This window comes from Chiloscyllium plagiosum, unplaced genomic scaffold, assembly GCF_037043375.1.
Source record: "Chiloscyllium plagiosum isolate Xiang-an unplaced genomic scaffold, Cpla_swu_hap1 HiC_scaffold_29, whole genome shotgun sequence".
In the NCBI taxonomy this organism is placed as follows: Eukaryota; Metazoa; Chordata; class Chondrichthyes; order Orectolobiformes; family Hemiscylliidae; genus Chiloscyllium; species Chiloscyllium plagiosum.
In genome coordinates, this window is record NW_028270167.1 from 50,817,211 (window position 1) to 50,961,389 (window position 144,179).

The 144,179-nt window shown below is 44.1% G+C and overlaps 1 protein-coding gene across 1 annotated transcript; it reads right to left on the reverse strand.

Moving 5' to 3' along the window:
• Positions 1-11,828: 11,828 nt before the first annotated feature.
• LOC148142298 (putative G protein-coupled receptor 139) lies at positions 11,829-107,890 on the reverse strand. The gene is made up of 2 exons (XM_087976616.1): positions 107,758-107,890; positions 11,829-12,739 (listed from the first exon to the last, which is right to left on the reverse strand). Exons 1-2 carry the CDS (start codon positions 107,888-107,890, stop codon positions 11,829-11,831), a joined length of 1,044 nt encoding a protein of 347 aa, XP_087832742.1.
• Between the last annotated feature and the right edge of the window lie 36,289 nt (positions 107,891-144,179).

Sequence of the window (144,179 nt, forward strand, 5' to 3'; positions counted from 1 at the left end):
TGACCCCCGTCTCTGTTCCCTCTCTGTCTCCCTCTCTACCTCCCCCCTCTCAGTCCCCCTCCCTCTCTGTCCGTTCTCTCTCTCACCCCCACTCTCTTTATCTCCTCTCTCGCTATCTCTGCCCCCACTCTCTGTCCCCGTCTCTCTGTCCCCCTCTCTCTGTCCCCCCGCTCTCTGTCCCCCTTTCTCTCTGTCTTCCCTCTCTCTTTCCCCCTCTCTTTGCCTCTTTCTGTTCCCCCCTCTGTCCCCCCTCTGACACCCTCGCAATGTCCCCCGCTATCTACCCCCTCTATCTCTGTATCCCCTCTCACTGTTCCCCCTCTCGGTCCCCCTCTCTCTGTCCCCCTTCTCTCTGTCCCCTCTCTGTCTGTCCCCTCTCTGTCTGTTCCCCCTCTCTCTGTCCCCATCTCTCTGTACCCCTTTCTCTGTACCCCTCTCTCTGTCTTCCCTCTCTTTGACCCCCTCTCTGTGTCCCATCTGTCTGTTCCCCTTTCTCTGTGCCCCTCTCTCTGCCCCCTCTTTCCGTCTCCCTCTCTCTGTCCATTCTCTCTCTCCCCCCACTCTCTCTATCCCATCTTTCGCTCTTTCTGCCCCTCAATCTGTCCCCGTCTCTCTATTCCCTTCTCTCTGTCCCTCACTCTCTCTGTCCTCCCTCTCTCTGTCCCCCCTCTCTCTGTCCCCCCTCTCTCTGTCCCCCCTCTCTCTGTCCCTCACTCTCTCTGTCCCTCACTCTCTCTGTCCCTCACTCTCTGTCCGCGCCCTCTGCCCTCCTTCTCTCTGTCTTCCCTCTCTCTTTTTGCCCCTCTCTTTTCCTCCCTCTGCTCCCCCCTCTCTGTCACCTCTCTGGCAGCCCTCGCTCTGTCCCCCTCTCTCTACCCCCTCTCTCTCTGACCCCTCTCTCTGTCCCCCTCTCTCTGTCCCCCTCTCTCTCTCCCCCTCCTCTCTTTACACCCCACCTCTGCCTCCTCTCTCTGTCTCCACTCTGTCGCCCCTTTATCTGTACCCCATCACTATGTTCCCCCCTCTCTCTGCCATCCGAGACCCCCCTTTCTGTCCCTCTCTGTTGCCCCTCTCTCTCTCCCCCTCTCTCGTTCCCCCCTTTTGTCCCCTACTCTGCCCACTCTCTCTCTCCTCTCTCTCTCTCCACCTCACTCTGTGCCCCCACTCCCTGACCCCTTCTATCTCCCCGCGCTCTCTATCCCCACTCTCTGTCCCCTCTCTCTGTTCCCCTCTCTTTGTTAACCTCTCTTTGCCCCCCTGTCTCTGTCCCCACTTCTCTGTCCCCCCTCTCTCTGTCCCCTCTCTGTCTGTCCTCCCTCTCTCTGTCCCCCCTCTCTCTGTCCCCTCTCTGTCTGTCCTCCCTCTCTCTGTCCCCCCTCTCTCTGTCCCCCCTCTCTCTGTCCCCTCTCTGTCTGTCCTCCCTCTCTCTGTCCCCCCTCTCTCTGTCCCCCCTCTCTCTGTCCCCCCTCTCTCTGTCCCCTCTCTGTCTGTCCTCCCTCTCTCTGTCCCCCCTCTCTCTGTCCCCTCTCTGTCTGTCCTCCCTCTCTCTGTCCCCCCTCTCTCTGTCCCCCCTCTCTCTGTCCCCTCTCTGTCTGTCCTCCCTCTCTCTGACCCCGTCTCTCTGTACCCCTTTCTCTGTACCCCTCTTTCTGCTTCCCTTTCTCTGTACCTATCTCTCTGTACCCCTCTCTCTGTCCCCCACCTCTCTGTCCTCCCTCTCTCTGACCACTCTCTCTGTCCCCATCTGTCTGTTCCCCTTTCTCTGTACCCCTCTCTCTGCCCCCTCTTTCCATCCCCCTCTCTCTGTCCGTTCTCTCTCTCCCCCCACTCTCTCTATCCCATCTCTCGCTCTATCTGCCCCCACTCTGTCCCCGTCTCTCTATTCCCCAACTCTCTGTCCCTCACTCTCTCTGACCCTCACTCTCTCTGACCCTCACTCTCTCTGACCCCCTCTCTCTGTCCGCACCCTCTGCCCCCCTTCTCTCTGTCTTCCCTCTCTCTTTTCCTCCCTCTCTTTCCCTCTCTCTGTCCCCTCTCTGCCACCCCTCGCTCTGTCCCCCTCTCTCTACCCCCTCTATCTCTGCCCCCCTCTATGTCCCCCCTCTCTGCCTCCTTTCTCTGATGCCCTTCTGCCCACCTCTCTCTGTACCCCCTCTCTCTCTCCCTTCTCTCTTAATACGCCATCTCTGCCCCCTCTCTCTGTCCCCCATCTGTCGCCCCTCTCTCTCTGTCCCCATGACTATGTCCCCCCCTCTCTCTGCCCTCCGGCCCCCTCTTTCTGTCCCCTACTCTGTCCACTCTCTCTGTTCTCCTCTCTCTCTCCACCTCTCTGTCCCCCCACTCTCTGACCCCTTCTATCTCCCCACGCTCTCTGCCCCCCACTCTCTGTCCCCTCTCTCTGTTCCCCTCTCTTTGTTAACCTCACTTTGCCCCCTCTCTCTGCCCCCCTCTCTCTATCCTCACTTCTCTGCCCCGTCCCCCTCTCTCTGTCCCCCTCTCTTTGTACCCCCCTCTCTCTGTCCCACTCTCTCTGTCCTCTCTGCCCCCCCTCTTTGTCCCCCTCTCTTTGTACCCCCTCTCTCTGTCACACTCTCTCCATCTCCCCTCTCTGTTCCCCCCATTTTCTGTCCCTCTCTCTCTGTCCCCTCTCGCTCTCTGTCCCCTCTCTCTCTGTCCCCCCTCTATCCCCTCTCTCGCTCTCTCTGCCCCCATCCTCAATCTCTCTGTCCCCCCCCTCTGTCCCCCCTCACTCTGTCCTCCCCTCTCTCTCTGTACCCTCTCTCTCTGTCCCCCCTCTATCCCCTCTCTCGCTCTCTCTGCCCCCATCCTCAATCTCTCTGTCCCCCTCACTCTGTCCTCCCCCTCTCTCTGTCCCCTCTCTCTCTGTCCCACCCTCTGTCCCCCTCACTCTGTCCTCCCCTCTCTCTCTGTACCCTCTCTCTCTGTCCCCCTCTCTGAACCTCCTCACTCTGTCCCCCCTCTGCTCTGCCCCCTCTCTGTCCGCCCTTTCTCTGTCCCCCAACTCTCTGTCCCCACTCTCTGACCTCTTCTCTCTCCCCCCTCTCTCTGTCCCCAATCTCTTTGTCCCCCCTCTCTCTGTCTCCGCTCTCTGTACCCCCTCTATGTCCCCCCTCTCTGTCCTCCCTCTCTCTGTCCTCCCTCTCTATGTCCTCCCTCTCTCTGTCCCCTGCTCTCTGTCCACTCTCTCTATCCCCCCTCTCTCTGACCCCCTCTCTCTATCCTTCCTCTCTCTGTCCCCCTTCTCTTTCCCCCACTCTCTCTGTACCCCTCTCTCTGTACCCCTCTCTCTGTCCCCCTCTCTCTGTCCCCCGCTCTCTGACCCGCGTCGCCCCTCTCTCTGTCCTGCATCTCTCTGTACCCCCTCTCCCACTGTCCCCCTCTCTCTCTCTCTCTCTCTCCCCCCTCTCTCTGTCCCCGTCTCTCTGTTCCCCTTTGTCTGTAACCCTCTCTCTGTCCCAGTCTCTCTGTCCCGATCTCTCTATTCCCCTTTCTCTGTCCCCCTCTCTCTGTCCCCCTCTCTCTCTGTCCTCCGCTCTCTGTCCCCCTCGCTTTGTCCCCCTTCTCTCTGCCCTCCTCTCTCTGTCCCACTCTCTCTGTCCCCCCCTCTGTCAACCCTCTCCCTTTCCCCCATCACTCTGTCCCCCCTCTCTCTGCCCCCCGACCCCCTCTTTCTGTCCCGCATCTCTCTGTACTCCCCTTTCTCTCTGTTCCCCTCTCTCTGCCCCTCTCCCCTGGTCGCCTCCTCTCTCTGTCCCCCTCTCGCTCTGCCCCCCCTCTCTGTCCCCTACTCTGTCCAATCTCTGTCCCCCCCTCTCTCTCTCCACCTCTAACTGTCCCCCCACTCTCTGACCCCTTCTATCTCGCCGCGCTCTCTGCCCCCCTCTCTCTGTCCCCTCACTCTCTATCCACCCTCTCTCTGTTCCCCTCTCTCTGTTCCCCTCTCTCTGTCCCCCTCTCTCTGTCACTTCCCTCTCTGTCTGTCCCCCACTCTTTGTCCCCACTCTCTCTTCCTCCCCCGCTGTCCAACCCTCTCTCTGTCCCCCTTCTCTCTCTCTGGCCCCCTCTCTCTGTCCCCATTGTCCTGCCCGCTCTCTCTGGCCCCCTCTCTCTATCCCCACTCTCTCTGCCCCCCCAGATGTCCAACCCTCTCTCTCTGTCCCCCCTCTCTCTGTCCCCCCTCTCTCTGACCTCCCTCTCTCTCTCCCCCCTCTCTCTGTCCCCCTCTCTCTGTCCTCCTTCTCTCTGTCCTCCTTCTCTCTGTCCCACCTCTCTCTGTCCCCTCTCTATCCTCCCTCTCTCTGTCCCTCTCTCTCAGTCCCCCCTCTCTCTATGTCCCCTCTCTATTAACCCCCTCTCTTTACCCCCTGTCTGTATCCTTCCTGTCTGTTCACCCCTTCTCTGCCCCCTCTCTCTGTACCCCCTCTGTCACCCATCTCTCTATGTACCCCCTCTCCCTCTATCCCCTTCTCTCCGTCCCCCCCTCTGTCTCCCCTCTCTGTCTCCCAACTCTCTGTGTCCCTATCCCTCTGTCACCCCTCTCTCTGTCCCCCTCTCTCTGTCCCAATCCTCTCTATCCCCACTCTCTCTCTCTCCCCCTCTCTGCACCCCCCTCTCTGTCCCGCCCCTCCCTCTGTCCACTCTCTCTTTGTCCCCCCCTCACTGTCCCCCCCTCACTGTCCCCCTCTCTCTGTCCCCCTCTCTCTGTCCTCCCTCTCTCTGTCCTCCCTCTCTCTGGCCCCCTCTCTCTGGCTCCCCTCTGTACCTTCCACTCTGTCCACCCTCTCTGTCCCCACCTCTGCTCCACCCCACTCTCAACACACCACGTCCTCCTCTCTCTGTCCCCTTTCTCTGTCCCCCTTTCTCTACCCCCTCTATCTCTGTCCCCTCTTTCTGTCCCCTGTCTCTGTCCCCCTCTCTCTGATCCCCTTCTCTCTTTCCCCCCTCTCTCTCTGCCCCCCCTCTCTCTCTGTCCCCCTCTCTCTGTCCCCCTCTCTCTGCCTACCCCGCTGTCCAAACCTCTTTCTGTCCCCTTCTCTGTCTGTCCCCCTCTCTCTGTCCCCACTGTCCTGCCCCCTCTCTCTCTGGCCCACTCTCTCTGTCCCCACTCTCTCTGCCCCCCTCCATCTGTCCCCACCGGTCTCTCCCCCTCCTCTCTGTCCACCCCATCTCTGTCCCCCCTGTCGCCACTCTCTGTGCCCGATCACTCTGTCCCCTTCTCACTGCACCCCCCCGACCCCCTCTTTCTGTCTCACGTCTCTCTACTCTCTCTCTCACTGTCACCCTCTCTCAGTCCCCCCTCTGTCCCCAACTCTGTCCACTCTCCCTGTCCCCTCTCTCTCTTTATCCACCTCTCTCTGTGGCCCCCGACCCTCTCTGTCCCTATCTCTCTCGACCTTCTCTCTCAGTCCCCCTCTCTCTGTCACCCTCACATTGTACCCCCTCGCTCTCTGTCCCACTCTTTCTGTCCCCTCTGTTTGTCCCCTGCTCTCTGTCCCCTCTTTCTTTCTCTGTCCCCTCTCTCTCTGTCCCCTCTCTCTCTCCCCCCTCTCTCTCTCTCTGTGCCCCTCTCTCTCTGACCCCTCTCTCACTCTCTCTGTCCCCCAGTCCGCCCTCTCTCTGTCCCCATCTCCGTCCCCCTCTCTCTGTCCCTCCCTCTTCTCTGTCCCCCTCTCTCTGTGCCCCCCCTCTCTGAACCCCCTTTCTCTGTCCCCCCCTCTGTCCCCACACTCCGTACCACCACTCTCTCTCCGTAACTCTCTGCCCCCCCACTCTCTGACACCTTCTATCTCCCCCTTCTCTCTGTCCCTAATCTCTCTGTCCCCACTCTCTTGATCCCTCCTCTCTGTACACCCCTATCGGTCCCTCCCACTGTTCCCCCCTCTGTCCCCCCACTCTCTGTCCCCCCACTCTTTGATGCCTTCTATCTCCCCGAGCTCTCTGTACACCTCTCTCTGTCCCCGCTCTCTGTCCCCTCTCACTTTTCAAATCCTCAGCTGGCCAGGAAGATCCCTTTGGGAGGAAAGAGGCTGAGCAGGAAAATCTTTCACAGGGAGATAGCACAGCAAGATCCCAGCTTTTCCCCTCTCAGTGAGACAGACAATTTCTCAGCAACATCCAAACACAAACACGTCGGGTGATGAGTTGAGTTTTCATGTTGAAAAGTTTTTGAAATGGCGGGTTAGGTGATTAAAACCACTCACTTGCCTGCAACGGTGGCATTAGGGCAATTGACGCACAGCAAGATCCCACAAGTGACAGTGCTGCAGAAGCTCGATAATCTGATGGTTTTTATTTCCAGTTTAATTATTTCCTGTCACCCCAGAATCCAATATTGCAGCTATTCCCCAATCTCACACTGCCCCGACCCCCCCCCCCCCTCTCTCTTGCTCTCACCATTCTCCATTTCTTTCTCTCACTCTCTTTCTCTCCGTGCCCAATTCGGTCATCCTGCCCTCTCTATGACCCACTTTCCTCTGAGAGGGTGACAATTCTTTCCAGAGGGTCAGATATTTTGGGTTAGAGTTCCCTCCCGAGGGAGTCCCCTCTCCCAGATCCTGGGGGTCTCACCTGTTTGTGTCACCGATGCCCCAGTGACTTTAACCCCAGGCTTCGAACCCGTGATCTGACAGGCCCCAGTTAACCAGAGGCCCCGACAAACCAGGCTCCCACCCCCCCCACCCCCAGAGGAGATGAAACCTCGGGGGGGAAGAAACAGACCCCCCCACTCACCTGGGCCCCACGGGCTGCAGCCTGGCCAACAGGCCTCAGGCCTGTGCTCCCTGCCCTCTGGAGGTTGTTCTGGTCCAAGGCTTTCCTGGCCCCCCAGGCATTTTGGATCTTCACTTTCCTGCTTTCCCAACAAAAGTTCCTCGGGATAAAAGAAAGAAGAGATGAGTTGGTTGTGGGGGTGGGGGAGCGAGAGCAGTGTGATGCAAAATTACACAGCAAGATCCCAGGTTAAACACAATCCCACCAACTCCCTTCTCCCATCCCCAATGCATTTCATAACCTCACAGCAACATCAAAATACAAACAAATCATAAGAAAGCAATTAACCAGAGGCTGGAAACATTACTAAACACACACACACACACTGTCACACAGTCACAGCCAGACAGGGAGAGCTGCTCACTCCCCACACAGAGAGAGAACAGGGTTGGAGAATGAATCTGACCAATTCCTTGCACACATTTATTCTGGGTGAGGGGTTAGTGAAGCCCACCCCTGCCCTCTCTGACACGTCCCATCGTCTGTCAGTCTGCTCCCTGGGGAGGGCTCTGTCTGATTGAGATGTTAATTCCCAGGACAGGAGCCTGGTGGGATCTGGCTGCCCACGGAGATGTTAATTCAGGGGCAACAAAGTGTCATCTTTCCCAGTTGCTACAACTCCCTTTTTATTGAAGCTGTGTCAGTGCAGTTTGAAAATATTAAAGATTACTCCCACACTAGCGTCTCAGAGCCTGACTGTAGGTAGGCTTCCTGAGACACACACACACAGGGCTGGGAATGGAGAGGGGGATATTTGCTGAGGTTTTCTTGGGATTTTCCTGCTGTTTGTGTGATTCCTAGAATTAATCTCTGTCTCTGTCCCTGTCTGTCTGCCTCTGTGTGTGTCTCTCTCTGTCTCTGTCCCTCTCTCTCTGTTCCTGTGTGTGTGTGTCTCTCTCTCTCTCTGTCCCTGTGTGTCCCACTCTCTGTCTCTCTCTCTCTATCTCTCTCTGTCTTCTCTCTCTGTTCCTGTGTGTGTGTCTCACTCTGTCCCTGTGTGTCCCTATCTCTCTCTCTCTCTCTATCTCTCTCTGTCTTCTCTCTCTGTCCCTGTGTCTCTCTCTTCTCTGTGTCTCTGTCTCTCTCTTTCTGTCCCTGTATGTGTGTCTCTCTCTCTCTCTCTGTCTGTCTCTCCCTGCCCTGCTCTACATCCAGCCATTTCTAACTTGATTTTGAGTCTTTTATTTCCTTTCCCTTTCTCAAAAATATTGGCAGAGTTTATGAATTTAAATCATAGATCATGTGCCTGCCCCTCAACACCCACATTTCACCCTCACAGCTCCCCTGCCTTCACCACCCCCCAAACACACAGAGACACACACACCCAGACACACACACAGACACAGACACACACTGACACACACACACACAGACAGACACACACACAGACACAGACACACACTGACACACACACAGACACAGACCCACACTGACACACACACACAGACAGACACACACACACACAGAGACAGACCCACACACACATACAGAGACAGACCGACATACACACATACATACAGGCACAGACACACCCCAACACAGGACATGGCACTGTGCACAGATTTAGTCTGGGGGGGAGAGTCAGTGAGGGTCTGAGCTCAAGTATCGTCACAGAAATGTCTCTGTGTGAGAAAGATAGTGAGACCATGCCTTGTGTGTGTGTGTGTGAGAGAGAGAGAGATAGACCATACCTCTGTGTGTGTGTGAGAGAGACTGAGACCAAGCCTCTGTGTGTGTGAGAGAGAGTGAGACCAAGCCTCTGTGTGTGTGTGAGAGAGACTGAGACCAAGCCTCTGTGTGGGTGGGTGGTGGGTGGGTGGGTGTGTGTGTTTCCATCGGCGTGCCCAGTTTCCGTGTCAGTGCTGTCCCTCCATAATGTAACTGTGTATAAATCATGTGTTTATGTCCCTGTCCCAGTAATGATCCACAAACCATACACTGTCCCTCACTCTCATTTCCTCACACTCTCACACGTGTGCACACACACCCTCACACACCACATTCAGTCCCTCACACACATGCCCTTTCACACACTGCAAACATTTTCACACGCACTATCACAATCTCTCTCTCACACTCACACACAAACATGCACACGCGCACACTCTCTGTCTCTCTGTCTCTCTGACATACACACACTTTCACTCATTCATTCTCTCTCTCTCCACTCTCTCTCACACTCGCTTCCACATACTCTCTCAGTTATACACACCCTTACACACACACTCTCATACACACTTTCTGACACACGCACCCCCACACACTCACATTCACCATCTCATATATGCTCACTTTCACACACTCACTCTCTCTCTCTCCAAAACTGTCTCTCTCACACACACTTGCAAAGTCTCTCACACAGGCCCTCTCTCTCACGTGCGCACTCACTCTCATTCACTTGTACACACACTCTCTCTCACATACGCACACACACACTCGCATGCACTCACTCTTTCACATACACACACACTTCCTCTCTCACTTTCACACTTTCTTTCTAGCACTCACACACACTCTCATGCATGAGCACATCATATCTCACACACGCTCATTCTCTTTCTCACTCACATTCGCACATTTTCTCTCTCTTGCGCACACACTATCTCATGCACGCCCTCTCGCACACACGCATTCTTACTCTCTCACACACGCATTATTTCTCTCTCACACACGAATCCTCTCTCTCTCACAGACGCATCCTCTCTCTCACGCATACATTCTCTCTCTCACACACTCATTCTCTCTCTCATGCACGCATTCTCTCTCTCGCACACTCATTCTCTCTCTCTCACGCACGCATTCGCTCTCTTGCACATTAGTTCACTCTCTCACGCACACATTCTCTCTCTCGCACGCATTCTCTCTCTCGCACACTCGTTCTCTCTCTCAGGCACGCATTCTCTCTCTCACGCACGCATTCTCTCTTGAACACTCATTCTCTCTCTCTCGCACACATTTGCTCTCTCTCTCCCACACTCATTCTCTCTCTCACGCACTCATTCTCTCTCCCATGCACGCATTCTCTCTCTCGCACACATTCTCTCTCTCGCACACTCATTCTCTCTCTCTCACGCACGCATTCGCTCTCTTGCACACTAATTCACTCTCTCACGCACACATTCTCTCTCTCGCACGCATTCTCTCTCTCGCACCCTCATTCTCTCTCTCACGCACGCATTCTCTCTTGAACACTCATTCTCTCTCTCTCACACACATTTGCTCTCTCTCTCCCACATTCATTCTCTCTCTCACACACACATTCTCTCTCTCACACACACATTCTCTCTCTCACGCACGCATTCTCTCTCTCACACACTCATTCTCTCTCTCACACACACGCATTCTCTCTCTCACACACGCATTCTCTCTCGCACGCATTCTCTCTCTCACACGCACGCATTCTCTCTCTCACGCATTCTCGCACACACATGCATTCTCTCTCTCACTCATTCTCTCTCTCTCACACACACGCATTCTCTCTCTCGCACACACGCATTCTCTCTCTCGCACACACTAATCCACTCTCTCTCACACACTCATTCTCTCTCTCTCACGAACGCATTCGCTCTCTTGCACACTAATTCTCTCTCTCACGCATGCATTCTCTCTCTCACACTCATTCTCTCTCTCACGCACGCATTCTCTCTCTCACGCACGCATTCTCTCTTGCACACTCATTCTCTCTCTCACGCACGCATTCTCTCTCTCACGCACGCATTCTCTCTTGCACACTCATTCTCTCTCTCACACACTCATTCTCTCTCTCACACACGCGCATTCTCTCTCTCACACACGGATTCTCTCTCGCACGCATTCTCTCTCACACACGCACGCATTCTCTCTCTCACGCATTCTCGCACACACACGCATTCTCTCTCTCACTCATTCTCTCTCTCTCACACACACGCATTCTCTCTCTCTGGCACACACGCATTCTCTCTCTCTCACACACTAATCCTCTCTCTCTCACACACTCATTCTCTCTCTCTCACGCACGCATTCGCTCTCTTGCACACTAATTCTCTCTCTCACGCATGCATTCTCTCTCACGCACGCATTCTCTCTCCCACGCACGCATTCTCTCTTGCACACTCATTCTCTCTCTCACGCACGCATTCGCTCTCTCTCCCACACTCATTCTCTCTCTCACACATGCATTCTCTCTCGCATACACGAATCCTCTCTCTCTCACACACTCATTCTCTCTCTCTCACGCACGCATTCGCTCTCTTGCACACTAATTCTCTCTCACACACTCATTCGCTCTCTCACGCATGCATTCTCTCTCTCGCACACACGCATTCTCTCTTGCACACTCATTCTCTCTCTCACGCACGCATTCGACGGAGTTGCGGGAGGGAGACAGAGATGGCAGGAGAGAGAGAGTGAGGGTCAGGGGGAGAGAGAAGAATGGAGGCAGGTGGAGAAACTCATGTTGGGGTGTGAGAGAGAGGGGGAGAGTGAGGCAGAAAGAATATTGGAGGCAGGTGGAGAAACCGGGGTTGGGGGGGGGGTGTCTGAGAGGGGACCAGAGAGAGTGAAAGGGAGAGGAGGTGAGAGAGAGAGAGACAGTGTGCAGAAAGAGAGAGAGAGGGAGAGAATTGAGGAGGAAGAGTGGGGGAGAGGAAATGGTGAGGCCAGGTTGGAGTGGGGGAGGACAGAGGGAGTTAAACCCAGCTCCTGAGCTCAGGGCCCGGTGCCCTCCCCTTCCCTGAGGACCAGGACTTGGGGCTGAGTCTGTCTCTCTCCAGCTCAGCTTCTCCAACACAAAGACACACAACAACATCGCTCACTCTGCTGCTCGGCACGCTTTAATCAATATTTTTATTGGTTACAAATGGAAGTGATGGATACAGTCAGTGGGATGGTGCCTTTTCTCACTGGCCCCTGAATTGTGAGAAACATTGAAATGTGTCCCTGTAACCCTCCTGTGGGATAAGGATGGACAACCCAGCGCTACCCTCAGTCTGTTACCACAGCGACAGGCTGCTCCATCGCTGAAACACGGAACTGAAATGAGAAAATCCCGGATGGATTGATTAATGCGGGAATTTGATGGATGGATGGATCTGGGTGAAGGGATATTTCAGCACATTCTTCAGCTGCTGCCTAAACTTAGTCTGGGTCACGGCATAAATCGCGGTGTTTGTGCAGCAACTGAGGAGCTGCAGCATGAAGCCCAATTCCTGCACAAACCAATCGAGATACACAGACCGATACCCAAAATCATACAACCGTCTCCATATCGAATACAGCATGAATGTTGACCATAACAGGATGAAATTGGCCGAGATCACAAACAGTAAAATGATGGATTTTTTTCGGTTTCTCATTTCAGTGTCAGACTGAGCGTCCCCATTGGTGTGAGCGCGGAGTCTCCTGCGGGCTCTGCTGGTCACTACAATGTGTCTGACGGTGAGAACATTGAGCAGCAGAATCAGGAGAAATGGGACACACGGGGTTAGAATGTTGTGGAGGAGCTCGATTGTGACCCAGACACTGGAAACTGCAACAGCGTCTGTTACATCACAAAACCAGGGGGCGTTCCACAGCCGATACCGAGCCGTGAGCATAAAATACCAGAAAATGTTCTTTAAACAGCTCGGCACAGTCACTGCTCCCAGAACCACAGCCGCCGTCTTCTCACTGCAATATTTACTTTTCAGCTTCTGGCAACAAATGGCCACAAACCGATCAAAGGTGAAAGTGACGATGAACCAGACAGAGCAGTCAGTGGCTGCATAAAGCAGGACGGCGTGGATATTACACACGGGGACGGAGTCCCTCAGGAAATAAAACTGTTCCTGATAAACAATGGGAATGTGTCTCAGGATCAGGTCGAGGATAATGACCAGGAGATCCGCCGCTGCCATGGCCCCCAGGTAACGTCTGACACATGGAGACAATCCACAATCTTTATAAAGCAGGACATAGATGGTCACTACGTTAACTGTGAGGAAGGAAAACAAACCCATTATCCATCAGCCTGGAGGCAAAGGGACCCGTTTGATCGGGGACCCAGTGAGATTTTCAAACGTGTCCCTGTATTCAGGGATTTATTAAAATAATTGGAGCTGGAATAACAAATGGGAAGATCTGAATTACTGACAAAAATGTGACATAAACCACAGGAAACCCTCCCTCCCCAAACACACAGACACACATCCATAAGGACAGATGGTTTCTAGAACATTCCCACACACTCGATCACTCGAGAGCAGACACAGGTCACTCCTTCCCAGTTCCTAATACGGAGGGTGGGAACGTTGCTGTCCTGAAGGATTCGATCCCAGTTTCCTGAAGACACACGGAATTTGTGAATTCCTGTATTTTGAACTAAATTGTGGTCGATCCTGTGTCGTGGAGAAATGTAAACGCAGGGAAAACATATTCACCCCTTTAACTGCCTGAGGGGCCTTCGGAACAGTGTCTCCTTCTCCCTGGAACGGGATCTCTTCCCTCGGGATCTTATCATTTGTTCAATTCACTGACGTCCGGCCATTCACAAACAACGTCAGGGACAGAACGTTCCGGGGAATGTCAGTTATAGAATGTTGGGACAGAACGTTTCAGGGAATGGCAGTTATAGAATGTCAGGGACAGAACGTTCCGGGGACTGGCAGTTATAGAATGTTGGGGACAGAGCGTTCCGGGGAATGTCAGTTATAGAATGTGAGGGACAGAACGTTCCGGGGAACGTCAATTATAGAATGTCGGGGACAGAACGTTCCGGGGAATGTCGGTTATAGAATGTCGGGGACAGAACGTTCCGGGGAATGTCAGTTATAGAATGTTGGGACAGAACGTTCCGGGGAATGGCAGTTATAGAATGTCAGGGACAGAACGTTCCGGGGAATGGCAGTTATAGAATGTCGGGGACAGAGCGTTCCGGGGAATGTCAGTTATAGAATGTGAGGGACAGAACGTTCCGGGGAATGTCAGTTATAGAATGTCGGGGACAGAACGTTCCGGGGAATGTCAGTTATAGAATGTCGGGAACAGAACGTTCCGGGGACTGGCAGTTATAGAATGTTGGGGACAGAATGATCCGGGGAATGTCAGTTATAGAATGTCGGGGACAGAACGTTCCGGGGAATGTCAGTTATAGAATGTTGGGGACAGAATGTTCCGGGGAATGTCAGTTATAGAATGTCGGGGACAGAAGGTTCCGGGGAATGGCAGTTATAGAATGTCAGGGACAGAACGTTCTGGGGAATGTCAGTTATAGAATGTCGGGGACGGAACGTTCCGGGGAGTGTCAGTTATAGAATGTTGGGGACAGAACGTTCCGGGGAATGTCAGTTATAGAATGTCGGGGACAGAACGTTCCGGGGAATGTCAGTTATAGAATGTTGGGGACAGAATGATCCGGGGAATGTCAGTTATAGAATGTCGGGGACAGAACGTTCTGGGGAATGTCAGTTATAGAATGTTGGGGACAGAATGTTCCGGGGAATGTCAGTTATAGAATGTCGGGGACAGAACGTTCCGGGGAATGGCAGTTATAGAATGTCAGGGACAGAACGTTCCGGGGAATGTCAGTTATAGAATGTCGGGGACAGAACGTTCCGGGGAATATCAGTTATAGAATGTTGGGGACAGAACGATCCGGGGAATGTCAGTTATAGAATGTCGGGGACAGAACGTTCCGCGGAATGTCGGTTATAGAATGTCGGGGACAGAACGTTCCGGGAACCCCTTGACCTGTCCATCACCTTTCCCCCTACCCACCCCACCAACATGATGTACTGTCCCTGGGAACACTGTAACATTAATGGGATGAGAGACTGAGGGTCCAATCACAGGAATGGGAACTAAAGGCATTGCCAGATCAGCTGACAGGGTTAGATATACCACATTCTCAATCCACCGCACAGAACCAGCCCAGACACCATACACCCAGAGGGGATATCTGTTCACCGTGGAACACTGTGCAGACCAGGCCAGTGTCCTGCTCAGTACAACCCAGCAATCTGTCCAGATTCATCCATTGCACTGGTCAATACAACGCAGCAATCTGTCCAGAGTGGAACACTGCGCAGATCAGATCAGGGCATTGGTCTATAAACCCAGACCATATATCTGTCCAGGGCAGTGAGCTGTGCAGATCACAGCAGTACATTATCTGTAAACCTCAACCAGATAGTCTGACCAGCACAGTGATCTGTGCAGTGGTCACCCGTGAATTAATCTGTAAACCAGGAGCAGTTACCCTCCCAATATGTAGGACTGTGTGCACCACCCCAGTACATTGATCTGTAATCAGGAGCAGTTACCCTCCCAGCATGTAAAGCTGTGTACATCACCCCAGTGCATTGCTCAGTAACACTGTGATAAATCACTGCCCAGCGTGGGGAAACTTGCAGCCCATGCTGGAAGTGAGGGGATGGGTAGCTCCCATCCATTTCCAGCTCGATCTCTCCATCGTGCCCTGACAAGGGGGTGCTATGGGTGTGAACATCACTGCCAGAGAGAGATGGCGGGCGAATCACTTTAAATATCACCACATGGGAGGGGTTTGGGGTATAGACAGAGAGGGGGAGACTGAGAGAAAGTGTCATGGAAGGATGTGTTTCCAGGTTTCAGAATGCTGAAATTAGACACTTCGATAACATCCTGTAACATGAGCCTGTCTTCCCAGGAAAGATGGGAAAAAGGGATATTGGTGTGAGGTCAGATGAGCATTTGTTCTGCATCTTTGTAACTGGAATTAGTTTCAACCGAATCTATGACTCATTGGGCAGATTCTAACAATAATTGATCTTTGTTTGATTTTCCTTGAGTGTGACAGAGGGATTGTCCACATGAGGCTGAGCTAGTTTCCTGATGCTATCGTATCGTACTCACCTCATTAACTGCCCACCCCACCCCATGGTGTACCTCTCATTCAATACCAGCCCGATTCTCCCACCCATTATGGCCGCAGTAACTCACCATCGCCCGGATGCCCCTGGATATTCTCTGATCCCTGGCATTGGTGCCATCTTTAAAAGGCCAATGGGCACATATTGACCTTTCTCCGTTTGGAGTTGCCCTGCACAGTTTACTCCGAGCATGGCAGGTATTGGGCTATTACACCACGGTTTGTCGACATGGACACGGAGTTCCTGGCGGAGGGCCTAGTACAGAGGGGGCCATTCTCTTCCTAGAGTGGGGGGCACACCACCAGACCCACCGAGCATGGTCTGAGCTCCCCACCCAGCTCAGTGCACTATCTGCGGTCTGAGGAAATGTCCAGCAATGCAGGACAAGCATCAATAACCTTCTCTGCTCTATCAGGAAAAGGGTGACCGTATTCTCTCTGCTCCCTCACACTCACTTTATACCTGTTATGCCACCAACCCTCCAACTAGGTTCCTGCTCCACCACTCTCACTGCTGCATGCAGCACCTTCTCTCTCTCTCTCTGTCTCCATCCAATTTTCCCCCCTGCATAGATAAAACACTGTGGACTGACTCCCTCCGGACACCCCACCATACCTCCCCCAACCCCCACCTACACCAGCACTAACAGCAGGGCCTCCCACCCCCTCCCTCCCTTCCTCCATTCCAAGAGAAACAGCCGTGAATATCACAGGAAGGGCCAAGCTGAGTGGTGGAGTGCCCGATATCCATTCCCTCACCCCCCCCTCCCCCCGCCATGTGGGGAGGACCGTGGTAGGAGCCGGAGAGGACCGGGATGCCTCGTGTGGAGATGCTGAAACATCCACGTCCCACCGACCGAGTAAGGAGCTATGTTCAGTGAAGGGCAATTCTCACTTTAAACCCACTGGCAGCTCCGTTTCCCCCCGGCACAACTTAGAAACTGTGGCCCTGATGCCATCTCCCTTTTGTGTTGAGCTGGTACAAATGGAATCCCCACGGTCTCGGTGGGCAGGAGGGTGGGCTCACAACACATCGTCACCACCACCTCCCAGGAAGGGAGCACGGAGGCTCCCTCCTACACCTCCTCCTGTAAACAGCTCAGATACTGAAACTAATCTGTGATGGTAACTGCTCTCCCCACCTGTCCTGACATCTTCAACAATCTGTGCTCATATACACCCAGGACTCTCTGTTCCTGCAGCCCCTTTATAATGGCACAGCCTGTTTTAAACTGTCTTTCGTTATCTTTCCTACCAAAGTGTATCACCTCACACTGCTCTGCACTGATCCCCATCTGCCTTACACCTGAACACTACACCAACGTGTCACTGTCCTGTTAGAGTTCCACACTCTCCTCCATAGACTTCAGAGTTCTTCCAGGTTCGGTGCCATCTACAAACACTGAGATTGTTATAGCGTCACAGTCCCCACGAAACAACTGAAATCCTGCCCCATACTCACGAGTGTGAGCAAGTGAAATACTGCTATAGTCCCACGGGCAGAGTCGAATAATGACATGCTGTCAATGGAGCTACAAAAGTCCTGACCCATACGAGACAGGGTAGATGAAATATTCACAATCCACAGAACAAGGGAAATCCAGATCGGTCCCACTTATCGATATTCATCAGGGTATAATGGGATGAAGTTGAAAGTGTGTCCTGTACCTTTCAGCGAGCGTGAATGCTGTTCTGAACTGAGAGCTTACAAGCACCTGAGATATGACAGGATGGCAGACCCAGGCACAGTATATTGCGATAGAGCTGGAGTCGGGTAATAAGCAGTTAAGAGAAAGGGGGTCTCAGAGTTGTGAACAGTTGATGTAAAATGTTCAATTTCAGAGTGAAAAAATAAATTGATGCTTTTCTTTAAACAGTGGAATTTGGCAGATCTGTCACTCATATTTTAACAGCTTACAAGGCAAATTGAGCATTTCTTTATGTGTAGTTTAAGTTACCCGATGAGCTTCCCGCCGTGTCCTCACCATTCCCGTGTGTGTATCTGTGTGTCTCTGTGTGGGACAGGTCTGGCTGTCTCTGTGGTGTTTAAAGTGTTACAATGCCACCCTCTGCTGGCCTCCACACGCTACTGCACAGGTATTGGCAGAGGGTGAAAACCAACAGAGATACATTCAGAGAGGGGGAGGGAGGGGGCAGCTGCTCACAGCACCATCCAAACTGATGTCTTAGAAATGGACTGTTCTAAATATCCTTTAAACATTATAACTGTCCCTGCTTTCGCCACTTCCTCTGGAAGTTCATTCCACACACAAGCCAGATTCTGTCTAAAATAATTACCTCTCATGACTTTTGGAAATCTTTTTCCTCGCACCTTAAAATATCCCTCAGTTTTGAATTCCCAACTCTAGGGAAATGACATCAGCCCTTCAACTTATCTGTACCCCTCATTATTTTATAAACCTCTGTAAAATTACTCCTTAATCTCATCCGCTCCAGTGAAAAACGTCCCAGCCTACCCAATCTCTCCTTATAGCTCAATCTCTCCTTTCTCAGCAACATCCAGGTTAAGCTCTACTGAACCCTCTCCAGCTTAATAATATCAAGGTCAATAATATCCAAGTGAATCGCGAAGGTATTTTCTAAGGGTGCGGGAGCACAATACTAGAGGACATAGGCTTAAGGTGAGAGGGGAGCATTTAAAAATGACCTAAGGGGCAGCTTCTTCACCCAGAGGATGGTGTGCCGATGGAATTAGCGGGCAGGATGACCAGACTAGACACAGTATTCCACAAGGGGCCTTACCAATGTCCAATACAACCTCAAAATAATGCCACAATTCCAATACTCAAAGGTCTGACCTATGAAGCCAAGTGTGTAAAGCACCTTCTTAACCACACTACCTATATGAGATTCAAATTTTAAAGAATTAAACCTGACGGCCTAGGTGTCTGTATTACAACACTGCCAAAGATCCTACTTTTAATTTATAGGTCCAACTCTTCTTAGATTTACCAAATCCCATACCTCACATTAATCCAAACTAAACTCCATCAGCCAGCCTTCAGCCCAATGTGTGATATTACTGCCACCTCACCCTCCCCCTTCAATTTTAAAATACCCATCCCTCTCCAGGAGGCCTGCACACTCCGGCCTTGATTTTCACAAAGACCCTGAGCTTGATTTGCCTTGTGTGATTAGGGGGAGGAGGGACAGATTGCAGACACAGTAGGTGGGAAGGAGAGGCTGGACAGTCATCACCGGCCTGATATCATTTCATGGTTTTAGGAAGAGGGCAGTCGCACGTTAGAGGTGGGTAATACTGATCGGTGTTGTGGGACCAGAAATTAAGCTCTTCATTGATCTCTGGTGTTCAGTAATAAATATCCATTTGAGACCCTTCGTTGGGCAGATTGTGTCTGCAGGATTTCTTTCCCTAATATTGCAGACTACAGATAATAGCGATTAAAGTTGTTCACAGTTAATTTCGATGGCACAGCACGTACACTCAATATCCTTCAGTTGTGACAAATATCTTGCATTTGTTTAACAATACAAAGTGTTTTATGTAGTTCAGTAATGGTAACCTGATTATAATAAATCCACAGCGAGCTGAAAGCGGGCACTCAAATATGACCCAAAATCTGGGTATGGTAGTGTAGTGGGTAGTGTCCCTGCCTCTGAACCAGAACTCTGGATTTGATACCAATTCCTGAACTTGTGTGGTAGTGTTCCTAGCTCTGGACTAGAAGGACTGGATTCAAGTCCTGCCTGTTGCAGAGGTATGTCACAGCATGTCAGAACAGGCTGATGAACAAACACACAGGAGAATAATGTTACAGCTTTGTGGGTATTGCTGAGTGATGCCAGTGCCCCTACTTCCGGGCACAAAGGTCTAGGTATAAATCCCAGAGAAGTGTCTCAGGATATATCTGAACAAACTGATTAAAATGCATTTAGAATTGTGACTTGATGGAGAAGGAAGAGGTGTCAGTATTGAATGTCAGAATTTAGGCGCAGGATGACTGAAACTGCAGCTATTTGTGCTGATTGGAGTCACATTTCGCAGCAGTAGCGGTTTATAAAATCAGAATGGTCATGGATAGAGTGAGTAGTCAGGGTTTCCCCCCGGTTCGAGGTGTCCAAAACTAGAGGGCATTGGTGGAAAGTGAGACAGGAAAGGTTATGAAGAGGCCTAAAGGGCACCATTTCACACAGAGGGTGGTGTGTGTATGGAATGAGCTGCCAGAGGAAGTGCTGGAGGCTGGTACAAATACAGCATCTAAAAGGCATCTGGATGCTGACAGACTTGCCGAGCCTTTACAGCAATTTCTGTGTTTCTTTAAAAACTGCATTCATTTTAACACAGGTATTCTGAATAAATTAAACATTTTATTTTTAATGGCGCAGGGCCATGTAAACATAGTTCTGCTCAGGGTATGACTTTGTGCATGATGGCAGAAATGTTGCACCTACATGGAACAGGGAATGTGATGGAGGCATAGTTTGGACAATGTACAAGGAGACCTCACATGGTCCAGTTTGGGAGAGGATGACATTACTGTATGATTCAGCTCAGAGAGAGAGAAAATGTAATCTGCCTGAGAAGGAATGGCCTATTGCAGTCTCTCTCCTTCATTGTTCCTCATCACAGCAATGCGTGCAAGCTAAAAATAAAGCTCTACAGTCATTGTGACCATTCTTATTTTTATAGAATCCCTGCAGGCCCTTCGGCCCAACAAGTCCATACCAACCTTCCCAACCCTTTCCCCTACATTTACCCCTGACTAATGCAGCTAACCTAGAAATCCCTGACTACAGACAATTTCGCATGACCAATCCACCTAACCTCCACAGTTTGAGCTGTGGTAGGAATATGGAACACCCATGAAAAGCTCACACAGATACAGGGAGAATGTGCAAACTCCACACAGACGGTCACCCAAGGCTGGAATCGACCCCTCGTCCCTGGTGCTTTGAGGCAGCAGTGCTAACCACCGTGCCACCCTTTGGGTGATCCCTGACCAGAATTCATTAGAATCTACTCACCGCCTAAAGCAAAGGGAATTAAGCCAAATCCAACTCTCTCAGGATGAAATGCCACTGTCAGCAGCCTGTGTGTGGGGAGAATATTTTCAGAAGCAGAATAAAATTTTGGACAATCTGAATTTTTACTTTTGTCATGAGTTACGCTAATATTTGGACAAAGGTCTTTCAAATTAAAATTGCAGAGATTTTGTTAACCGGTTTGTGTGTGTGTGTGTCTGTGTGTGTGTGTGTGTGTGTGTGTGTGTGTCTGTGTGTGTATGTGTGTGTGTGTGTGTGTGTGTGTGTGTGTGTTTTAATCATGGAACTATCGATGATATATTTGCAATACCCGATCACTTTTCCATTCATCTTTCCATCATAGTTTGAGTAACATTGCTGTGGATCATAAATGTGTCAAAGAAACTACCCTGACTTGTTCCTAAAACTGTCCCTGACCCAGTCTCAGACCGATATCATCGGTCATATCACCGACCTGGTTACTCTAACATTTGTTGTGAGCAGTGGAGCAGTGGGACTAGAAAAGGAAACAGAGACCCAAAAAGCCGGGGAACTATAGACCAATTCGCCTGATGTCAGTGGTGGGTAAGTTGTTGGAGGGGATTCTGAGGGCCAGGATTGACATACATTTGGGAAGGCAAGGGCTGATCAGGATAGTCAACCTGTCTTTCTGCATGGGAAATCATGTCTCATTATTTTGGTTGAGTTTTATGAAGAGGTGACAAAGAAGATTGATGAAGGCAGTTTGGTAAATATTGTCTATGTGAACCTCAGCAAGGTGTTCATAACATTCCGATTGGTAGACAGATGAGTAAGGTTCAGTAATTTGGGATACAGGGGAAGCGAGTCGTAATTGGCTTGAAGGAAGAGGGTAATTTTCTGATTGGAAGCCTGTGAGCAGCAGTGTGCTGTAAGAATCAGGACTGAGTTCACTGAATGTCATCATTTATATCAAGGATTTGGATGTGAACATTGGCGCCATGGTTAGTAAGTTTCCAGATTACATCAGAAAGGTGGTGTAGTAGATTATCTCAGAGTACAACGAGACCACAATTAAATGGTACAAAGGGGCAAGGAGTGAGAGATGAAATGTAATTTAAATAAATGCGAGGTTTTGTATTTTGGGAAGGCAAATCAGGGCAGAAATTATACACTTGATGGTAAGGTCCTGGGGAGTATTGTGGAAGAAAGGGACATAGGGCTGCAGGTACTTTGTTCCTTGAAAGTGGAGTCGTAGGTAGACAGTGGTGCAGTACACATTTGCCTTCATCAGTAAGAGCATTGAGTATAGGAGTTGTGGGGGCATGTTGCATCTGTGGTAGGAAACTGGAGGAGCACCCATTAGAAGCTCACACAGACACGGGGAGAATGTGCAAACTCCACACTGACAGTCACCTAAGGCTGGAATCGAACCCGAGTCTCTGGTGCTGTGAGGCAGCAGTGCTCAGCACCGTGCTACCTTTTAGATGATTCCCTAACCAAAATTCACTGGAATCTCCTCACTGGCTAAAGCAAAGGGAATTCAGCCAAATCCAACTCTCCCAGGATGTTGGTGAGGCCACTTTAAGAATACTGCGTGCAACTGGTTGTCTGCAAAAAAGGTTTATGTGGATGTTCCAGGACTGGAGGTGTGAGCGTCGGGGAAAGGTTGATTAGGTTGAGATCGTTCCCCCAGGAGTGTCAGAGGTTGAGTGGTGACATCAGATGTATGGATATTCTGAATAGCCACGTTCTGATCCGAAGATAGGGGAGAGTGCGAATGATTTAGAAGGGACAGGAAGATAAATATTTCAGACAGAGAGTTTTGTGTGTACAGAAATTGCTGCCAGAGGAAGTGGTCCAAGCAGGTACAATCACAGGAGGGATATTGGCCAAATGCTGGCAAATGGGATTAATTCAGATTTGATATCTGATCAGAGTGAAGAGATTGGACTAACGGGTCTGTTTCTGTTCTGCGTGACTCTCTGATTCTATAAGAGGAATGACGAAAAATTCAAGTGGGAATTCTCTTCCCTGGAAGTTTTTATTGCGCCTCTATGTTCACATGGACTGAAAGCTGTGTTAGTTAATTATTTGACAGGGAAGTGAGTCACAGATAATTGGACACAGACAGGAAAGTGGGGCTGTGACCACAACTTGATCAGGCACAATATCGGTGCCTGGTGGAGAAGGGTCAAAGTATCTAATGCCCCACTCCTGCTCCTCAATCCCATGTTTCTGTGTTCCATTCAGGCCCTCAAATCTGCTAGACAGGTACAGTTGGAGGCTACTTTCATCTATAACCTGATGCACAGAAATGGAGGAGACCATTCAGCCCTTCAAGGCTGTCACATGCTTTGAAGTGATTTGGGAAATGTAATTGAAGAATCTAGGTGGGGTGTGAAAGAGGCCCGTCTCTCTCTTTACTGAGCTTCCGGTCTCTGAAACTTGTGTTTCATTTGTTGATCATGTATAGACCCAGATTCACTGTGAATATAGCCCCCATACCTCACCCAGAGATGTCTCACAAAATCCTCTGGCTTCCTGACTGCAATGTTCAGCAATTGCACATTATTGTCAATAACACCCTCTAACCTTCCAATAACAGAATGGGAGAACATCAGAAACAGGGGCAGGTCGTTCACTCCCCAAGCCTGCCTTGCCCTTCACTAAGGGAGAAAGTGAGGTCTGCAGATGCTGGAGATCAGAGCTGAAAATGTGTTGCTGGAAAAGCGCAGCAGGTCAGGCAGCATCCAGGGAACAGAAGAATCGACGTTTCGGGCATAAGCCGAAGAAGGGCTTCGGCTTCAGATTCCTGAAGAAGGGCTTATGCCCGAAACGTCGAATCTCCTGTTCCCTGGATGCTGTCTGACCTGCTGCGCTTTTCCAGCAACGCATTTTCTTGCCCTTCACTAAGATCATGACTGATCTGCTCTTGGTCTCAAATCCTCTTCCGTACCTAATTCTTCATAGCCCTCACCTCTCTGACAGGTCAGTATCCATCTACCTCCTCTTCAAATACTTTCAGTCACCTAGCTCCCCGAACACTCTTGAGAACAGAAATCCTGACCTTCAACACTGGCTGTTTGAAGAAAACACTTGCTGCTCCTATACCATGGCCTCTTGATATGAACAAAAGAGGCTGACACAACGGTTCAGGTAAAAATGACTGGCCCTGATATCAAGGCATTGGTTGCCTTCTGTTGGCATCAAGGAGCTGAACAAAACTGGACTTGATTGGAATCAGAGTAACCTCTCCATTGTTTGGAGTCAAACATGGCACAAAGGAAGATGTTCATCATCTCAGTCCTGGGTCACCTCTGTGCGAGATCCTCAGGGTAGCTTCCTCTTCACAAACATCTTCAGCTGCTTCATCAATGTCTTCCCGCCCCCACCCTCCCCACCATAAGATCAGAAGTGGGGATGGTCACTGAAGATTCCACAATGTTCAGAACATTTTGTGCCCACTCAGCTCCTGAACTGGTCTCTGTCCATGTGCAGCAAGACCCAGACACCACTCAGGTTTATTCTGTAACATTCATGTAAATGCACTGCCTGAGACTGCACATTGCCACATTAAAACAATAGTTCATTCAGCAGCTAACGCTGGTTTCACAGGAATATGAGGAAGCCATTCAGCCCATTGACACAATTGGAGAAGAACAGTGACAGCCCATTCAGTGCCTCCAACCTATTACTCAGGAAGAGAGGGAGTATAGTGTGATGGACCACGCCAGAGCCCCTCAAAAATATTTGAGGGCGGTAACCTAGACTCTAATATTTTCATATTTTAAATGAAATGTAAACTGTCTGTTCCAGATGCAATGTGAATGGTCAAACTATTTGGTGAGAAGCAAAACACCATTTATTTAAACATGGAAGATAAAATGAAAACAAAGAAAGGGGAATTTAGAATAACTTAATTCTATTGGCCAAGTTAACAGAATAATAGATCGTGGACCTATTCCTAATGAACTGTTCCAAAATAGGAAACTCCCATAAACACAGACCCTGGCAAAAAGGAACATTCAGAAACAGATTGGCACAAATATTTCTCCAATCCAGGAATTAAAAACAGCATCAAGAGAAAATTCAGACAGAGTAGCAGCCAGGAGACATCCGCTGAAGCTTCCAACTCTGTGTTGACCCCATTAGTTTCTGATGTTGCTGAGAAACCAAAACCCATAGACCCTAAACTGTGAGAGTTGGCCACACCCATTCAGGCTGCATTAAAACAACACAAAGGCCTCCCTCGCTGTTTACTCCAGTGGTCTTAACTAGCCAGCTTGGTAACTATCGCTCAATCTCTCTCTTAACAGAAACCAGGACAAAATAACCTCTTAAAGCTGCAGCATCATCACACTTGGCAGTACATCGAGCTGTCAAACAGGAACCAGGGGTATCCCAGTTAGGCCCTTGGCCCTGTCCAATCGGATGAGGAAGAAACCAGTCAGTCCGTTGAGTCACTGACACAGCAATAGGATGACGCCATTCATCCCCTTGAGCCACTTATAAAGGTACAGGAAGAGTCCATTCCCCCTCAACGCACTTACACAGGGACAGAATGAGATAATTGATGCTGATTCCTGATGAATGGCTTATGCCCGAAACATCAATTCTCCCGCTCCTCGGATGCTGCCTGACCTGCTGTGTTTTTCCAGCAATCTATTTTCTACACCAATCTCCAGCATTGGCAGTCCTCGCTGTCTCCTAATAGATGCTCTTACGTGATGAACAAGTGGGGCAGAGGCTGCACAGACAGACTGCTCCACGTTGTTCCTCCTGGCTCATGATACACACATGGGACTTTAACGTGTTTTTCTAGTGGTGAGCAGGGAAGCCATATGTCTTGTGTGAAATCTCAAGAAGGCATCTTTCATCTCCAAGAAGACAGCCTGGTGTTCTCTATGTAGGGCGGAAGCTGGTGGGAATGGCTACCTGTTTCAGATGGAAGGTATTGTGGCTGCTTTTGGGGTTTGTGGGCAACCTGAGGTTCAGTACGGGTTCACACGCCGACTGCACAAAACATGGGGAGAGTTCATCTAGGCATATAAACTATTAGGAAAGTCATGATAGACTGATGCATGGACTCTCTAAGTTCAAATAATGATGATATTATTCATGTTGATCTTGTCTAGTTCATGTCCTGTTCAGTGAAACCTGTATGAATTTCTCTGTACAATTTTATTTTCTCTCTATGATCTGTATAGCCATGCTTCCTATGACCTGCCCCCACTGCTCATATATAAAGTGTTTCCCTGTACTGAGGTACACGTGACAATAAATCAAACCAATTAATCCTGTGTAAAGTATGGTATTTCTCACCCTATCAATGTCTCTTTTGGAAATAAGTGATCACTGCCACTCCTCTTGTTTCAGCATCACCATTTCTTCATCTCTCACAGCTCTACAGATTAAACACTCAGTGTCTTCACTCTCATCTCATGTTACCATCATCCGTGTCTGTGGTAAGGAGATCATTCCTTATAAAGGAGATCAAATCTGTACAGAGTGCCTCAAATGCTCTCTCAGCAAGGCTTTACAACAGCAGGAAAATGGCTTTACTTATGTACCCGAATCATCTTACAGTGAAGGACAACATACCATTGACTGCACCCATTACTTACACAGGGTTTGATTTAGAGCAGTCAGCATAGACTTGTGAGTGGGCGATCATGCTTCCCAAATTTGTTAGAGTCCTTTGATGAAGAGACCAAGAAAGTTGACGAGGGCAGAGCGGCAGGCGTAGCCTCTATGGATTTCAGTAAGACTTTGATAAGTTTCCACATGGCAGGCTGGTCAGGAAGTTTCCGTACGTGGAATGCTGGGGGGACTGACCAATTGGACACACAGTTGGGTTGATGATAAGAAGCAGAGGGTTTAGTGGAAGGATGTTTGTCAGACCGGAGGCTTGGTCCATTGCTGTTTGTTATCTATGATTTGGTTGAGAATGTACAAGGCATGATTAGTAAGTTTACAGATGACTCTAAAGTAATTGGGAGCATGATCAGTGAACAAGTTTATCAGAAATTGCAGCAGGCCCTTAATCAGGTGGGGAAATGGGCCGAGAAATGACAAATGGAATTTAATACAGAAGTGTGAGGTCTTGCATTTTGGAAACACAAATCAAGGTAGGAGTTTCATGGTGAATGGAAAGGTCTTAAGGGTTGTAGTGGGTAGAGAGACCTTGGTGTTCAGGTCTACACAGTTCTCTTTGAGTGCAGTCAAAGGTAGACAGGGCACTGAAGAAGGCTTTTGGCACATTGGCCTTCATCAGGCAGGATATTAAGTATAGAAGTTGGGAATTTATTTTGCAGTTACCCAGGACTTTGGAAAGGCCGCACTTGGAGTAATGTGTTCAGTTTTGTCACGTTGTTATAGGGAGCATATTATTACATTAGAATGAGTGCAGAAGAAATTTAGAAAGACTTTGCCAGGACCCAATGGTCTGAGTTATAGGGAGAGTTTGGACAAGCTAGGACATTTTCTTTAGCGTGTAGGAGACTGAGGGAGTCCTTCTAGAGCTGTATAAGATCACGAGGGGTATGGATAGGGTTAATGCTCTCAGCCTTTTTCCAAGGTGTAGAGAATCAACGACTGGATGGGATCAGTTTAAGGTTAAAGGGGAAGGAATAAAAGGGAACCCGAGGGGCCACTTCTTTATACAGAGGATGGTACGTGGATGAGCTGCCAGCAGATGTGGTTGGTGGGGGGTACATTAACAACATTTCAAACGCATTTGGATAAACATGTGGATAGGAAAGGACTGGAAGGATAAGGGCCAGCTGCAGGGAAATGGTGTGAGTGTGCATGGACATTTACAAGGTGGAGTGGAACCCCTCTATTCATTCAAATCAAGCACCCAGAAAAGCTCGCCTCACCTCGTAAACTGTTAAAATATGAGCGACACAGATCTCCTACATTTCACTATTTAAACAAAAAATAACAAGTTAGTTTCTTAACTTTAATAATGAAAACTAAACAAAAACTATTCACAAATGCAAGCCCCTCTTTTCTTCGCTACTTACCATCTCACTCCAACTCTGTATAAATATGCTCGTCGAATTACCCACATATTAAACATTACAATCTCAAACGCACACAGAATCAATCTTCCCCGCTGTGTTCACTCTTCCAGCTGCTGATCTCCCTGGATCATTTTTTTTATTGCAAGTAGGTTTTAAATGGACATGTATCATTGATAGAAAATGTTTGAGATGGCCAGTTAGCACTCCTGCTCTACAGCAGTTACTCTGCTGTTGGATGGCAGTGGCTCTCCCTCTAATGTTCAAAATGCTGAATTTATATACTTCCCATGATACAATAATTCTCACAATTTGATTTCTTTCCAGGTGTCCAAACAATAATATTCAAATTCCGTTGGCTTCTTGTATCCTGAGCGTTATTTAAACACTTTGGTTGCATTTGAATTGTTGTCAAAACAGCAACCAAAACTCAGGTACCCATTTCCCAGTTAAGTGTGACATATGGAACAGTCTGATCTTTAGCAGGCATCTGTGGCTGTACTTTCTATTCAGCAAAACCCGTTCTGTCTTGAAGTGATCGGACATGCTTTCGGCTTCATAACATCTCCCCTCTTCAGAAAAAAAAAACATGGACCAGCAGAATGAAAAGATGGCTTCATTTCTTTTCCTCTAATTCTTAATCCCATTATTATGAATTACAAAAGTATGAATCTCAGTTACACCATTCATATTAATTATGCACAAAAATATAACACTGCAATAAGTCAAATCTTATCTAAACATTTTCCTTTAAGTCTGCGATAACACATCTGCTATCACATTTTACGACCCACAGCATGTACATTTAATATATTTAAAGTCGGTAAGATAGGATTCAATGCGAGAGATTTGTCATTATCCACAATCATCTCTGACATTTTTTTGTCATATACACATTAAAATATTGTCAGGGCAGTGTGAAACTTCATCCTTCTCGTTCAATAATGGAGATTTTGTATTTTTTTCTGGTGAATATTGAGGTTTTTTCAACAAGTAGCCAATTGGCCATTCAATTCCATCATCATCTTTCTGCATCAATACATCTCCGACCCCTATATCCCGAGCATCTAACATAATTTCAAAGGGTTTCAAAATATTTGGTGCAGCTAAAACTGGTGTGGTGATTAATCCTGCTTTAAAATTCTCGAATGCCTCCTGGCATTGTTCTGTCCACCACAATTCTGTGATCTTCTTCAGTAAATCCACCAGTGGTGCCAATATGCTGTTGAAGTTTGGAACAAACTTCCGATAGAATCCACTCAGTTCCAAAGATCGAAGCCCCTCTTTCTTCGAGGATGGTCGTGGAAATTCCTCAAAGCCCTTCGTCTTTGTGTTCCATGGGGTCAACCTTCCATGTCCAATGTAATGTCCCAGGAACGTCCCCTCTGCTTTCGAGAATTCTGTTTTCTTTAAGTTTATTCCCAAGTTTGCTTCTTGTAATCGTTCAACATGCTCTGCCAACTGTAATATGTGAGCTTTCAATCACTTGCTAAAGATCACTACATCATACAGATAAACTGCACAATTTGTTCATTTGGCCACAACTCTGTTCCTCAGTCTTCAATGTTTCTGGAGCATTATTCATTCACATGACATTCCCTAACATTTTTTTGTCATATCCGGTATCTTCACCAAATAGTTTAACTGACTCAACATTTTTTTTAATTTGAAAGGGGCCACTAAACCTGACTTTCAAGGGATTTCCTACCACTGGTGGCAATACTAATAAGTCATCCCCACGGGAAATCGGCAAAGTTTCAGAGTTTTTAATCTGCCACCTGCTTCACTCTCTCCTGTGCCCACTTCAGGTGCTGTTTAGCTAACTCACCTACTCCATCTAATTTCTTCCTCACCTCAGATACGTAATCCAAGTATGACTTTGGTCCTGTCTATTTATATTTAATTAATTTCAAATGACCTCTCAGTACATGTACGAATATTAACTCAAAAGATGGAAAGTGAGTAGATTTATTTGCGCCATCTCTAATGACAAACAATATAATGAGATACCTTTATTCCAATCATTCGGGTAATTCTGACAGTACGCTGTTTACATTGTCTTCAGTGTCTAATGCCAACTTTCCAAGGCCCTCTGGGATTCGGGATGCGATGCACTTGATTTAAACTGCTGTGTGCCGAAGCTATCCATGACGTCCTTTAACAAATGATTGGTTAAATGAGATCCTTGATCTGACTGAATCGCACTGCGTAGTCCACAGTGAGTAAAGGTACCTACCAACTTCTCTACCTCCCTTTTTGCCTTAACACCCCATAATGGAATTATCCATGGAAATCGGGTAGACACATCCATTATGATCAGCAGATATTGGTTTCAACTTTTATTTTAGAAAGGAGAGCTCCACAATTGATCATAACCCACGTGAAAGGTTCTTCGAATACAGGAATTGGCAACAAAGCTGCTGGTTTTATTACTGCCCGTGACGTACCTACTATTTGGAATGTATGACATGTACAACAAAAATTAACCATGTCCTTGTGCATTCCAGCCACTAGAAATGCTTTAGCCTGAGTCTTCCCTGCATCAACTCCTTTGGCTTTTTCTTTCGGTTTTCCTTCCTGTTGTAACGTATGACAGTGGGATCTTGTTACTTGATAGTCTGGAAAAATCCTGGGTATTTTTATTTTAATTCCCCAGTTCCCTGGTCTTACTCTTGCTTCTCCACCACTTCTCCCACCTTGGATCCTGCTAAGTCAATCCCAAGAACAAACTGTATTCCTGAAACTGACACTCTCTCAGTCACTCTCACTGTTACTTCCCCAATCTTGATTTGGCACTCCACCTAATGTTACACAAGGAAATGCTTAATTTCTGTCCCCATTTCACAAATTATCACGCTGTTGAATGACATGTCAGAAAGAGTGAAAATACTTCCATCTCTTACTATTAGAGGCAGAGGGAAAGTGAGGACTGCAGATGCTGGAGATCAGAGTTGAAAAGTGTGGGGCTGGAAAAGCACAGCAGGTCAGGCAACTTCCGAGGGGCAGGAGAGTTGACGTTTCAGGCATAAGTCCTTCATCAGGAAAGTGGGAGGCAAGGAAGGGGGAAGGGGCTGAGAATTAAATAGAAGGTTGGGGGTGGAGTTGGGTGGAAGGTAGCTTAGAAGGCGATGGGTTGATATAGGTGGGGTCTGATGATGATAGCTTGGAGAGGAGGGTGAAGGGGATAGGTGGTAGGACAGCTGAAACCGTCAAACTATACAGCATCAACGTTGACTTCACAATTTCCAAATCGCCCCGCCCCCAACCTCATCCCAGATCCAACCGTTCAAATTAACACTGCCCTCTTGAGCTGTTCTAACTGTCCATCTTCCTTCCCATCTATACACTCCACCCTCCCCTCTGACATATCACTAACACTCCCACCTACATCTTCCTGTCACCCTCCCAGTGACCCTGCCATCGGCCCTGCTCCTACCCTCCTATTTATCTTTCAGCCCCCTTGTCCCCCCGCCATATTCCTGATTTATGCCTGAGATTATGCCTGATACGTGAATTGTCCTTCTCTTCGGATGCTGCCTGATCTGTTGTGCCTTTCCAGCTCCTCACTTCTCAACTATTAGAAACTGAACAGATCCCATTTCTTGCAAAATTATAACTTCTTGTCCTCCCCCAAACCCCATTATTTCTTCGTGGGTTTACTTACAGAGGCAAATTCTTTATAGAGATCAGGCACTGACTCCATACACAGCCCCTGCCTCGGCTGTACACTCTCCTGCAGCTCCTCCGCTCCACTTGGGGTCTCCTTTACCAGGTTCACTAATGCCACTGGGCTTCAACTCTTTTACCACATCTTTTCCCAAAGTATCTTCCTTCAACGCACAGCACTGTGTCTCCCAGTTTCCTGCACGGAAAACAGTTTTCCCAGTGCCCTTCTGAAACCATTAGTACTGTAATTTTATGTGTTCCACTACGTTATAGCGAGACTTGAGGCCTTTCACTTCGTTTCAAACACTTTGGGCTTTTTTCCACCTGTGGTAAACTATTGCCAGTGTGCTTTACTCTATCGTTTGTAGTGTAGGATCTCCCCTTCTCCCAATTTCTCTCCCTCACAAGATGAAAATCCTCCCAGAAGCTAAATATCATCTCATGCACCAATGCATACTTAACTGCCATTTCTGCTGTGCATCTCACTTCTTGAACTTCCTGTTCATTCACATGAAATCTTACCATCTCTGGAAGTGAGTCTTTAAACTCGTCCAGCAGAATAATCTCACATCGGGCCTCACAGGTCTTATCTATTTTTAAGGCCTGCACCTATTTATCAAAATGAGTGTGATTAATTCTTTCAAACTCATTATAAGTCTGACCTGGTTCCGTCTCTATATTTCTGAACCGCTGTCTATATTCTTCTATCACCAATTCATAAGCACTCAAAATAGCCCGTTTGACATCTGCGTAATCTCTTGCTCCCTCATGTGATAGAACTACACATACCTCTCAAGCTGTGCCAACCATCTTAGTCTGAACTAGCATTACCCACAGGTTCACTGGACACGCCATCTGCCGAGCCAATTTTGCAAATGAAATAAAAAAGGTTTTGGCATTTTTCTCACCGAAATATGGCAACGTATTAACTTAGTTGTATACATCCCGACGTTCTCCCTTCATCTTCATCCTGCTAATTTAACTTTCTTATCTAATTCCAAACTTCTGAATTTCAAATTCTCCCTCTCTTCCTTTTTTCTCTCTTTCTCTTTCTCTATCTTCTCTCTCTCTTTCTGTCTCTCTTTATCTTCTAACTCCAGTTACCCCACTTGCAATTTAAGTTTTTTTTCCAACTCGACTGCAGTTTCCTGCTTCTCTGATACACCAAAGTGCTTGACCAACTCCATTATGGTGATAGCTTTCCTTTTGTCCCTGGTGAAACCCAATTCTAATCTACATGTTAATTCTAAAAGTATGCCCTTCCTATGTCTTTCTAAACATTGTTGGCAAACTTGTGAATCGTCTTCAAACCTCAGAACCTCTTCAGTAATGTTAAAATCCATTTCTTTTAATTTAACTAATTACAAGGAAACAAAATTAAATGAATTTTCTCACCTGTTTTATTTGAAGATCTAGGTCACTAACTGCCAAGTGATGGAATCTGCTGGGACCTTTTGTACCCCAAATCTGTTCAAATCCCATACGGCAAGCCCTCAAACCGTTATGATGTCGATGTCTAACCCCTCTGTTAATTAAAACCACCCACCCAGAAAAGCTCACCTCGTCACGTAATCTGTTAAAAGATGAATGACAGAGAAGTCCCAAATTCCACTATTAAGAGAAAAATAACCATTTATAAGTATGTAAGTGAGCTCGCTGAGCTTGAAGGTTTGTTTTCAGATGTTTCGTCACCATGACTAAGTAACATCATCAGGGAGAGTCTCTGGTGACGCACTGTTGGTATGTCCTGTCTTTCTATTTATAGGTCTTGGTTTCTTAAGGTGTATGATGTTATTTCCAGTTTTTTTCAAGGGAAGGTAGATAGGATCTAAATTGATGTGTTTATTGATGTACTTCTGGTTAGAATGTCATGCCTCTCAGAAGTTTCGTGCGTTGCTTTGTCCTAGGAAGTGTGTGTTGTCACAGTCAATGTGGTGTCCTTCTTTGTGATAGTGGGTCATGTCTTTTGATGGTCAGTTGGTGTTCATATGTCCTACTAGCACGACAACAGGACAGTTTGAAATGGAGGAAAATGATTTTATATACACTGTTTAATCAGTGTGTGTTCCGATAAATAAAATTTTTCATACGTGTACAACACATTCTGAATGAACAACGGAGATACAGTTAACGAAAAATGATGCACATGATGTATAAAATTTATAAAGCATTAAAACATTATTTGATCCTCATCTGAAGTGATACCTTCCCTTTCTCTCAACGTTCCCCCTTTTCTGATATTCCCAACTCTCGTCTCATTCTTATCAAGATGTGTGTTATAAATTCTTACTTCTCGTGTCCCAACTTATTTTAGTTAATCCCCTTTCTACCGGGAATTCAATACATTGGCCTGCTGGGTTCTTTCCAAAGTTAATGTCTGTCATATTATTGGAAAGAAAAGTTCTGGCATCAGACCCAGCATTTGAACATATTGTTCTGTTGTACGTGCACTGTACAAAGGACTACAGCACACAGGAATTGCCAAAACATTGAGGGATATACATCCACTTCTTTCGATAATGTAGTTTTCTCATTTTCCACATCTCCATATCTATATCCTCTCTCTCGTTCTCCCTTTGCATCTAGGTAAGAAATCCATCAATTATTCGTCGTGGCCCATCTCTCAAAACTCCTCTTTTCAGTTTATATCTAATGTTCTCTTCAAGATGTAATGCGGTTATAATTAAGCAATGTAACTACAAAGACATGCGGGAGGAGCTGGCCCGAGTTAATTGGAAGGGGAGCTGAGCAGGAAGGACCATGGAGCAGCAATGGCAGGAGTTTCTGGGGATATGTCGGAAGATAATACCAGAAATGCAACCCCAAGAAGATGAAACATACTCATGGGAGGACAAGGCAGTGTGAGTGATAAGGCCTCAGACCAAAAGAGAAAACATACAATGTGGTGAAGATGATTGGGAATCCAGAGAATTCATTGGCTCTGAAACTACATAAGGCTTGCATCACTGACACTACAGGGTCCAAGGAAGTTCCTGTGGAGTGAAGAGTGAGGCTTTTGCTCAGAAGTCTTTGACAAGGAGGTTGAGTGAAGTGATTACGCCACAGTTGAAGAGAGTGAAGACATGACTGCCCAGCTGGTTCAGTGTGTTACGTGCTTGATGTGGGAGGTCAACGACTCTGGTGTGTCTGGCTCCTATAAGTGTGGAAAGTGTGTGCACGTTCAGCTACTGACCGAGCATGTTGCAGCACTGATGAAAGAACTCGAGGACCTTAGGCTCATCCGAGAGAACGAGATCTTTCTGGGCAAGACCTTCAGTGAGGTTATTATACCGACCATACCAGAAGAGAGCAGAAGAGAGCAGACGATGAGGAAGGCAGAGAGGAGACAGGTGCAAGAGACTCCGGGGAAAGTACCTGTCAGGAAAAAGTTGAATCTTTTGGAAACAGTAGAGACAGATGACACTGTCAGTCCGCCAGGCGGCCAGGTCTGTCAATCAAACGTTGGCATGGAGGTAGAGCGGAAGAGTCGGACATCGCACAGAGCTGTGGTAATACGGGGACTCCACAGTGAGAGGAACTGACGGGGTTTTGTGGCAGCAGGCGGGACTTAAGGATGGTGTGTTGCCTTCCTGGTGCCAGGGTTAAAGACATCACAGACAGAGTGCAGGAAATCCTCAAGGACTAAGGTGTAGGGCCAAACGTGGTGGTACATGTCGGCACAAATGATGTTGGGAAGAAGAGGAGGAACATACTACAGCAGGACTTCGGAGAACTAGGAAGAAGGCTGAAAAGCAGGATGTCCAGGGTGGTTATCTCCGGTTTGTTTCCTGTTCCTCAGTCTGATGAGGCCAGAAACAGTAAGATAATGGACTTGAACGTGTGGCTGGGGAACTGGTGCAGGAAGCAAGGATTTAAATTCTTGGATCACTGGGGTATGTTTTGTGGTAAGCATAAATTATACAAGAGAGACGATTTGCGCCTTAATAGGTTGGAGACCAGCATGTTGACAGGCAGGTTTGCGACTGCAACACAGCTGCGTTTAAACTAAGTGGGGGTGGGGGGGGGGGGGGGGGGGTTGGAGGGTGGAGGGAACAAACTGGATGTTTAAGAAGGAAATTGAAGGGAAAGTTAGAACAAGGGAAGTCAAGAAAGACAGCTGTATCAAAGATGCAGAAAACGCAAAAAGGGATCATACTGTAAGGTTGCGTGAAATAAGAGTTGATGAGAAGAGTGAGGGCAGTAACTAATTAAAAAATACTTTAAATATGAATGCACGAAGCATGATAAATAAGATGGATGAACTTGAGGCTCTTTTGAAAATTGGCAGATACCATATTCTGGTGATAACTGAGACGTGGCTTCAAGTGGACAGTGCTTACGAAATGAATATTCAAGGCTAAACGTGCTATCGTAAGGACAGACTGACGGGCAGAGGGGGTGGGGTGGCCCTGTTGGCAAGAGGTTATATTCAGTCCCTTGTGCGGGGGGAACCTAGAGTCAGGGGATGTAGAATCAGTGTGGATAGAGCTGAGAAATTCTAAGCGTAAAAAGACCCTCTTGGGAGTTATCTACAGGCCCCCAGACAGTAGTCTGGATGTCGGATGTAAGTGAAATCAGGAGCTGAAATTGGCCTGTCGCAAAAATATTACTACCGTTATTATTGGGGATTTCAACATGCAGGTAGACTGGGAGAATCAGGATTGTATTGGACCTCAAGAAAGAGACTTTGTGGAGTGCCTCCGAGATGGATTCTTAGAACAGCTGGTGCTGGAGCCGACCAGGGAGAAGGCAATTCTGGATCTGGTATTGTGCAACGAACCAGAATTGATCAGGGACCTCGAAGTGAAGGAACCATTGGGAAGTAGTGACCATAATCCAATAATTTTCAATCTGCAATTTGAGAGAGAGGGGGTACAATCGGAAGTAACAATATTTCTGTTGAATAAAGGGTATAATGGAGCTATGAGGGAGGAGCTGACCAAAGTTCAATGGTGCAATACCTTAGCAGGGATGACAGTGGAAAAACAATGGCAGATACTTCAGTGTATAATGCAGAAGATGCAGGATCAGTTCATTCCAAAAAGGAAGAAAGATCCTAGGAGGAGTCATGGGAAGTTAAGAAACATATAAAGTTAAAAGAGGAAAAGTATAACACAGCAAAGATAAGTGGGAAAACGGAGGACTCGGAAGCTTTTAAAGAACAACAGAGGATTACTAAGAAGGAAATATGCAGAGAAAAAAAATGAGGTACGAAGTTAACTGGCCAAAAATATAAAGGAGGATAGTAAAAGTCTTTTTAGGTATGTGAAAGGCAAAAAACAAAATGGTTAAGACTAAAATTGGGCCATTGAAGACAGAAACAGGGGAATATATTACGGGGAACAAAGAAATGGCATAAGAATTGAATCGGTACTTCTGATCTGTGTTCACTGGGCAAGACACAAACAATCCCTGAGGTAACAGTGGCAGATGGACCTGAACTGAAGGGAATTTATATTTGCCAGGAATTGGTGTTGGAGACACTGTTAGGTCTGAAGGTTGATAAGTCCCCGGGGCCTGATGGCCTACGTCCCAGGGTACTGAAGGAGGTGGCTCGAGAAATCGTGGATGTGTTGGTAATTGTTTTCCAGAGTTCGATAGATTCGGGATCAGTTCCTGCGGATTGAAGGGTGGCTAATGTTGTACCACTTTTTAAGAAAGGTGGGAGAGAGAATGCAGGAAATTATAGACCAGTTAGTCTGACCTCAGTGTTAGGAAAGATGCTGGAGTCTATTATAAAGGATGAAATTACGACACACCTGGATAGTAGTAACAGGATAGGTCAGAGTCAGCATGGATTTATAGATGGGAAATCATGCTTGACGAATCTTCTGGAATCTTTTGAGGATGTAACTCTGAAGATGGACGTGGGAGATCCAGTAGATGTAGTGTACCTGGACTTTCAGAAAGCTTTTGATAAAGTTCCACATAGGAGGTTAGTGAGCAAAATTAGGGGGCATGGTATTGGGGGCAAAGTACTAACCTGGATTGAAAGTTGGTTGGCTGATAGGAAACAAAGAGTAGTGATAAACAGCTCTATTTTGGAATGGCAGGCAGTGACCAGTGGGGTACCGCAGGGATCAGTGCTGGGACCGCAGCTTTTTACAATATATATTAATGATATAGAAGATGGTATTAGTAATAACATTAGCAAATTTGCTGATGATACTAAGCTGGGTGGCAGGGTGAAATGTGCAGAGGATGTTGGGAGATTACAGGGTGACCTGAACAGGTTAGGTGAGTGGTCAGATGCATGGCAGATGCAGTTTAATTTGGATAAATGTATGGTTATCCACTTTGGTGGCAAGAACAGGAAGGCAGATTGCTACCAAAATGGAATCAATTTAGGTAAAGGGGCAGTACAGAGAGACCTGGGTGTTCATGTACTCCAGTCAATGAAGGTAATCATGCAGGTACAGCAGGTAGTGAAGAAGACTAATATCATGCTGGCCTTCATAACAAGAGGGATTGAGTATAAAAGCAAAGAGGTTCTTCTGCAGCTGTACAGGGCCCTGGTGAGACCACACCTGGAGTATTGTGTGCAGTTCTGGTCTCCAAATTTGAGGAAATACATTCTGGCTATAGAGGGAGTGCAGCGTAGGTTCACAAGGTTCACAATTCCTGGAATGCGGGACTACCTTACGCTGAAAGACTGGAGCGACTGGGCTTGTATACTCTTGAGTTTAGAAGACTGAGAGGGGATCTGATTGAGACATGTAAGATTATTAAAGGATTGGACACTCTGGAGGCAGGACACAGCTTAAAAATACGGGGTAGGCCATTTAGGACAGAGATGACGAGAAACTTCTTCACCCAGAGAGTGGTGGCTGTGTGAAATGCTCTGCTCCAGAGGGCAGTTCCAGCCCAGTCTCAGGATTCATATAAGAAAGAGTTGGATAGAGCTCTTAGGGATAGTGGAATCAATGGTTATGGAAATAAGGCAGGAACAGGATACTGGTTAAGGATGATCAGCCATGATCATATTGAATGGTGGTGCAGGCTCGAAGGGCAGAATGGACTACTCCTGCACCTATGGCCTATTGTCTACAGAGATCTTAATCATGGTCAGGGAGAGAAACGGAGGAAACACATTCACTTAAACACAGAAGATGGCATTTCTCAAGGAAAAAGATTCAGGTGAATTAAACATTTGAAATAAACATTTGAATTAAGATCAGTTAAATGCTTTTGTGGAATGTGTCAGATTGGAAGCAAGACCTGGGGAGTCAGACCCTCAGCAGAATGAGAGTTTGAAAATGGAAGTATTTCCACATCAGAAACCAGGTTAGGTCACTGAGTGCGGGGCTGATGGGTGAATGGGTCTCTGAGAATTGGGGAACAGACAGCAGAATTGCATTGCAGATATTGCAGCTCGAAACTGCGTATTTATGTAGTGCTGTAGACCACAGCAGCAGGAGAAGCAGAACAGCATTAAACCACAACCTGTAACCTTTTGCCAGGATAACACCTCAGTCTGTCATTACCATCAACACCATCTATGGCTCAGTGACGAGTGTGGGTGAACATGGCAGAGTCAGAATCACATGAACCTTAACCTGATGCTAACTCATTAAAGCTACCAGACTTGACCAAGAGATCTGATCGAAGCCCTGCAGTTCTGCCACAGTCAGTCATAAATGGTGATGGACGATTAAAAAAATGACTGGAGGCGAGGGCTCCACAAACATCCCCATCCTAAATAATGGAACAGACCTGCACATCAGTGTGGAGAAAGTGAGGTCTGCAGATGCTGGAGATCAGAGATGGAAATGTGTTGCTGGAAAAGCGCAGCAGGTCAGGCAGCATCTAGGGAACAGGAGAATCGACATTTCGGGCATTAGCCCTTCTTCAGGAATGCACTTCATTTTTCTTACATTCTTCTTCTTACAATGCACATCAGTGTAAATGGGAAGGATGTTTTATCTGCACCATCCTCTGCCAGAAGTGTTGAATCGATGGTACACCTCACCCTCATCATGATGCCAACAAAATCACAGATGCCAATCTTCAACTAATTTGATTCGCTGCACGTGACCTGAAGAAACAGCTGAACAAATAGATACGACACAGACAATGGGCCCTGACCCCATTACTGCAATGGGACTGAAGACTTGTGCTGCACAACAAGCCGTGTCCCTGGGGTAGCTGCTTCATTCCAGCTCCAACTCTGACGTCTCCCTGGCAATGTGGAAAATTATTCAGCTGTGTCCTGTCCACTAAGACGGGAAGTATTACAAACTGACCAATTACTACCCCCTCAGTCCCATCATGACAGCCAAATTGGTGGGAGTTCTTTTTGGCAGCACAGAAATAACCTGTTCAGTATGGTTTCCGATAGATACCCATGTGGATATGGTGCTGTGGAAATGTCACTGGATTATTAATCCAGACCAGACTAATGATCTGGCAGAGGGTGGAAGTTAAAGACAATTAATAAAATATCGAGATCTAAAATCTGGGGTCAGTAACAGTGACCTTGAAGCCAATATGGATTGTAAACAGAATTTCCTTCTCCAATGTACTTTTAGGAAGTGAATCTCCCATGATCTCCTGGGCTCCAAAGACGCTGACATGTGATAAACATTTCAATGGTCTCTGAAATTGCCAAGCAAGGGCACTCATTTGTATCAAACTACTCCGAGGTCTGAAAGGATGAAACCGGACAGAACACCCGGCCTCAGCATCAATGTCGGAAAAGGTAATGGGAACACAGTCCTGTCGACCATGCAGAAACCTCCTTCCTAACATCTGAGAGCTTGTGACAGCATTTACACAGCTTTCCCACAGAATGCACAGAAACATCGGGAATGGAAAACACATTTAGCCTCCCCATTCTAGTTCATGGAAAAAATATCCTCAATGCACTTACCCCACATGATATAAATATCCGTTAATGTTAGTAACCTTGGGGAGCTCTAAAATAGGCAGTGCAGTAGTACGTTTGGTCCATCGAGTTTGCTAACCAATTCAATGTAATGATGGTTGGCGCTTTATTTCCACACCGTACTCCTGCTCTCCCACCATCACTTTACTGTTTCTAAATCATTATTGATAATCAGTGTCTCGGTTTCCAGGTGTGAGCAAATTCCTCATGTTCACCAGTCAGTGAGTGCAGACATTTATTCTCATCTCAATGCAGAGTGACTGCCTGTACCTAAGACTGTGGCCCCTTGTTTTAGAAGTCCCAGCCAGGGGAATTATCATCCCTGCTTCCAATCTGTCTCACCCTGTCAGAGTTTTGTATATTTCACTGAGATCCCACTCATTTTCCTAAACCCAATGGAATACAGGCCCAGTCGCCCCAAACTCTGCTCCCACAAGCCCGTCATCCCAGAGATCAGTCTGGTCATCCTTCACTGCTCTCCAACAATGTCAGGTTTGTCCTTTATTAAGTAAGGAGACCAAAACTGCCCACAATACTGCACAATGCTCGAGATGATATCTCACCAAGGGTATGTACAGCTGCAGTAAGACACCCTTTCTCCTGGACTCACATCCCCCTGAAATTAAGGTCAACACACCATTTATCTTCCTCACTGCTTTCTGTTTCTGAAATATTACTTTCAGCGACTGGTGTACAAGATGGAGATCCTTTTCAGTGTTGCAGCTCCCCACTTGGTGAGTCTGTGTACACGGGGCAGCGTGCCAACGCCATGCCTCGTACTGACTTCTGGTTGCAGAACTCACTGCGCTGCAGGGGCCTCAGAGGTTTATACAGAAGGAAACAACAAAAAGGAGCATACGTCCCTTTGTAGACCAACATGTTTCCACCAATCCCTTTCAAATGGTAGACTGCTAATTTATCATTTCCATCAAAGGGCACACCATCACCTCTATCCACATTGTTCTCCATCTGTCACGTATTTACACATTCACTCCACTTGTCTTAGTCTTTTCAGTGCTTTTTTACATCCTCCTCACCCACTCACAATCCCACATCCGTTAGTGCTGTCAGCAGGCTGGGATATATTGTATCTGATTCCAGCAACCAAATGTTTAAAGGGCATTGTGAACAGCTGGGCTCCAAGCACCGATCCCTATGACACCTCAGCAACCGTCCTCTGTTAATTTCTATTTATTTATTTCGTGAATCTGGGTGTCACTGGCTGGGACAGCATTTATTGTCTGTCCCTAGTTTCAGTCCACCTGCTGTGGTTGACCTCCAATGCCATTAGGAAGGGAACCCCAGGATTCTGAACCAGCGACTGTGAAGGAGCGGTGATATGTTTCCAAGTCAGGTTGGTGAATAGCTTGGAGGGAACCTGAAGATGATGGTATTCCCATACATCTGTAGCCCTTGTCCTTCTAGATAGATGTGGATGTGAGTTGGGAAGATGGTCTCTGACGATCTTTGGTGAATAATTTCATTGCAGCATGTCGATAGTAAAAAACAACTGCTGCTGCTACAGAGCGTTGATGGTGGAGCATTGTGGATGAAGGGACAGTCAGACTGGCTGCTTTGTTCTGGATGGTATAAAGCTTCTTGAGTGTTGTTGAGGCTGCACTCATTCAGGCAAATTGGGAGTCTTCTATCACACTTCAGACTTATGCATTGTAGATGATGGACAGACTTTTGGAAGTCAAGATGTGAGTTACTCACCACAGTATTCCTAGCTTCAGACTTGCTCTTATAGTTACTGTGTTCATGTGGCGAGACCAGTGAGTGTCTGAGCAATGATTACCCACTAGGACTTTGATACTGAGGGATTCTGTGATAATAACAACATTGAATGCCAAGGGGCAGGCTAGATTGTATTTTATTGATGATGGTCATGGTCTGGCATTTGTGTGGCTTGAATATTACTTGCCACTTGTTAGCCTGGATCTTGTCCAGATCTTGTCGCATTTGAAAATGGACTGCTTCAGTATCTGAGGAGCCACAATTGTTGCAGAACATTGTACAATCATTGGCGAACATCCCCACTTCTGACCTTAAAATAGAGGGAAGGTCATTGATGAAGCAGCCCTGAAGAAGTTTTCGGCCACTGCTCGAGGGACTCCTACAGACTTGGAGCTGGGTTGACTGAACTTCATCAACCATGACCATCTTCCTACGTGTCAGGTATGATTCTAACCAGCAGGGAGTTTGCCCCGGATACCCATTGATTCCAGTGTTGCTAAAGCCCCTTGATATCACACTTGGTTGAAGGAAGCCTTGATTTAAAGGGCTATCGCTCTCACCCTACCTTTGGAATTCAGCTCTTTTGTCCATGTTTGAACCACAGGAATGAGGTCAGGAGCTGAGTGGCCCTGGTGGAGCCCAAACTGGGCGTCATTGACCAGGGTATTGCTGAGAAAGTGCTGCTTAAAAGCACTGAGACCTTCCACCACTTTACTGATGATCGAGAGTAGACTGTTGTGGTGGTAGTTGGCCGGAATAGATTTGTTCTGCTTTTTATATACAGGAGACACTGGGGGTAATTTTCCACATAATCAGGAAAAGCCATTGTTGTAACTGTATTGAAACAGTTTGGCTAGGGCAGTGGCAAGTTATGGAGCACAAGTGTTCAGTACTATTGCCAGAATGTTGTCAGAGTATGGACCCCATGGAGTATCCAGTATCTCCAACCGTTTCCGGATATCGCGTGGACTGAATCGAATTGGTTGATGACTGGTAACTGAATTGCTGAGGACCACTGGAGAGGGCTGAGATGGATCATCCACTCAGCACATCTGACTGAAGATTGTTGTGAATGGACCAGCCTTATCTTATACACTGAAGTGCTGGGCTCTTCCATCATGGAGGAAGGGGTTATATGTGAAATCTCTTCCTCCAGCGAATTGTTTAATTATCCCCAACATTTCTCGACTCGATGTGGAAGGACTGCAGAGCTTCGATCTGAACTGTTGCTTGTGGGATCACTTAGCTCTGTCTATCACTTCCTGCTTATGCTGTTGGCGCACAAGTAGTCCTGTTTGGTGGCTTCACCAGGCTGACACCTCATTGTCAGGTATGCCTGGTGCTGCTCCTGCCATCCTGCACACTCCATTGAACCAATGTTGATCCTCTGGATTGATGGTAATTGTTGCGAGGGGGATATGCCAGGCCATGAGGTTATGCGGGAGTACAATTCCACTGCTTTGATGACCCACAACACCTTATGGACATCCAGATTTGAGCTGCTAGATCTGTTCGAAGTCTGTCCTATTTAGCACTATGATAGTACCACCCTAAATGGTGGAGGTTTTTCTCAATATGCAGGTGTGATTTTGTCTCCACAATGACTATGCGGTGGCCACTCTTACCGATACTGTCATGGACAGATAGTTCTGCAACGGGCAGATTAGTAAGTCTGTGGTCAGTATGTATTTCCCTCTTGTTGGTTCCTTCACCACTTGCCAGTCTAGCAGTTATATCCTTTAGGACCCGGCCAGCTCGATCAGTAATGCTGTAGCTGAGATGCTCTTGGAGGTGGACATTGAAATCCGCTACCCAGAGTACATCTTGCGTAAGTGCTACCCTCAGTCCTTCCTCCCAGTGTTGGTCAGCATTGAGGAGTACTGATTCATCAGTTGAGAGAGGTTTCTTTTGCTATGTGCAAACTAACGCCATGAGACTTCATGGGATACGGAGTCACTGTTGGGGACTCCAAGAGCAATTCCCTTACAACTGTTATCCCACTGTGCCGCCACTTCTGCTGTGTCTCTCCTATTGGTGAGAAGGGAGATATCCGGGGTGTCTGGGACATAGTCATGCTCACAGAATCATACCTTGCAGACAATGTCAGGCTGTTGCTTAACGAGTCTGTTTATTTCAATTCACTGTTTCCTGTCAGCTCTCCCATTCTAGAAACATGTCCATATATTAGCCCCAATTCACTCAGATTTGATTTTGCAAACTAGGCTTGGAGCTTTACCAATTTTTTTCTAAAAATCAAAATGTTTTACATCCATTGCTTCTCTTTCATTTGTCTCCCAGTCTGTTTCTCAAACATAATTCCCATTTCATAAACCTATGTTAGTGTTGTCTATGACCATTACTTTCAGCCCCAATAATTTCTCCTAAAACATTTACTTACAATGTTCTATGTTCCATGCACTCTATCATTTTCCTACACCAAACGTGGTTTTCCTACTATTGTTTGAAAGTTCTGTGAAGATAGAACTGAAGTAGTGTCTTCATAGTTCTGCCATTTCCCTGTTCCCCATTCTCCATTCTCTGGTTTCAAACTGTAAGGAAACTGCACTTGTTTTCTCATATTTCTCACATTGACATGATTTAACAAGTTACTACAGTTCACTCTTATAACCCTTGTGAATATACTCTTCAGAAACTCATCAATTCCTGCCTTAATCTGCTCAATAATCGACCTTCTACACCGTACACTCACAGGAGAATAGACTCTGTGCCAACAGACGCACAGCAGGATCTATATTAGTCCCACTTTCCTACATCAGACCCACAGCCTGGAATGTTATGAAACTTCCAAGTGCTCGTCCAAGTACTTTTGAACGATTGTGACGTTACCCGTGATCATTCCCCTCTCAGGAAATAATCCAGGAACCCAACACCCTCGAGGTAAAAAAAAAGTTTAAATCCTCTCTGTATCTCAAACTCTTCACTTTAAAAGTGTGCTCGCTTGTTCTTGACCCTCTGATTAAAAGGAACAGCTGCTGTCTATCCCCCCTGTCCGTGTCGCTTATAATCTTATCCTCCTGAATCACTGACTCCTCAGCTTTCTCTGCTCCAAAGTAAACAACCCGAGCTTATCCAGTCTCTCTCCATAGCTGATATGCTCCATTCCAGGGAACATCCTGGTGAATCACCTGTGCACCCTCTCCAGTGCAATCACATCCTTCCTGGAATGTGGCACCCAGAGCAATATACAGTATTCCATTTTGTAGAACCAAAGCCCTGTATAGCTCTCATAATCTCCGCCCTGATTAGGAAACGCTACACCCAAGGTCCAATTCTTAACTAGTCCATTAATCTGTCCAGTCACATTCAGGGAGGTGTGGAGAAGCACAATCTGAGCTTCCTAGTGTGCTGCCATTCATTGAGTCCTCCCTTGTCTGGTTCCATCTCACAAAGTGCATTACCTCATATTTATCCGGGTTACATTCCATCTGCCATTGATCTGCCCATCTGACCATTAATCTGCATCTTCCTGTAACTTAAGGCCTTCCTCCTCACTGCGAACCAAAAGGTCAATCTTTATGTCAAACATACACTTACTTATCACACCTCCCCACTCTCCACCTAGACCCATCCTCATTCACATCTTTTTTTTGTTATGAATAACACAAACAATACACAGCACTGATCCCTGTGGTACACCAGGGGACACTGGTCTCCAGTCACGCAAACAGCCTTCTCCCACCACCCTCTGTCTCCTGCTACTAAGACAATTTTCGTTGTAACTTGTCAAGTTATCCATCATATTGTGAGATTTTACTTTATTTTTTAGTTTCCCAGATGGAATATTTTTCAAAGGCCTTCCTACAAAACTAAACAATCGAGCTCCTCAAACTAATTCAATCATATCCATTGGATGCGACGTCCTTCTGATAAAGTCACGATGATTATCCCTGATCAAACCTTGCGACTCTGATTGGAGTTCGATATTCTCCTTCCCTATTTTCTCCAGTAGTTTCCTTAACAGTGATCTCATACTCGCTCGTCTATAGTTCCCTGGTTTATCTCTCCTACCCTTACTGTGAAGTGAAATCGTATTAGCAGTTCTCCAGTTCTTTGGTACCTTCCCTCCGGTCAGATTATAATTAAAATATTCAGTCAGGGTCTTTCCTCCCTTGACCCCAACAGCCGCCTGTGATACAACTCACTCAGACATGGAGATTGGTCCAAATTTATACAGAACAAAGCCTCGAATCCTTTCTCGTATTTTACATCAATGTGTTCAAGAGCTTCCTATTCCATCTTCTTGAATTCTGCACCTGCCTCCTCCTTCTCCCAAGTAAAATAGATGTGAAGGTCTCATGTAACAATCCATCAATGTTCTCCAGCTTGACACACAGATTGCCCCTTTGGTTTCTAATGGACACTAACTGTTTGCTGATTATTCTGTTCTACTTGTCCGTGTAGAATATCGTGGGATTCTCCCTGCTCTCGCCTTCTTGTACTTCTCCATGTCCTTCTGTTATTCAGTCCTCTCTATGTTTCTATGTTTCACTGCAATCACCTCTCATGGTTTGACAGTCGAGATCACAGTCTGAGTTTCCACATCAGACAGTCTTGCCATTTTAGGGATTAATCTGGATAATATCTTTTGCAATTCATCTGTAGTCAATATATTCGTTCTTAGATTGAGACTCCGAATGATACACAATACTCTAAGTTTAGTCTCATGACTAAATGCAACTGGTACACGACATCCTCTATCTTCCAATTACATTCACAAGAATATAAACCTCATTTTTACTTTCCCATTTGCACATGTTCTTCCTCATACCTCTCGCTTTAAGTTTTCTTATGAGCTTACTGTGTGAGTTTTTTTTTAAGATCTCATGAATATCCAACTATCCGTTATACATTGGTTCTTCATTGCCTATGTCCACAAGAATCATCTTCAAACCATTCCAAAAAAATGTTTGCCACTTCTGGTTTTTCTTTCATCGGTGCATTCTCACACTCCCCAGTTATGTTTTTACCTTCTAAATATCTAGTAGTATGTTCTTTGTAATCGAGTCCAACAGATTCCCAGCTGCGGATGACAAGATAACTGGTCTGTAGTTCACCATTCTCCAAATTCATCCTTTCTTCAACTGTTGGATAACATTTATAACCTTTGCCTTATCCAGATTGGCTAAATGACTTTCCGGAATGTGTCGGAAAATAAAGTGACAATCCGCGATGCACTCAACATGTCTATTGCTGCTTCCTCTGAAATACTTGTATGAAGTACATCTCGTCTGTCAGATTTATAAATACTCAATCCAGCCTTCTTTTCAAAGATAAGTTCAACACTGATAACAATGATCTTAGTTACTTACACAAGTCCCATGGTCACTTGGTATTTCTGGAAGAATTTCTGGACATTCTTCCATGAAGATAGACACAAAGAAACTGTTTCTTTTCCCTGCAATTTCTCTGTTCTCTGCAATAAATTATCCTGAACGTGCACCAGCTGTATCGCATTTGACCTTGTTATTGTTTTTTTTCATACATTGATAGACGCTTTTTAGCAGTCTTTATGTTTTTCTTTCGTTTGCACGTCTTTTTTTCTATTCTTGATTTTCTTCTCAGTTTCTTGCTGTGTCCGACATTTCTCTGAATCCACTGGCATACTGCAACATTTGGCATTTTTCTAAGCTGCCTCCTTTCATCTAATAGGTAGATGAAGGTGGGGTTGAAAGTAATAGTCGGAGAGGAGGGTGGCCCACATTGATCGGAAGGAAGGTTGACACATAGGAACATTCAAAAGGGCGGTGCTGACTTGGAAGGTTGGAGCGAGATAAGGTGGGATTAGGGGAAATGGGGAAATGGGGAAATCCACTATGATCCCCTGTGGTTGGAGGGTCCCAAGGCAGAAGATGAGGCTTTCTTCCTCCAGGCTTCGTGTGGCTCGGGTTTGGCGATGGAGCAGGTCTAGGACCCTCATGTCCTTGGCAGAGTGGGAAGGGGAGTTAAAGTGCTCAGCCACAAGGCGATGGAGTTGTTCAATGTGGCTGTTCCAGAGATGTTCTCTGAAATGATCCACAAGTTGACCTCCTGCCTCGCCAATATAGAGAAGACTACATTGGGTTTAATAGATGCAGTAGATGAGGCGTTCTGTCTCCCTTCATCACCTATCACTTTCAACCCCACCTTCATCTACCTATCACAATCCCAGCTACCTCCCCATTGCCGCACCCACTTGTCATTTATCTGTCAGCCCCCTTGGCCCATAAGCTTCATTCCTGTTGAAGGGCTTATGCCTAAAACATCGATTTATCTGCTCTTAGTATGCTGCCTGACTGTGCTTTTCCAGCACCGCACTCTTCGACTCTGATCTCCAGCATCTGTAGTCCCCACTTTCTCCTCACACCTTCATGGCTTGCATGACTCAGATTTATCACGGTTACTTCAAATACAACAAAAACTGTCGTGTACTCAAACAGCATAAAAGAAAACCAATACATTGTGGTCACTGTTCCCAAAAGGTCCTTTACAGCAAAATTGTCAATTAGCTCCTCTGATCACTCAACACCAATTCCTAAATAACCTGATCTTGAGCTCAGTGCTCGACATAATGTTAACGCAAACCATCTCACACGGGCTCATGAAATCCATTTTTCCCAGCATTAGCATTCAATTGGGTTAACTCAGTTTAGATACAATTTACACAGTACATTATTACTGCAGTAGCCGCAAATGTGTATATCTCATTTCCTGTTTTATAACATGTCCAGCATTTGTACTGCGGCTTTCACTTTGATATATAACTCCCATCAATGTTTGCTCCTCCTTGCTGTTTTTGCGCTCCACCTACTGGATTCTGTGGAATCTGAGCGACGTGGGCTCTGGGGAGTTTAATGGTAGAGATCATCTCGCCACATCATTTATAATCTTCTCAAACTTTAATTTCTCCAGATCTCCCGTTATGCTGATGGAGTAAAGAAGAACAAAGATCTTCCAACAATGCTCTGTACTCCCCCAGAGAGCTGAGACAGCTCTAAGCTGGGTGGGAACTTTACAGCAGGCTGGTAAAGTGTTGTTGCTGTTGTACAGAGAGTTCACATCTGGAGTAGTGTGTACAGATTTAGCCTCTTCTATGAAGAAATGATGTTGTTATAATGGAAGTAGCTCAGAGATGGTTCCCTCAACTGATTCCTGCAATGAAGGTGTTAGCTTACAACGAAAGCATGATCAGGTTGACCCAGTAGCCATTGGAGTTTATAAAAATTAAAGATGATCTTATTTGAACATAGCTGACAGAAGGAGTTAACAAGTGAAGTGAATTACACAGATAGTGGAGGAATCCATTCCGTTCTCCAGCCTGTACACAGGAACAAAAGGATGATATTCAGGCCTTCGACCCTGTTACACCTAAACAGGACGAGGCTATTCAGCCCCTGGAGCCTGACATATATTTGCCGAAGGAGGCCAATCAGCCATCGAGCCTATAACAGGAGGCCGTGCTGCACCAGTATCCTGTTAAACAGCAACAGGATCAGTCCATTCAGCCTCCTCAAGTCTGTAACATACGAACTAGAACAGGTCACACAGTGACTGGAGATTGTTACACTGGGATAACAGGAGGCCATTCAGACCCACCAAGCCTATTGCAACGGAATTTGATAAGGATAAAAACTATCTGAGACTTCTTTCATGAGAAAGGAAGAGGTAATTTAGACACGTGTCTGTTGTATTGGAACAAGAGAAGACCAATCAATCCCTCGGTCCCATCTCCAGGATACATGAGGAGACCGTTCAGTATATCCACCTGTTATGGAGAAGTATGAGAAGACCCATGAGCCCCTCAAAATGTTACACAGCAACAGGAAGATCCCATAATCTCCTAATCCTCTAAAGCATCAACAAGAGGACGTCATTCTGGCCTTGGAGATGGCAACATGGGAATACCAGAAAGACGTCAGCCTATCGAGTTTGTACACCAGCAGAATGATGAGTCCATTCAGCCACACATGGCTCTTACTCAGCAATTGGAACAGACTTCTTAAAGCCTTCTGCCCATTAAACAGGAATTCAAAGAAAACGTGAAGGTCTTCGAAAGGGAAGAACTTGTAATAATGTTATACATTAGGGACTAAAGTGCAACAATAAACTATTGTAATTTAAGGCAAATTGTTAGAATCCATTGTTCATGACATTTGCAAACTCAAACCACAATTCGTCAGAGTCAACATGGCTTACGAAGGCTAAATCGTGTTTGAATTGTTTGCTTGAGGTATTTGAAGATGCCACAAACAAGGTGGATAGTGGGAATCCTGGAGATGGAACATATCTGGTCTTCCTGAAGGCATCGGATATGTTCCTTCTCCAAAGAGTACGTGGTAAGATCAGATAACATGGGTTTAGGAGTAATTTATTAACTTGGATGGAGGCTTGGTTAACCAACAAAATGTCGTCAGATGGAATAAATGTGTCATTTTCTTTTGGCAAATGCAGTTTGTGCCATTGATTTCAGAACTCATGCCTCAACCATTTGCAATCGATGGTATTACTGTACTCGATTGACGGGAGAGAAAATACAATGCCACGTTTTCAGATGACACTAACGTCTGTGGGAAATTACTTCGGAATGATAATGCAAGAGATTTTAAAACTATATGAATAGGTTGGGAGAATGGCCAACATTTAGCAAGGAAAATTAAAGTGAATAAATATGGGGCTATTCAAGTTGGTCAGTATAATAGAAAGACAAATTATTATCTAAATGGAGAGAAAGTTCAAAGTGCTTAGGTGCAGAGGAATCTGGGTATCTACTTGCATATCACAGAAAACCTGCCTGCGGGTACTGCAAGTAATGAGAAATGTAAGCATAATTTCAGTGTTTATTTATAAAAGGATAGAGTAGAAAGGTAGGGAGTGTTGGTGTAGCTATGCAAGGCATTAGTGAGGCTGCAACTGGAGTACAGTTTGGGTGTCCTGCAGAATGAGGTATTTCCATTGGAGGCAATTAGAAGAAGTTCATTAGATTGATTCCATATTTGAAGTGTTTGTCTTATGAAGATTAATTGAGCAAATTAGGCCTATAGTCTGGAGTTTATAAGAATGAAAGGAGATCTCATTGAGGTCTGTGAAATGTTGAAAGTAATTGAAAGTGTAGATGTGGAGTGGATTTTTTTCATATGGCACAATCTACAACAAGAGACGAGAGTTTTAGGATGGAGAGATGGCCGGAAAGTGGAACAGAGGCCGCGTTGACATCAGCCTCATCGAGTGGTTGGGTACCTCACAGATGCTCCTTGTTCTTATTCAACTCTTCGACTGTGTTGCCCAGGAATGGGGGAGGACTGGGTATCACACAGGAAGCAGGCACTCAGGATAAATCAGTAAGAGAGAACGTAACCAGTAGGGTCACACAGTGACCAGCACTAGGTTCTCAACTATTTACAGTCTATATTAATGATCAGGAGGATGGAGCAGATATACAGATGCTGAGTTTAGTGATGTCCATAAGACCAGAAGACCATAAGACATAGGAGTGGAAGCAAGACCATTTGGCCCATCGAGTCCACTCTGCCAGTTAATCATGGCTGGTGGGCAATTCAACTCCACTTACCCGCATTCTCCCCGTAGCCCTTAATTCCTTGTGACATCAAGAATTTGTCAATCTCTGCCTTGAAGACATTTAGCGTCCTGGCCTCCACTCCACTCCGCGGCAATGAATTCCACAGGCCCACCACTCTCTGGCTGAAGAAATGTCTTTGCATTTCTGATCTGAATTGATCTGCTCTAATTCTATGGCTGTGCCCATGGGTCCTAGTCTCCTCGTCTAACGGAAACAACTTCCTAGCGTCCGCCATTTCAAATACAATCCCAGGATCCTCAGCCGTTCCTCGGATGTTAGACCTACCATTCCAGGGATCATCCGTGTGAATCTCTGCTGGACACGCTCCAGTGCCAATATGTCCTTCATGAGGTGTGGGGCCCAAAACTGGACACAGTACTCTAAATGGGGCCTAACCAGAGCTTTATAAAGTCTCAGTAGCACAACGGTGCTTTTATATTCCAACCCTCTTGAGATAAATGACAACATTGCATTCTCTTTCTTAATCACGGACTCAACCTGCATGTTAACCTTTAGAGAATCCTCGACTAGCACTCCTAGATCCCTTTGTACTTTGGCTTTATGAATTTTCTCACCGTTTAGAAAGTAGTCCATGCTTGTATTCTTTTTTCCAAAGTGCGAGACCTCGCATTTGCTCACATTGAATTCCATCAGCCATTTCCTGGACCACTCTCCCAAACTGTCTAGATCCTTCTACGGCCTTCCCACTTCCTCAGTACTGCCTGCCTGTCCACCCAACTTCGTATCATCGGCAACCTTCGCTAGAATGCCCCCAGTCCCTTCATCCAGATCATTAATAGAAAAAGTGAACAGCTGCGGCCCCAACACTGAACCCTGCGGGACATTATTTGTCACCGGCTGCCATTCTGCAAAAGAACCTTTTATCCCAACTCTGTGCCTTCTGTCAGACAGCCAATCCTCAATCCATACCAGTAGCTCACCTCGAATAACATGGGCCCTCACCTTACACAGCAGCCTCCCGTGTGGCACCTTATCAAAGGCCTTTTGGAAGTCTAGATTGACCACATCCACTGGGTTTCCCTGGTCTAACCTACTTGTCACCTCTTCAAATAATTGCTATGACGCTGTGATAAATTATTAAGAGAGGGTGGAGAGACTGCAAATAGATTCAGAGAGGTAAAGACAATAGATAATAGTTTGGGCAGGTGGAATTTAACATGATATAACCTGTCATTCCACAGAGACCCGGGTTCAGTTCCTGCCTCAGGCGACTGACTGTGTGGAGTTTGCACGTTCTCCCCGTGTCTGCGTGGGTTTCCTCCGGGTGCTCCGGTTTCCTCCCACAGTCCAAAGATGTGCAGGTCAGGTGAATTGGCAATGCTAAATTGCCCGTAGTGTTAGGTAAGGGGTAAATGTAGGGGTATAGTTGGGTTACGCTTCGGCGGGTCGGTGTGGACTTGTTGGGCCGAAGGGCCTGTTTCCACACTGTAAGTAATCTAATCTAATTTACAGGATTAATGGAATGTTACTGAAATGTAGACGGATTACAGGACTTTATGATACTGTGTACTGGGGGGTTCACTCAGATCCGTTCAGACATGGGAGGTTTTGCTCCATCCCTGATCGTCAGCTCCCAGACACTACAAGTGACCCCATTGCTCTCCGTACACATGGAATACTTTGATGTGGTTGGTTGGAGATGGGGATGGTGTTTTGAAACGTGCATCAAGGGGACGGCCTTGATCCAAGATATATTCATTTCTTTCTACGTGAAGACTCGATGACGATGGGAATGGCTGACTGCTTCTGAATGAAGAGGCCGTGACTGCTGCCAGGACAGTGGATATTCACCAACATGATGTACTGTGCATGGACACACTGTAACATTAATAGAGAGAGAGAGCTCCTATAGTTCCTCTACCTCTCCCCATTGACATGGATACCCTGCAGATGCAATGTACACCATCGGGAATCCCATCATACTGGATACACCCGGCAGCTCCCTGATGTGGGAGAAACAATGTATTTACCTCATGCACCATATATATCCTCCATCACTGAATGGTGACATTGATGTTGAGATACTGGGAAATGATGGATATGTTACCTAGTCCTGCCTGGAAAGTTCTGGATTATGGAAGCTGAATGAAACAGTGACCCTAACACCCTCCCCCGGGTGTGAAGCTGCAGGTCGTGTTGAAGGAGGTGACACCGCTCAGTGACCAGCTCCTTGTTAAGTCAAGGTCCCCTCACACTCTGCTCCTGGGTTAAGTGAAGCTTGGGAAGCTGTTCCTGGAGAACCCGATGTGGATACAGCAGATCCCTTTCACCCCACACACACTCACTGCGTGGTTTCAGAGCTTCCCCTCTCTGCAGCGTCTGCTCCATTTGGTGTTTATGTTACACACCCAGATGCTGTAACTACAGTCCCCATGCTCCATCCAGAGTTTGGTCACCAAATCCTCAGGTCTCCCTGAATGTCTGAGGGAGCTCACAGCAAAACCTCCAGCAAACCATCTCCAACCTCTCCACTAAATTTTCAATTAAAGGAGTCAGTCAGAAACCCCTCGGTACAAGTGTTGTGGACCAGACCAGATCCCCCCAGAATGTTTTAAGAAGGCCGTTTAGAACCAAACCTTTCTTATTTTGAATATAAATGTGAAGTGTGCATTCCAGATATTTTGTGACTGGTCAAACCACTCGACATTAAGCAAAATATAATCTATTCAAATGCTTTAGTTAAAATACAATCAAAGAAAAGAACATTTTTGGATAGCTTATATGTTGGAACACTTACACAAACAATAAGATCTCGCACATTCTTCTCAATCTCTCACAGCAACCAAACTTTGATTTCTGAACTCAATCATCATCATCGACCATTTCAGCTTTTAATCTTGCCATTGTTTCTCTCTGCTCTTCCACACGAGTTCTCACGACTGCAGGAAATGAATTGTTGAACTTCTCCAAAATAAGAATCTCTTTAAGAGGGTCATAGGTTTGCTCTGTTTTAATACCCTTACCCACCTTTCAAAATTACTTTGTTTGATCCTTTCAAACTCAATGTGCGTTTAAGCAGCTAACCTTTTTTTAGATTCCTGAAACACTGTCTGTCAGATTCTGGCCCAAGCTCATATGCACTTCAGATGGCTTTCTGCACCACCTCATACTCCCCAGATACCTCCTCCGATAGGGATGCAAATACCTACCAGCTTTGCTTGGATCAACTAAATCCACATGGCTACTGGCCACTGCATTGGTTTAGCCACTTTCTCAAATGAAATTCAAAAGGCTTCCCCATCCTTCTCATCAAATTTATATAATGCCTGGATGTATTTAAACGGATCCCCATCAAGCCATTGGCTACTATAGGGTTGCTCAACCTCACTAACCTCCTCATGCCGCCGACCGTCTACCTTCATCTCCGTCTTCTATGTCAACTTTCCTCTCTAATTGCTAATTGTTTAAGTTGAAACTCTCTGCTTTTCTTCTCTCCCTTTCTCTCTTTCTTCTTCATTTCCTTTTCTTTTGTTTCTACTTTTCATCATAATTCAAACTGTTTCAATTCCTTCTCATGTTCAAAGTCCCTCCTTTGAAATTGAATTCTTGCCATTTCCAAAGATTCTGATGGCGTTTCCACCAAATGTAATTCCGGAACTATAGCTGTAATTATCTGTCATTTCCTCACAGACAAACGCAACCCCAACCCCAGCTTGTCTGTCAATTCCTACAGCCTTGTCTTCATGACCTTTTGTAAAACCCCCAACTTCACTTCTTCCACACCCAGAGAACTCTTTGTGACTGAAAGAATTTTTATACACAAAAACACTGCTTAAACCAACTGAATTCAATATCCGGAACCCAAGACACGAACAACTGCCATACACGTTCTTTAAATCTAATAGCCTCCTGGTGCATACTCTCCAGTGTCTGCATAAGCTTATTCTGGATTGTCTGGTTTCCTCCCACAACTCAAAGATGTGCATGTCAGGTGAATTGGTCATGCTAAATTGTTCGTAGTTTTCAGGGATGTGTGGGTTAGTTGCCTTGGGGTAAATGTGTAATAATAGGGTAGAGGAATGGGTCTCGGTAGGTTACTCCTCGGAGGGTCGGTGTGGACTTGTTGGGTCGAATGGCCTGTTCGCACACTGTAGGGATTGTAATTCTGAACCCAATTTGGTATTATCGATTTAGAACCAGACAAGAGTCCCCAGTTTGCTATAGACTAACTGGACTGCCTCAAACTAGTTTAAGAGGGTAGCTTGGATCCCAAACCGTTCTTATTTTAAAGGTAGATGGGAAGTGGGTGTTCCAGATGTGATTCTACTAGTCAAACCACTGACCATTATGCAAAACACAATATATTTAAACACTCTAATGAAAATCCATAAAAAATGAAGAGGAATTTAGAATAACTTAACTATTGGAAACCTTAACTGAATGATGGATACAGTACCTTCTACAAATGAACTGTTCCAATTTATTAACATCACAGAGCGGCACCGTGGGTGGCATGGTGGCACAATGGTTAGCACTGTTGCCTCCGAGCGCCAGAGACCCACGTTCAATTCCCACCTCAGGTGGCTGACTGCGTGGAGTTTGCACATTCTCCCCGTGTCCGCGTGGGGTTCCTCTGGGTGCTCTGGTTTCCTCCCACAGTCCAAAAATGTGCAGGTTAGGTGAATTGGCCATGCTAAATTGCCCGTAGTGTTAGGTGAAGTGGTAAATGTAGGGGTATGGGTGGGTTGCTGTTCGGCGGGTCGGTGTTGACTTGTTGAGCCGAAGGGCCTGTTTCCACACTGTAAGTAATCCAATCCATTCAGACATGCATTCTTGCACACAGTTCTCCAATCCAGGAGGAAACAGTATCAAGTGAGGTTTCAGAGAGAATAGCATAGAGGGATAATTTATTAAAACTCCCAACCCTTCTAGGACCCGCAGCAGTTGGTAACTTTTACATCTACAAGAAAAAATCTGGAAAACCTGTCTGTGCGAGCTGGGCCATTGTCACTACTAGTTATTAAAAACACTATGAGCCTCATAAGTTGTTTACTTCAGCCGTTTTAAGTGGGCAGTTTGGCCTTTAAGATCGCTTTCTACAAAAAAAAGGAGAAAATAACCTTTTTAACAAAAAAGTGACTGTATTGTCATACAATTTAGATGCCTGGTCCTTTACTGAAGGGGCTTCCTCGTGTTACTGATAGCAAGATCACCTGAGAAGGGCAAACACAGGTACAGACCAAGTTACAGGAATGTGTCTCATGACTTCTGAAAAACGCCTGTTCATGGATTATTATATCGGACATATTGGGAAGGGAACAACAGCTTGACACATCCCATTTCATTATTTCTGAGCTACACAATTCCAGCACTCGATACACTAGGGAGCCAAAACCCAAGGCCAGGGAAAGATACAGAGGGACAGAGAGATTCACAGTAAAGACAGAAACAGACAGTTAATTAATTGAGAAGATTTTGTAGAAATCTGTGGAAAAAGACAGGGCAGTGGGAGTAACTGGAGAAGTGAGATCTTCGAGAGTAAAATGATAAGAATGAGAACATCGAATAAAGGCATTGTCAGATCAGCTGAAATGGTTTGTTACATCAAATTCTGAATCTGCTTGACAGAACACCACAAACAACATAAACTGGGACAAGATGACAGCCCAGCATGGAGAGCTGTGCAGAACATGCTAGTGTGATGCTCAGTAAACTGCACTATCTGCCCAGTATAAAGAGTATTGCAAACTTTACTACCATATGCTAACTATACTCGCATCAGATTACTGCCTACAATGGGAAGGTTTGCTCTCTCTGCGTGTGTGTGTGTTCATCAGAGACTGAGAGAGAGAGTGCGTGTACGTGCGCTATAGGCGTGGTTGAATGCGAAACTCATTGTTTGAGAAGGAACGCACATGGAGGAAACTATTTTAAATACGAACAACTGGCAGGCTTTTTGTTAATCAACAGAGAGAACGAGAGAAGTTTCATGGACAGATACGGTAAAGTGTTTGATAATGTTTAAATAAAGTCATTGCCAGACATAACAGCAATATACATCGGCATACACATGAATGACAGATGGATGGGAGTTTGGTGTGAGGTCGCATCAGGATTGAAGCCGGGAGCGTCAGCAGCAGATTACTGGCTTCATTAAGACTGTACTTCATAGCTCAATGTTAAAACGGGAGATGGAATAAGCCAGTGAGATATATTCTGGAGTGGTGAGTATTTCATGTTAGAAAAGTTCAGGGAATGGTGTCAAGATTCAGCTCATGGTCAAAGAGATGCCCCACAGTTGGGACTTGTGTGCTTCAGCCGCGGATATTGGCCAGGGATGGGATGGAAACAGTGGAAGGAAGTGGAATTTGTAACCAGAACAATACACAGTGACCTCCATGCTCTGAATATTTAAATAACGAAGGCAATGATACAATGCATTATGGTTCTCCGCTGAAACTGAGTAGGTCAACATAGAGACCCGTGAATAACACTGCCAGAGCAGAGAGGGAAACAATAATTGAACACCTTCATTAATGTAGTTAGTAGTGGTCTGTAGAGTGAATATCTGGATTCAGAGTTACAACAGGAATAATAATAGTGACAAGAAGTGTAGACTATATAAAAGAATAATAATACAGTCATAATTGTTTTATAGAAAAGAAAATCTGGACAGTGACGCTTACCAGGAACACCAACGATAGCCAGGAAGGGATAATAAAAGTATTGAATAATGAGAAGAGCGTAATAAATCCGCGATGATAATGACAACCAATCAAATGCAGAAAGATACCAAACATAAACGGATAAGCTCCTGAATATTGTTGGAATATTCCAGTCTAAGATTCTCAGATTCTGATCCATTGTTGAAACATTCCAGTCTAATGTTCGCATTTTCTGATCCATTGTTAGAACATTCCAGTCTCATGTTCTCAGATTCTGATCTCTCCTCCGCCTTTCTCTGGAACTGCTGATCCCTGTTAGTGCTGTCGGTGATGCTCCACTCATGTTATGGGATAACACATTGAACGGCGCCCATTTATCATTAAAAGATGGAAACCCTCCACTGGGATAATTAGAATCCATGGAGACTGGCATTAATCGCAGTCACTGAACAAATAGGCTCAGATAACCAGTTACATGCATCACTTTTCATAACACTATAAAAGGGAACATTTACTGGGTTTGGATGGAATGGATGAGGGTTGCTGAGGGATGGACCATAAACCTTTCAATGTTTTTAATCTTTTTTTCCTTGTATATGAGAGTATTGACAGAACACTGCACGGGTCTATATATGTTCCACTTTGTTTATGAAAGGAGGTAGTTATAAAATAACAGATCGGCTGCATAAAAATAAATCTGGATCAGTGGTGCTGGAAGAGCACAGCAGTTCAGGCAGCATCCAACGAGCAGCGAAATTGACGTTTCGGGCAAAAGCCCTACATCAGGCATTCCTGATCCAGAATCTGGTTTCCAGCATCTGCAGTCATTGTTTTTAACTGCATAAAGAAAAAGTCGGGTGGACAAGTTTCTAGATACCTTAACACAAAGTAGGTACTTAATGACCAGTGTGAGGCTACTCCTGGTTTTAATGCCCTGTTATCAAATCCTTTCATAACCTTGAGACAGAGCATTGAGACTGCTGCTCAGGAACAGGCCGAAGCAATACTGTCCCTATGGACCTATTACAGAGGGGTAAGAGAAGACCATTCAGCCCATATTAGCCTGTTGCTACTTGAAAGGTGGAAAGCTGGAATATTGGCACATGTTGCCAACAGAATCATTCAAAACAAAGAGATGTGTCGCTGCAGCTGTATGAGGTGTTACTGAGAGGGCACCTGGAGTACATTTTGTTGTCTGTGTTTCTGTAACTGAGAAGGGATGGGCCTCCGTCAGATACAGTTTAACCACTGCTCGTAAACCACGGGTTCCTGTGTCATTTAATGTATCGGGTCTGTTACACAGGGACAGGAGGAGGCCATGAAGCCTCTTGAATGTGTTATAGAAGAACAGGAGGAGGCCATTAAGCTTCTTGAGTCTATTACAGAGGGACAGGATGAGCCTATTCAGCCTCTTAAGCCTGTTACAAAGGGGCAGGAGGAGGCTATTCAGCCTCTCAAGCCTGTTACAAAGGGGCAGGAGGAGGCTATTCAGCCTCTTAAGCCTGTTACAGAGGGGCAGGAAGTGCCTGTTTAACTTTTAAGTCTGTTACGCATAAATATTAGTTTTACACTAGTTGTGGAATGGGAAAGACCTGATGTAAATGTCTAACTTTGAATAAGCCCAATTTTGAAACTGTTAGGTGAGCCCTGTGAAAGGCTGGTTGGGATATCCTATTCACAGGTACAGGGACTGTTGGAAAATGCAAGGCCATCAAAACTTGAATTCAGAGAGTCCAGAGCCAACGTGTTGCTTTTTGTGAGATGGGCAAGGCTGGTGGGTGCAGGGAGTGCTGGATGGCGAGATATATTGATGCTCTGGTCAAGGTAAGGAAGGAGGCATATGTCACGTAAACAGAGCTGAGATCAAGTAAATCCCGAGAGGTGTATAAGGGCAGAAGGTGCATAGTCAATGCGGAAATCGGGCCAGAAAAATGGGGACATGAGATGGCTTTAGAAATAGGGTTAACGAGGCATTGAAGAAATTCTACAAATCCTTCAATGGCAAGAGATTAACTGGGGAGAGAATAGATCAGTAAGGCTATCTATGTGTGGAACCACATGAGATGGGAGGGATACGAAGCAAGTATTTCTCCACTGTATTTAATGTGGAGGGGGTTACAAGAGCGAGAGAATGAAAACATATATCGTAATATCTTGAAAAGTATCTATATTACAAGGAGAGGTAGGGCATTTTAAAACATACGAAGGTGAGCAAATTCCTGGGACTGATGAGTTTGTGGGAGGCTAGGAAAGAGATTGCTCAGCCTTTTGCTGATATGTTTGTTCATTGATTTCCACAAGTGAGGTGTCAAAAGACTGGAGGGCTGCTAACATAGTGTCATTATTTAAGAAAGTAAGGAAAAAGCAGGTAACTATAGATTGGTGAGCCTGACGTCAATGGTGACTAAATTGTTGGAGGGGATTTTGAGGAAAAGGATGTATATGCATATGGAAAGACCAGGACTGAAGAGGGCTTTGTACATTGGAGTTCACGTCTCACTGACTGTGTGGAACTTTTTGAGGAAGCGATGAAGATGATTGATGAAGGCAGGACAGTGGATGTTGTCTTTATGGAATTCAGTAAGAAAACCAAAATGTTCTACATGGTAGACTGGTTAACAAGGTTCGACTGCCTGGAATCCAGGGCGAGCTCGCCTGTTAGATCCAAAATTTTCTTGAATATTGGAGACAGGGCGTGACAGTGGACATTTGTTCTTTAAACTTGGAGACCTGTGGCCAGTGGCATGCCGCAAAGATCAACAGTGGATCCACTGCCTTTTGTCACTGAAACAAATCATTTGCATTTGAGTATATGAAGTATGGTCAGTAAGTTTGTAGATAATTCCAAATTTGGTGGTGCAGTCGACAGTGAGGAATGAACTCTCAGACTGTAATGGGACTTTGCTGAGGTGGACCGAGGAGTGGCAGATGGAGTTTATTTTACTTAAATGTGAGGTGTTGCATTTTGGCAAGGCAAATCAAGGCAAAACATGTAGGTAGGGTCCTATCGAAAGCTGCCAATCAAGGAGAACTCCATAGAAATTATCGAATCCCTACAGTGAGGAAACAGCCTATTCGGCCCATCGAGGACACACCGACCCACTAAGAAGTATCCCATTGGACAAACCCCTACCCTAACCCTCTGAGCTTGCATTTCCCATGGCTAATCCACCTCACTTACACATCCCTGGGTACTTTACGCAATTTAGCATGGCCAATCTATCCTTATCTGTATATCTTTATACTGTCGGAGGAAAACATAACATCCGGAGGAAATTCAAGCAGACACGGGGAGAATGTGCAAACCCCACAAAGGCAGTCATTCAAGGATGGAATTAAACCCAGATCGCTGCGCTCTGAAGCAGCAATGCTAGTCTCTGAGCTGCTGTGTTACCTTGTGGTGCAGGTTCTCCGTTCCTTGAAAGTGGCGTCACAGGTAGACAGCGCAGTGAAGAAGGCACTTGGTGATCTTCCCTTTATTGGTGCGTGCTTTGTGTCTAAACATTTTCACGACGTGTTGCATCTGTACAGGACATTGGTTTGGCCACTTTTGTAATACTGCCTTTAATTCTTGTCTCCCTGCTGTCAGAAAGATGTTGTCAAACTTGAAAGGGTGCAGAAGAGACTTAAAATAATGTTGCAGGTATTGGATGGTTAGAGTTACAGGGAGAGTTTGAATAGGCTGGGGCTATTTTCAAGTGTTGAGGCTGAGGGGTTACGTTAAAGAGTTTTATGAAATCATGAGGGGCATAGATAAGGAAAACACTCAACGTCTTTTACCCAGGATAGGCAAGTCCAAAATTAGAAGACAAAGGTTGAAGGTGAGAGGGGGAAAGATTTAAAAAGGAACATGAGGGACAACATTTTCACACAGAAATTGCTGTGTGTATGGATTGAAAAGCCAAAGGAGGTGGTGGAGGCAGGTACAGTTACACCATTTAAAAAGCATTTGGGTGTACAGATGCTTTGGAAGTGTTTAGAGGGAGATGAGACAAGTGCTGGCAAGGGGGACGAGATTTATTTAGGATATTTGGTCGGTATGGGCGATCAGACCAAAAGGTATTTTTCCGTATTGTGCATCTCTGAAACTCTATTGCCTCTTGAGTGTATAACACAGTAACAGGAGGAGGCTATTCAGCTTCTGACTTCTGTCAGGCAACTTTTTTTTTCAATTGCTGAGAGTAAAATACAAAAATACATCATTCAGATTTTGATGGCGTTTTACAAAAACAGGAGAAAGGCTTTTAGCCAAGAGAAGCTGTAAGGAATGTGAAGACGCCATTCAGGCGCTCGACTCAATTCCACAGGAGCAGAAGGTGAGCACAGAGCTATAGGAACCTGTTAGTCAGTAGCAGAAGGAGGACATCTACTTTCGCAAACCTTGGATCAGGAGGCAGTCACTCAACTGCCCAAGATTGGGACACATAACAGGACGCAGTCATTCAACTGCTTGAGACTGTGACACAGGGACAGGATGCAGTCACTCAGAGCTCGAAACTGAAGCACGGGGAAATCTGGAGGTTAGTGCGGCCCCAGCATCCTGTTATGCAAGGACAGCAGGAGGTGACTCACTCCCCACCAGTTTGGGACACTGGGAGAGAAGGGGAGTTTGAAACTTTATTGCTGGAACAGCACAGCGGGTCAGGCAGCATCCAGGGAACAGGAGATTCGACGTTTCGGGCACAGGCCCTTCTTCTCCTGAAGAAGGGCCTGTGCCCGAAACGTCGAATCTCCTGTTCCCTGGATGCTGCCTGACCCGCTGTGCTGTTCCAGCAATAAAGTTTCAACTTTGATCTCCAGCATCTGCAGACCTCACTTTCTCCTCCGAGAAGGGGAGTTTGCTTGGAACAAACAGAAATATATGAATAGGTTGCATTAGTGGTCCACACAATCCTGCCCCAACATTCACTAAGACCACGGCTGATCTGATTGTGATTCCCTCATTCCATTTTACGGAGACTGTCTTCTCTGCAGCCTCTGCTCCATTTCTTGGTCATGTTGCAGACCCAGATGCTGCAACAACACTCACCATGACTCATCCAGAAGGATGGATCTAACAGGATAAGTCAGGATTTGAGGGGTCCAATCACAAGAATGAAAACACAAAATAAAGGTATTGTCAGATGTTTCGTACTCTCACATTCGCAATCCAACTCGCATAACCAGCCCATCCATTACATATTCACGATGGAGCACTGTGTAGATCCGGCTTGTTTACAGCTGAATGCAACCCAGCTATGTGCAGAGTGAAACTCTGTGCAGCTACACCAATACTTGATCTATAATCCTGGGCTAAATGTCCAGCGTGGGGAGCTGTGCAGTCCGCACTGGTTCATTCATATATAAACCCAGGTTGTTGCATTTTTCGGTAACACTGTATTAGATCACTGCCCAGTGTAGTGAAAAATGTAACCAATGCAGGAAGTGACAGAATGTGCAGTTCCCATCCATTTACAGCTCCATATCTGCACTGTACCTTGACAAGGGGTGCTGCGAATGTGAAAATCAATGTGAGGAAGAGATATAATTTAAATACCAATAGTTCTGATTAAGTCGCATATCACTCTAGTATTTAAAGTTGAAATAACTGAGATAATATCCAATGAGGTTTTGTGAACGGTGCAAAGAAGTAAGAGGGGGATGGTGATGTTATAGTGGTTGCACTATAAGCCAGCAATTAATTAGAGGAACAAATATTCAGGGAGACTGGCGAGACTTGCAGGAGCAATAGGGTTGTCATAATAGGTGATTTTAATTTTCCTAACATAGACTGGGACTTCCAGATGGTTAAGAACTTAGATGGAACATAATTTGTTAAGTGTGTTCAGGAAAGCTTCCACAAGCAATATAGAGAGGTTCCTATTGGGGAAGGGACAAACTCGACCTATTGTTGGGAAATAAGGTCGGAGAGGTGTCGGAGGTAAAGTGGGCAAGCATTTTGGGAATAGTGACTAGAGCTGTATTAGTTTTAAAATAGTAATGGTAGGGACAAAATTGGTCCACAGAATCAAGTTCTAAATTGGTGGCAAGGTGTATTTTGTTGGAGTTAGACAGGGGTTTGCAGGGGCTGATTGGAGGAGTTTGTGTCGAGGTAAAACGATCCCGGGCAAGTGGAAGGGCTTCAAAAGTGAAAAAGCTCGAGTTCAAAGTCGATATGTTCCTGTGAGGATGAATGGAAAGTGAGGCGGGAAGAGAGACCCTGGAAAACAAGAAATATTGAGGCTCTGACCAGAGAAAAGGAGGCGTGGCTCAGGTACAGGCAGCTGGGAACACGGAAATCCCTGGAGGTACACAGGGGATACAGGAGTTTAGTGAAGAAGGAAATCAGCAAGGTGAAAAGGGGGTATGAGATAGCCTTAGCTGAGCAGATTAATGTGAACCCAAATTCAGTATAAGAAAGAAAAAGAACAACTAGAAAGAGAATAAGACGCCTTACAATCCAAAATGGGCACGCATGTGTAAAACCTCAACAGATGGGTGAGGTCCTCAATTTCCCCTCTGTGTTTATCATGAAGAAAGACATGAAGCCCTGTGATCTTTGGGAGGTTGGTTGTGATATCTTGGTACAGTCCATATCACAGTAGAGGTGCTGATGGACATATTAGAATGCAGAAAGTCAGATAAATCTCTTGGTCCTGACCAGATATATCCAAGAGCAATGCAGGTAGCGAGTGAAGACAGTTCAGGGGCCAAGGACCCGGAAGACTGGGCAAGAACAAACGTGCCCTTATTCTTGAAGGGTTTCAAAGAAAAGCCTGGGAAAGATAGACCAGGAAGCTTCATATCTGTTTTCGGTAAACCACTTGAGAAGGTTCTGAGGCAAAAGATATGCATGCATTTGGAAAAAACAGAGTTTGACTTGGAGCAGTCAGCATAGTTTTGTGCGTGGCAGATCATGCCTTAGAATTTTTGTTAGAGTTTTTGAGGAAGTGATCACAAAGGTTGACAAGGGCAGGGTGGTGGACATAGTCTATATGGATTTCAGTAAGGCCTTTGATAAGGTTCCACATGATAGGTCGCTCTGGAAGGTTAGATCACATGGACTCCAATGTAAACTGGCACATTGGCGACACAATTGGCTTGACGTTATGAAACAAATGGCTATGGTGGAGGTATGTTTCTCGGACTGGAGGCCTGTGACTAGTGGAGTGCCTCAGTGGTCGGTCCCGGGCCCATTGCTGTTCGTTATCTTATACCAATGATTTGGACCACAGTGCACAACGCAAGGTTAGTAAGTTTGCAGATGACTCTAAATTAGGAGGCATCATTTACAATGAGCAACATAATCAGAAATTGCAGCATTAACTTGGTCAGCTGAGGAAGTAGGCTCAGAAATAGCAATTTGAGTTTAATACAGATAAGTGTGACGTCTTGCATTTTGGAAAGTCAAATCCAGGTATGAGTTTAATGATGAATGAGAGGGTCTTAAGGAGTGTAATGGAACAAAAGGACGTTGGAGATCAGGTGCACGGTTGTCTGAAATTTGAGTCACAGATACACAGGACAATGAAGAAGGTTGTTGGCACACTGGTCTTCATCAGCACATTGAGTATAGACGTTGGGACGTTATGTTGCAGTTGTACAGGATGTTGGTAAGGCTGCAGTTGGAGTATTGAGTTCAGTTTTGTTCATCTTGCTCTAGAAAGGATATTATTGATCGAGAAAGAGTGTGGAACAAATTTACAAAGATGTTTCCTGGGCTAAAGGCTCTAAGTTATAGGCAGAGGTTGGACAGGTTAGAACTTATTTCTTTTCAGCATAGGAAACTGAGAAGGTTCTTATAGAAGTGTAACTCTTATAAAATCATGAGGGGCGTGCATGGAGTGAATACTTCAATTTTTTTCCTAAAGTTGGGGAATCGAGGACTCGAGGACATCCATTAATGTTTGGAAAGGAAAAAAGGATATAAAAAGGAACCTGAGAGGCAACTTTTTTACACAGAGTGTGGTATGCATACAGACTGAGCTGCCAGTGGAAGTGATTGAGGTGGGTACAATAACAACATTGAAAAGGCATTTGGACAAATATACAGATAGGGTAGGATTAGAGGGATACAGAGCACGGGCAGGGAAATGGAGTGAGTGTGGATGGACATTTTATTTGGCATGGACCAGCTGGGCCAAATGGCCAGTCATTCTGGCAGTCTCGTGCAGTATGACTATAAATGAGTGTGTTATGGAGTGGAGGCAGAGAGGGGGAGACTGAGAAAAAATGTCATTGAAGGATATGTTCACAGGTTCAGAATGCTGAAATGAAGACATTTCGATAGTATCATGCAACACGGGTCAGTATTAAGAAGAATTATGAGTGAAAGGGATATTGCTGTGAGTTCAGGCGATGGAGACTTTTGGATGAGCATTTGTTCCGCAGCTTTGTAACTGGGAGTGAGGACAGCAGAGTCTTCACCTCACTGGGCTGAATCTAACAAAAATCTGTCTCAGTGACATTTTATTTGAGTGTGACATTGAGGTTGTATGCACAAGGCTGAGCTAGATTCCTGATGCTATCTTACCAAACTCATTTCATTAACTACCCATCCCACTCCATGGTGTCCCTCTCATACAATGCCAGACCGATTCTCCCACCCATCATGACTGGAGGTACTCAAAATCGCCCGGATGACCCTGGATATTCCATGACCCCTGACACTGGGACCATCATTAAAAGGCCAAGGGGCACGCAGTTGAGCTTTCTCAGTTGGAGATGTCCTGCACAGTTTACCCCGAGCATACCAGATAAGGGGAAATTACATCACGGTTTGTCGACAGAGACACGGAGGTTCTGGAGGATGGGCTAGTACAGAGGGGGACCATTCTCTTCCCAGAGGCATCACACCACCAGACACACCGAACATGGTTTGAACTCACCACCCACCTCAGTGCAGTATCTGCAGTCTGAAGAAATGTCCAGCAAAACAGGACAAGCTTCAATAACCTTCCCCACACTGTTAGGATAAGGGTCACCATATTCTCTCTGCTCCCTCACACTCACTGTATGTCTGTTATAGCAAGGTTAGGTCTCATGGAATACAGGGAGAACTAGCCATTTGGATACAGAACTGGGTCAAAGGTAGAAGACAGAGGGTGGTGGTGGATGGTTCTTTTTTAGACTGGAGGCCTCTGACCATTGGAGTGCCTCAAGGATCGGTGCTGGATTCAGTACTTTTTGTCATTGACATAAATGACTTGGATGCGAGCATAAGAGGTGCAGTTAGTAAGTTTGCAGATGACACCAAAATGGGAGGTACAGTAAACAGCGAAGAGGTCACCTCAGATTACAACAGGATCTTGAGAAGATGGGCCAATGGGCTGAGAAATGGCAGATGGAGTTTATTTCAGATAAATGCGAGGTGCTTCATTTTGGGAAAGCAAATCATAGCAGGACTTATACAGTTAATGGCAAGGTCCCAGGGAGTTTTGCTGAACAAAGAGACCTTGGAGTGCAGGTTCATAGCTCCTTGAATGTGCAGTCGCAAGTAGATACGATAGTGAAGAAGGCGTTTGGTATGCTTTCCTTTATTGGTCAGAGTATTGAGTACAGGAGTTTGAAGGTCATGTTGCAGCTGTACAGGATAATGGTTAGGCCACTGTTGGGATATTGCGTGCAATGCTGCTCTCCTTCCTATCGGAAAAATGTTGAGAAACTTGAAAGGGTTCAGAAAAGATTTATAAGGATTGGAGGATTTGACCTATAGAGAGAGGCTGAATCGGCTGGGGCTGTTTTCGCTGGAGCTTCAGAAGCTGAGGGATGACATTATAGAGGTTTTCAAATGTATAAGGGGCATGGATGGGGCATGTAGGGAAAGTCTTTTCCCTGGGGTCAGGGAGTCCAGAAGTGGAGGGCATAATTTTAAGGTGAAGGGGTAAGATATAAAAGAGACCTGCAGAGCAACTGTTTCACACAGAGGTACGTGTATGTAATGAGCTGCCAGGTGAAGTGGGGCAGGCTAGTATAAGTGCAATATTTAAGAGGCATTTGGATGAGTTTATTGAATAGGAAAGGTTTGGAGGGTTATGGGCCGGGTGCTGGCAGGTGAGACTAGATTGTATTGGGATATGTGGTCAGCATGGAAGGGTTGGCCGAAGGGTCTGTTTCCATGCTTTACATCTCTATGACTCTATGACTTATATTAATCTCTGTTTTTTGGTGCACCATACTGGTGAGAAATTCCAAAGGGATATTCTCCATGATGAGCTTACAAAGACCCAACACATCCTGGGAGTTTCAGACATCCAACACAACAGAATATTATGTCCTAGCATAGAAAGTAAGGAAATATATTTTTTCCCCATGTGCATCTGTGTAAGATACTCTGGGCAGGCGCAGGAAAAGAGAAACCGTGTCCATTCCAATTCGGTCCCCAAGACCCACTCTACCACACCTAACACAGAGCTCCAAAATATACGAAACCTGCAGCAGGACCACATGCAATGAGTAAGAGTGCCTGTAGTCATTCTGTATTTAGGACATGCTGAAGATAATCCCACATTGAATTTTGAGAGAAAATCTGGTGTCAGATAGACCATATGAAGAATTTGCAACTGCATGGAATGGGACCTATTACAGATCAAAATCCTTCGAGCATTTTCACAAATATCCTCCCATGTCTCCAAAGAGATCTAAACCCCCTTACTCTCTCGCACAGACGTCACGAAGCTGCACAGTCTTGTCTGAGGGGACACTCTCCAACAAATGATAAACGGTACTGACAAAGAGTGTATTCTTAGCAATAAACACCCGCAATCTGTATCGGATCTGTAAGAGTCTATTAAAAGTGTATGTTTTTAAAATCAAATCTCTAATCTGGAAAGAAAGCAGAAGAAATCTCTACTAGATAATCCATACTTACGACTTTGTTGATCAAATGATATCATTGTTTCTCCCTCAAGTAACACATGGTGGCTCAGTGGTTTTCACTGCTGACTCACCGCACCAGGGTCACGGGTTTGGTTCCAGTCTTGGGTGACTGGCTGTGTGGAGTTAGTATGTTCTCAACTGTGTCTGCATAGGTTTCCTCCCACAGTCATAAACATGTGCATGTTAGATGAATTGGCCATTGTTAAATCGCTCATAGTGTTCCAGAATCTGTAAGTTCAGACATTAGTCAGGATAAATATAGAATGGTAGGAGAATGGGTCGGGGTGGGTTACTCTTCAGAGCGTCGAAGTTGACTTGTTGGGCCAAAGGGCTTGTATCCACACTGTAGGGATTCTACTAATTCTAAATCACCCAAGCAAGGTACCACCCTCGCTGCCCACAGTTTAAACATGGAATCCATAATCCCCGGATGACAACCAGGTATACCAATTAAAGGGGTAAGAAACATGGTTTTGACTGTATTGCCCTCGATTTGACGCATAGTTCTTCAAGTTTTAACAGTATTGATAATCATTAGTTTTTGACAATACTCCATAAATGTTGTCATTTTATCTAAGAACAACAGACTAATAAGGGTTCACTCTTTCTGAGAGGGCTCAATTTCTAGCCGTATTGACGCCGAGTCCTCAGCGGCCCAGGCACTAACGTAGAATGATAAAAAAAACTTAATTGATTGCTTTTAATCTGGGAGATCTACCCCCCCCCCGCCCACCCCCCCACAATCTGTGGGGCAGTTGCAATTTTGTTAGCTTGATAGGGAATCGCTTATGGTGCCAAATAAAAGAGCTAAACCAGCCATTATGTTTCAGAAATATCTGTCTGGGAAACATCAAAGAAAGCATTCGCACGGGGTCTAGGAAATAAGGAAGGACATTCATTTTAATAACAGCTTTCTGATCTAGCCAGGATATTTGAAATGCCTCCCATCTTTGAAGGTCCTGTTTAATTTTGTCAAACAAATGGACACATTTCACCTTAAATAAATGATCAAAGACAGATGTAATGAATATAACGAAATAGGGAAACCACCCCAGTGACCATTTAAAAGGAAACCAGGATTTGCTCTCAGTATCGGGTATTTCCCTAAGATCTCGCATAGGCATGGCCTCCAACTTTGTAAAATTAATCTTATCACCCAGTAAGACAACAAGCGAATTAATGCATTGCATCACATGAACTACCGAAATTGCGGGATTTGACAAAAAACATAAGACCCTCATCTGCATACAATGTAATCTGCATACAATGTGACTTCTATCCCACTTCTGGGGCAGATATGTTGGCATCCCTACGGGTGGCCTCTGCCAGTGACTCAATCCCCAACGTAAACAACAATGGTGAAAGTTGTCAACCTTTGCGGCTACCTGGAGAAATATTAATATTACTCGTTAGCACACCATTAATGAGAACAACAGCCAGAGGATCGCTGTAAATGACCCTCACCCACTTGATAAAAACTTTGCACAGACCAAACCGTTCTACTGTACAGAAGAGATCCGGCCACTCAACTCAATCAAATGCCGTCTCTCATCTAAAGAGATCAATAATCCCTGGACAGATTGTTGTTGACACTCTTGGATCATATTGAGTAACCTCTTCACATTGTAGGAAGATCTGTGGCCCTTTATAAAGCCTGTTTGGTCCGCTTTGGCAACGGAAGGCAGCAAAGTTTCCAGCCTTAATGCATGCGTTTCAGACAAGATTTTGAAACCAACATTTAAAAGTGAGATTGGCGTGTAAGAAGCACAATCCTCCAGGGTCTTCCTTTCTGCAGCATCAGAGAGATGAGCCTCTCTAAAGGATGGAGGGAGGGGTTCGTGACTGTATGAGTGACAGAACATGTTAAACATCAGCCCTGACAATAGGCTTATAAATTATTTATAAAATTCACGAGGAAATCTGCCAGGAACGTGCACCTTTGCATTCTGAAGCTGCTTCACACCCTCCTGCGCTGACAATGGTGTATTAAGGCACAACACGAATTCAGGGGTTACTTCTGAAAAATGAAAAATGACTCCATCTTAATCCATCTATCCACATAATGCTCAGTCTGAAATAATTCGGAGAAAAGTCTCGGACAGGAGGCATTAATCTTTTTGGAATTGAAGGTAAGAATCCCAGTACCTTCCCAAATTGAGGTAATGGCTTGAGAGGGGCGCTCGTTTTCCTGGCAAGATAGAATAAATATCTGCCTGTCTTATCACCATGTTCAAACAGACTTTGTTTAGCAAAAGTAAGTTCCTTTTTGGCTGTGTGTGTGAGCATGGAATTCACCGTAGACCGAAGCGTTGTGATCCTCTGCAGCTTAGCCACTGAGGGTCTATCACAGTATGCCCTCTCGGCTGCCCTCAGCTGTGCCTCAAACCAGCGTTCCTGCTCCCCCTTCTGCTGCATCCTAAGGGATAATTATTCCCTTGGCATAAGCCTGAGCAATTTCCCATAGAATGGATGAGTTACTGGTTGAATCTGAATTAATGGCTAAGAAATATCTGAATTCATTACAGAAATACTCAATGAACTAACTAGTCTTAACAATAAAGGGATACATTCGCCAGTGTCTCGAATCTGTTATATTTCCCTAAATCTTTATCTATAAGTATGGTCACAAATGGTAATATTCCCAATTGTGCAGGATGCCACCGAATCTAAGCTTGTTGCAGGGATGGGGAGGAAATCAAACCTGGTGTGGCATTTCTGTGGGTTAAAGAAGATATTAAAAGCCCTACTTGTGAGGTAGATGTGCCTCCAGACATCCACCAGCTCTAGTTCTGCACACAAAACCACCAATTGGTTACATTATAATGAGGGTATTGAGGGACCTTCGGACATTCTGTCCACCGTGGTTCCATAAGACAGTTGAAATCTCCTTCCACAATAATGTGCCATGATGCAAGATAACTGAATTTGGAAAATGCATCTACCAGGATTTTAAGAGGGTGCACCGGGGTGGGGGTGAGGGGTCGCAATTACTATTCAAAATATTGGATTATTTACCATAGTTCAAGGCTTGGGGGATTTATGATCCTTCCGTGAGTATCAAATACAATCTAGTAATTTAAATGGAAGGTTCTTCTTCTCCCCCACTCCTTGTATTAAAGGATGAAAATAAAAACCCGTTCAAACCCGCCCTGCTATAACGTCAAATGTTCCTAGTCATCGAGGTGCATCTTCTGCATTAGGACAAAATCCACCCTCTCTTTTTTAAGACTAGAAAGTACGTTTTTCCTCCTGACTGGGCAATGGCTCCCCTTAATGTTCCAGGTGCACAATTTTAGCATATCATTTTCCAGAACCGACTGTAGCAACATTTGAACTCGAGAGAGGAAGAACTCGAATTACTGATCATTAATAAACAAAGTCTCACAGAGCTTAAAAACTACACAATCTAAAACTATTACAACTGACAAGCTCTCAAAACTTTCCAAAACTAAACATATAAAAAATCCAAAAAACTAAAAAAATCGATAGGGGAATTTAAAATTTTCACAAAGTTTTCGCTTTCTCTGCAGAGTCAGATGAGTTCATGGATCCATTAAATGCAATACGGATAATCGTTGGGTACCAGAGGGAATACTGATTCCCGAGTTCCCTTACTCTTCTCTTGAGAGGTGTTAGACTTGGAAGCAGGTGAGCACTTTGGTGATAGCGATCACCATTCTGTTATGTTTACTTTAGTGATATCAAGGGATAGGTGTATACCACTGGGCAAGAGTTACTGCTGGGGGAAAGGCAATTACAATGTGATTAGGCACTATTTAGGAAGCATAGGAGGGAGAAGGAAACTGAAGGGGATAGGCACATAAGAAATGTGGAGCTTATTCAAGGAAAAGGTACCGTGTGTCCTAGATAAGTATGTACCTGTCAGGCAGGGAGGAAGCTGTAGAGTGCGGGAGCCATAGTTTATGAAGGAAATGGAATCTCTGGTCAAGAGAAGAAGAATGCTTATTTTAGGATGAGATGTGAAGGCTCAGTTAGGGCGCTTGATGGTTACAAGGTAGTCAGGAAAGACCGAAAGGGAGAGCTCAGAAGAGCGTGGAAAAGACATGAGAAGTTGTTGGCGGATAGACTCAGGATAAACCCTAAGGCTTTCTGTAGGTATTTAAGGAGTACATGAATGACGAAAGTAAGATTAGGGCCAATCAAGGATAGTAGTGGAAAGTTGTGTGTGGAGTCAGAGGGGATAGGGGAAGCACTAAATGAATGTTTTTCAACAATATTTTCAACAGTTTCTGGAAAATGACAATGTTGTCGAGGAGATTACTGATATACAGGCTATTCGACTGGTTGGGATTGAGGTTCACAAGGAGGAGGTATTAGAAATCCTGCAGAGTGTGAAAGTCCGTAAGTCCCCTGGGCCGGATGGGATTTATCCTAGGATCCTCTGGGAAGCCAGGGAGGAGATTGCCGAGTCTTTGGCATTGATCTTTAAATCGTCATTGTCTACAGGAATAGTGCCAGAAGACTGGAGGATAGCAAATATGGTTCCCCTGTTCAAAAGGGGGATTAGAGACAACCCTGGTAATTATAGACCAGTGAGCCTTACTTTAGTTGTTGATAAAGTTTTGGAAAAGATTATAAGAGATAGGAGTTATAATCATCTAGGAAAGAATAAATTGATAAGGGATAGTCAGCACGGTTTTGTGAAGGGTAGGCCGTGCCTCACGAACCTTATTGAGTTCTTTGTGAAGGTGACCAAACAGGTAGATGAGAGTAAATGGGTTGATGTGGTTTATATGGATTTCAGCAAGGCGTTCGGTAAGGTTCCCCACAGTGGGGTATTGTACACAATGCGGAGTAATGGGATTGTGGGAGATATAGTAGTTCGGATCAGAAATTAGCTTGCTGAAAGAAGACAGAGGTTCGTTGTTGATGAGAAATGTTCATACTGGAGTCAAGTTAGTAGTGGGTCGGTGTTGAGTCCACTGCTGTTCGTCATTTTCATAAACGACCTGGATGTGTGTAGAAGGATGGGTTAGTAAATTTGCAGATGACACTAAAGTCGGTGGAGTTGTGGATAGTGAGGAAGGATGTTATAGGTTACAGAGAGACATAGATAAACTGGAGAGCTGGGCTGAGAGGTGGCAAATGGAGTTTAATGTGGATAAGTGTGTGGTGATTCACCTTGGTCGGAGTAAACGGAATGCAAAGTACTGGGCTAATGGTAAGATCCTTGGTAGTGTAGATGAGCAGAGAGATCCTGGTGTCCAGGCACACAGATGCTTGAAAATCGCCACCCAGGTTGATAGGGTTGTTAAGAAGGCATACAGTGTTTTAACTTTTATCAATAGAGGGATCAAGTTCAGGAACCATGAAGTTATGCTCTAACTGTACAAAACTCTAGTGCGGCCGCACTTGGAGTACTGTGTACAGTTCTGGTGACCACATTATAAGAAGGATGTGGAAGCTTTGGAAAGGGTGCAGAGGAGATTTACTAGGATGTTGCCTGGTATGGAAGGAAGGTTTTACGAGGAAAGGCTGAGGGACTTGAAGCTGTTTACGTTAGAGAGCAGAAGGTTGGGAGGTGACTTAATAGAGACATATAAGATAATCAGAGGGTGAGATAGGGTGAGCCTTTGTCTAAGAATTGTGACGGCGAAGTTGAGGGGGCATAGCTTTAAATTGAGGGGTGATAGTTATGGGACAGATGTCAGAGGTAGTTTCTTTACTCAGAGAGTAGTAAGGGTATGGAATGCTTTGCCTGCAACTGTAGTAGATTCGCCAACTTTAAGTACATTTAAGTCGTCATTGGACAAGCATATGGACGTACATTGAATAGTGAAGGTTCGATGGGTTTCAGAATGGTATGACAGGTTGGCGCAACATCGAGGGCCGACGGGCCTGTACTGCGCTCTGTAATGTTGTATGTTCTGTATCATCAAAAGATTTTTTTCTGAATCACCGCCGCCGAAACGTTCCGAAAGGACATAATCCTGGAGCCCATGAATTAAAGGCATTGGATCTTGCCGCTGGGTTCTGGAAGCTTCCATTAGTCTTTGTTTATCCCCATAACTGTGTAACCACACGCGGACAGGGCGAGAGCGCTGGTCTGAGCCTGTCCTGTGCACCGTAACCCGATGAACTGTCTCAGTCTTCACCCGTCCCTCTTCAGTTTCGAAGTGAAGGAATCGCTGCAGCCAGTTCTCAAAAAATCCTCACTGGCTGACCACCTGCTGTCTGGGCCAGCAGACCGACAATGTGAACATTCTTCATCCTGCCCCTGTTCCCAAGGTCGTCATCATGTTCAATTAAGATACGGACCTGTTTTTCAACGGTGAGGATCCTCTCTCGTGAGGAATTTATTATCGCAGACTCTGTCATGCAGTTCGGCGCTTGACATCGTCCATTTTGTTTCCAAGGCTGTCAAGTTGCTGCTCATGTTTTTGGAGCCCGTCTGAGAGTGTTAGTGGTTCTAGCCACGGCTGAACCCTTCTTCAATCATGGCTTCAACCATTTCACATAACTTGGTGAACTCAGTGTCCAAGGCCTGGTGAGGAACTGTGTCCATGGAATGAGCAGAGTAGGTTGCAGCTACAGCCTCAGGCAGGCTCGATGCTTCTGACGGGAGCACCGTCTGTTGGGACTTACTCGATCCTTCCCCATGTTTTGTCATTTCCACTTGATAAACCGGGATCAGTAAAGATTCTATCGCTCTTCTAGTGTTGAATTTTAAGTAAATGCCTGGGATGGAGTGGGTTAGGTCACCACTTTGCCCATGCTGTGATGCAGAGCCCAACAAAGCAGACCTTCCGGATCGCCACAATCTTGGACTCCCCCTTAACATTTTATCAATATTATCATTTCGGTTTGCATTATATTCCTGGATGTTCTGGAGCAGTGTGATTTTGTATCACTGTCTGCATTTCCTCCTACACTGCAAATTGCTGCCCATTCCTCGATAATCCTTGACTCTGTTGTTACTTATGGAACTTCTGAAGTGCCTCAAAAATATTCAATATCTTTGCCTCCAATGCTCTGCGGGAAGAGAGTTCCAAACACTCTCACCACTGAGAAAACAAAAGTTAACGGCAACTGTGCGTGAGATCATTTTTGTCCCCTTACCTGAGAAAGGATATAATTAACTTGGAAGCAGTTCGGAGATGTTTCCCTTCATGTATTCCAGGAATGAGGGTCTTATATAATGAAGGCTTTAACAGGTTACTCTTGGAATGAGTGGTGATCTTATTGAAACATACAAAACCTAGAGGAGAGTGGATCAGATAGATACCCACTGGATGTTTGCATCGTCCAAACTTCTTGTTGTTCTTATAGAATCTCTACAGTGTGGAAGCAGGACATTCCGTCTATCAAGTCCACATTGACCCTCAGAACTGTATCTCCCCTGGACCTGCCCCCCCCCCCCCCCCCCCCCCACTCTATCCATGTAACTCTGCATTTCCCATGACTAACCTATCTAACCTACACATTCCTGGGCACTATGGGAAATTTAGCATGACTAATCCACTCTAAGCTGCATATCTTTGGACTGTGGGAGGAAACTGGAACACTGGTAGGAAACCCACACAGACATGGGGAGAATGTTCAAAATCCAAATAGAGGGTTGCCAGATGTTGGAATTGAATGCAGCCCCATGGACGATGGGAGGTAGCAGTGCTAACCACAGATCCACTATGTGCATCCGTTAGTTCTATTAGTTACTTATGGCTAACTTAAGAAATCTGCCTGATTTGTTCCTGTCACTGAACCTCACCCAGTCTGAAACCTTTATCATCAGCCATATTACCAACCTGGTTACCTTTAAAATTTGTTGTGAGCAGTGGAAAAGTGGGACTAGAAAAGGAAAGAGTGCCACCCTCCATCCTCAGTCACAACTGGAGTGAGAAAAAAAATCACAAAGTGGTATTTCATTCCAGTGGGAATTCTCTTTCCCAGAATTTGGGGTGGCCAGATATTTATATTATACCGAGGCTGGCTTTGTCTATAGACAGGTGAATCAGAGATAATGGTGGATGGAGAGTAAAGTACAACTGGGACCACAATGAGATGAGCCACGACCTTATTTACTTGTGAAGTAGTGTCAAAGGGCAGATCCAGGCCACTCCGATGGTTAGGTGCAGTTGCGGAAATGTACGTGGAAAATGCAGGCTGGGCGAGAAAGTGCCACCACCACTCGCCCCCCCTCCCCCAAACAATCCCTGCTTCCAGGCTTCCCCTGTCTGTAAATTTTGCTCCAGATGAGGAACATATTGCAACCTCAGATACGCTGCGAATACAACCCCATACCCCCCACGCAGGGTTAAAACAATAAATCCTCTGCCCTCCTCTGCAACATTTTACAACGCGATTTCCATGAACATAACCCGTTACTTTCCAAAAGCATAGCATGTGAAATTAATAAATAGGAACAGGAGTAGGTCAATCGGCCCCTAGCCTTGTCATTTAAAAAGAATATGGCTGATCTACTCCAGTGCTCAACTCCACTTTCTTGCCGACTCCTTGTATCCTTCCACACCTCTCTGGGTCAGGGAATTCCATACATTCACTACCTTTTGAGAGAAGACATCGGTTTTGAGAGAAGACATCGGTTTGCATCTCAGATTGAAATCGATGTTCCTTATTCGGTATCTATATCCTCGAGTTCGACACTTTGCCCAAGAATGGAAACAACTTCTCAACATCTAATTTCTCAAGCCCCTGCTGTGTCTTGTATGGTTCAGCAGTATCACTCATCATTCATTTAAACCCAATGAATGATCGCATCAATTTTTTTAGAGATTCTCTATAACTAAACCCTTTCATCACAGGAAAAGTCCTAATGTACCAACATAGTTACTTGCTGCACCAGCATGCTGACTTTATGTTTCACACATAGGAACACTCCAAACCCTTTGTTCTGCTCCTTTTCTGGAAGTCCTCTCCATTAAATAACAGCCTGCCTTTTGATTCTCAGTGTCATCCTCAAACTCGGATGTATATTGCACTCAGCTCCCTCCTTCAGGCTGTCAGCATAGATTGTAAATAACTGATGCCATCAGACTGATATTTGTGGTACTCCAGCAGATACACCTTTACCATCAAGATCCATTAATCCTGACTCTCCGATTTCTGTGTTAACCAATCATCATCCCATGTTAATACAGTATCCAACGTCCTAGAGCTTCTGTTTTGTGTAAGAACTTTCATTTTGTAATACTTGTGGAAAATCTCTGGAAAGTTTTGCCTCTATCAGATCCCCTTTATCAAATCCGTTGTTACATTTTCAGGCATCTCCAGAAGTACTTTGCATGAATTTTGAGGCAAAATATCATTTCCCGTTCACAGACCCACACTGACACTGCGTGAAGCTTTTCTAAACGTCCATGCTGGGCAAGTTTTCCAAACTGTACTAGTCCCATCTGCTTTCATTTGACCCATACGCCTCTAAGTGTTTCCCAGTCATATATTTGTCCAAATAATGTTTAATGTTGCAGCTGTACACACCATCTACCACTCTTCCTCTGGCAGCCCATTCCATACCCACACCACACTCTGTGTAGAAACGTTGTCCCTTCGTCCTTTTTAAATATTCCCTCTAACACCTTAAACCCATTCTCTCTATGCTTAAACTCCCCCAGCCTGTGGAAAAATCTTGGCTATTCACCCTATCCATTCCTCTCATGATTTTATAAGCTTCTACAATGTCAGCCCGCAACCTTCTCCACTCCGTCTGATACTAACTTCAAGAACAAGCATTTAAAGATAAGCACTGCAAATTTGAAGCGATATTAAACATCACAGGTAACCAAGACTCAGCCCAGTCTTCATACTGTTATTTGTTTTTCTCCATGTTACAATACTAAGGCGACATGAAACGCTTACTAGTGCCAATAAGAAGTTAATCATCTGAATTCATTTGTCTAAAGGGGATGATGATCACCACAGTAAAAACGTATCTTTGGCCATATCTATATAATACCATATGGTCAACATTCTCCCTCCTGGCCTCCCTATGACTGTATGTGGTTGTGTCTTCTTTATCTTGCAATCAATAGAGTGAACCCCTTTCCCCATGTACACCTTAATTTAAACCCCTTTTACAGAATCTTCTCATTCACCACTGCTAAAAGCCCGTTTATCTTTTGCCACACCCTCCTTTCCCTGCCGCACATTCCCCAATTCTGGCAAGGGATTAAAAGACCATTTTGCAATTGTATTCAGTTTTGAAGAAGTGTCACACTGGAAACGCTAACACTGTTTCTCTTTCTCTGCAGATGCTGACAGACCTGCTGAGTTTCACCAGAAATGAATAGGCACAGAAAAAAGTTTCAATTAAACAAATAACTATGGATACTGGAAATAAGACTACAAAAAATGCTGGAGATACTGGTAGCTTTATAGAAGATTAACTGGACCTGAAACTTTAACTCTGCATTCACTCCAGAAAATGATGCAGCACTTTTAGCAATATCTTCAGCAATTTTTGTTTTTGAACAATTTCCAATGACGTCAAAGATCCCCAAACACCTTGTCCAACATGGAGTGCCGTACACTGGGAACTGAACAATAACGCATGGTGCAGAAGTTCGTTGACTCTGAAATTGCATAAGGTTGGCATCACTGACACTACAGAGCTCTGAATCATGGTCAGGGAGAAAAACAGAGGGAAACACACTCACTTCAAATACAGAAGATGGCATTATGGAAATGAGAAGATTCAGATTAGTACCTTAAATGGATTGAGTTTATGCAACGAATTGGAGGCGAGGCACCAAAGAAAGACTCCAGCAGAATGAGAATATGAAAACTGAAGTATTTCCACATCAGAAACCAGAGTAGGTCACTGAGTACAGGGCTGATGGGTGAATGGGTCTCGGTGTGAAATGGGGCACAGTCAGTAGAATTGAATTGTAAATAATGCAGCTAAAACTGGGTTATCATCTGATGCTGTAGAATCAACAGCAGAAGAAGCACAGTTGTATTCAACGACAATCTGTAACATTTTCCCGACGATACTTCATCAGTCTACCATTACCATCAAGCTGATCCATGGTTCAGTGACGAGTGTGTGTGAACATGCCAGGGTCGGAATCACGAGCACCTAAGCCTGATGACAGCCATTAATGCGACCACACTTGACTGGTTACACTCCAAACAGCAGGACTAACATCTGATACAGAGGGAGAAATGATACCAAGACTAACAAATCAGATCTAAGCTCTGTCGGCCTGTCAAATCCATGCATAAAAGTCGATAGACCATTAAACAACTTACTGGAAGAGATGACTCAACAAATATACGCACCCTAAATAATGGAACAGCCCTGTACGTCAGTGTAAAAGATGCAGTATCTGCACCATCTTTAGCCAGAAGTGTTGAGTCGATTATCCACCTCACCCTCACCATGATGCCCACAGAATCATAGATGGCAGTCTTCAACCAATTCAATTCACTGCATGTGACATGAAAAAACAGCTGGACACTGTAGATACGACTGAGACAGTGAGCCCTGACCCCATTCCTGCAAAAGGACTGAAGACTTGTGCTGCACAACCAGCCGTGCCCCTGGGGAAGCTGTTTCATTCCAGCTCCAACTCCGACATCTCCCTGGCAATGCGGAAAATTACTTAACTATATCCAATCCGCTAAAAGAAGGATTACTGCAATCTGACTCTTTACTAGTCCTTCAGTCCCATCACAACAGTCAAATTGGTGGGAGTTCAAATTTGACAGAGCTGTCAAGCAGCACAGAAATAATCTGCTCAGTGTCGTTTCCGATAGGTCCCCATGTGGAGATGGTGCTGTTGTGGAAATGTCACTGGATTACTAACTCAGACCAGGCTAATGCTCTGGCAGCTGATGCAAATTAAAAACAATTAATAAAATATCAAGATCTAAAATCAGGTGTCAGTAATAGTGATCTTGTGTTCAATATCAGTGTAAACTTCGATTTCCTTCCCCAATGTACTTTCAGGAAGTGAATCTCCCGTGCTTTCCTGGTCTGGCCTAAAAGTGACTCCAGACACAGAGACATGTGATATATTCTTCAATGATCTCTGAATCGGCCAAACAAGACACTCAATTATATCAACTGCACTGAGGTCTTAAATGATAAACCCGTTCTGAACACCAGGCACCAGCCTCGTTAGTAGAAAAGGGAATGGGAAACACAATCCTGTCGACCTGCAGAGACCTCTTTCCTAACAGTTGAGAGCTTGTGACAATATTTACAGAGCTTTCCCACACACTGCACAGAAACATTGTGACAGGAGCAGGTCATACAACACATTGAGCTTTCCCTGTGCTAGTTAATGGCTGAACATCTCCTCAGTGCAGTTTTCCCCATACAATTGTCATATCCCTTAATATATTTAAACATTGTGAAATATAAAATGAAAACTGCATAAGTGCCTTCAGCCCATCAGTTTTGCTCCTCCGTTCTACGAAAACACGTGTTGATTAAATACAAGTTGGCTGCAATATGATTCGTGAATCTTTTTTACTATAAAGTGAATTCCCGTTCACTGTGACGCGATTCCTTGCCAGGAACCAGCTGAACAGCAAAACCCTGTCTCAGGATCCTCTCTCTGCAAAATGGACAAACAATGTGGTCAGCTAAAACAGGAATGCAATGCGCACAGGAGGCATTGAACTGAGCCTGAAACTGGAAATTGTAGACTACATTTAGAAAGAACTTTATTTCAAATTGTGGAGAGAATCTTGAGGAGAACCGGAATTCCCCATCGGCATCACGTGGTTATTCAGCCCCCACATGCTTTCTGGTGAACGGTACAGTGCTCCAGTGAGTGACTGTAGTGTGAAAGTGTTACATTTACGGCACTGTTCCATTACAACATGTGATTTATAGATTTATTTAGACTGAACTAGTATGGTTGTTAGACCAAACTTAATTTTTGGTTTTTACTGATTTTTGGGGGGTTTGCCCCTTACCCTCTTTTTTCCATGGACCCCATTATTAATATTGCACGATTTTCAAAAACACAGTGTTGCACAGAAACGCAGTTACTGTGTTATTGGAGAACAACCTGGACTGATAGCTGATCTGCGATCTTCACAACAGTACTCCCGCTCTCTCCGTATCCCTTTAATTTCCAGAAATCCTTATTTATATTCAGCGCCATGAATTCCACAGCCTGAACTGGGAGAGAGTACCCCTGGTTCACCAGTCTCAGAGTGCAGACATTTATTCTCACCTCAATGCAAAGCGGCCTGTCTGTACCCGATACTGTGGTCCCTTGCTTCAGACATCCGAGCCAGGGGAATTACCATCCCTGCTTCCAATCTGTCTCGCTCAATCAGAGTGTTATATATTTCACTGAGATCTCCACTCATTTTCCTAAACCGCATGGAATACAAGTCCAGACCCCCAAACTCAGATCCCATAACAAGTCTGTCATCCCAGAGATCATTCTGGTCATCCTTTACTGCTCTCTCTCAATGTCAGGTTTGTCGTCGATTAGGAACAGAGACCAAAACTGCACACAATGCTGCACAATGTTCTAGATGGCGTCTCACCAAGACCCTGTACCGCTGCAGTAATAAACTCGCACTCCTGTACTCAAATCCCCCTGAAATGAAGGTGAATACAGCAGTTATCTTCCTCCCTACTTGCTGCTCCTGAAATATTACTTTCAGTGACTGGTGGACAGGGAGATCAAGATTCCTTTCAATGTTACAGTTCCCCACTTGCTCGATCTATACACACTGGTCAGCGTGCCAATGCCATTCCCAGTATTGACTCCTGGATTCAGAACTCTCTGCCTTACATGGACTCGGAGGCTGCAGAGAAATAAACAAAAATGCAGCTTAAGTTCCTTTATAGAGCAACATTTTTCAAACACTCCCTTTTCAAATGATAGGCTGCTATTCTTTTGTTCCCATCAAAGTACACAGCATCTCATCTCTCCCATTGCTCTCCATCCGCCACGTATTTGCCCAGTCATTTCACTTATCTCAGTCACCTTGGAGCTTTTTTACATCCTTCTCACCCACTCACAAGCTGACATTGTTTAGTGCTGTCAGCAAATTTGGGAATATTGCATTTGAGACACTCAACCAAATATATGATGTGTATTGGCAATAGCTGGCGCCCAAGCCACGATCCTTGAGATATACCCCTAGCCTTCCACTAAAAAAAATGTTGTTTTATTCCTTCTCACTGTTTCCTGCCAGCTCTGTCCTTCGAGAACCATGTCCATGTATTAGCCCCAGTCCCACAGGATTCGAATTTGCACAATAGGCGTTGGGCTTTATCAAAAATCTTTCTGAAATTCCACTCGGATTGCATTGATAGCTTCTACATAATTTTGCATAAAGCCGCTTTCTCAAATATCATTCCTATTTCATGAATCTCTGTTGACTTTGTCTATGCCCATTAATTTCAGTCTGATACTTTCTCTAAACTGTTTAGTTGATAATTTAATTCTATTCCCCTTTTCTCACCAGACTAAAGTTCCCTCGTATTGCTAGGAAGTTTTCTTTTTTGTTTTGCTTTCTTCCGTAAAGGCATAACTGAAGTATTTGCTCCATAGTTCTGCTATTTCCCGGTCCTCAATTATCTGGTATCAAACCGTAGGAAAGCTGCACATTTATTTCCCTTAATTTTGACATTGACATATTTTCAGAAAATATTATAAGTTCTGTCTTATAAACTTTGTTAAGATATTCTTCAGAAACCTATCAATTCCTATTTTAAGGTACTCAGTGATTGGCCTTCCACAGCCATACAATCACAGATGCAAAAACTCTGTACTATCAGAAATACTGCACGGTCTACATTAGATACACTTCGTGACACAATAACCATAGCCGTGAATCTTAATGCATTTCAAGTGCACTGCCGGGTATTTTGTCATAGTTTTGAGGTTACCATGACAACTCGCCTCTCAAGAAATGCATTTCAGACCCCGACACACTCTGGGTGAAAAGCAATCCTCAAATCCTCACTAAACCGCAAACCCTCCACTTTAAAAGTGAGGCCCTTTTACTAAAAGGAACAGCTGCTGTCCATCCACACTGTCCATGCTCCTCGTAATCCTATCCTTCAGAATCACGTCTCCCTCAGCCTCTACTCCCCCAAACTAAACAACCCAAGCTTATCCAGCCTCTCTCCATAGCTGATATGCGCCATCTCAGGGAACATCCTGGTGAATCTCCTTCGCACCCCCTCCAGTGCAGTCACATCCTTCCTGTAATGTGATTCTCAGAACTACACACAGTATTCCATCTTGGCCTCACCAAAGTTCAGCATAGCTCTTATAATCAGTGCCTCAATGAATCAAGGTTATGTTTACAGTTCCCTACGCTTTCCCAAATTGTGTATTAACCTGTACATCACATTCAGGGATGTGTGGAGAAGCACCTTCTGACCTTCCTAGTGTGCTGCCATTCATTGAGTCGTCTCCTGTCTGGTTCCTTGTTCCAAAGTGTATCACCTCATATTTATCAGGGTTACATTCCATCTGCCATTGATCTTCCCAGCTGACCATTCCATCTGTATCTTCCCGTAACTTAAGTCCTTCCTCCTCACTGCCAACCAACCGGCCAATCTGCGTATCAAACACAAACTTATTTATCTCACTCCCCACCCCTCGTCCATATTCACAGCTACATCATTTATGAGTACCACAAATATTAAAGTTGAAAATCGCACAATATCAGGTTAGAGTCCAACAGGTTTGTTCGGAGGCACTAGTTTTCGAAGCGCTACTTCTTCATCAGGTGATTGTGCGCTTTGATAAAGAAGCAGAACTTTGAAAGGTAGTGCCGCCGAATAAACCTGTTGGACTATAATCTGGTGTTATGCGATTTTTAGCATTGTCCACCCAGTTCAACACCAGCATCTCCGAATCACAAATAATAAGAGACACAGCACTGATCCTTGTGGTATACCATTGGACACTGGCCTCCAGTCACACAAGGAGTCAACAACCATCTTGTTTCTCCTACCACTAAACTTCATTTGCATGCAATTTGGCATGTCACTAATGAGTCCTACCTGTTCCCTGGTTATTCTGTTCCGCTGGACACACTTGTAGAATATCTTGCCCTGCCAGCAGGTTTCCATGCCCCTCTGTTAGTTAGTCCCATACGCGTGCAGAATTTCCTCCTTATTGCAGTCTTAAATGGTCTGTTCTTTATCCTGCCATTATTTCCCTTGATTGTGCATTAGGCAGCCGGACAAACATCATATTAATTTCCAAATTTTCACATGTTTTGTGAATTTTATACATTTCACAGTGACCCACCTCTCATTCTTTGAAACTCTAGAGAACACAGGCGGAGTTTCCTCATCACGCAATCTCGCCAATTGAGGGATTAATCTGGAGAATGTCCATTGAGCTTCCTCTGTGGTCAGTATATTCTTTCTCAGATTTGGTGACCAAAACTGTACTCAATATTCCAGGTACATGACTCACTAACACACTTTCAACTGCTTCAACATGTCTTTACATCTATATTCTGACTCCCTTAAAGGAAGGCTATCCAAACTTTAACTTACCACTTGCATGTATTCCTCCAAATACCCTTCACGTTCATTGCATTTACGAACTCATTGTGTGAGTTCTTATAGAAAGCCTTCTGATAATCTAAAATATGCCAGTTGTACTGGTTCCCCATTATCTATGTTGTAAGAATCAACTTCAAACAATTCCAAAGCTTGTCAAGTATGATTGCCCTTTCAGAAATGCAGACTGATTCTCTCCAATGTTGCTGTTAATTTCTAAATAACGAATATCACATCCTATATAATAGACTCCAACAGTTTTCCCACCAATGTCAAGTTAATTGTTCTGCAGTTCTCCACACTATCTCTTCATCCCTTTCTGGATGCTTGGATCACTACCGTACATCTATAGTGCTTGGATCACGTTTACGAATGTCCATTTATCTACAACGGCTTCCGTTGTAGAATGCACGGGGTAATAGAACACAGTCATCAACAGTGCAACTAATACTTCTATTAGTGGTTTATTTCTGAAGATTTTGGTTTGAAGTACATTTTGTTTGTCAAGGTTAGCAATGCTCAATCCAGCTGCATGTTAAAGTAGAGCCTTGTTACGAATATAAATTGACTTTATGTCTTTCGATCCACAAGTCTTATATAATGACGTTGTATTTCTGGGTGATTTTCTGGATCTTCCTCCATGAAGACTGATGGAAAGTAATTGGTTATTTGCTAGGCCATTTCCCTGTTATCCATAATAATCTCGTCTTTCCTGATTGCAGATTTCCACATTTGACTTTGCTTTTCTCTTTCCTTTGAAATATAGAACATAGATTTATGCAGTCTTTGTGTTCTTGTTTGTTTGCATGCATGTTCGCTTTTTGATTTCCTTACCCGTTTCATGGAGCTCCTTTTCTGGATCGTAAATTTCTGAGAATTCTCAGGATTCCACAATGTCTAGAATTCTTCTGAAGTCACTTCCTGTGATTCATGTAATCTTTAATTTATTGTTAACCATTGTTAACTCACTGTCTCACTCTTGAGTGTTTTACCTAAATAAGACCATAAGACATAGACATAGGAGTGGAATTAAGGCCATTCGGCCCATCGAGTCCACTCCGCATAAATAAACATATTTTTCAGACTTTGTAGTATTTCTATAAATCTCCTGGTCCTGACCTGGTTGGTACTTTTGCATCAGCGGTAGCCAACGGGTGAAGTCCTGGCAAATGGAGGGTAGTTATTCAAGAAGGGCTACAAATAAAAACCGGGGAACTATAGACCAGTAAACCTAAAATATGTAGCAGGTAAGTTACTTGAGAAGATTCTGAGGGAGAAAATATACATGCATTTGGAAAGACAGGGCCTTGTGAATGGGGGATTATGGCTCACACATTTATTAGACTGCTTTGATGAAGTGACCAGTAACTTTGGCAAGGGCACTGTTGTATATATAGTATGTATGGATTACTGTAAGGCCTTCAATAAGGTTTCACATGGTACTCTGCTCTGGAAGGTTAGATCATATGGAATTGAGGGGGAGCTGGCAAATTAAGTCCAAAATTGGCTTGATGATAGGAAAAAGAGGGTAATCGTGGAAGGATGGTTGTCGGACTGGAGGCCTGTGATGAGTGGAATGCCTCAGGGGTCGGTGCTGGGACCACATATTCATATATTACACATATCTATGATTTAGATGAGAATGTACAGGCATGATTTTTAAGTTTCAAGGTGACACTAAAATAGGTGGTATCATGGACAGTGAGGAAGGTTCTCAGAAATTTCAGAAATTACAACAGTACCTTGATCAGGTGGGGAAGTGGGCCGAGAAATGGCAAATGGAATTTAATTCAGATAAGTGTTAGGTCTTGCAGTTTAGAAAGTCAAATCAAGGCAGGAGTTTCATGGTGAATGGCAGGGCCTTAAGGAGTGCAGTGGAACAGAGTGACGCTGGAATTCAGGTGCACGGTTTTCTGTAAGTGGAGTCACAGGTAGACAAGGCACTGAAAAAGGCATTTGACTCACTGGCCTTCATCAGTGAGAGCACTGAGTATCGAAATTACGGAGTTATATTGCCGTCATACAATATGTTGGCGAGTCCATACTTGGAGCGTCATGTTCAGTTTTGTTCACTTTGCTCGTGGAAAGATGTTATTAAACTGGAAAGAGTGCAGAAGTAATTTACAAGGATGTTGCCAAGACTCAATGGTCTGAGTTGTACTGAGGGGTTGAACAAGCTAGGAGTTTTTACTTTGGAATGTATGAGGCTGAGGGGGATCTAATAATAGTGTATAAGATCATGGAATGCATGGATAGAGTCAATGCATTCAGTCTTTTTTTCCCCAGGATTGGGCAATCACGGACTAGAGGGCATCAAACTAAGGTCAGAAGGGAAAGAGTAAAAGGGAACCTGAGGGGCAACTTCTTTGAAACACAGAGTGGTATGCATATGGGATGAGCTGCCAGCAGAAGTGGTTGAGGCGGGTACATTCACAAAATTTAAAATACATTTGGACAAATACACAGGTAGGAAAGGATTAGAAGGATACAGGGAAATGGCAGGGAAATGGGGTTAGTGTGAATGGACATTTTGTTCGAAATGGACCAGTTTGGGCAAAATGGCCTGTCTCCGTGCTGTAAGACTATATAGGTCTAACAACCATTGTTCTCCTACTGAATGTTATATTGTATTTTCCCAATTCACTGGAGCGAACTTGACACTCTGGCCTCTGGGCTTCCATGATGTTTGACCAGAATGTTCAAACATTCCACATTGAATGCAGACGCTGTGTAAAATTCAACATATTAATGTCACTATTCCTCCAAAGCTGCTTCAGAGCAAGGTTAGTAATTAGTCCTTCCGACCACACAATAGACAATAGACAATAGACAATAGGTGCAGGAGTAGGCCATTCTGCACTTCGAGCCTGCACCACCATTCAATATGATCATGACTGATCATCCTTAATCAGTATCTCACAACATCAAATCCGAAATAATCTGCTCTCTAGTTTGGTTCACAACATTCTCTTCAACCTACCTGATATACACTAAAGGAATTTATTTTTCACAACATTAGCAGTCACTTAGTTAACTCAGTTTCGATGCAACTTGACACCATCCATTACTACTGCAGAACCCACAAGTATTTGCTACTCATTCACAGAATGAGGGCTTAGCTGGATAACCAGCATTTACTGGCCATGCCAGACGGCAGTTAGGAGTCAACAGCATTGCCTTGGATCGGAGTGACATGCAGGCCAGACGAGGTAAGAACAGCCGTTTCCTTCCCAAAAGGACATTAGTGAACCAGATGAGTTTTTCCAACAATCAGGAATGGATTCCCGATCACCATAAATCCTTGATTCCAGATACTTATTGAATTCAAATTCCACAATCTGCCATGGCAGGATGTGAAACCATATCCCCAGAACATTACCTGGGTCTCTGGGTTAAGAGCCCAGCGTTAATATCAGTATGTCATAGCTTCCCTTTGCATACCGTTGCATATATGATTTCCAGAGCATATGATGCAAAATATTTGCGCGACAGTTTTGGTTCAGATATACAACACAACAAGTTTGTTTCTCCTTGTTATTTGTAAGACCCACCTAAACTCATTCTGTGGAGTCTGAGGGACAGAGCCTGTGTCGTTATTAGTGATAGAGTTGGATAAGGCATTCGGGGAGGCTCACCTCGATGCTGACATGATCTGAAGATATGTCAAGCAATACAGGACAAGCATCAATATCCAACCCGCTCTGTCAGGATAAGTGTCGCCGTATATTCTCACTGCTCCCTCACACTCACTGTATGTCTCTTATAGCACCTACCCTTGACCAAGGCTCACACTCTATCTCCAGATAAGTTTCAAGCACAACCACTCTCATTGTTGAATTCAGCACCTTCCCTCCTCCATATTTTCTGTCCCTGGTGCAATAGCCCCGGACACTAACAGCACAACATGGATACAACACTATGGACAAACTCCCTCCGGCCACCTCACCATGTCACCTTACCCAGCCCAGCACTAACAGCAGGGCCATGCACTCCCACCCTCACTCATTCCATCCCTTTCTCCCATTCCAGGAGAAACAGCCTGGAATTGGACAGAAAGGGCCAAGCCGGGTGGTGGAGTGCCGGATATCCGTCCCCTCATCCCCCTACCCTGATATGTGGGGAGGATCCTGGAGAGAACCGGAAAGGACCAGGAGGCCTTGTGTGGAGATTCGGAAACATCCACGTCCCACCTACCGAATAAGAAGCAGTGTTCAGTAAAGAGCAATTCTCGATTCAAACCTGCTGTCAGTTCCAGCTTCATCTCTCTCACTCGCAGAACAACAGATACTCTATTGCACAGAGATGCAGGCATTGAAATACACAGACGTATTGGTAAATACCCCAATATACTAACATACATAATGCATACAAGTAGATAAGCATGCACACACGGAGAAGCACACAAAGACATATACAGTCACACAAATAGACACAAACAGAGATAGAAACACACAGGCTGATGCAAAGACAGACAGACATAGTCACACAAATACAAAAGTAACAAGTACATGGACACACACATACATAAATGCACATTAAGACACAGACACGAGTGCTATTAGGACACAAATAAATAAGTTTTTGATTTATAAGGAGATCCAGGATTCCAGGGCAAGGTGTGAGAATGATGTTGAGGAACATATTAGAAATAACTGAATGGTATATCAGACTCGATAGGCCAAATGGTCTAATTCTGCTCCTTTTTTTAACGCTCGTGTGGTGTTATGCTATCAGGTATTCTCTTCCTGAGACAGTAGCAGCAACATATTTGATTGGAAACAGTCAGTGGTAATGTGGGAAAAGATTGGAGTGCAGACTGGTTAATGTCTATTTCTAGTTATTGTACCACATTATCCGAAAAGGGGCAGTGATTTGATATGAGGTCAACACAATTTTTTTAAAATTGTGTCCCACAGTGAAAGAAGGATGTCCCTTTCCCGTTACTGTTGTGCTATCTGTGGTGTCCTCATCCTCAGGGAGTAGTGAAGACTCGGTTAATTTCGGTATTTTAGTTTGAGATTGTCTGATCTTTGCAGGACAGGAGAGTCAATGCTTATTGGGAACAGACAGGAGACGGATGGTCAGACACACTCGGAACAGCCATGAGCATTCTGAATGGTGCCACCAAATGGCCACTGCTGCCCTTTCCAATGTGTTGTTCCGTCAATCCACCCTCCCGGCAATTACCAGAATATACTGTTGCCCCTAACCCATGTGTTGTTCCCTCAATCCACGCTCCCGGCCATTACAGAATATACTGCTGACCATACCCCATGTGCTGTTCCCTCAATCCACCCCTCGATGCTGTTACAGAGATATACTGCTGCCCCTACCCCATGTGTTGTTCCCTCAGTCCACCCCTCAGTGCGATTACAGGTTAGAGGACCATCCCATTCAGCCAGACTGGATCGTTACAATGAGACGGGTGGAGACCATTCTGCCCCTCCAAAGAATTACACAGGAATATAGGATGAAGTAATTCAGCTCGATTTGTAGATTACACAGCCCAGGACGAGGCCATTCAACCCGCCTGAACTGCTGCACAGGAACAGGGATGCTGTCACTAACAGGAAATAGACAGTAGTGATATATGATTTTTTAAACAAAACTGTAACTAGTTTTGACTCAGCAATCACCGATCAATAATCTATGTAAAATGTCTGGATGAATAGACTGAATGGATCAAAGCTGAACTACCTAGTAAACCAAAATGATCATTCATTAGATCTTCAAATGAAGTAGTGAATTTGCATTATGATGTAGACAGGGAAGGTTAGTGAGCGTAACCTCAGCAGTAATAATATAATGTGAGTTGTCTATTGCAGTCAGGAACAATTTAAATGGAGAGAGATTGCAGAACTCTGTGATGCAGATGGTTTACATATTCTTGGTACATGAATCATATGAAGTCTGTCTGCAGATGCAGCAAGTGATGCGGAAGGTAAGTGGAATGATGCTGTTTGCGGCAACGGGTATTGGGTTTAATTAGGAATATTTCACTGTCTCTGTACAGGGCATTGCTGAGACCACATCAGATACATTGGGTGCAGGTCTGATCCTCTAAACTAAAAACCGGATACAATTCCTTTCAAAGATGTTCAAAGATGCTTCCCTTTACTCATTCCTGAAATGAAGACCTTTTGTTATCGGGGATTATCTGTTTAGATCTTAGATGAGAAATCTTACTGAACCACGATTTTCAGAGAAGTCCTTCAGCTGGATATATATTTTTTCTTGTTAAGAAAACTAAAGCTAGATAATTTTTTTTTGAATGAGATGCATTGATATTAACACAAATATTATGAAGATATCAACCCATTTTTAAAAATTACGCAGATGCATATAAACATCTCATCAAATCATAAAACGGGCACATTATTTTCTTTTGCTAATGAAAGGCACTATGCACAACTACAGCAATGATGCTGCATACAGCATACAGTCCATTATCACCCATTCCAGAGAATGTACATGGAGAGTGCACATGGTCCAGTTTGTTGTACAGTTGACATTCTTGTATTTTCCCACACAGAGGCGGAGAAAAATATTACCTGCCTCAGAAGCAGCAGCCAATTGGTCTCTCTCTCTCTCTCTCTCTTACTTTGTTCTGCCTGAAAACAAGGTGTGAGAGCAGAAAATTCCTGAGTCATCTTTACCACTCGTGGAGGATTCCTGATGAGGATTCATAGGAATTTCTGTACAGCTCGAAGCAAAGGGAATTCAGCCAAATCCAACTGTTCTGGGAAGAAATCCTCAATCCCAGACATTTGTGTGAGCTGAATAAGTTCAAAGTCAGAAAAATATTTGAGACACTCTATCATTTTACCATTTGCTCACAGTTCAACTTTCTGTATCTCAGATTTTTCTAGAAAATTACCCAGTCCGATACCTATATCATTGGACACAGCACTCAACTGGTTACATTTAAAATTTGTTTTCACCAATAGAGGAGTGGGAGAAGACATCAGTGACCCTCCAACATTGGGCAGACCACGAATACGTGATTCTCAAAGGGTTGGTAATGTGTGAATTCCCTTCCACAGAAGATTGTGATGCCTGGATACTTCCATTTGTTCAAAATTATCTATGTAAGACATTTGAAAGACAAATGAATGTAGGGAAATGGTACACTGACAGACAAGTGCTGCTGAGACCTTAATCAGATCATAGTGCATGGTAGAGCCGTGACAAAGTGTCTGATGACCCACTCTTGCTCCACAGTCCCGTGTTACTATGGTGCCTTCAGCCTCTCACAACTCCTGGAAGGTGCAGATGGGGGGGCACTTGCTCCAAATACCTGGTCCACAGTAACACAGGATCTCAAATAATCCCTCACAACTGTCACACACAGATTGGTATGGATTGGAAAATGTCATTTGGAAATCCAGACTAGTTTTGAAAGACGCCTCTGGTCTGTTTACAGAGTGCCCCCTCACTGAAACTTGTGCTTCATTTGTTGGTCTTGGTCTAGACCAGGATTCGTTATGAATAAAGCTACATACCTCACTCAGAGATGACTCAAAATGCTTTGTTCTCTCTGATTACAACATACAAATACAGTACATCCAGGAAAATTACAGCCGTTTACTTTGAAATTACAGAAAATGAAAACATAAGGAACACGAATAAGTAATTCGGACGGTCAAGGCATTGTATACGATCATGGCTGATCTACTGTTAGTATTAACTCCTCCTTAATGCCCAGTTCTTCACAGCCCTCAGTTCTCTGACAGGTCAACGATTCATGTACCACCTCTTTAAATACTTTCACTGATGTAGCTCCCCTAACTCTCTAGTCCAGATAATTCCTGACATTGATTATCCTCTGTGAGAGGAAAACACTCCCCACACATACACCGTCACCTATTGAAATGAACAAGAGGTAAACACAGGGGCTCAGGAAAGGGTGAATGGCCTTGATATCAAGGCAGTAGTTGACTGAGGATGTCATCGGGACCACCTACTTATTTGAGCTTAATGAGAATCAGGTCTAACCTCCCCACTGGTTGGGGTCTTTCACAGCATGAAGGAAGATGTTTGTGGTCGGTGGCCGACAATCCTCTCAGTCCCGGGACATCTCTTCAGGAGATCCTCAGATTAACTTCCTCAGCACTAACATCTTCAGCTCCTTCGTCAACGTCTATGTGCCCCATGCCTGGCGCCCCCCATCTATCCCAAGATCAGAAGCGGAGTGATCACTGAAGATCACACAATATTCAGAACATGTTTTCCCCACTCAGCTCCTGAAGCGGTCTGTGTCTATATTCAGCAAGACCCAAACAACATTCATGTTTATGCTGTTAAAGTGTCGGTAACATACATGTAACAGAACGGCCAGGCACTGCACATTTCCACAGTTAAAACAGGAGCTCATTCAGCACCTCAAGCTGGTTACACCCGGATATGTGGAAACTGTTCAGCCGATCGAAATGACTGAACAAGAAGAGAGACAGCCCATTCAATCCTCCTACGTGTTCCACAGGAAGAGGAGGCGTCTGGTCAGTACATTGAGCTGTTAAACAGGAATAGGCAGAGTCCAGGAAGACCCCTAAACGGAGGAGACCATTCACCCCTCGAGACATTTACACAGGAATAGGAGGGTGTCATTGATGCTCCAACCTCGAAAACGAATGGAGCAGATACTGCACTCATAGACTGCTCACAATGTTCCTCGTGGCTCCATTCCCTGTGGAATAAATGATACTTTAACGTGTTTTGCCGGCAGTGAGGAAGGAAGCCAAATATTTTGTGCCAAGCCTCAAGGAGGCATCTTCCATCTCCAAGAAGACAGACCCATGTTCTCCGTGGGGGTCAGAAGCTGGTGGGGATAGTTAACTGTTTTACAATGAAGATATTGTGGCTTCTGCCGAAATGGTGGATAACGTGAAGTTCTATGTATGATCACACACCAAATGCACTGTATTAATGTTGGAAGAGTTTAGTTAAAGACTGGCTCTCTCTCTCCCAATCGAAATGGGGAGTGGCGTGGACTGAGAGGAACGTTCTCAGAGTCTTTTAAGCCACCGAGAATCATGTAAACTAAGTAAAAAAAAACATGGAATTTATCACTGTATTAATTCTGTTTGGAATATAATGAGTAACTGTCCATCACCTTAAGTTTCAATGCAATCACCTCTTATTCTTCAAAGCGCAACAGATTAATTATCATGCACTCCCGATGGTACAATCATCCCAACAATTAGTCTGGTGAAATTCCTTTATATTCTTTCTGCCAAGAGGATTACCCCTTATAAAGGAGAGAAAATCTGTGCACAATACTCCAAATACTATCTCAACAACACTCCAGGGTTGATCACAATAATGTTCTTCCCTCGCTTAGCTGTCTCAGCTTCTTTCCTGTGGTATAAAACGCCACTCCTTCTCTCTGCACTGCGAATGCTGTGGAATTTTGAAATTTCTTACATCTGTGCGTCAGTCATCACCAGAGGTGTCCATGGAGATGTATATCACGTTCAGAGGGAGACTCAATTAGAAAGAATTCACTTGAAACAGGGAATGGTCACCTACCTGAATGGAAATGACTTGCAGAAACATGGAAATCAGGAAGAGCTTTCCTTTTGTTCTGCGCTCACGGAATGTGTGCAGGCCTGGTCAGACCAGCATATTATGCTGATCTTGAACTGAGTGGCTGATTCAGCTGTTGCACAGGATAATAAAGAGTAAACCACATTGCTGTGGGTTTGCAGTCACACAGACACCTGAACATGAAAGGATAACCCATTGCCTTCTCTAGTGGATATGAGGCAAACAGATATGCTTCTGTTGAAAACTAGTGGCGATGATTTCATTTGCATTTCATCAACTTCCTTCAGGAGACACCAAAAGATTATTATTCTGTGCCGCTTGATTATGAGTAAATGACTTGACCACCATGCACTGTCTGTCCATCTGACAGATTCTGTGGAGAGGACAAATTACCCATCACAAGTGCAAATATTTTGTGACTGAAGCATAGTTTGAAGGGACTTGAAACAGTTATATCTGGATTTACCAAAGGCACAAACGATGGATTATTCAGCAGTTGTATTGAGGCTGAGAAGGTGACTGAAATATCCTGTTTGTGGTATTGGGAAGCATTGGTGAGTGGGAAGAATATGTAGAAATGTAAATATGAATGAAGAAAAAAGATAATGGAGATTAAGTACAGTGTGTTTTCTCCTCGCATATTGTTGAGTTAGTAGTGAATAGTAATTTGCTCGTTATAATCAGTAATGAATAAAAGTTTTGACTGGATCTGAAAATGATGACTTCCACATTTTAAAATTTGAATATGAACAGCAATTCAGTTCAACTCAGCTTAATGGTCAGATAGAATGACTGACCAGGAACACCAACTATAGCGAGGATGGGATAGTAACCACCTTGAATAATCCAAAGGATATCTTCGATCTGTGATGCTAATGATATCTAAGGCTGAGAAAGGTAGTAAAGACCCAAGGATAAACTCCTGTCTGTTGTAATATTCCAGTCTAATGTCCTCAGATTCTGATCCATTAATGGAACATTCCAGTCTAATGTTCTCAGATTCTTATCTCTCCTCCCCGTCTCTCGAGCTACTGATCCCTGTTAATCCAGTCATTGATGCTCCCGCCCATACTATGGGATAACACATTGAACCGAGTCCTCAATTAATAGAAGAGGCAAACCCTCCAGTGACACATCTCGGATCCACGGAGATTGACATCAATCACAGTCACTGAACAAATAGCTCCGGCCAACGCCTTTCAATTCAATATTGTTTTATTCAAATTCAAAACAATGATTCAAACTGTCATTTTCTGGATGGGCTATGTGAGGGTGACTGATGGAACAAATCTTGAGGCTCGTAGATCAATTGAGTGCAACCATTCAATCTGTCTTGGATGCAGGAGTAATGCCATAAGTTTATTAGAATGTAAACATGCGTCTCTGATTATAAATGGAAACATACATCCTGGTACTATTGATCAAGCATCATAATTTCAATTAAACATTGAGACATTTTTTATAGTTCACGATCTGAGGCGAATGTGCGTCTGAGAAACGTGGGATTGTAACAGACAAATGGCATGGGTATGTTAACAGAAAATTGAACGTGACAAATGCAATTCAGATTGTTATTCCAGGTTTAGAGAGAGGCAGATGAGGCCTGTGCTATTGATGTTATCGATGTTAGTGAACTTTGATGAAATGTCATTTACTGGACTTCAATTACAGTGTGATTATGGCATTGTGGAGGAGACAGAGAATTTTGGGACATGGCAGTTCAGACAGGAGGGAGGGACAATAATATTCCTCAGTCATCAGTATTAGAATGTTACTCTTTATAACTCATATGAAGAACAGATTCAAGGATACATCTAAAGTGAGGAATGAGGAGTAAAATTTGTTTATTGAACACAAAATACGAGGACAAAATGATTTTCTGTCCGTATTAAACTATGGGAATTACAATGAAATATGATACACTCATGATATGGAGCTCCATAAATTGAAATGTGTATTACAAAACCACGGAAGTGGTGTGTAATCTTTATCAATCATTATTTGGCCCACTGCTGAGATGCTGATTTCCCCTGTGTCAATGATCCACATCATTGAGATTCTCTGGCGCAGTATCTCAGTGCTGAGGGGGTTCTCAGTTCCTGCTGCTGTTCACCCAGTCTATTGAAATTAAATCCCCTTCTCACTGTAAAGAAAAAACATCACTTGGTCTTTTGGACTCTGTTTAACTGTCAGCAACTCAGCTCTGTGATATTATTGGCGATAAATGCTCTGGGACCACAACCAGTATCCGCACAGTGCTCAAACGGTATGGCAATAGATAAAGACCTTGCCGTCCGCGAGAATTTCTAAATAAAACTTCAATTTTCTGTCCGTTCCTGTCTATCTCCCCTCATGCTGTCTTCTTATCTATCCAACTCACCCTCGTTGAACATCACTGTTTCCAAATTGTGCAGTTGTACAGCTTGATGTTTTGGCCATTTTGGAGAAATGGATATAGCAGGGACATGACTGATCGTTGTAGAGTCCGGGGTTTATGTGCTTCAATAAGAACAAGGAAGGTTTTAAAAGTGGGGCGGGGGTGTTGGTTGGGGTGGGGGAGGGTGGGGTGATATTGAAAATCAAAGACAGCATTACGTTGGGAGAAAGGATGCTTGATAAGGACTTGTCTAATGAGGTAGTATGGGAAGCGGTTGAAATAAAAACGGAGAGGTCGCCCTGTTGAAAGTTCTCTATTGCCGTCTGAAAAGTTCCAGAGATGTAGAGGAGAGGATTACAAAGATGATACTGGATAGGAGCAAAAATAACAGAGTACTTGTTATGGAAAAATTTAACTTTCCAAATATTGACTGGAAATGCTGCAGTTCAATTACTTTATATGGGTCAGTTTTTGTCCAATGTGTGCAGAATGGTTTCCTGACACAGTATGTAGATAGGTCAACAAGGGCCGAGGCCAAATTGGATTTGGTACTGAGTAATGAACCAGACCAGGTGTTAGATTTGGAGGTAGGTGAATACTTTGCTGATAGTGACCACAATTCAGTTATGTTTACCTTAGCGATGGAAAGGGACAGGTGTATACCGCAGGGCAAGAGTTATAGCTGGGGGAAAGGCAATTATGATGCCATTAGGAAAGTGCATAGGAATGGGAAGGAAGCTGCAGAGGATGGGTACAATTTAAGTGTGGAGCTTTTTCAAATAACAGCTACTGTGTGTCCTTGATAGGTTTATACATGTCAGGAAAGGAGGAAGTGTTCGAGTGAGGGTGCTGTGGTTTACTGAAGAAGTTGACTCTCTTGTCAAGAGGAAGAAGGAGGCTTATGTAAAGATGAAACGTGGAGGCTTAGTTCGGATGCTTGAGAGTTACAAATTAGTCTGGAAGGACTTAGAAAAGAGCTAAGAATAGCCAGGAGAGAGCATGAGAAGTCTTTGGGAAGTAGGATCGCGGAAAACCCTCAAGCTTTCTATCAGTCTGTCACGAATAAAAGAATGACCAAATGAAGATTAATGACATCCAAGGACAGTAGTGTTAAGTTGTGTGTGGAGTCTGAGGAGATAGGACAGGCTGTAAATTAATATTTGAATCAGTATTCACAATGGAAAAAGAAAATGCTGTCAAGGCCAATACTGTGATACAGGCTATTAGACTGGACTGGATTGAAGTTCGTTACGTGGAGATGTTAGCAGTTCTGGAGAGTGTGAAAATAGATAAGTCCCGTGGGCCATATGGGATTTATCCTAGGATTCTCTGAGAAGCTAGAGAGGAGGTTATGCAACCATTTGTTCAGATTGTTACATCGCCATTGTCTTCAGGAACAGTGCCAGAAGACTGGAGGACAGCAAACATTGTCCCCTTGCTCAAGAACCCTGGTAATTATATAACTGTCTTACTTTGGTTGTGGATAAAGTGTTGGAAAGGATTATAAGAGATAGGATTTACTACCACCTAGAAAGGAATCATTTGATTAGGAATAGTCAACAAGGTTTTGTGAAGTGTATGTCATGCCTCACAAATCTTACCGAGTTCATTGAGAAGGTGACCAAACAGGTGGATGAGGGTAAAATGAGGTATATGGATTTCAGCTTTTGATAAGGTCCCCCATGGTAGGCTGTTGCAGAAAATATGGAGAGTGTGGTGTTGGAAAAGCAGAACAGATGAGGCAGCGTCCAAGATGCATGCAAGTGGATGTTTCTCTTGTAAGCCCTTCATCAGGAATCAGTTTTCTGGTCGGCAGCATCTGCAGTCCTTACTTTCTCCTAGAAAATATGGAGACGTGGAATTGTGGGTGATCACAAATTGGCTTGCTGAAAGCAGACAGAAGGTGGTAGTTGATGGGGAATGTTCAACCTGGAGTTTAGTTACTAGTGGTATAATGCAAGGATCTACTTTGGAGTGACTGTTGTTTGTCCTTTTGGAAATGATCTTAATGAGGATATAGAAGGATGAGTTAGTAAATTTACGGTTGACAGAAAGGTCGGTGGATCTGTCGGCAGTGCTGAAGGATGTTGTAGGTACTGAGCTGTATTGTTCTATGTGCATGGACCTCTGAAATTGGATCCTCAGCTTTCTGACCTAGAGTGCACAATCAGTGAAAACAGGTAAGTGCGTCTCTTCCATGATAACAATCTACACTGAAATCCCAAAGGATGTGTCCTCAGCCCCCTACTATACTCCCTGTACACCCACGATTGTATTGCCAAATTTTGAACGAATGCCATCTACATGTTCACTGATGAGACCATCATAGTAGAACAGGTATGTAATGATGGCAAGTCAAAATACAGAACGGAAATAGAGGACTTTGTGATGTGCTGCAATGAGACCATCCTCTCTTTCAACGTCAGCAGAACTAACCAACTGATCAATGACTTCAGAAAGAAAGGAGTAGAACACGTCCCCATCTGCATCAATGGAACTGAAGTTGAAAGGGTGGAAAACATTAAGTTGCTTGGAGTGATGATAACCGACTTCCCATGAAGATGTGACAGTCGAGATGGCACAAGAACGCCTCTTCTTTCTCTGGGAGCTCAGGACATTTGACATGTCCACAAGGACCCTCACCAATTTCTACAAATGCACCACTGACAGCAAACTATCTGGGTGCATAATAACCTGGTGTGGCCACAGCCCAGCCCAGGACAGTAAGAGAAATGACAGAAGGGTGTGTGCACAGCCTATGCCATCACGGAAACCAACGTCCCATCCATTGTCTCCATTTACACAGCTCACTGCTGCGGAAAGGCTGACAACATTGTCAAAGACCCATAGAACCCTGGATCTTCTACAATCTCTTCCACCATGCAGACAATAAAGAAGCTTGAACACACAAACCAGCGGCTCATGAACAGCATCTTCCCAGCCATTATTAAACTAAGGACTCTCCAACTTCAAAAAAAGCTTATCTTGCTCACATTGATGTTGCCTATTGCATGCCCTTTCTGCTGTAGCCTGTGTGCCTCAGTCTCAGTTTTTCCTTTACACTGTGATCTGTATGCCCTTGCTTATTGTCGGAGCGAGATTCCCCAGCTAGGGACAAAGACTCTGGAGGCAGACAGGGCACAGGCACGGAATTGATTTTAATTCAGGCAAAACCTGGTTAATGCTGGGAGAATAGCAAATGATCCTCCTCGAATCTGTTTTTGACATGAGAAGACAAACCTTTCGTTAATCTTTAGCTCAGATCAGAAGGCAAATCAATGACCCACTCCGATTTTGCAGTAAAAAGACAGTATTTTTATACGTTCTGTGTTGCAATGATCGTACACAGCCTTGTCAGTGTCCCCTCCACTTCCCTTCTGCAGAACCAATCTTGTAAAACAACTGATCAATGATGGACACTCGTATGGACAGCCCGAGGTTCTTATATGTTTCGGATGTTTAAAGATTGTTGTTATCTCTAGTCCTTGGGATCTTTCTATAATGCATTCCAAAGTTCGTGGCTGTGCTCTTTTTAGTCATATCCCTCTGTGTCTATCTTGAAGGATTGCATAAATTCTATTCTCCATTGGGCAGGCTATCTCATATCAAATTCGGTGATCACATTTTACATTAAAAAGTTGATTCTGTTACAAAATTCGCAATATTTTTATTATTTCTATGGTTAATCTTTTTCTTTGCGAATTAGACAAGACATGCCAGGCATCTCTTTAAGGTTTTATAATTACGTTGAAATCTGTGTCCATGATTATTTACCAAATATTTAACTAGAACTTATTACTATTGTAAATAGTTTCAAAGGCACAGCTAGCTCCTGAAAGATAACTTGAGTTGCTGTTTATGTGGATGAAAAGAATCCTTATTGAGATCAGAATAAGTTACCTTTTGTAGTGATTCTTCAAAGTCTTTGTGCTACAATTTCATTACTTCATCTGTGATCTGTTACAAATCATCTTTTTTTTAAAAAAAAAGAACCTGCTTTATCACTATGTTGGCATGTTTCAGAATCTTGCGAATCAGATTATCCTTTCTTTTGCCTTGGAATAATTCCCTTTTCAAAGGCTCATTTTCACTAATGCTGAAGCAATCTATTTTAATTTCTGGCTATTTTGTGGCTCTTCAAAAACAGACAGCTGAATTAGACTTTTAAATTTCGGCCACTCCATGTTCTAAAAAAAGGCAGCTCCAACTCTCACTATGATCTACCAGAACTGTGTATGAACAAAGAGTTTCACTCTACTTAGATACATGCGACAATGACTCCTATCAAATCAAATGAAACCAAATCTAATGATAGATAGAGCGAAATTATCACAAGGTAAGTACACCCAGATCGAACTCTGCAACCTTTCACATCGTGCCAAAAATCGTGATAGACGATTAAACAACTAACTGATGGAGAGGGCTCCACAAATATTCCCATTCTATCAATGGATCAGCTCTGCACCTCTGTGTAAACAACAAAGAATAGCATCTGTACCATCCTAGCCATGGGTGTTGAGTCGATGATTCATCATGATGCCCACAGAATCACAGATGCTAGTCTTCAACCAATTCGATTTGCTGCACGTGACATGAAGAAACAGCTGAACACAGTAGATATGACAAAGGCAATGGGCCATGACTTTTGATAGAGCTGTCAAGCAGCACAGACGTAACTTGTTCTGTGTGGTTTCTGATAGGTCCCCATGTCGATATGGTGCTGTTTTAGAAAAGTCGCTGGATTAATAATCCAGACCAGGCTATCCAATTCAATATAATGATGGCTGATCCTTTATTTCTACACCCATACTCCTGCTCTCTCCCCCATCCTTTCGTTGTCTAGACATCCTTATTAGTCTTTAGTGCCTTGTCTTCCACAGCCTTATGTGAGAGAGAATTCCCAGGTTCACCAATCTCTGAGTGCAGATATTTATTCGTATCGAAATGCAACGTGACCTGTCTGTACCTAATAGTGTGTCCTCTTGTTTTAGGCGTCCCAGCCAGGGGAATTATCATCACTGCTTCTAATCTACCTAACCCTGTCAGTGTTTTATATATCTCACTGAGATATCCACTCATTTTCCTAAACCCCATGGAATACAGGCTCAGTTGCCCCAAACCCTGCTACCACAAAAAGTCTGTCATCCCAGAGATCAGTCTGGTCATCCTTCGCTGCACTCCCTCAATGTCAGGTTTGTCCTTTATTAGGTACGGAGACCAAAACTGCACACAACACTGCACAATGTTCGAGTTGAGGTCTCACCAAGAGCCTGTACAGCTGCACTGACACACCCTTGCTCCTGGACTCAAGTCCCCCTGAAATGAGGGTCAATACCTCATTTACCTTCCTGAATGCTTTCTGCTCCTGCAGTCTTGCTTTCAGTGACTGGTGTACAGGGCGATTTCAGATCCTTTTCAATGTTACAGCTCCCCAATTGGTGGATCTGTGTAAAAAAGTCTGTGTGCCAATGTATTCCCAGTATTGGCTTCTGTCTTCAGAACTCACTGCCCTGCATGGAACTCAGATGTCTGTCCAAACAATAACAGAAGAAAAGTGCAGTTCCCTTCATAGATCAACATTTCTCAACCACTCCCTTTTCCAATGGTTGGCTGGTATTTTAGTGTTTCCCAACAAAGTAGACAACATCACCTCTAGCCACACTGCTCTTCATCTGCCATATATTTAATCATTCACTCCATTTGTTTCAATCACCTTGAAGTTTTTTTCACATCCTCCTCACTTTCCAAAATCCTCGTTCCGTCAGCAGACTTGGAATCTTTCAATTTGACCCCCTCAACGAGATGTTTGAGATGTGTTGTGAATATCTGGCGCCCCAGCACCAATCGTTGTGATGCCTCATGAACCTTCCAAACTGAAAACCATTCATTTATTCCGACTCATTGTTTCCTGTCAACACTCCCATTTTAACACCATGTTCATATATTACCCCCTATCCGATGTGCTTTTACTTTGCACACTAGGCTTGGGACTCTATTAAAATTCTTGCTAAAAATCCAAGTTTAATGCCTCTATTGTTTTTTACTGTAATCAATCTACCAGTCAGTTTCTGAAATATGTTTCCTATTTCTTCAATGTGCGTTGATTTTTTTCCTATGCCCATTATTTTCAGTTCCAATAATTACTCCAAATTAGTTTATTTACTAGATTAATTCTACATCATTTTTCTCGTCAGACTCAGGTTTTCTCCTATTGCTGGGAAGGTTTTGTTTATGTCTTTTTCTGTGAAGACAGAAGTGAAGTAGTTGTGTCATGTTTCTCTGTTCTCCATTCTCCATTCCCTGGTTTCAGGCTGAAAGGAGGCTTACACTTTGAGTAAAAAGAACAGCTGTTGTCTATTCACCCTGTCCATGACCCTTGTAATCTTAAATCTGAATTACCTACCCTCTCAACTTCCTCTGCTCCAAAATAAACAACTCGAACATACCCAGCCTCTCTCCACATCTCATATGTTTCATCCCAGGGAACATCCTGGTGAATGTCTTCTGCACCTCATCCAGTACAATCACATCCTTCCTGTAATGTGGCTCCCAGAACTGCGCACAATATTTCATTTAGCCTTACCAAAGTGCTATATAAAACTCGTATAATCTTTGGGTCAATGAATGAAGGCATTATATACAGTCATGCTGAACTCATCAATTACCATATCCAGTCACATTCAGGGATGTGTGGAGAAGCAGGCTCTGAGCTTCCTAGTGTGATGCCATTCATTGAGGACTCCCCTGTCTGGTTCCTTCTTCCAAAATGTATCACCTCATATTTACCAGTGTTACCTTCTATCTGCCATTGATCTGACCATCTGACCATTCCATCTGTATCTTCCTGTAACATAGGACGTTCCTCCTCACTGCCAACCATCCGGCCAATCTTTGTGTCAAACGCAAACTTACTTATCACACTCCCCCCTACCCACGTCACTTTCACATCACTTATGAATGCCACAAATAATAAGGGACACAGCACTGATCTCTGCGGTACACCAGGGGAAATTGGGCTCCAGTCACACAAATACCCTTCTACCATGAAGTTGAGTTGGGATGCAACTTGGCAAGTCTCTAATAGGTCCTACATGCTCCCTGGTTGTTCTGTTCCACTTGATATACGTGAAGAATATCTGGGGATTCTCCTTAATCTTGCCCTACCTCTGTGTTAGTCAGTCCCCTCCAACAGAAGAATTTCCTCCATATTGCGGTCTTAAATGGCATATCCCTTATCTTGTCATTATTTGCCTTAAATATAGAGTAGACAGCTAGAGAAACATCCTATTTATTTCCACAGCATCACATGTATCATAGATTTTTGAAATTGCACTGCGATCACCTCTCATGCTTTGAAACTGGAGAGGTTGCAAGACAAATCTCCCCATCAGAAAATCTTGTCATCTGAGGAATTAATCTGGAGAATGTCCATTGCACGTCCTCTGTGATCAGTGTAATCTTTCTTAGATTAGGTCACCAACACTGCACTCAATACCTCAGGTACACTCTCACCAACACTCTATGCAACTGCTTCATGATGTCTTTACCTCTATATTCCGATTCCCTTAAACAAACTCCAACCTAACTTTAACTTTCCAATTACACGTATTCCTCCAAATACCATTTACACTAATTGCATTTACGAACTCACTGTGTGAGTTATACAGGCATAGAGATGTAAGCATGGAAACAGACCCTTCAGTCAATCCGTCTATGTCTAGCAGGTATCCCAACCCAATCTCGTCCCACCTGCCCGCACCCGGCCCATATCCCTCCAAACCCTTCCTAATCATATAACCATCCAAATGCCTTTTAAATGCTGCAATTGTCCCAGCCTCCACCACATCCTCTGGCAGCTCATTCCATACACGTACCACCGTCTGTGTGAAAAAGTTGCCCCTTTGGTCTCTATTACGTTTATATTTCTTAAAGTATGGAAATAAGTCCATACCGACCCACCGAAGTGCAACCCACCCAGACCTATTCCCCTACATTTACTCCTTAACCTAACACTACGGGCAATTTAGCATGACCAATTCACCTAACCTGCACAGTTTGGATTGTGGGAGGAAACCCACACAGACATGGGGATAATATGCAAACTCCACATAGACAGTCCACACAGCCTGAGGCAGGAATTAAACCCCAGTCTCTGGCGTTGTGAAGCAATATTGCTAACCACTGTGCCACCGTGCCACCCAATAACATTTGCGTCTCACACTAAATCTATGCCCTTTAGTTCTGGACTCCCCGGCCCCAGGAAAAAGACTTTATCCATTTATCCTCTCCATGCCCTTCATAATTTTGTACATCTCTATAAGGTCACCGCTCAGACTACAATGCTCAAGGGAAAACAACCCCAGCCTGTGAAGCCTCTCCCTATACCTCAAATCCTCCAACCCTGTCAACATCCTTGTAAATCTTTCCTGAACCCTTTCAATTTTCACAACATATTTCCGATAGGAAGGAGACCAGAATTCCACACAATATTCCAACAGTGGCCTAACCAGTGTCCCGTACAGCTGCAACATGACCTCCCAACTCCAATGCTCAATACACTGACCAATAAATGAAAGCAAACCAAACGCCACTTTAACTGTCCTATCTACCTGCGACTCCACTTCCAAGGAGCCATGAACCTGCACTCCAAGGTCTCTTTGTTCAGCAACACTCCCCAGGACCTTGCCATTAAGTGTATACGTCCTGCTAAAATGTGCTTTCCCTAAATGTAGCACCTCACATTAATCTGCCACTTCTCAGCACATTGGCCCATCTGGTCCAGATCCTGTTGTACTCTGAGGTAACCTTCTTCGCTGTCCACTACACCTACAATTTTGTTTTCATCTGCAAACTTACTAACTGTACCTCTTACGCTCGCATCCAAATCATTTAAGTCAATGACAAAAAATTGAGAACCCAGCACTGATCCTTGTGGTACTCCACTGGTCACAGGCCTTCAGTCTGAAAAACAACCCTCCACCTCCACCCTCTGATTTCAATCTTTCAGCCAGTTCTGTGTCCAAATGGCTAGTTGTATTCCATGAGATCTAAACTTGCTAACTAGTCTCCCATCGAGAATCTTGTCGAACGCGTTACTGAAGTCCATATAGATCACATCTACCGCTCTGCCCTCTTCGTTACTTCTTCAAAATTCTCAATCAAGTTGTGAGATATGATTTCCCATGCACAAAGCCATGTTGACTATCCCAACTACGTCCTTGTCTTTCAAAATGCATGTACATCCTGTCCTTCAGGATTCCGTTCAACAACTTGCCCACCACCGACGTCAGTCTCACTGGCCTATAGTTCCCTGGCTTGTCCGCACCACCCTTCTTAAACAGTGGCACCACGTTTGCCATACCCCAGTCTTCTGTCACCTCTCCTGTGACTATCAACGGTACAAATGTCTCAGCAATAACTTCTCCAGCTTCTCACAGAGTTCCAGGGTACACCTGTTCAGGTCCTGGGAGTTTATCCACCTTTACCCGTTTCAAGACATACAGTACCCAATCCTCTGTAATATGGACATTTTTCAACGTGTAACCATCTATTTCCTGACATGCTATATCTTCCATATCCGTTTCCACAGTAAATAATGATGCAGAATACTCGTTTATTATCTCCCCCATTTTGTGCGGCTCCACACAAAAGCTGCCTTGCTGATGTTTGAGGGGCTCTATTCTCTCCCTAGTTATGATTTTGTCATTAACGTATTTGTAAAAACCCTTTGGATTCTCCTTAATTCTACATGCTAAAGCTATCTCATGTCCCCTTTTTGCCCTCCTGATTTCCCTCTTACGTATGCTCCTACTGCCTTTATACTCTTCTCAGGATTCGCTCAATCTATCCTGTCTATACCTGACATACGCTTCCTTCTTTTTATTCATCAAACCCTTTAGTTCGCTAGCATTCCCTATGCCTACCAGCTTTTCCTTTCATCCTAACGTGAATATACTTTCTCTGGAGTCTTGTTAACTCATTTCTGAAGTCTTCCAATTTTCCAGCCGTCCGTTTACCTGTGAACATCTGCCCACAATCAGCTTTTGAAAGTTGTTGCCAAATACAGTCAAAATTGGCCTTTCTCCAATTTAGAACTTCAACTTTTAGATCTGGTCTATCATTTTCCGTCATTATGTAAATCTAATAGAATTATTGTAGCTGGCCCCAAAGTGCACCTCCACTGACACCTCAGTCACTTGCCCTGCCTTATTCCCCCAGAGTGGGTCAAGTTTTGCAACTGCTCTAGTAGGTTCAACCACATACTGAATCAGAACATTTTCTTGTTCACACTTAACATGAGCAGCAATTCAGTCCAACCTGGCTCAATGACCAGATAGAATGACTTACCAGGAACACTAACTATAGCGAGGATGGGATAGTAACCAGCTTGAATAACCATCAATACATCATAGATCCGAAATGCTAATGAGATCCAAGGTTGACAAAGCCAGTAAAGACCCCCGGATAAAGTCCTGTCCATTGTTGGTACATTCCAGTCTAATGTTCTCAGATTCTGATCCATTGTTGGAACATTCCAGCCTAATGTTCTCAGATTCTGATCCATTGTTGGAACATTCCAGCCTAATGTTCTCAGATTCTGATCCATTGTTGGAACATTCCAGGTTAATGTTCTCAGATTGTGATCTCTCCTCAACCTCTCTCTGTGTCTGCTGATGCCTGTTAGTGCTGTCGCTGATTTTCCCCCTGATACTATGTGATAACGCATTGAACCGAATCCCTAATTAATAGAAGAGGAAAGCCCTCCAGTGACACATTTAGGATGCACGGAGACTGACATCAATCACAGTCGCTGAACAAATAACTCCCGTTCACCCATGTCAATTCAATACTTTTTCTTCAAATTCAAAATTATGATTAAAATTTACACATTCTGGATGGGATATGTGGGGGTGACTGAGGGAACAAATGATGGGAATTTTCTGTTTTGAGGAAAAGACAAAACAGCAGAAAATTATTTAAATGCATTGAGAATGCAGAACTTAGTGGTACCGAGAGATTTATGTGTTCATGCACATGACTCACATCAAATTACTCTGAAGATGCAGCAAATGATTTGGAAGGTTAATGGAATGATTCTGTTTCGTGCAAGGTGTGTTGGGTATGATCTTAGCGATGTTTTTCTGCATCAGTACAGGGCATGGCTGAGATCACATCTGAAGTATTATGTGTCGTTATAATTGCTTAAACTGAAATAAAAAACAAAATTGCTTTCGAAACGTTTCAAAGTTTTTTCTCTTTACTCATTCTTGGGATGAAAGCATTCCGTTATGAAGAATTAACAGTTCAGCCTGAGAATGAGGGTTGTTGTGTTGACCATATAAGTTCTTGAGAAGAGTATAATTGGTGAATACCAGATGGGTATTTCTTCTTGTGTGGGAAAATAAAACTGGAGAAATAATTTCAGAATAAGTCAGTTTGAAAGGCAAGGTCATTGTACTGAAGAATTGAACTCTGATTTCTCTTCATACATGCTGCAATACAGGCTGAGCATTTCCAGTAATTTCTGTATTTGTTTTAGAATAAAATATATTCATCTTAACACAGATATTGTGAAGACATGAAACGCTTATTTTTTCATTATGCAGACATATTTTAACAGATCTTCAAAACAAGTAGGGCTATTTATTGTTAATGAATTGATTCTGTGTCCGACAACAGCAATAAAGCACTGACCTGGAGTCGAGAATGTGATGGTGTCATATAGTTCGGACAATGTTCAAGGAGAACTCACATGGTCCCGTTTGGGGTCTGATAACGTTATTGATTTACTTTAGAGATCGAAGAATGTAGCCTATCTGTGAAGGAACTGTCTATTGCTCCTTTTCTGTTTCCCTGTCGCTCATCATAGCAATATGTGGGAGTGAAGAAAAACAGTCGCCTTTCCCACTCATGGAGGATTCCTGATTAGGATTCATTGGAATCTCCCCACTGCCTGAAGCAAAGCAATTCAGCCAAATCCAACTGTTTCATGACGAATCCCATTGGCAGAAGGTTGTGCGAACAGAATAATTTCAGAAGTAATTATTCAGACTCGATAGTGAGGGTGACAGTCAAGAGATGCTGTGCCTGCAAATGGGAATCCGGGATGGTGTTTAGCCTCCCACGTGCCAGGGTCCAGGATGTCGCAGAGCGGCTGTCGAATGTTCTCACCAGGGTGGGGGAGCAGCCAGAAGTCATTGTGCACATTAGTACAAATGACACAGATAGACATAGTGATGAAGTCCAGAGTGATTATAGAGAGCTAAGAATAAGGGTAAAAGACAGGACCGCGACAATGGTAATATCCAGTTTACTTCTCGTGCACCGTGCTAGTGAGGGTAAGAACAGGAGGATATGGCAGATGAATGGGTGGCTAAAGAATTGGTGCAGGGGGCAGAGATTTAGATTTTTGGATCACTCGGATCTTTTGTGGGGCAGAGGTGATCTGTTCGGGAAGGACGATTGTACCTGAACTGGAAGGGGAACAATATCTTGGCAGGCAGGTTTGCTAGTGTTGCAAAGAGGGTTTCAATGAGTTTGGCTGGGGTTGGGGAGGGGTGGGATCCTCAACAGCTGGAAGGTAGGTGTGAGGCTGGAAAGAGATACAGTAATCAGAAACAGAAAAGTGAAGAGACAGGTTAGGCTGGAACACGACAGGGAGCAAGGAATGTCTGTTGGATTAAATTGCAACTGTTTCAATGCACGATGGCTGACAGGTAAGGCCGATGAACTCAGGGTGTGAATAGATATGTGGAACTTGGATAGTATAGCCATTACAGAAACATGGCTATGGGAGGGACAGGACTGGCAGCTTAATGTACCAGAGTACAAGTGCTTTATGCGGGACAGAGACGGAGGAAGGAGGGGACGGGGAGTTTCATTTTTGATTCAGGCGAGTATCACAGCAGAGATAAAATAATTAATTGATCATCCAATGAGGATTTGTGGGTGGAGCTAAGAAATAAGAAGGGAATAGTGATAGTATTTGGGTTGTTCTAGAGGCCCCCAAATAGTAAAAGGGAATTAGGAGAAAAAAATATATGTAAAGAGATTGGGGAGACTTGCAGGGTCAATAAGATTGACATCGTAGGAGATTTTAATTTTCCTAACATAGACAGGGAATGATATAGAATTAAGGACGAGATGGGCTGTATCTATTGAGTGTGTTCAGAAAAGTTTCCTCAAACAGTAAGTAGAGGTTGCAACTCGGAAAGGGACGAAACTTGACCTACTCTAAGGACTAGGGCAGGACAGGTGACTGAGGTAACAGTGGGGGAGCACCCTGGGGCCAGTGACCATAGTTGTATTAATTTTAAAATAGTTATGGAGAAGGACAAAACTGGTCCACATGTTCAAATTCTAAATTGGGGCAAGGCGAATTTTGACGGAATTAGACAGGAGCTTGTAGGGGTTGGTTGGAGGAGTTTGTTTGCAGGCGAACAGATTTCTGGCAAGTGGGAGGACTTTAAAAGTGAAATGTCTACAGTTCCAGGTCTATATGTTCCTGAGAGGGTAAAAGGCAAGTTTGGGAGGAATAGGAAACCCTGGATGTCAGGAGATATTGAGGCTTTGACCAGCAAAAAGGAAGCGTGGCTCATGTCCATGCAGCTGGGATCAAGGGAATCCGTGGCGGTGTGTAGGGGATATAGGAGTTTACTGAAGATGGAAATCAGTAGGGCGAAAAGGGGGCACAAGATAGCCTTGGCTGAGAAGATTAGGGTGAATCCAAAGACGTTATTTAAGTATATTAAAGTAAAAGGAATAAGTAATGAGAATATGACCCCTCACGGTCCAAAGTGGACATGCATGTCTGGAACCGTAGGAAATTTGCGAGATTCTCAATGAATATTTCTTCTCTGTCTTTACCGTCGATAAATACGTAAAGACTTTGGAGGTTAACAAAGGTCGTGGTATTATCTAGGGGTGAGTTATTATCACAGGACAGGATGTGTTGGCTCTATTAGAATGTATGAAGGTGGATAAATCTCCTCATCCTAAACAGATGCATCTAAGAATACTGCAAAAGACTACAGAAGAAACTACGGGGACCTGGTTGATATTTTTGCATCATCGTTAGCCACAGGTTAGGTTCCAGAAGATTGGAGGGTAGCAAATATGTGCCATTATTCAGGAAGGGAAGCAAAGAAAAATCTGGGAACTATAGGCCAGGAAGTCTAACATCTGTGGTACATAGGTTACTTGAGAAGACTCTGATGGCTAAGATATACATGCATTTGAAAAGACAGCGTTTGATCAGAAATTGTTTTTTTTTCAGATTCTCTACAGAATGGAAACAGGCCATTTGGCCCAACAAGGCCACACCGACCCTCCAAATAGTTACCCACCCAGTCCCATTGACGTACCCTTTATTCATCCCTCACGAATGCACATAACACTATGGGTAACTTAGCATGGCCAATTCACCTAACCTGTACATTTTTGGATTGTGGGAGGAAAATGGAGCACCCGGAGGAAACAAACACAAACACAGGGAGAATGTCCAAACTCCACACAGAGAGTCACCCGAAGCTGGAATCAAGCCCAGATCCATGGCACCACGAGGCAGCAGTACTAACCACTGAGCCACCATGCCACCCTTGCTTGTTGGCAAAACAGTTCAATGACACAGGTACAAAATCTATCTGCCCTCACCCATGATGCAAGTTTATTCTCCACTGAAAATGTCATCTTATTATTATTATTTATTATTGTTTGTTATTATTAAATTTAATAATTATTATTAATTGTTGTTTTAAGACTGAACAGATTGCATGGCTTTGTGAGTGGGAAATTTGCCTCACAAACTTGTTTGAGTTCATTGATGAAGTATTCAGTACTATTGATGAGGCCAGGGCGGTAGAAGAAGTCTGTATGGTTTTCAGTAAGGCCTTTGGAAAGGTTACCATTGATAGGCTGTTCTGAAGGTTGAATCGCATGGAATCCAGAGGGAGCTGGCAAATTGGATACACAATTGGTTTGATGGTAGTAAGTAGAACGTAATAGTGGAAGGATGCTCTTGGACTGGAGGCCTGAGACACATGACGTTCATCTGGGGTCAGTGCTGGGTCCATTGCTGTTTATTATCAATGTCAATGATATTCTTGAGAATGTACAAGGCATGATTAGTAAATTTGAAGATGAGACTAAAATAAGTGGTATCGTGGACAGTGAGGAAGTAGATCAGACATTGCAGCAGGACCTTGATCAACTGGAGAAGTGGGCAGAGGAATATTTTTAGGAGAATGTGAAGACTGCAGATGCTGGAATCAGAGCTTAAAACTGTGTTCCTGGAAAAGCGCAGCATCAAAGGAGCAGGAGAATCAACTTTTCTGGCCTAGGAACCCCCCAACCACAAGGGATGAATGCAGATTTCTCCAGCTTCCTCATTTCCCCTCCCCCCACCTTTTCTCAGTCCCAGCCCTCAGACTCAGCACCGCCTTCTTGACCTGCAATCTTCTTCCCGACCTCTCCGCCCCCACCCCCTCTCCGGCCTATCACCCTCACCTTCGCCTCCTTCCACCTATCGCATTGCCAATGCCTCTCCCCCAAGTCCCTCCTCCCCACATTTTATCTTAGCCTGCTTGGCACACCCTCCTCATTCCTGAAGAAGGGCATATGTCCGAAACGTCGATTCTACTGCTCCTTTGATGCTGCGCTTTTCCTGCAACATATTTTTAAGCAAGGAATATATTTGCAAAGTTAGATCAAAGTAGGAGTTTCATGGTGAATGGTAGAGCCTTAAGGAGTGCAATTGAGCAGAGGGACCATGAAGTTCAGGTACACCGTTCTATGAATTTGGAGTCACAGATGGACATGGCAGTGAAGAAGGCTTTTGGCATACTGGCATTTATCAGTCAGCACTTGGAGGAGAAAATTGGGAAGTTGTGTTGCAGTTATACAGGATGTCGGTGAGACTGCACTTGTAGTGTTGTGTTCAGTTTTGGTCACATTGCGATCAGAAGGATGTTTTTAAATTGGAATGTGTGCAGACGGAATTTACAAAGATGTTGCCAGGACTCAACAGTGTGACTTATAGGGAGAGGTAGGACAAGCGAGAACTTTTTTCTTTAGAGTGTAGGAGACTGAGAGGAAACCAATAGAAGTGCACAAGATTATGACAGGCATGGATAGGGTGAATGGACTCAGCCTATTTTCCCAGAGTTGTGGAATTGAGGAAGAGAGGATATCAGTTTAATGTGAGAGGGGAAAGAATAAAAGGGAAACTGATGGAAACTGTTTTACACAGTGAGTGGTACGCAAAGGGAATGAGCTGTCAGCTGAAGTGGTTGAAGCCTTTATATTAACAATATTTAAACGGCATTTGGACAAGTACATGGGCAGGAAAGGAAGAGAAGTCTATGGGTCAAGTGCTGGGAAATGGGGTTAGTGTTCATGGACATTTGGGTCAGCATGGACTCGTTTGGGACAAAGGGCCTTTCTCCATGTTGTAGGACTTGATTACTCTATAAATAGAACAGCATTTCTCGTTTTTCCTTTGGTCATGTGTTCGAATAATATTTGGACAAAGATCTTTCAAGTTAACTTTGCCGATATTTTGCCTTTCAGTTTGTTATTAAACGTGTGTGTGTGTGTGTGTGTGTGTGTGTGTGTGTGTGTGTGTGTGTGTGTGTGTGTGTGTGTGTGTGTGTGTGTGTGTGTGTGTGTGTGTGTGTGTGTGTGTGTGTGTGTGTGTGTGTGTGTGTGTGTGTGTGTGTGTGTGTGTGTTTGTTTATTCCACAGTACTTTTCAAAGGGAAATATTAATGTACATATTTGCAAATCCTCTCGTCATTCTTGTTTCCATCATAGCTAGAGTAATTTTGCTTTTGTCATAAACGTGTTGTTTTAGCAGACAAAAGAAATCCATCTGACTTGTTCCTAACACTGACCCTGACACACTCTGAGAACTATATCCTTGGCCACATCACCATACTAGTTATATTTTTTGTGGCCAGTGGAGGAGTGGGACTAGAAAACGGAACAGCGGTCCAAAAGCACATGTAATTATAGACCCAGTGAGCCTAACGTCAGTGTAGAGGTGTTTGTTGGAGGGGATTCTGAGGGATAGGACTTCCATCCATTTAGAAAGACAAGGACTGATTAGGGATAGTCAACATGGCTTTATGTGATGAAAATCATGTCTCATTGATGTGTTTGAGTACTTTGAAGAGGTGACAAAGAAGACACTGTTGTATATATTGTTTACACAGACTTCAGCAAGGTGTTTAATAAGGTTCCCCATCGTAGACAGGTTACTAAGGTCAGGTCACAAGGAATCCAGGGAAAGCTAATCAATTGGTATAAAATTGTCCTGAAGGTAACGGATTATTTTCCAGACTGGAGGCCTGTCGCCAGCGGTGTGCTGAAAGAATCAGTGCTGACATCACTGTTTTTCATCGTGGATATAAACGAATTGGATGGGAATATCGGAGGCATGGTAAGTAAGTTTACAGATAACATCAAAATCATGGTGCAGTAGATAGTGAAGAAGATTATCTCAGAGCACAACGGCACCGTTAACCATCAAAGGGCCAAGGACTGGCAGATAAAGTTTAATTTAGATATTTGTGAGATTTTGCATTTTGGTAAGTTAAAGCAGGGTCGTGCCTTGGGGAATGTTGCTGAACAAAGTGACCTATGGGGGAAGGTTCATAGTTCCTTGCAAGTGTAATTGCAGGTATACAGGGTGGTGAACAATGCAGTTGGCATGCTTGCCTGAATCGGTCACAACATTGTGTATAGAAGTTGGGGTGGCATGTTGTGCTTGCATAGGGACGCTTGTGAGGCCACATTCGGTATACTGCGTACAATTTGTTTGGGCTCTGCTAAAGGATTGATGTTGTTAAGCTTGAGATGGTGCAAAAAAGATTTATAATGGTTTTCTGGAACCTGAAGGTTTCATTGACATGGAGAGGATGAACAGGTTGAGGCTTTTCCCCCTGGACTGTCTGATGCTGAGGGGTGACAAGAAAGTGGCTTATAAAATCATAAGCGGTATGGATAGCCTGAATGGCCAAGGTCTTTTCTCCAGGGCGGGAGAGTCCACAAGTAGAGTCATAGGTGGAAGGTGACGGGGGAAAGGTTTAGAAGGGACTTTAGGGGTAACGTTTTTCATGCAGAAGGTGGTGCGTGTCCGGAAAGTGCTGTCAGAGAAAGTGATGGAAGCGGTACAGTTACATGTTTAAATGTATCAGGACAGGTACATTAATAGGAATGGTTCAGAGCGATGTGAGATAAATGCTTGCAAGTGGCACTAGATCAGATTGTGATATCTCGTCAGCACGGGAAAGCTGGAATAAAGGATCTGTTTCCACGCTGTATGACTCTCTGATCGAATAAGAGGAATGAGGAAAAATTCTAAAAAGAGCCTTTCAAGTGAAAATTTTCTTCCCCAGATGTTTGAGGTGTCTGTCTGATTTCAAGAATTCAAAGCTGAGTAAGTTAAATATTTGACAGAGAAGTGAGTCACGGATAATGTGATACAGACAGTAAAGTTGGGCTTACAACACAGCCTGATCAGCCACAATCTTCGTGCCTGGTGGAAAAGCTCAAAGTATCACATGACCCACTCCTGCTCCTCAGTTCCATGTTTCCGTGTTCCATTCAGCCCCTCACACCTGCTAGACAGGAGCAGTTGGAGACCACTTGCTGTTATAAACTAGTGCCAGAAACAGAGGCTACCATTCAGTCCCTCAATACTGTCACATACAGTTTAGGGTGATTTGGAAAACGTAATTGGAAATCCCAGGATGATTATGGAAGAGAACCCTCATCTCTCCTTACAGAGCTGCCCCTCTCTGCAACTTGTGTGTCATTTATTGGTCATGTTGTCGACCCAGGTTCATTGCGAATACAGCCCCCATACCTCAACCAGAGATGGCTCACAAAATTCTCTGGTCTCCCAGGCCACAACATTCAAACAGACCTACCAGGAAAATATCACCCACTAACATTCCAATAACAGAATGTGAGAACATCAGAAACAAGAGCATGTTGTTCACCACCACGCCCCCCCCCCGCCCCCAAGCCTGCTTTGCCTTTCACTAAGATCGTGGCTGATCTGCTCTTAGTCTCAAATCCTCTTTGAAGTTCAAATCTTCATAACTCTCAACTTTCTGACAGGTCAAAATCCAACTCCAGCCTCTACAAACACTTCCATCGAACGCAGAACATTGAACAGTACAGCACAGTAGAGGCTCTCGACCCTTGATGTTGTGCCATCCGTTTGTCCTACTCTAAGATCAGAATCACCTATATTCTTCCATGCACTTTCTTCCATGTGCCTATCCAAGAGTCTCTCAAGTTTCCCTCACGTATTTGACACTACTCCAACCGCTAGTAATGCATTCCACACTGCCACCACATTCTGTGCGAAAAAAAACCAACCGCTGACATCTCGTCTAAACCTTCCTTTAATTACCTTAAAATTATGACCCCTGGTGATATACATTTCTGCCCTGGTCAAAAGCCTCTGGCTATTCACTCTCTCTTTGCCTCTCTTCACCTTTTATCCTCTATCAAGTCACCTCTCATTCTTCTTAACGCAAATGAGAAAAGCCCTAGCTCCCTCAACCTTTCTTCATAAGACCTGCCCTCCAGTCCAGGCAGGATTTCTAAATCTTCCTCATCCTTCCTATAATAGGTCACCAGAAGTGAACAAATACTCCAGGTGCGGTGTAACCAGGGCTCTACAGAGCTGCAGTATAACCACACGGCTCTTAAAGTTAATCTCCCTTCTAATGAAGGCTCACACACTATTCGCCTCTTTAACAACCCTATCAATTTAGGTAGCAACTTTGAGGGATCTATGGACATGGACGCCAAAATCCCTCTGTTCTTCCGCACTGCCAAGAACCCTGCCTATAACCCTATATTCTGCAAATATGAGCTTTTAAAGGTTATGACTTCACTCTTTTCCAACTTGAATTCCATCTGCCACTTCTTAGCCCAGCTCTGCATTATGTCAATGTCCTATTGCAATCTACAAAAGCCCTGCAAACACCCATGTACCACTTCACAAACCTTCGTGTCATCGGCAAACTTGCTAACCCACCCTTCTACTTCCTCATCCAAGTCAGTTATAAAAATCATAAAGAGAAGAGTTCCTGGAAATGATCTCTGTTGGACACCACTGGTCGCTTTCAGTGATCTAGCTCCCCTACCTCTCTGTGTAAGAGAATTCTTGACATTTACTACCCTCTGTTTGAAGAAAACAATCTCTGCTTCTACACAATGACCTGTTGCTATGAACAAAAGACGGTACACGAGGGATTAGACAGAGAGACTGGCCCTGAACTCAAGGCAGTATTAGACTGAGGTTGACATCAAGGAGTCTGAGGAAAATCGCACTTATTGAGAATTGATAACGACCTCATCTACTGTTTAAAATCATTCACAGCACAAGAGAAGATGTTTATCATCAGTGGACATCAGTCACCTCAGTCGTAGGGCATCACTGCAGGAGATCCTCAGAGTAGCTCCCTCAGCCCAGGCATCCCCAGTTTGTCATCATAGAATCCTTATAGTGTGGAAGGAGGCCATTCATCCCATTGAGTCCAAAGTGAGCAAAATTGGGGATATTCACTGACGTCTACATAGTTTTCAGAACAAGGTGACCCTCCTCAGCTCTTGAAGCAGTCTGTGTCCATGTGTAACAAGAATTGGACACCGTTTAAGATCGTGCTGTTAAAGTCTGGGTAACATTCATGTAACAGCACTGCGAGACACTGTACATTTCCACAGTAAAAGTTGCAGCTCATTCGGCACCTCAATCTGTGTTCACAAGAATATGTGGAGGTCATTCAACCCATCAAACTATTGGACAAGATGTGTGATAGCTCATTCAATCCCTCCTGCCAAATACACAATAAGATAAGGAATGTGCTCATTCCCTCACTGACAAGGGATCAGAAAGAGAGGGTTTTGCACCGAGAGTTACTTACTGAGGGACAGAAAGCGGTCATTCAGCTTCTCAAGTCACTAACCCAGGAACAGGAAGGCGTCAGAGATGTTCCAACGTCACAAACAACTGGAGCAGGGACTAAAGAGATAGACTGCACTATCTTGTTCCTCGTGGCTTAATTGCTCATAGTACATATGTGTAACTTTAACATGGTTTTCTGGCAGTAGGAATGAAACCAACTTTTTGAACCATTCACCAAGGTGTCTTGCATCTCCATGATAGTAGACCCATGGTCTCCATATAAGTTAGAAGGTAGTGCGGAATTGTCAACACTTTCAGAATGATGGTATTGTGACTGCTGACAGGATTGTTTCCAAAGTGACATTCAATTTAGTATCACACAGTAACTGTGCATTAAAATGTCAGGGACAATTAAAGTGTCAAGCATACTAGCGTCGCACCTTCATCAGGTGATAGTGGAGGGCTCGATCCTAACACACAGAACTTATAGCAAAAATTTACAGTGTGACGTAACTGAAATTATACATTGGAAAATTGACTGTCTGTTAAGCCTTTCATCTGTTAGACTACCGTGATAGCTTCACTTCTTTAATGTGTAAATCACAAAACCTTTTTTTAAAAAAATGCATTCTCGAGTTAGCTGTTAACAACGCTGATAGCTACACAATATGTTGAAGGTATTGGCCCCCTGCGTTCTCTATCTATGCCATGATGTTTAGGGGGTCACCATATGTTTGGGTCTCCCTGAATGGACGCAGCAGCTGATAACACAAACCCGACAAAAGCGTCAATAGAACCTCTCTTTACTCTGTAATGACAGGAGCAAGTCAAATCCCCACACACACGGTGCACTCATTTAGTGTTGAAAACGTTTCTCTTCTTAGCGGAAGAAAGCCGTTACATCTCTGCACAGTCGCACACTTACAGATCCTCTCTCCAAAGAAGCAGTTGACAATGTAACTTTGCCTTTCTCTGTATCTCAGCAAATATAATGGCAGCACTAGTATTGCAGATGGAGTAGATCACCTTATTTAGAGAAGAAGGACGAAAGGAATATAACTCAATTTAAACAGGGACACATTAAAATTAACATGATATTCAGGAATATGGGAAAACTGGAAATTTTAGAATTAGCTCCCACTTTATTTTCCTTCTGGTTCATCAGCAGCAGTTCCTTTGTTCGCTTTTCATTCTCATGCTCTCTCTCTCTCTCTCTCTCTCTCTCTCTCTCTCTCTCTCTCTCTCTCTCGGTCTCTGTCTGGACATTTCTCCAAAATATTCAACTAACCTCCCGATCACTCATCCGGCCATCCCTGATAGAAATAATATTATTTCCTAGTTTCTTTCAGTTGTGATATAGGGTCACTAGATTCGACACTTTATCTGTTTTTCTCCTGACAGACGCTGCCATACTTGCTGAGATTCTCCAAAATTTTCAGACACTGGAGAATTTTATTTCATATCTCCATCATCCACAGTTCCTTGATTTTTTTCACCTTTAATAGTGTTGTTTCACAGGATGTCAGCATCACTGGCAAAGGGCAGCATTTGTTATCCGTCACTAATTGCCGTTGACTGCGAGACCATTTGTGCAGACAATATGGAGCTAATTTTTTTTTTGTCACACTCAGTTTCTTTACCAAATGCTATCAGTGAATTAATAAAAGAAATCCTGATTGTTTATGGTTGCTGGTGTAAAATGAGGTTTCATTTCAATTGTTCCCATTCAAATTTAAGTTCTAACATCGGCTGTGGTAGGATTTGAAACAACGCTTTTAAAGTCATAACTTGTGCCTGCAAATTGCATCTGAATTACACGGCCAGTGACATTATTACTCTGATATGAGATCACTATTATGAAATAACTGGAGAGACAAGAAAAAGTTTGTGGTCAAAATATTTGTAACTGGAAAAGTTGTCAGAAAAGAACTGGAGCCGTAAAATATGAAATTATGAAGGAGGCAGATGATGGCTTATTCAGCAACAGCACTGAGGCAGAGTTGGAGACTGGGGATATTATAAAGGTAGGTGTAGGCAGGTTTGATGACAGGGAGAATACAAAGACATAAAACAGTTCAGGGCAAAAGGGAAACTCAAGGGTCTGAACAGTCTTGTTCCTTCTTGGATGTTTATGAATGAGGAGTCTGATATTGATGAAAATGAAGTGGAGTTAGTGACTGAAACTGAAGATAACAGTTTATGCATTTTTAAAATGTAAATAAATGAAATAGCAATAACCTTCACCATTGTTTATAGAATGGGCAGAGATTGGCTTACCAGGAATACCAATAATAGCGAGGATGGGATAATAACCCGCTTGAATAATCATCAGTACAGCTCGTATCTGCAAGTCGAACCATGGCCAATCCCGAGAAAGCAAGTATAGTCCCAAAGATAAACTCCTGTCCATTGTTGGAATATTCCAGTCTAAACCATGCAGATTTTGATCCATTGTTGGAGCATTCTAGTGTAATGTTCTCAGATTCTGATTCATTGTTGGAACATTCCAGTCTGTTGTTCTAAGATTGTCTTCTGCTCCCTTTCTCTGCAGCTGCTGATCAAATAGTCTTGAGGTTGAGACTGCCGCTGATGCTATGAGATAACACGTTGAAAAAAGTCCCTTATGAATAGAAAAGGAAAGCCTCCGGGGACACACTCAGGATCCATGAAGACTGGCATCAATCACAGTCACCGAACAAACAGCTCAATTTAACCCCTTTCACAACAACCATGACAAATGACAATAATACGTGGTCTTCCTGAGATGTTGACATCGCTGACTATCGGGCTAATGGCACATCACGAATTGTAAAGTTAGAGGTGAGGCAGAGAGATGATGCTTTCTCTTTACTAGCTCAGTGATTCGCCTCTGTTTTGGCAAGGCAGGAATTGCTGGGCTCCTGAGGCTGTGTCTGATTACTAGGCCTGCTGCATCCTTTGGCTTTATTTATTTCTATTTAACTTTGACATTTATCTTACCAACATTGCATGGCTTAGGTGGGTTTAAGCATTTTTGAGAGACCCACTTCAGTTGTATGGACGGTTAGATACAGTCCATTCCGTGTTGTCCTTGCAGCCGCGGCCTGGTCCTGTAGAGTGATGGTCAAACTCTCAAAGAACCAGGATTCTTAGTTTGACCTTTCACCATTTATTGCTGAGGTCTCAGCAGGGCTGCAAGGCAGTAAATCTCTCCCTGCTGCTACACACTCTAGATTTCTCTCAGAATTGGATTTTGATGTTCATTCCACCTGGATTGGAGAACTGCACGTCAGACAATATGTTTCCTCAATTGGTTTTTGGACAAGTGTGCGTTTCCAGGATGTTAACATATTGGAGCAGTTACTGTTTAGTAATTAAATAACCTATTAATCTGTTAGGTTTTCCAATAAATTAAATGATTCTAAGTTCCTCTTGCTTTTGTTGTATTTTGTCTACAGTGTTGGAGTAAATTGCGTTTTGCTTAATGTCAAATATTTTGACCAAACGAATTGCATCTGAAACACAGCACTTCACAATTACGTTAAAATAAGAAAACGTTGGGGTGGAGACCACCTTCTTCATATATTATGAGAGGAGTCTGTTCGGATCCATAACAAGAAGGACATATATTCATGTTTTAATTGGACGGGGTTTGACAGCGGAATCCGCCGAGCTGGATGAGTGATAACTCTAATCAGGAATTATATTAGATACACAATACACCCCACAGTTCCAGCCCAGATACGTATCAGACCAGATGAGATATCTGCTCAGCACGGAGCACTGTGCAGACCAGGCTCAGTACAATTCAGCAATCTGTCCAGGAGGGAATTCTGTGCAGCTCTCTGTAATCCACTAGCTATCTGTCCAACATGGGGAGCAGTACAGACCACACCAGTGCATTGATTAATAAGCCTGGACGAAACAGTCTGTCCAGCATGGGTGATATGTGGAGTCTTGCTCTATAAACGTAGACAAGGTATCATGTTCAGTGTGGGAGGTGTGTTGTGAATAATAGTGAATTCATCTGTTACTCTCCCACCATGCAGAGCTGTGTACACCACCCCCGTGCATTCTTCAGTAACTCTGTGTTAGATCATTGCCCAGCGTGGAGAAACTAGCAGCCTATGCTGGAAGTGACAGGATATGCAGCTCCCATCCATTTACAGCTCCATATCTCCTTTGTGCAATGACAAGGGGTGCTGTGGGTGTGTAAATCACTGCCAGAGAGTGATGACAGGGGAATCAGTTAAAATAACTACAAACAAAAACATTTTGTGAAAAAAGGGAAAGGAAGATTGAGAGACAACTTCATGAAAGATCACAGGTTTCAGAATGCTTAAATGAAGATATTTCGAGAGCAGCCTACAAGATGAGCCATTATTATCAGGAATGATGGATGAATGTGCTATTGGTGTCAGTTCAGATGATGGAGAATTCCGGATAAGCATTTGTTCTGCAGCTTTGTAACTGTGAGTAGGGTCAGCAGAGTGTATGACACATTGGGCTGAATCTAACAATAGTTTGTCTCAGTGCCATTTTCATTGAGTGTGATAGAGGGATTGTCTGTACGAGGTTGAGCTAGTTTCCTGGTACTATCTTTTCGAGCTCACCTCATTAAGTACCCACCCCACCCCACCCGATGGTGTCCCTCTCATTCAATACCAGCCTGATTCTCCCAGCCATCATGGCTGGAAGTACTCACCATCGCCCGGATATCCCTGGATATTCCGTGATCACTGGAACTGGTGCCATCTTTAAAAGGCCAATGGGCACACTGTTGAGCTTTCTCAGTTTGGAGCTGCCCTGCACAATTTACCACGAGCATGGCAGATAAGGGGCAATTATACCACGGTTTGTCGACAGGGGAACGGAGGTCCTGGTGAATAGGCTAGTACAGAGAGGGGCCAATCTCTTCCCAGAGGAGGCCACAGCATCAGACCCACCGAGCATAATCTGAGCTTACCACCCGGCTCAGTGCAATATCTGCGATCTGATGAAATGTCCAGCAATACAGGAAAAAACATCAATAACATTCCTTGCTCTGTCAGGATAAGGGTCACCGTATTCTCTCTGCTCCCTCACACTTACGGTATATCTGTTATAGCACCTATCCCCGAACAAGGCTCATGCTCCACCACTCCCTCTATTGCATGCAGCACATTCCCTCTCTCTCTCTCTGTCTCTCTCTCTGTCTCTCTTCCCAACCCCCCTCCCCTCACCTTTGCAATACCCCCACACGGCAATGGAATGTCCTGGAGAATGACAATTATGGAATGTTCCAGACAACGTTCCAAGTAATTCCAATTTACAGAAAATGTCAGTGCCCCAGTATGTAATACGTCAGGGGAAGGAGTAGCGATGTATGTTTTAAAATCAAATAGCATTCAAATCCACCATGAGGCATTTCAACGATTTTAAACGTGCTCTAGTATTAATAAGATCGGGGGTGATCTGATTGTGCACTGAGCTCCATGTTAGAGGAACTTTCAAACATTCAGCCCCCTGGGTTTATGTCACTGACAAGACGACACTCAAGCACTTTTACCCCGGTTTTCATTAAGCACCTGTTTGAGGTCATTTCCCATGGGGGACGGACTCTCCTAACAATATATTCCACCAGCTTTATACGTCTATGTATTGGTAAGCACATTTTACACAGATATTTTATGGTTATCAATATCAAATTACAATTAATAATTCTGGTTAATCCACTTGTCTCCTCTTATTGTATTCAGCTAAAGACAGCTTCAAAACACTTTTCTCATTATAAAATACAAATTATAGGAAAGAACATTTTTATCCTCAGCCATTATCTTGACCGTTCTCTGAATTGTACCTTTTTCCTTGTTATGAAAATTTCTATTGCCCTCTTTCTGTGACTTTTTCTGAATGTAGCAGTTACACAGTCTCCCACGCAGTTGGCTGGACGGCTGGTTTGTGGTGCACAGGGAAGCCAACAGCCCAGGTTCAATTCCCCACCCTAACTAGAGGTTACCATGAAGGGGATGCTCTCTCATCCTCACCCCAGCACCGAGGTGTGGTAACCCTCAGCGTAACCCACCACAAGTGGTCTCTCACTCTATTGACAGAGCAGCCCCATGATCTTTTGGAACTGTATTCTATCCCTGTTAACATTTTAAATTGTTATCCATGTCATCATTTCGTTTTGCCTAATATTCCTGGATGTTGTGGAGCAGTGTTATTTTGAACCACTGTCAGCATTACCCCCATATTGTACATTCCTGCCCATTCCCCCAAAATACATAACTCTGTCGTTATTTATGAACCTTGCGGTCTGTGTCTCAAAACAATTCAATATCTCTGCCTCCTATTATCTGCAAAAAATTTAACAAATTATCAAAAACAAAATTAACGTCATATCTGTGTGTCAGAATTATTTTTGTGTCCTTACCTTAGAAAGGATATAATTACATTGGAAGCAGTTCAGAGATGTTTCACTTCACTGCGATGAAGAGCTTATATTATGGAGACTTTACCAGGTTGCTCTTGGAATGAGACGTGATGTGATTTAAACACACAAAACCTTGAGGACAGTGGATCAGGTAAATACACACTGGGAGTTTTTATAGTCCAAACTTGTGTCATTTTCGTGGAACTTCGACAATGTTGAAGCACGACCTTCTGCCCATCGAGTCCACACTATCCCACTGAAAAGCATCCCAGACAGCCCTTCCCCCACCACGTAACCCAGCTTTTCCCATGAATAACCCACCTAACCTACACGTCTCTGGGCACTATGGGCAATCTGGCAGTTGCACATCTGTAGATTGTGGGGGGAAACTGGAGCACTGGGAAGAAACCCACACAGACTCGGAGTGAATGTTTAAACTCCACATAGAGGGTTGCCTAAAGTTGGAATTAAGGTCAGCTGCTTGGTGATGTGAGGCAGCAGTGCTGAACACAGATCCACCATGCTCCTTGTGGACTAAAAAAAACAAACTGTCTGACTGTTCCTGTCACTGAACCTGACGCAGTCTGAGACCTTTATCATCGGCCATATCACCAACCTGGTTACATTTAAAGTTTGTTGTGAGTAATGGAGGAGTGGGACTAGAAAGGGAAACTGTTGACACCCTCCAACCTCAGTCAGAGCCAGAGTGAGGAGAAATTCAGAAAGTGCGAATTCACTCAAGTGGGAATTCTCTTTCCCAGAAGTTTGGAATGGCTGAATCTTTATATTATATCGATGCTGGATTCGTCGGCTTTTCCATTGACAAGTGAATCAGGGATAATTTTGCATGGAGAGGAAAGAGCAGCTGGGGACACAATGAGATAAGCCATGTCCTTATTTAATGGTGGAGTAGTGTCAAAGGGCCGAAAGGCCCAATCGTGTCTGTCAGCCCTATGTTCAGATGTTCCATTCAGCCCTTCGAACCTGCTATAGAGGCAGATTGAGGCCATTTCGGTGGTTAGGTGTAGTTTCAGAAATGTACTTGGAAAATCCAGTCTGAGTCAGATAGTGACCCCCACCCACCAATCCCTCTTTCCAGGCCTCCCCTCTCTGTATCTTCTGCTCCCCACTTGGGTTATGTTACAGACCCAGATTCGTTGTAGATACAGCCCCCACACCCCATCCAGAGTTTACTCAAACAAATCCTCTACTCTCTCTGAATGCAACATTGTGCAACACGACTTCCAGGAAAATAACCAGTTACTTTCCAAAAGCATAACATAAGAACGAAAGAAATAGGAACAGGAGCGGTCTGTTCGGCCCCTCAAGCCTACACTGTCATTCAATAAGTACATGGCTTATCTACTCCAGGGTTCAACTCCACTTTCCTGCTAACCCCTTGTATCCTTCAACTCGCTGATATGTCAAAAACCATTCCACTCCGTCTGTAAATACATTCAGTGTCCCAGCCCCCACAACTCTCTGCGTTAGGGTATTCCAGATATTCACGACCTTCAGAAATAATGCATTTTTTGCATCTCAGTTTGAATTCGGTATCCCTTATTCTGTACCGATAATCCCCGAATTCAAGACTCTGGCCAAGAGTGGACCCATATTCTCTACATTTACCTTTCAGCCTTCTCTGTATTTTGTAAGGTTCATTAATATCACCCTCATTAATTTCAGGCACAATAAACAATCGCCTCACCAATTTATATGTACTCAATAATTCAACCTTTTCATCCCAGGAACCTACCTAATGAACCAGCCTAGTTACTTGCTTCATCAGCATGCTGACGTTATGTTTTATACACAGAAACACTCCAATCCCTTTGAACTGCTGTTTTTTTGGGAGTCATTTTCATTAAATAACAGCCTGTCTTTTGGTTCTCAGTGTCATCCACAAACTCGGATGTATACTGCACTCAGCTTCCACCGTCAGGCTATCAGTATTGATGGTCAATACCTCATGCCATTTGTGGTACTCCACTTGATACATTTTATCATAAAGATCTATTAATCCTTACTCTCAAATTTCTATGTGTTAACCAATCGTCACTCCATGCAAATATAAAATCCGTCATATTATGAGCTCCTGTATTATGCAAGAACCTTTATTTTGTGATACCTTATGGAAAATCTCTGGAAAGCCTCATGTCTACCAGTTCCCTTTCATCAAGTCCGCTTGTTACATTCTCAGGGGTATCCAGATAAACTTTGCATGATTTTGTTTTAAAATCCCTTTCATAAAACCATACTGACTCTGCTTGAAGCATTTCTAAATACCCTGCAACTCCCTCCTTAATAACAGAATCTCGCAGATTCCCAGCAATAATGGTGAAGCTAAATGGTTCCTGCTTTCAGTCTCGCTCCTTTCTTGAAGACAGGCGCAACATTGGAGGGTCTCCAGTTAACTGGAACACTCTTGTAATCCAGAGAGTTATGGAATATATTACACAGTGCCCAAATCTATGTAATACCACATAGTCAACATTCTTCGTCCTGGTCTCCCTATGTGGTTGTGCCCTCCTTTATCTTGCACTAAATATAGAGAACTCCTTTCCCCAACTCACATCTGACTTTATACACATTTTACATCATCTTCTCGTTCACCACTGATAAAAACTCGATTTATGTTTTGCCACACCCTCTTTACACGGTCATCCAACCGCCACCTCTGACAAGGGATTAAAAAGCCAATTTTCCAATCATTTGCAATTCTGAACAAGCATCACACTGGACTTGAAACGCTAACTCTGTGTCTATGTCTCTCCAAATGCTGCCAGACCTGGTGAGTTTCTCCAGAGTAAGCACAACACAAATTTTCAATTAAACAAACAACGATGGATATTAGAAATAAAAATACAAAAATTTCTGGAGGATCTGGGAGCTTTGTAGAAGGGACACTTAGCCGAAAGATTAACTCTGCATTCACTCCAGAATATTCTGCCAAACCTGCATATTCTGTGGTCCCTTGTTTTAGACATCCCAGGCAGGGGAATTACTATCCCTGCTTCCAAACTGTCTCGCCCTGTCAGAGTTTTATATACTTCTCTGAGATCTCCACACATTTTCCTAAAGCCATTTAATACAGTCCCAGTCGCTCCAAACTCTGCTCCCACAACAAGACTGTCATCCCAGAGATCAGTCAGGTCATCCTTCGCTGCTCTCCTTCAATGTCAGGTTCGTCTTTTATTAAGTAAGGAGACCAAAACTGCACAAAAATACTGCACAATGTTCAAGATAGGGTCTCACCAAGAGCCTGTACAGCTGCAGTAAGACACCCTTTCTCCTGGACTCAAATCCCCCTGGAATGAAGGTCAACACACCATTTATCTTCCTAACTGCTTTCTGTTCCTGCAATAATGCTTTCAGTGAATGGTGTGAAGGGAGATCCAAACCCTTTTCAATGTTACAGGTCCCCACTTGGTGGCTCTATTTATCACTGGTCAGCGTGGCGAAGCCATACCCAGTATTGACTGCTTGCTTCAGAATGCACTGCCTCGGAGGTCTGCGCAGAACGAAACAAAAATGCTGCATAAGTTCCTTTATAAATCAATATGTTTTCAACCAATCCCTTTTCAAATTGTATGTTGCCGTGCTGTTTTCCCACCAAAGGGCACGACGTCACATCTACCCCCATTGCTCTCCATTTGCCACGTATTAACCCCAGTTCCATAAGATTTGAATTTGTTTGGTAGGCTTGGAGCTTTAATATCTATTTTCCTAAAAATCCAGTCATATTGTATTGATTGCCTCCCCATAATTTTGCTCGGTCAGTTTCTCAAATATGATTCCTTTTTCATAAATCTCTATTGACTTTGTCTCTGCCTATTACTTTCGGTTCCAATACTTCCTCTAAAACTGTTTAGTTTCCAATTCCATTCTATTTCCTTTCTTTCCCAGCAGATTAAAGTTTCCTCGTATTGCTAGGAAGATTGCTTTTTGATTTGATTTCTTCTGTGAAGACATAACTGAAATATTTGCTTCATAGTTCTGCCATTACCCTGTCCTTAATTGTCTGGTTTCAGCCTGTCAGGAAACTGCACCGTTTTTCCCTTACTTTTGCCACGTACATGTTTTTAGAACCAATTATAAATTCACTTTTATAACCCTTGTTAATATACTTTGCAGAAACTCATCAATTCCTTTCTTAAGGTGCTGAATGACTGACATTCCACAGCCATACAATCAGAGGAGCATAGACTCTGTCACCGTCACAAATACAGCACGGTCGGCATTCGTCCCACTTTTTGACCCACGACCCGTAACCGGGAATGTTATGGCATTTCAACTGCGCAATCTTGAATCATTTTTTAACGGTTGTGAGGTTACCCGTGACAACTCCCCTCTCAGGAAGTTCATCATAGGACCCACCACCGGCTGGGTTAAAACAAATCCTCAAATTCTCACTAAACCTCAAACCCTCCACTTAAAAAGTCCGCTCTCTTGTTCTTGACCCTTTGACTAAAAGGAACAACTGCTGTCTATCCACTCTCTCCATGCCCCTCGTAATCTTATCCTCCTGAATCACCTCCCCCTCAGCCTTCTCTGATCCAAAGTAAGCAACCCGAACTAATCCAACGTCTCCCCATAGCTGATATGGTCCATCCCAGGGAACATCCTGGTGAATCCCCTCCTGTCCAATCACAAGCTTCCTGTAATGTGGATCCCAGAACGACGCATATTATTCCATCTTGGATTAACTAACGTTCTGCATAGCTCTTATAATCTATGCCTCGATGATAAAAGACCATGTTTACAGTCGATATGATTTATCAACTGTGTGTTACCCTGTCCATACCCATTCAGGGATGTGTGGAGAAGCACCCGCTGAGCTTCCTAGTGTGCTGCCACTCAATTACTACTACCCTTAATCATTGCCTTTATTAGGGTTACGATCCGTCTGTCATTGATCTGCCCATCTCACCGTTCCATTTACATCTTCCTGTAAATTTAGAACTTCCTCCTTATTTCCAACCAACTGGTTAATCGTTTTTAAGGTTACAAAATCACACCATGTTATAGTCCAACAGTTGTATTCAGAGACACTAGCTTTAGAAGCGCTGCTTCTTCATCAGGTGATGATGCGCTTCGAATGCTGCTGCCTCCACATAAACCTGCTGGACTATAATCTAGTGTTCTCTGACTTTTAACTTTGTCCACCCCAGTCCAACATTGGCACATCCGAATTACAAGTAACAAGGGCACAGCACCGATCCCTGTGGTGCACTTTTGGACATCAATCTCCAGTCGCACAAACAGCCTTCTAACACCATACTAACACTAAGTTGATTTGGATACGATTTGGCAAGTCGTTGATGAGTGCGAATTGTTCCTTTTTTTATAAGATTAGATTCCCTGCAGTGTGGAAACAGGCCCTTCGGCCCAACCAGTCCACAAAGAGTAATCCATCCAGACGCCTTTCACTCTGACGAATGCACCTAACGCTATAGGCAATTTAGCACGGCCAATTCACCTGACCTGCACATCTTTGGACTGTGGGAGGAAACAGGAGCATCCGGAGGAAACCCACGCAGACACAGGGAGAACTGGCAAACTCCATACAGACAGTGCGAATTGAATCTGGGACCCTGGTGCTGTGAGGCAGTAATGCTAGCCACTGAGCCACTCTGCCGCTTGATGTGCCAGCAGAATACCTGGGGATTCTCCCTAATCTCACCCTGCTAGCAAGTTTCCATGCCCCTGTTTTAGTTAGTCCCCTTCAAGTGATGGATTTGCTTCTTCTTTCTATTTTAAATGGCCTATCCCTTATCCTGTCATTATCTGCCTTAAAAGTAGATTAGACATCCAGAGAAACAGTTTGTTTATTTCCAACTTGTCATAAGTTCAGTGAATTTTCTAAATTTCACTGCAGTCACCTCTCAATCTCGCCATCTGAGGGATTAATCTGGAGAATGTCCATTGCACTTCCTCTGCGGTCAGTCTATTATTTCTCAGATTGAGTCACCAACACTGTACACAATACTCCAAATACAGTCTCACCAACACGCTGTGAAACTGCTTTAACGTGTCCTTCCATCTATATTCTGATTCCCTTAAATGAAGGCGAACATAACTTTAACTTTCCACTTACATATATTCCTCAAAATGCCTTTCACATTTTTTTACGAACTCACTGTGTGAGTTCTTATCGAAAGACTTCTGAAAATCCAACTATACCAATTCTACTGGTTCCCCATTATCAATGCTGTAAGTTTGTCAAGTATGATTTCTCTGTCAGAAACACATGCTGATACTCTCAAATGTTGCTGTTAATTTCTAAATACCGAACATCACGTGGTATGTAGTAGATTCCAACGGTTTTCTTACAGATGTCAAGTTAATTGGTCTGCAGTTCTCCACACTGTCTCCTCTTCCGTTGCAGATGCTCGGATCCATTCCATTTACCGTCAATTCTTGGAACACGTTTACTTCCTTCCATTTATCTACAATGGCTTCCGGCCTCTGCACAAACTGCAGGAAAATAAAACACAGTCATTGACAGCACAGTTAATACTTCTTTTGCTGATTTATTGCTAATATTTTGATGTGAAGTACATCTGGTTTGTCAGACTTGGAAATGCGCAATCCAGCTACAGGTTCACGTACTACCTTGTTACTGACATAAATTGGCTTTATGTATTTAGTGTCAAACGTTCCATATGATCATTTGGCATTTCTGGGTGATTTTCTGGCTCTTTCTCCATGAAGACAGATGCAAAGTAACTGCTTGATATCTCGGCCATTTCCCTGTTTCCAACAATATATTCTCCTCTCCCGATTACACAATTTCCTATTTGACCTTGCTTTATTTTGTTTTCTTTGAAATACAGATTGTAGATTTATGCAGATTTTGTGCTCTGAGCATGCTAACATTGTGAAAAAGGCCATTGGGCCCAGCAGTTCCACACTGCCACTTCGAAGAAGAATCCACGCAGACCCATTTCCATACGATTCTACGTTTACGCCAGATTAATTCACCTAATGTACACACCCCTGAACACTATGAAGCAATTTAGCAAGACCAATTCACCTAACCTGCGGATCTTTGGATTGTGGGAGGAATCCAGAGCACCCAAAGGAAACCAACGGAGACAGTGGGAGCATTGGAAACTCCACACAGGCAATTTACTGAGTATTCTCACGTTTTCACAATGTCTGAAATTCTCCTGCAGTCACTTCCTATGATTAATATAATTTTAAATTTGTTAGGTTAACCATAATTAAGTCACCTCCCCTTTCTTTGGGAATTGTACCTTAAAAAATGGACGTAATTATCAGACTGTGCAATATTTCTAAAGATCTCTTGGTCCTGACCAGATATATCCAATAACACAGCAATCAGGGAGAGAAGAAATTGCGGGAGCTCTGGCTGATAATTTTGCATCATCGTTAGCCACGGGTGAAGTCGCCGAAGGCTGGTGGGGAGCGAATGTTGTGCCCTTATGCATGAAGAGCTGCAACGAAGAACATGGGAACTATAAACCTGTTAGCTTCACAACTGTGATAGGGATGTTACTTGAGAAGACTCTGTGATAAGATACACAAACATTTGGGAAGACACTGTGCAGTCAGCACGGCTTTGTGCATGGGAGATCACAACTTACTAATTTTTAGAGTTCTTTGATGAACTGACCAGGAATGTTGACGAGAGTAGGGTGACAAGTGGAGTCTACATAAATTTCAGAAAGGCCTTTAGATTAGATTAGATTAGATTAGATTCCCTACAGTGTGGGAACGGGTCCTCCGGCCCAAGTCCACACCACACCTCTGAAGAGCAACCCAACCTGACTAAAGCACCTAACACTACGGGCAATTTAGCATGACCAATTCACCTAACCTGCACATCTTTGGACTGTGGGAGGAAACCGGAACACCCGGAGAAAACCCACACAGACACGGGGGGATATGCAAACTCCAACCAGTCAGTTACCTGAGGCGGGAATTGAATCCAGGTCCCTGGCGCTGTGAGGTAGCAGTGCTAACTACGCAGTCACCGTGGTTCCACATGATAGGCTGCTCTGAAATGTTAGATCACATGGAATCCAGAGGGACCTCGAAAATTCAACACAATTGGCTTGATGCTATGTAGCAAAGGGTAATAGTGGAAGGATGCTTGTAGGACTGGAGGCCAGTGGCAAGTGGAGTGCCTCAGGGGTTGGTGCTGGGATCATTGCTGTTATCTCTATCAATGATTTTGTTGAGAATGTACAAGGCATGCTTAGTAAGTTTGCTGATAATATTAAAATAGGCGGTTTCGTGGACAGTGAGGAAGGTAATCAGAAATTGCAGCAGGACCTTGATCAGCTGGGGTAGTTGGTTGAGAAATGGCAAATGGAGTTTAATATAGATTAATGTGACGTCTTGCATTTTGGAAAATCAAATCAAGGTAGGAATTTCATGGTGAATGGTTAGGCCCTAAGGAGTGCAACGGGACAAAGGGTCCTTGGAATTTGGTGCATGGTTCTTTCAAAGTAGAGTCATCGGTAGAAGACAGTGAAGAATGCTTTTGGAACACTGGCCTTCATTAGTCAGGGAATTGATAAACAAAGTTGCGGAGTTACGTTGCAGTTACACAGGATGATGGTGAGGCTGCGCTTGGAGTACTGTGTTCGGTTTTGTTCAAGTTGCTCCATGAAGTATGTGATGAAATTGGAAAGAGTGCAGAAGAAATTCACAAGGATATCGCCAGTACTCAATAGCTGAGATATAGGGAGAGTTTGGACAGGCTAGATCATTTTTCTTTAGAGTGTACAAGACTGAGATGATATATTACAGAAATATATAAGATCATGAGAGATATGGATAGGGCGAATGCACTCAATCTTTTTCCCAGTGTTGTGAATCATAGACTAAATGGCATCAGTTTAAGGTCAGAGGGGAAAGAATTAAAGGGAACCTGAGGGGCAACTTTTTTTACACAGAAGCTGGGACACACATGGAATGAACTGTTGAGGGGAGAGGTTCATTAACACATTTAAAAGGAATTTGGACAAATACATGGATAGGAAATGATTAGATGGAAATGGGGCAATGGCAGAGAGATGGGGTTAGTGTGAATGCACATTTTGGACGCAATGGACCGGTTTGGAACAATGGGTCTGTCTCTATGCTTCAGGACTCTATGACTCTAACAACCATTGCTTGTCTCCCACTGAATGTAATATTGTACTTTCCCAATTCACTGGAGCGAACTTAACCCTCCAGCTTCCAGGATTCCATGATGTTTGACCATCATGTTCAACATTCGATACTATAAGCAGATGCCGTGTAAAATGCAACATATTTCCTTCAGAATTAGGTTATCAATTAGTCCTTCTGAACACACATCACCAAATACAAACTAACCTTATCTCTAGTTTGGATCACAACATACTCTTCAAGCTTCCTGATACACACTTCTGGAATTTATTTTTCACAGCATTGGCATTCACTTAGATTACGCAGTTTAGATGTAACTTGAGATAGTTCAGTATTACTGCAACACCAACAATACCAATTTCACACAGCATAAGATATAAAAAATTTGCACGACAATTTTGCACAGCAGAACACACCAATGTTTGTTTCTCATTACTAAGATCCTCCCAAACTGATTCTTTGGGATCTGAGGGACAGGGTCGGTGGCATTACTGGTGACAGACTTAGAGAAGACGTTCATTGAGGCTCACCTCGACGCTGAGATGATCTGAAGAAAAGTCCAGCAATACAGGACATTCTGTATCCTCGTTCCACCAGGATAAGTGTCACCGTATTCTCTCTGCTCGCTCACACTCACACTGTTGTAGCACCTGCCAAAGAACAAGGCTCACGCTCTATCTCCAAATAAAGTTCATGTACTACCACTCTCACCGTTGAATTCAACACCTTCCTTTCATCATTTTGTCTGTCGCCTATGCAATACCCCCACACCAATAACACCTTATGGATTCTGCACTCTAGACTGACTCCCTCTCGACACCTCACCATTCAGCAACCCTCTCCCCCACCACCACCTACAACAGTACATACAGATCATTCCCTGCTTCCCTTTCTCCCATTCCAGGATAAACAGCCTGGAACAAGACAGAAAGGGCCAAGCCGGGTGGTGGCGTGTCCGATATCCGTTCCCTTTCCCCCCTCTCCCTGCCATGTTGGCAGCACTCTAGCATGAGCCGGAGGGGACCATGTGAATCATATGGAGATTCTGTGATATCCATGTCCTGCCAACTGAGTAAGAAGCAATGTTCTGTGCAGGGCAATGCTAACTTTAACTGCTCTGTCTGTTCTGCTACTTCTTTCCTTCCCAAAACAACAAATGTCTCATTGCAGAAAGATGCAGATACAGAAATACGTGGAGAGATATGTAAACACCCCAATTTACTAACACTCACAGCACATGCATTGAGATGGACCCGCACACATGTCGAGGCATACAGAGACATACACAGTCACACACTAACAGACTTAACAGATAAAACGCAGAGGCGAATACACGGAAGAACAAATGTATACACACAAATACACAGACACACAAACACATGAACAAACACACGCATGCAGACACACAGAAACACAAGAACGTGTATCTGTAAGCCAGCGAAAGATAGGTTTTTGATGAATAAGGGTACCAAGGATTACAGAGAGAAGTCAGGAGAATGATGTTGAGAAACCTCGAAGCCATTATTAAATGGCATTCAGACTCGATGGGCCGAATGGCCTAATTCTGCTCCTTTTTAAAATGCTCGTGTGGTGTTATGCTAAATGGTATTCTCTTCCTGGGACAGGAGCGGGGAATGAGTTAAATACATATTTGATTGGAAAGAGTAAGTGGTAATTTTGGACAGGTTTAGAGGGTTGTGTAGTCTATGTCTAATCCTAATTAATCTGTCCTTAGGTTTCAAAAAAGATAGCAATTTGATATTAGGTGAACACAGTTTTAAAATAATGGGTCCTGAAATGAAATAAGGACGTCCCTTTCCCTTTAGTGTTGTGCTATCTGTGGTGCCCTTTTCCTCAAAGAGCAGTAAAGACACGGTTATTGAAGATATTCAAGGCTGAGCTCTAGTGATCTTGCTGGGCAGGAGAGTCAATGTTTATTGGGAACAGACCGGAGATCGGTGGTCAGACACACTCGGATCAGCCATGAGCATTCTGAATGGTGCAGCCCCCAATGGACATCTGCTGCTCCTGTCCATGAAGTTAGCCTTCAGATGTAGCAAGTGGTTTGAAATGTTGTTGTATCTGGGTAAGGATATCGGGTTTAATCGTAGCAATGTTTTACTGCATCTGGACAGCGAGACTGCGGATGCTGGAGGTCAGAGTCGAAAAGTGTCGCACTGGAAACGCACAGCAGGTCAGGCAGCATCAGAGGAGCAGGAAAGTCAATGTTTCGGGCATAAGCCTTCATCAGGAATGTGCCCGAAACATGACTCTCCAGCTCCCTGTGCACACGTTCCTGTGAGGCCTTTTGAATGAAGCATTAGCAGTTTAGGTATTGGATGCAAAATCTTCTTAAACCATACACGATTTTGAGAAAAATTAGCTGGATACATATTTTCTCATGTTAGGGTGTTTAAAACTACGGAAAACATTTTAAGAATAAAATGTATTGATTCTTATGAATGCATTGACAGGTACTGTACCTTTTAAAGAGAGTGAAAGTTGGCAAGGACTTAACAAGCACAGAGTGTGCAGCAAAGTGTTTAAAAAGTAACATTTGGCTGAAACAAACAACTGAGTTGAGTGCTAATGAAGTTGTATTTTAATGATATAAAACAATGAGACAATTTGATGTTTTGTGGTATAAAATCGGGCATTTTGAACAGTTGGTCAGAGCAGCAAAGAGCACTAACAAATGCAGACTGCCTGCAGAATCGCTCTCTGAAAAGTACCTGTTTCTATGAAATCTGTGCAGCAGAAAACCAAAGAAAAGACCCAGGAAAACCTACAGAGGAAGATGCACAGGAAAATCGACGTAACTCGCTGGGGGTTTTGAAATTCATTTTTTTTGTAAGTCTTAATTGGGTGGTTTTATCGAATCAGTATATTGCTGTAGAGAGGGAAGGAAATAAATTGATAACACCAGGATGATTACACTGTAAAAGTTGTTGTTTAATGTTCTTTTTTTCTTGGAGTAAAAGAATAAAATGGTATTGCTTTCTATAAACAGTGGGATTTGGTCGTTCTTTGTCACTCACACTTTTACAGACTATGTTTGCGAGGTGATTGTTTTCTGTGTGTCTGGTTTAAATTAGCAGAAGGGCTTCACACTCTGATTTTAACGCAGATATAATGAAGACATCAACCGATTTCTTAAAATTATGCAGACACATGTAAACTTGCCATCAAATTATACAGCTGAGATTTTGTTTTTTTTTTGTTGCTAAGGAAAGGCACGATGTACAATAGCAGTAATGATGCATTTGTCTAGAACACCATATCATCAATTCCAGAGAATGTTCAAGGAAATCATACATGGTCCTTTTTGGTGTTTAGTTGGCATTATTGCATACTTTAGCACAGGGAGGGAGAAAAAATGTTACCTGCCTCAGAAGCAGCAGCGTAGTGCCCCCTCTCTCTCTCATTTTGTTCCGCCTGACAAGAGAAAAAATCCTGTGTCTTCTTTACCAATCGTGGAGGTTTCCTGATGAAAGATTCTTTGGCATCTTTCCACTATCTGACGCAAAGCGAATTGAACCAAATCCAACTGTTCCGGGGAGATATCCCAATACAAGCAGACTGTGTGAGCGGAAGAACTTCAGAGGACAGAATAACATTTGGGACATTCTGTTATCTTTCCATTCGTTAAGAGTTCAGGTATTGTGAAACTCTGGAAAGCTTTCATTCTCCTGTTTTGTCTTAAAATGTGTGTGTGTGTGTGTTCATGTGTGCATGCAGCTGCACGTTTGTGTGTTTATGACATGTTTCTAGAAGATGAGCCAGGTTGACACTTCTTTTATTGGCCTTATCACTAAACTTTGATATTTGTTGTAACCAGTGGAGGAGTGTGACTGCAAAAGGAATCAGTGACCCTGTAACATTGGTTGGAAAACGAATGAGAAATTCTGCAAGAGCTGTACAAGTGGGAATTCCCTTTCCCAGAAGTTTGTGATGTCTAGGTGTTTGCATTGAACAGAGAATTGAATGAAGAAAAATGGTGCATACAGAAAAGTGCTTCTAAGACAACAACCAGATCAGCCACGAAGATAGTGCCTGGTACAGCAGTGGCAAAGTGACTAATGACCCACTCCTGCTCCTCACTAAAATGTTCCCATGTTCTATTCAGCCCCGCAAAGGAGCAGATGGAGGCCACTTGCTTCAAATACCTGGTCCACAGGAACATAGGATATCATTCAATCCCTCCAGCCTGATACACACAGTTTGGTGTGGGTTGGAAAATGTTATTGGGAAACACAATCTGGGTCTCTTTACAGAGTGTTTCCGCACTGCAACTTGTGGTTCATTTGTTTGTCATGTAGTGGACCCAGATTCACTGTGAATACAGCCCACAGACATCGCTCAGAGATGATACACAAAATACACTACCCTCTGTGAGAAGAAAACACTTCCCACACAGACACAATAACCTATTGATATGTTCAAAAGAGGTGAACACAGGATTCCAGCTAAGAGTGACACACCCTGACATCCAGGCAGGACTTGGTTCAGGCTTGTGTCAAGAAACGCTGACAAAATTAAATTTAGTGGGCATCAGCCACACTATCTCCTCTGGTTGGGGTCATCCATAGCACAACGGAAGATATGCGTGGTTTGTGGACATCAATTCTTTCAGTCCCAGGACATCACTTCCTGATATCCTCGGGAGCTTCCTTAGCACAAACAGCTCCAGCTGCTGCCTCAATCTTTTCCTCCATCATAAGATCAGAAGTTGTGATGGTCACTGAAGATCAGACAATTTTCAAAGCATTTTGTCCACTGTCAGCCCCTGAGCCAGTCTATGTCCATATGCAGCAAGACCCGGAAAACATTCAGGCTTGTGCTGTTAAAGTCTCGGTAACATTCACGTAACAGCACGGCCAGATACTGCACATTTCCACATTTAAAAGAGGACCTCATTCAGCATCTCAAGATGGTTGCACATGGGTATGGGGGAGTCATTCAGTCCATCAAAACGAATGAACAAGAAGAGGGACAAACCATTTAAATCTTCTGCCTGTTCCACAGGAAAAGAAGCAGTCTGGTCAATGCATCGAACTGCTAAACAGGAAGGTGCAAAGTCTAATCAGACCCTTGAACGTGTTCCATGCGACCAGGGCGAGAACATTCATCCCCTCAATGGCTTATGCAGGAATAGGAGGATGTAATTGATGCTCCAATGTGACAAACCAATGAAGCAGAGACTGCACTCAGAGACGACTCCATGATGTTCCTCGTGTCCCTATTGCATGTGGAACGTGTGCTATTTTAACATGGGGCCATTGTAGTGAGAAGAGAAGCCAAATATTTTGTGCAAAGTCTCAAGGAGGTACCTTCCACCTCCAAGAAGACAGACCCGTGTTCTCCATCGAGGACTGAAGCTGTTGGGAATTGTTAACTGTTCTAGAGAGAAGGTATTGTGGCTGCTGTCGGGATTGTGGATAGCATGCCTTTCAGTGCTGAATCACACACCGAATGCACTGTATTAATGTGGGGAGACTGTATGCAAAGCCTGAACCAGTCTCTGTCAAGCGACATGGAGAGTGGGGCTGAAGTAGGGGAAACGATCTCAGAGGCACTTAAACTATCGAGAATTATAATCCGAGTCAAAAACCAAACAATGGAATTTATCACTTTCTTAGTGTCTGTTTTGAACATAATGAGTGATCGTCCATTTCCCTCAAGTTTCAATCCAATCACCTCTTATTCACTCACATCGCTACAGATTAATCTTCACTCACTCGTCATGGTACCATGATCCGAGTGATTGGTCTGTTGACACTCTTTCACACTCTCTGTGACGAGGAGATCATTCCTTATAAAGGAGAGAAAATGTGCCCACAATACCCTAAAGACTGCCTCAACAACACTCTCAGAGATGATCACAATAATTCGATTCCCTCAGTTTGCCGTCTCTGTTTCTTTCCTGTGGTGTGAAAAAGCCATTCCTTGTCTATGCCCTGAGACCGACGTGAAATTTACAAGTTCCTTACGTCTCAACATTAACATCAACACCAAATATGGAGATGAACATCACTCTTGTGAAGAACTTCAAGGGTATAGAATACACCTAAAACAAGGAATGGTCACCTACCTGAATGGAAATGAGCTGTCAGAATATGGTAAACAGGCAGAGGAAGGAGCTATCTTTCCTTTGTTCTCCCCTCACGAGATGTGTGCAGCCCTGGGCAAGCCGGCATGTTATACCGATCTAAAACTGAGTGGCTGATTCAGCTGTTCCACAGGACAGTAAAGAATAAACTACATTGTTGTGGGATTGCAGCCATACGGAGACCTGACCAGGCATGGATGACTCATTGCCTTCTAAAAAGGACATGAGGCAAGCAGATGGGCTTTTTCCCACAAATGATAATGGTTTCATTTTAATTATATCAACTTCCTTCATGAAATATCAATGGATTATTATTTGATGGCAGTAGGTTAAGAGTCAATGACTTGTGGACTATACACTGTCTTACATCTGACAGATTCTGTGCAGAGAGCAAGTTAAACATCTCAAGGGCAATTATTTTGTAATGGACACGTGGCTTGAAGAGACTTGAATAAACAGCTGTATGGGATTTAACAAGAGCACAAACGGTGGTTCATTCAGGAATGCACTGAGGCTAAGGAGGTGACTGGAATGTCATAATGGTGATATTCGACAGGATTGGTGGGTGGGAAGGATATGGAAATGCAAATTTGTGCAGGACAGAAAGGATTATGGAGTTTGAGAACAGTCTGGATCCTTCTCACATATCAGTGAGTAATTTATTAATAGTAATTTGTTTTATATATTTTATAAGGAAAGGACTTTTTGATTGGAACCGAAGACATTGATTTCCATTTTCTAAAATTTACATATCATGAGCAGAAATTCAGTTCAACCCAGTTTAACAGTCAAAGAGAATGACTTGCTAAGATGGGATAGTAACCACCTTGAATAATCCAAAGGATTTCCTGGATCCGCCATGCTAATGATATCCAAGGCTGAGAAATAAAGTAAAGACCCAAGGATAAACTCCTGTCCATTATTGGAACATTCAAGTCTAATGTTCTCAGATTCGGATCCATTGTTGGAACATTCGAGTGTAATTTTCTCAGATTCTGATCTCTCCTCCCTTCCCTTTGGAACTGCTGATCCCTGTTAGTGCTATCAGAGATGCTCCCTCTCACACTATGGGATAATGCATTGACAGAACCCATTTATCGTTTAAAGATGGAAACTCTCCACTGGGATAATTAGAATGCACAAAGATTGACAATAATCACAGTCGGTGAACAAATAGCTCCAGTTAACCCCTTTCAATTCAATATTAATTTTATTAAAATTCAAATTAACGTTTAAAATTTACACATTCAGCATGGGATATGTGGGAGTGACTGAGGGAAGGGATGTTGGAGATGGCAGATTGCTTGTAATCATTCAATCTGCCTTGGATATGAGAGTAATGACAGAGAATTGTTGGAACATAAACCAGAATCTCCATTTATAAATGGAAACTTATAGCCTGAAATTATTGATCAGTAATTATATTGATGAGTAAACTTTTATAGTCCATAATCTGATGGAAAAATGTGTTTAAGAAAACATGGATTATAACAGGCAAACTGCATGGATATGTTAACAGAGAATTGTAGGTGACAAATGCAATTCAGATTGTTATTCGAGGATCAGAAGGTGCAAGTGAGTGTCATGCTGTTAATGTTATTGATGTCAATGAACTATGATGAAGTATCATTTATTGGACTTCAATTACTGTGTGATTATGACATTGGGGTGGAGACAGAAATCAGAGAGAATTGTAGGAAATGGCTGCTGCGACTGAGGGAGAGATAATTATATTGCCATTCATCAGTATTAGAACGTGTCACTCTATAAAACATAAGGTCAGATTCAGGACGCATCTCTAGTGAGGGATGAGGACAGCCAAAGTTAACCATAAGACCAGAAGACATAGGAGCAGAAATTTGGCCTTTCAGCCCATTGAGTCTGCTCTGCCATTTGATCATAGCTGTTAAGCTTCTCAACATCACTCTCCCGCTTTCTCCCCATAACCCTTGATCCCCTTGACAATCAAGAACCTATCTCAGTCTTTTTCTTTTTTTATAGATATTTTTATTAGAAGTTTAACATTTTTACAAGTTTACAAAAATAAACAAAACTCTCAGATATAAACATTGATATACAATTAGCTCAAATATACAATAGCCAAAATTTAACAAAACAAAACCCGAAAAAGAAGAGAAAAAAACAAACAAAACTCAACTATCTACTAATCTAACCTACAACTAACCAGAGTGTATATTTCAGTCTCTTACATGCCCGGAATGTGTTAACATCAGATGTAATAAAACTCGTATTCGTGCGGGATTCCTCCCCCGAGGGGCCCCGGACCAGCCAGGTTTGTAATCTCAATTAAATAAAAGCCCTTATCAGGATAGCCGAAATATCTGTATTTATGTAATTCAAGAAGGGCTGCCATATTTTATAAAATAATTCGGTCTTTCGGTGCACCATATTTGTAAGGAAGTCAAGGGGAATACATTCCATAATTAATCTGTGCCAATTTGAAAGTACAAAGGGGCCCTCAGCCACCCAGTTCACCAAAATATTTTTCCTTGCACAGAAAGAAAGAATAGAAAATAGTCTCTTCCCGTACGTGTCCAGGGAGGGAAAGTTCGAAAAGCCCAAGAGGAGAGATACAGGGTCCACTTTAATTTACGTTCCTAAAATTTCTGTCAGGGTACTTGCTACTTTAGTCCAATATCTACGGATCTTATGACAGGTCCATAGGCAATGTACAAGAGTGCCCACCTCTATTTTGCATTTAGGACACATTGGAGATGCTCCTGCCTTAAATTTTGCCAATCGAACCGGGGCTATATGGGCCCTATGAAGTATCTTCAGCTGGATAGCCTGGGTTCTGTTACAGATAGTAATTCTTCTAGCATTTTCCCAAATATCATTCCACGTTTCTATAGAGATTTCTAGTCCCAAATCCTGATCCCATGTTTTAAGCAGACTATCCATATCTCCCGATACTTCATCATGTAGTAAATGATAAATAGTACTGACGGAAGATACCCCCACTGGTCGTAGGACACTACATTCTCTATCTGATTTATAAAGACTATCTAATAACGTAGTCTTCTTCTGTATATAATCTCGAATTTGGAAGTATCGAAAGAGGTCTCTATTAGGTAATCCGAATTTCTGACGCAGCTGTTCAAAAGACATCAGGACCCCATCTTTAAATAGATCCCCTATACATGAGATACCCCTGGATCTCCAGAGTTTAAAAGTGGCATCTATTAACCCCGGTTGTAATCCCCATGCTCCCACTATCGGTGCATAGGGGGATGTTTTATGTGAATTGCCCTCATTTTGCCGCAATATATTCCAAGCCTTGATTGTATTTAGTATTATAGGGTTTTTACAGTGATCTGTAATGATTTTCCTCTTGTCTGAGAATAAAACGTTAATAAGTGGGTATTTTACTTGAGAGGCCTCGATGTCCAACCAGATTGATTGTGGATCAGACAAGACCCAATCAGCTATGTAACTTAATAGGGAACTTAACTGATATTTCCTAAAGTCTGGGAAGTCCAATCCACCCCTTGCCTGTGGAAGCTGTAGCTTCTTCATCTTAATGAGGGGCCGCCTATGATTCCAGATAAAGGAACCCAGCCAGCCATATAATTTACATAAAGCCGTCCTCGGCAGCATCACCGGAAGCATTCTCATAGGATATAGGAGACGGGGCAGGACATTCATTTTGATTAGTGCTATTCTACCCAACCAGGAAATTGGTAGGTCTCCCCAACGCTGGAGGTCCTGCCTTATCCTTTCCAGTAAATAAACAAAATTAGCCTTATACAACTGACCAAATGCTGGAGTAATAAAAATGCCTAGATATAAGAAGCCCTCCAGGGACCAACGAAAGGGAAAAAGGGATCCGTCCGCTAAGCGGGGTATCATAGCAAGGCCACCCATTGGCATAGCCTCCGATTTTGATAAATTAATTTTATAGCCTGAGAATGCACTAAATGTATTGATAACTTGGATTAGGCGAGCTATGGACATCAGAGGGTTACTGAGGAATAGAAGAACATCATCTGCATAAAGGGTAATTTTATGTTTACCTGTACCAATCCTTGGGGCCACGTTTTTGGATCAGCTCGTATAGCTTCTGCTAGTGGTTCAATTATTAGCGTAAATAACAATGGCGAGATGGGACATCCCTGACGGCAGCCCCTACCTACACTGAAGCTATCCGAACCTAATCCATTGGTAACCACAACTGCTTTG

Coding starts and splice junctions, on each gene's coding strand:
- LOC148142298 (XM_087976616.1), bottom strand. CDS start 107,890: ATGGACAGGACTTTATCCGGGGGTCTTTACTGGCTTTGTCAACCTTGG. Junction 12,740..107,757: donor CGCTATAGTTAGTGTTCCTG/GTAAGTCATTCT, acceptor CCTTCCTCACAG/TTAACGTAGTGACCATCTAT.